Source organism: Eschrichtius robustus, chromosome 13, assembly GCF_028021215.1.
Source record: "Eschrichtius robustus isolate mEscRob2 chromosome 13, mEscRob2.pri, whole genome shotgun sequence".
NCBI lineage: Eukaryota > Metazoa > Chordata > Mammalia > Artiodactyla > Eschrichtiidae > Eschrichtius > Eschrichtius robustus.
Genome location: NC_090836.1, coordinates 18,953,356 through 19,097,534, shown reverse-complemented (window position 1 = coordinate 19,097,534; position 144,179 = coordinate 18,953,356). Strand labels below are relative to the sequence as shown.

Below are 144,179 nucleotides of genomic sequence, written 5' to 3'. Positions count from 1 at the left end.
TCTTTGCACAAGCATTCTTCCACCTGTTGTACTCTGCTAATGGACCCCTCTGGGCTGGTTCCTGGACAAGTCTCCCCTCCCCAAGTCCCAGTCCCCTGGCCCTATTCACACAACCTATCCAAGCTCCTCCCAGGTGGTCTGGTGCTCCTAAGCCCAAAACAAATCAGAATTCTTTATACATTTAATCTGAGGGGGGGGGTGTGAATAAGGAAATGTGTTTAGGGCCAAAATTATTCAGAGACTGGCTTCATGACCTCTCCACAAGGAAACTCCACAATCATGCCACTCTATCAGTCCCAAAATATCAAGGACACTATACAACTTATTATTAGTTTACACATGCTCATTTATAATTATTCACTACAGTCTAACCTAGGCAATAACTGAATTCAGGAAAATTCCTTTAGACCATTATTTTGGTTAAAGCTTTCAGGCTAGAAATAGAAGTCGGCTGTCATCTCCATGAGGGCAGAGATTATGTCTCATTTTGCTCACTGGTATCTCTAAAGCATGTAGCAAAGGGCATGTTCTTGGTTCTTAAAACTATGTTAGTTGAATAAGTAATTAAATAACATCTTCTGGATTCCCAAAAGCAAAAAAAAAGGTGGTATCCCAATTTTGAGTATTATATATTTTTCTTCCCTTTAAAAAAAAAGAGAAAAGAAAACCAGGTACAGAAATGAGTATATCATTCCTGTCAGCTTATAGCTTATACTCCTAATCAATCCATTTAAAGGTCTGCTAATTTTTCACTCTATTTTCCCTTTCCTGTCTGTGCCCCATTCACATTCCCTTCCTCAAAACAGGAGGAGGCTTAATGTATTTTTAATTAAACTTTTAATTTTGAGATAACTGTAGATTTATATGCAATTGTAAGAAATAATACAGAGATCTTTTTACTCATTTTCAACATCTTGAAAAGCTATAGTACAAGATCACAACCAGAATACTGACACTGATGCAGCTATATACAGAATATTTCTATTATCATAAGAATCCCTCTTGTTGCCCACTTATAATCACACAACTTTCCTCCTGCCCACACTGCCTCACTCAGCCCTGGCAACCACAAATCTGTTCTCTATTTCCATATTTTGTTATTTCAAGAATGTTATACAAATGGAATTGTACAGTACATAATCCTTTGGAGACTGGCATTTTCACTCAACAGAGCTCTGGAGATTCATCCAGGTTGTTGCATGTATCAAGCATTTGTTCCTTTTTATTGATGAATAATAGTCCACGGTATAAATGCACCACAGTTTGTGTAACCATTCACCTGTTGGAGGGCATTTTGGTTATTTCAGTTTCTGGCTACTACAACTAAAGAGGCTGTGGACATTCACGTAAAGGTTTTTGCATAAACATAAGTCACACGGTCTAACTCAAAGCCAAGTGAGAAGTCCACCAAGTCCACCTTGAGCCCTGGCAAGGGAGTGGGTGTATTACGTTGCTATAGAAGAATGAAGTTTAGGGACCAATCATCCAATCTACCACAGTTGCGTAACCTCCAGCTCTCAGCTACCAAAAATAACATAACAAAAACCTTTCTTCAGTGTTCTCCCTTGTAGATCTTTAATGTGTGCTCAAGTGATATGCACCCAAGAGTGGGATACTAGGCCGTAGGGCATTGGTATATTTCTCCAAACACTACCGGATTGCTGTGCATAATGACCATGACCGTTAACACTCCCATAATCAATACAAAGGACTTCCTATCTCTCCACATCCTTGCCAAGACTCAATATTTACCGCCTTTTTTAACTTTGTATTTTCTGATATTTGAAAAGTGGTATTTCATTGCTGTTTTAATTTGTGTATCTTAGATAACAGATGACTTTATAAACCTGCTACCACCTAGACTCTATAATTTATAAATTGCCTATTCATATGTGTTGTTCATACTGTTTCCTCAGTTTTCTGCTTATTTTTGTTGATTTTCAGTCCTTTCTATATTTGGGAATTATACCTTTGTCAGTTTAAGATGCTAAAAAGATTTTTTCCTATTTTGTCATCTGTCTGTTAGTACCGTCTGCAGTTTTCTTTACTGAACAGAAATCCATATTTTTGATGTAGTGAATTTTATTAAGTTTTTACTTGAATTCATCTGGAACCCACTTTTGTAAGTGGTATAAGATAAAGATCTAGCAATATTTTTCCCCATTTTAGTGAGCTTTTTTATAGCATTTTGTACCGAATAGTTCACATTTTCCCCCATTAATTTGTGATGCTTCATTTATTGTATGTTGAGTTCCTGTATTTAAATAAATCTATTTCTGAGCTCTTTATACTCCATTGGTCAATTTGCTTATTCATGAGTCAAGTCAAAATATTTTATTTCTGAAAGCTATGTAGTATGACAATATCTTGTAGGATAAGAATCCTCATTTTATTCTTTTTCAAATTCGATGTAGCTATTTATTAACTTTATTGTGCATATTAGAATGTGTTTGGCAAGCTCCTCAAAAATCCAGTTGGAATTCAGCACTGTTTGTAGATTATCTGGGGGAGAATTAACACCTTTAGTAAGTCCTTTCATCTATCAACATGGAATATATCAATAGTTCCATTTATTGTAATCTTTTATGTCCTTAACAGAATTACAAAATTACCTATGCTAAGTTCTCATGCATCCCTTGATAGCTTGATTCATAGATATAGCATAGTCTTTATTGTGATGTGTATGTTATCTTATATTTTATTAAATTTTTAATAAAATTTGATTACTGATCAAATTGATTATTATTTGATTATTGCTGATTAGAGGACTACTACTGATTTTTGTTAGATCTTTTATCTAGCACATTTGATGAACTCTAATTAGCATTATTTCTAATAGCTTTATTTTGTTGTTGGTCCTGTTGGATTTTCTATGATGATCATCATATTATTCTCAAATAGTAACAATTTCCTTTTAAATCATATATCTCATACATTTTTCTTGTCTTATAGCATTGAACATGACTTCAAAATCACGTTAAACATTTGTAGTGATAGTGGTTAACTTGTCCTGTTCTTAACCTTAATGGACATGTAGCTAAATTTTCTCCAGGGTGTAAAAACTTTTCTAAAAGTTTTCAGAATATATTCTTTATCAAAATAGAGAAATCCCTTCCATTCCTGATTTTATAAGATTTTTTAAAAATATAAGTCAATACTGAACTTAGTCAAATGCTTTTTCTGCATCTATTGAGATAATTAAAACAATTGTCTTCTTTGTTTCACATATGTGGGATAAAATAATAATAATGTAGTTTTAATGCATTGTTGGATTCAACTAGCTAATATGTTACTTAGGATTTTTACATCTGTGTTCATATACTAAGGGGACTGTGTGTGTGTGTGTGTGTGTGTGTAGTAGATATAGATATATATATATACATTACTACAATATGTAATTTTGAAATTAAGGTTATTCTAGCTGTATAAAATACGTTAGGCAGCTCTAAATTGTTTTCTATTAGTGAAAAATAAGATAAAAATCAACAGATCCTTAAAATTTTAATAAAACTTACCTGCAAAATTGTCTGGGCCAGAGGATTTGGAGAGCAAAGATACATGATTTCTACTTCCATTTTCTACAATTATTAGTTATTTAATTTTTCTCTTTCTTCTTGCTTCATTTATGTCAGTTTATGTTTTTTTCTTAAGTTATCAAATTTATTAGCATATAGTTGTTCATATTTTTTAATCTCATATCTATAGTCATGTCTTTATTTTTATTTTTTACTTTATTTGCACCTCTTTTACCTTATTAATCTTTTCAGAGAACAGCTTTGGGTTTTGTTAATCTCTGTTGTTTGTCATCTATTTCATTGATTTCTGCCTTTATGCTTTTAATTTTGTTCTCTCTCAGAAAGGTCTTCTCTATTAATATTTTTCAAACTTCTTGAGCTGAGTGTTTAACTTATTTTTTTTAAATGAAACTTCCCTTAAGGACTGTTTTAACTGTATTATACATACTTCGCCATGTAAATTTTCATTACTCATCAATTCTAATTATTTTTCCATTTTCTTAATATTTTATATTTACTATAAGGGTATTTGCAGTAATGTTGACTTCCAGCTATATGGACATTTAAAACTTATTCTCTTATTATTGATTGGTGGACTAGGGCTATAGTCAGTATGATCTTGTTCTTTGGAATTCACTAGAATTTTCTTTATCAGTCACAGTTTGGTGTATGTTCCATACATTCTTTACAAGAATGTGTATTTCCTACTTATTGAATAAATCTATGTAGATATGTGTACTTAAAATATACAAATAATACATGTGACATCTATAAAACTTTACATCCAATAATACATTTTACACATAAGTTTAAGCAAATTAATTATCCTATTCCAATTCTCCACATTTAATTTTTATTGTCTCTTTGATTTACCATTTTCTGAGAAGAGTGAATTAAAGTCTCCAACTATGATTATTGAGCCATCTGCCTCACCTTATAAACCTATCATTTGTTGCTTTGTATATTTTGAATCTATATTGTGCTACATATATATGTGTGTATATATATATATATATATAAACACCATAGCTTTTTATCTGATTTCCGTTTTGCCATTTATAATGTCTCCCTTAATCCTTTATGACTTCGGTCTTGAATTCTATTTCTCTGATATTAAACTTGTTTCCTCAGGGTATTTATTTTAGTTCATATTTACCTAACAAATATTTTCACTTCTTTACTTTAAAACTTCAGTGTCTTATAGACAATATACGGCTATACTTATAATCAGGTATTCCCACCATCTTATTTTATATTTTCTGTTCACTCCATCTTTATACTTTCTCCCTACTTTACTTTCTTCAATTCAGTAAACCAAAATTTCTTCTGCTAAAAAAATTTTATGCATGTTATTTCCATTTTCTGGTGGATACCCCATCTTAATAAGACCCATATTCATGTTCTTTTATCAACATCAATTTTCTAAACTTTCAATACTTAAGAATATCTTCCTACAGAAAAACTCCTTGACATTAGTCTTGGTAATGATTTTCTGGATATGACACCAAAGCACAAGCAACAAAAGCAAAAATAAACTGGTGGGACTACATCAAACTAAAAAGCTCTGCACAGCAAAAGAAACAACAAAATGAAAAGGTAACCTATGGAATGGGAGAAAATATTGGCAAATCATATATCTGATAACGGGTTAATATTCAAAATATATAAGAAACTAATACAACTCAATAGCAAAAATATAAATAATCTAATTAAAAGATGGGCAAAGAGCCTAAATAAACATTTTCCAAAGAACACATACAAATGGCCAACAGGTACATGCAAAAGGTGCTCAACATCACTAATCACCAGGGAAATGCAAGTCAGAACCACGATGAGATATCATCTCATAGCTGTTAGGATGTCTATTATAAAAAAGACAAGAGATAACAAATGCTGGCAAAGATGTGGAGTAAAGGAAACTCTTGCGCACTGTTGGTGAGAATGTAAGTTGGTGCGGCCACTACAGAAAACAGTATGGAGATTCCTCAAAAAATTAAAAATAGAACTACCTTATGATCCAGCAATCCGACTTCTGGGTATATATCTCAAGGTAATGAAATTACTATCTCAAAGAGATACATGCACCCCCATGTTCATTGCAGCATTATTTATAATAGCCAAGACATGCAAACAACATTAAGTGTCCATTGATGCATTAATAGATAAAGAAGTTGTGGCATATATATATACAATAGAATACTACTCAGCCATAAGAAAAGGGGAATGCTGCCATTTTCGACAACATGGATGGACCTTGAGGGCATTATGCCATGTGAAATAAGTCAGACAAAGACAGATACTGTAAAAATCTTAAAAAAAAAAAAACCAGAAACAAAAAAACTAAACTCATAGAAACAGAGTAAATTGATGATTGCCAGGAGCAGGGAGGTGGGGGAAATGGGTAAAGGTGGTTGAAGGGTATACAAACTTTTAGTTATAAATTATATGAATAAGTTCTGGGGACCTAATGTCCAGCATGGTGACTACAGTTCACAATACTGTGTTGTATACTTGAAAGTTGCTAAGAGAGTAGATCTTAAAAGTTCTCACCACCACCAAAAATAAAAATAATAATAATGGTAAGTGAAGTAATGGATGTGGTAACCTTATTGTGGTAACCATTTCACAGTGTATACTCTGTACACCATAAACTTAAACAATGTTATATGTCACTTATGTCTCAATAAAGCTAGGGGGGATATTTTCCCACAAAATGAAAAAGTATTTTATCATATTTTCCCTCTGGTTGCTGTACCCTACCTTCTACCCCTGGACACGTGGACATACCTTAGAATTTATTTCTGAGATAAGTTATAAATGATATAATTTATATCATTATAATGACATACTTTTGCTTGTTTATGAGGAGACTTTTCTTGTTTGGACCATAATAAACTTTTCTAAGTTATTTAAAACCCATACTTCATATATCAATCAACTCATTCTCCTGGATTTACTTCCCTCCTTCCTGGAGCATTTCTTCCAAGAGAGTTTTAAAATATGGTCTTTGTGTGTCAAAATTTCTAAGGCCATGTCATGACTGAAACTTTCTTTATCACGATCTTGCATTTAAAAGATAGTTTAGCTAAATATAAAATTATAGTTTGAATAGACTTTAGAATTAGACAGAGCTGGGATTAAATCCCCATTGTGCCACTATGCATGTTACCTTGAACAAGTCGCTTTACATCTGTGAGCCTCACTTTCCTCATTTGTAATGAAAGAATGTTAATGTCTAATATGCAACATTGTCAGCACAGTTGGTGATACATGCAGGGTAACTGAAATGTTATATTAACCAGGGGCTTAACAAATGTTAGTTGCTTAAAAAAAAAAAGAAAAAAGAAACACTATAGTTTGAAGTTATTTTTCTTTAACATGTTGACACAATTACTGCATTGTCTTCTTGCCTCCAGTTTTGCTATTGAGAAGTCTAGTTTCAATACGATATTTTCAATTTTGTGGATCGTCTTTATATCTAGAAACTTTTAAAATTTTCTCTTTGAATTTGGTATTCTAAAATTTCACACCTCTAGCTGTGAGGCTTTCCTTATTTATCTTATCTGGTACTCCATAAGCTCCTTTATATAACTATTGCTCACCTTTTCTTAATTCTGGAAAATCCTTTGTCATTATTTCTCAGTTGTTTCCTCGCCTCTGTTAAATTCCCCACCTCTCCTGTCTTCCTGAGACTCCATCATAGGCATATTTTCATTTATCCTCCTTATCATAAATTTTATTTTCTATTTTTTTTTTTTTTTCATTCTTTCTTGTGTCTTCTGTGAGATACTCTTAGACTAACCTTCCAGTTTACTAACTTTTTCTTTGCGTCCACCCTTTGTGCTATTTATCCCTCATTGAAATTGTTTATTTCAATTGTTATACCCAGTGTTTCTACTTGGCTCTTTAACTGCTCCTTCATGCTTCATGTAACCAATATTCTTTCATCTCTTTGATGACATTTATTATATTTATTTTAAATTCTTAATCTGTTTCATTAATTCTGATTTGCTTTTGATAGATAATCCAGGTGTTGTCTCTCTTTAGGCATATTGTGCTCCTTACCTCTCTGGTTATTGTTGTTCTTCTCAGCTCTCTGCCAATTGAAGATTATTTTACCCTAGAGGAATTGCCTGTCTTAGCTGAAATGTGAGAAGGGCAAAGTTCAGACTTCTGCTTGTTCTCTTCACAGGTTTATGAAGAACAGGTGATCACACCACAGGCCAGGGAGCTCAGTATCTTGACCAGTTCTATTTATTGCCCTCTGTCCTGTGACCCCAACTCTCAGGGGATGTTTTTACTCCTCTAACCTTGAAACTGCTCTCTTCTGATATATTGATCTAATTTGGAGTATGGAGGGGTGGGGAAATAAGTAGGAGGAAATGTTTCAGGGCAGCAAGTCATTCTTTATCTGTTACCTGCTCCTCACTCAAGCTAGTCTCTGGCATTGCCATGAGGTTGCCCCACAAACCCTTGAGATACTGCGCTGGCACTACCGTATTTTCTGTTCTACAGTTACATGGGAGCAAATTATCATCTATCCAGGGCAATGTATCCAGAGGGAAACATCCACAACTCAAAAGCTCCCTCCCAATACACACAAACACACACACACACACCAGATCACAACTACCTTCTTGAGTGTTTCTCACAATCATTAATTTAGTTATTCATACACTGTAAGGAAGAAGCCAAATGCCTTCTATGACCTAGTCTCATTGATTCCTAGTCTCATTGTTTCCAGCATATTCAACTTGTTATAAGTGAGTCACCAAGTCTAGCTCAAGGCAAGGGGAATTAACCTCCACTTCTTAAAATGAAGGAAGGAATATTAAAGAATTTGCAGACATCTTTTAAGAATCACCACTGAAACTTAGAATAGTACAAATAAATGATAGGTCTCCCTTAACCAACATAGGGTTTAACAAACCAAGTGCCATATCAAATTTTAGGACTTTCTTTGTAAATTAACAAAGAATTTCAAGGACATAAAAGTGATACGTCTTTTGTCATGATGTGGCGAACAAATGTTATTCAAGCTTTTCTCTAAACGTTTATAATACTGAAAAATGCTGACTAATGCTATAAGAACTCTAAGATGTTAGAACTGTTCAGGAAAAGTATCCAACACTTCGAAATAAATCAAAAGATGCCAAAATTACTTTTCAATGTCATACTGGAGCACTGTCTAGCAGGTCTGCCCAAGGTTTATTTAATTCTCTAGGAGAATATATCTTTGACTCATTACTTACTGTTCATTAAAGCCCAGACTCTATGAAGATACATATTAATTTGTGGACTTTAGTCTGATAAGTGATGATTTCTCTCCAACAGAAAAATAACCCTAATGCTTATGGTTTTACTGCTCCGCGAGATAAAACCTGTTTTGTCTCTTATTTAGCCAGCTTTTTTTTATCATTCCTTTCAGAACTGACAGTATAAATCTTTGTTCCTTGAATTCTTTAAACCAGCTTTACCTTCCAGCTGGATCCCTCATGAATGAGTTAAATAAATTTTGACATGTTCTTACTTTATATTTGTATGAGAGTCATGTTTTTAACTTTTTGAAGAGTATACTTTAATCATCTGTGAGCTTTTCCCACTAGGATACACTCATCTGCTGGAGTCTGTTACACTGTGATGTCCAAGAAGTACACCTTATGAGTTCTTTCCTCCCGGGAACATCTCTCTTGAGTCCCGGAGGAAATCCCAAGGGCCATGTAACTTTTCTGCCATTGACTGTCTGTTTTTTATTCTTCTGATTTTATGTTTTTATTTTCATTTCTCATTGTTAGCCTGTATTTTGTCAAATTTGTGGTTTTGGCCATGTCTTTTTCCACCATCCAGCCTAGGGATTTATAAATAATGGACCATTAGGCCAATCTCAACTAGGTAGTCTAGAGATCACCCCGCATATATCAATACATGAGTCTGCTTCGCACATGACTAATAAGTTATTCCCCACTGGTACAAAGGGTGATTGGAAATCTGATTTTATGGTATGACTCTGTCAATATAATGGGGACTTTCGTCAGATGAGAGGTGACAGACATCTAGTTTGTTTGACTTTTTGGTTTGTTGCTTTGTGTGCAAGTGAGCCCAACCCAATTAGGAAAAAGTTTTATGCTTACTAAAAAGGAGAAAATCTCTTTGAGATCTAGATGGGTGAGTTTTTTGTTTCTGTTTATTTTAGACCTGTATCTGTAGTTGTGGAATTGAAGCTGCAAGCTTTCTGTGTGTCTCTGTGTCAATAACTGAGAAAAGCATTTTCCTTTCACTGCGTAACTATGAAATATTTTCCTACCTCTGGAGGATATTAATACATTAAACCATAAAACCTCAAATTAAAGTAGCTCTGTTCTGCTTGGTTATAGAGACCTATATGGGCTTACATAAATTTAGTATTTCCAGAATTATTATAAAATAAAGGAACTGAACTTCTAATGCTCTGAATGTGCCAGGCTTTAAAAAGCAAAAATAGAACCTTTCACAGAAACTGCTAGCTCAGAAGCATTTTTATATAATAATCCAAGTTCATGCAATGAAAGTGAATATTACTGGACAAACCACAATGAACTTTCTAGTTTTGCTTAAAAAGAGCTTCCTGTCTTTTCCCTAGTCTTATCAATGTGAAGGATAATAAAAGCATACCTTTTTAAAGATTTGTATTTATTTATCACGAAGAAACTAGGAATCTGAAGTTCTTAGATTTTATTTTTTATAAGTTTATAAGTTCAGATAATATTGCTATTATATAATTTTTAATTGAGGAAAATTACACTTCAACTAAATAATTATAATTTTAATATTTTATTTCAACAGTAATTATGTCCTGTAGTGTGTCAACTGAAACTTGTTTTCCAAGGTCTTTTTTTTAACTTTAAGACAGAAAACTAATACTAAATTGAGTTAATTACTGGATTATTCTTGGATACCTGACATAATATCTAAGTAAGCATAGTTTGTTGTGGGGTTTTTTCTTTTTAATAAATTTATTTATTTTATTTTTGGCTGTGTTGGGTCTTTGTTGCTGCGCGCGGGCTTTCTCTAGTTGTGGTGAGCGGGGGCTATGGGGGCTACTCTTCGTTGCAGTGTGCAGGTTTCTCATCGCGGTGGCTTCTCTTGTTGTGGAGCATGGGCTCCAAGCACGCGGGCTTCAGTAATTGTGGCACACAGGCTCAGTAGTTGTGGCTGGCAGGCTTAGTTGCTCCACGGCATGTGGGATCTTCCCGCACCAGGGCTCGAACCTGTGTCCCCTGTATTGGCAGGGGGATTCTTAACCACTGCGCCACCAGGGAAGCCCCGTAAGCATAGTTTTAATATATGTGCTTTTGTTTCTTTTTCTTGCACATTGTAGAGGCTATACCTCTGAGCTCTGTTAACAAATGTGTTAGTTTTTCCTACTTTAAGAAGGTATAAAAAGGTGTGTGTAGTTATAAAATATGTGTGTGCTCATAAGTTTTGTGGTCTGCTAAAAGGCTTGTGTATCACAAACAGTTCACAATGAACTACCTCCAAATTTTTTCTGATTAATAGAAGTTAGTTACTTTGGTTAAAAACTGTGTTGTTGAAGGTGTACTAGAACAATTATGTACAAATGTGAAAGTAAGAAAATGGGGTGTGTGTGAGTTTTTTCCCAAAGGAAAAAGAGAGCGGCTTTGTCTTAAAGTACAGTGTCTTGTTTCAGAACATGGAAGGGAATAATGAAAGAAAACTTAGATGGATATAGAAAGTCATAGAAGGTTACAGAGAGTAAACTCCATTTGCTTTGGCTTCGAATACCTGCAAACAATGAGTCTGAAAAGAAGAAATGAAATGTGTAAAAGGAAAATCAGCAAAGTATGCTTAGTTTGATGCATTAATTCAAAATATGCTTTCATGAAAGACTATAATTGGGTTTTCTCTCTGTTAAAATGAAAAATTGTTCTCAGAGTAATTAGTTTGCTCTTAATAAAAGGTAGTAAAAAGATATTCTTCACATTTTCTGTTACCAGCCCAGGTAACAGAAATTCTGTATCTCAGCAGAGTAATGTTCTGTGTGCTTTGTGCTGAATTTTTATGCCCTTACTTATTTTCTAAAGCAAACAACAGTATCAGGAAACTTAGAAGATAGACAATAGAAATTACACAATCTGAAGAAGATAGAGAATAAAAGATTGAAAAACAAAAGTGAACAGAGCTTAAAGAACTTGGGGAACACTATTGAAATGTCTAATATATGTGTAATTGGAGATGCAGACGACGACGGATAGAAGTTGACTTTCTGGATTAATAGCTGCTCACCACTGCAGGGCTCTGGATTTGTCGACCATATTCCAGAGAGGTTTATATGTGCACATTAACATTCCTGGTTGCATCAATGTAAATGAACAGAACAATACACGACGTAATAAAACCTTTCTGTGATCAAGAATAATCTTTGGAGTTAATTATTATCATGGGGGGGGGGGGTTGTAATTTGTTAAGAAAAATGATCCAAAACTTGAAAACAAAGCAAAAGGATGACAGCTTATCTTTTCAATATCATACTGCGGCATTCTCTAGTAGGTGTGCCCAAAATCTATTTAATTCTCTACAAGAATGTACTTTTGCTTGACTACTATTTACCATTGACTATAACCCAGACTCTGAGGTCACACTCTAATCTATAGACTTTTATCCAGCAGAGATACAAATGATTTCTTTGATATGTGCTCCCTTTCCATTTGTACAAGTCATAATTTTAATTTTTTGAAACATTTGACAGGATGAAATCACTGAAATTCAGTTTTTGAAAAGTCAAATGATTGCATATGAAGCTTTGGTTGTAGGCAGAGATTGACACAGAATCTTCTCCAAAGAGTTAATTTTGTGTGTTTGTTTTCAGGGGATGACCGCTGTAGCCTTAGGCACTTTCGTGTGATTTCATGAGGCAAACAAAACCGAGATGTATGAGCTTAAATACTGCTTTAAAAATCATTAAAAACCATCCTAAAATCAATTCAAAAATTGACCAGAAGCCACTGCACTTTGCTCCAAAGAGAAATGACATGCTGAGTAAGCAATGCAAATGCGCCTCACTCTTCTCCAGACTGAAGTAACCTGCTGGGTCAGCATGGTGACAGCTACAATGGTAGTAAAGTCAAAAACAGCAAAACCTGCTGAATGACAGCCAAAAGATGGACATTTCATTTACTCTGTTGTTAGTAACTATATTAGTATAAGTTTCTAGGAAAAGCATAATGGCAGAATGTGGCAAAAAACTTTTTGAAATATGCTCTAGAAAGCCATCTCAAAAATAAAAGAAATGCCATAAATTCCCAAAAGATAAGATAACCAGGTTTTTCATATCATCTGATATTTTTGATCAAGAGACCTAAACTTAAATCAGAAGTTTTGACTTCAAAGGACAGCAGTAGCCCTGGAAACAGATGCAGCAGCTGTTTTCCCACAGAAGATGAGGCTTCTTTACACAATGCTCCAAGTATTTTCCTAAAGTCACCAGAATCAGTTCTTCTAAGCTCACATAAACACACTGAGTTCTTGCTGTAATGGTATCTTTGGGGCCCTCACTCTGTGCTGTTAGATGACTTTTTTTAAAGTATTTTCTGCTATCTCCAAAAATTAAACAGGTTTAGTTGGGCTCAGTAAATAAGTACAATCATTTCCTTCTCCCCTCCCCCCTCAAAAAAAACAAACAAAGCTGAAACAAGTAAATTTCCAGAATACGCCATGTAATAATGAGAGAAGACTGCTAATGAAGATGAGATGCATACCTTGAAAATAATCTGAGAGAATGGAACAGCAAATACCCTTAAAATCTGGTATTTTTGAAAATTTTTATGTGTTTGCTTTTTTCTATTTGGGCTTGAGATTACTACTTCAAAAAGCTTATATTGGCAATGCGATGACAGTTATGAAGTGGAAAAGAAATGGAAAGAGGGTAACATTTCAAGTTTTGTTTTGTTTTTTTTCTCACAAAGTCCATGGATGGTGGGAGAAAAATAAAGCATTAATTAGAGGACATAGCTTTGAACAAACTTGGGGAAAAAATTACATGTTTTTTTGTTTGGGTGTTTTGTCTCATTGTGTTTTGTTTTTATATGTGTGCTATGCAGTGAGCTCTGTGGTACAGGATCTATTCAGTATCCCCAACTCTTAACACATGTAGTACCAAGAATTTGGTAGACATTCCATAAATATTTATTAAGGACATGATAAAATCAAATAATTAATGAGCTGTTAAAAACCGCTGTGATGACTACCATTATTTATAAATCAGATTTCGGTTAAGGCTAGATATGAAGAAGTGTTTCCGGCCAGAGCGTCTCAAACTTTAACATTCATATGAATCAGCCGGATATCTTGTAGAAAGGCAGATTCTCACTCAGTAGTTTAAGGTGGGGCTGAAGAGTCTGCATTTCTAACAAGTTCTTAGGTGATGCAAATGCTGCTGATTCATGGACCACATTTTGAGAACCAAGGTTCTGGACAATCTGATGGCTCTGTGTCAATAAGGAGGCTCCAGAATAGGGCGTCAATGAGAAGTGTTGGGCATCTGGCCAGCAAGGAAAGAGGAAGCCTTGGGCCAAGCAGGCTTGGCAATAGTGGGAGGGGAGATGACCATCCAACAAGTGTGCACACTGCCCCTTTATTGCTCTACAAAATGAAAGCTTTTATCTCCTGCTTGAAAAAAAAATGTTTCAAGAATCAGCAAGAAAGTGGGAGAAGGGGACAGAGACTGGCTCCTTACCCGTGAAATCATATTCTGACCATCCATGTGGCTTTATGAGGCCAAGTGAGAAGGGTTGTGAAAAGACCAGTCTCCTCCCCTTATGGCACCTTCTCAAGGGTCCTCATTTCCTAGAGGAGAGACCTTGGCTACAATCACAGGAGACCTATTCCCCAAGGACTCTGAAGCGTGGAGGAGAATGCTCTGGCATCACTGGCCTCTCAAGCAGTTTTCACCAATTAGCTGCCCCTTTCCGTCTCTCTTTCTGCCCAGTCCTTGACTCTAATTCCTCCCCCTCTGCTCCAAGACTCACAAATACTGAAGATGCCAAGATGATTCACCCTGCTCCTGCCCTCTCCCCTATGCCTAGTCAGCCATCAGCCTCCATCATGGCCATCGTACTCATGGAGGTCATGATGCACTCAGTGAGACTGTCCCTTTCCTGAAAATATTGTTTAAGGGTCAGAGTGACTGAATGTACTCACCTACATTTCTGGCCCAGAGGTTACATGAATCTCTCAGTCCCTGATGTTATCTTTTGAGCTCAAGTTTTCTACAACACACACAAAAAAAGAACAGAATTCAAGGTATAGAGAAGAAACATGGTTATTTTCTGTTGCTCACTCTTCACCAGAGATGCAATGTGTAATCGTTTCCTGCCTCCCCTCTTATTACAGTGATGGTCCTGGGCTGGTGCCCCACAGTGCCAATCAAGAGGCAGTAGGATGATGGAAGTAGGAAGCTGGATGCTGCTGGGCTGCCACTCTCAGGGCAACCACGTGGCACAGCTCCGGGGGCTTAACTAACTTAGATGCAATGTGAAAGGCACCCTCTGGAGTGGTGTGATTCTGCAGCCCTGGAAGGGACTCTTGAGAGAAGATGACCCACAGGAGGAAACTGGGGGGAGGGGGTGTACAGGTGGGCCAAGAAAGGTAAGTGAATTTCAGCTCTCAGGAAGTTTTCTCTAGAACATTTCTCTTTAACTCTATATGGGTATATATACAGTAACAATGATGATTAAAACGTATATTGCCTCAGGAAAGTATCGGTGCCATTCGTTAACTGCCAGATCCTCTCCCTGGCTTTGTAACAGAAACACAAACTATTGTCTCTTGTGTAAACTACTGAGCATTTATTTCTAATGGTCATGCTTTACAATAAGGACTATGCATAATACTAAATGTGTCAGTGTATATTATCGGGAGTTTTAATTTTATTTCAACAATAACCTACAGATTTCATTGTAGTTGGTATGTTTCCAATCCTGAATTCAACAAGTAAAAAAGGAAAAATTAGTAAAATTATCAACAAGAAATGTATGACAAGGAAAATGGGCCGCCTATAACATAATCTATCCAAAGAGAAAAATTAAATGAGTAGTTGTGTTTCAAGAGAAACAAGACCAATCATGACTGACACGTGTCATCTTAACGCAAAATAAACAGTGTTAAATGCTTGCAATTTTAAATGCAGTGTTAGAAGCCATTGTGCTTAATCCCATTTAATCCTAGCAACAATCTTATAAAATTGGTACAGTTATTGTCTCCATTTTACCCCTAAACAAAGTAAAGCACAAAGGGGATCAGTAACTCACTGCAGGCCGTGCAATTGGTAAGGGGCAGGACCGGAATTCAAGCCCAGGCAGGCTTGCTGCAGAGCCCAAGATTTTGCCACTAAGATGTACAAAGTCCCTAGAACCAGCAAAGCCACATTTGTTCCTCTGTACCTGACACTGAGCTGAGTGTTTTACATATATTATCTAAAGTATTAACATAAATCCGTGGCATATTCAGTTCTACTTCGGCTAGTCTGAAAAAAGAAAGAACGTCAGGAAGCCTAATGCGAGCCCAAAAGAGGAAGAATTTCTTAAAGTTTATCCAGGATTGTTCAGGGGAGGCAGTACTCTGGCCAAACAGTTTGAGCACTTCAAGTGACTTAGCCATAGGAGGGGTATTTCAGATCAAGATCATCCAAACAACACCTCTTGTTCTGATACAATAATTACCAAACCTTCTGGTTATACATTATTTCTTAGGTTTTCTTTTTTTCCCCCTACAAGGAGAGAATGGAAGAACCACTGGCATCCTCCACAGCTTTCTCACAGTAAATTAATGAATTGGCATTCTGGTTTATACATCACTGTTGTGAGTTGGGACACATCAAGCCTGTCTGCTTGATTAAACTATCAAAGCTGAGTTCTTTGATCTTTTATATCAAAGACCACACCAAAGTTCTGTCATTTGGAGAATCCGTTGGTGAAGTAGCAGACCTCCTGGTCTTTCAAGAGGATGTACCTATTTTGTGCCTAACTAAATGGATGTGTGCTCATTTCTTCTTCATGCATTGTTTCTTCAGTCACACACAATTTTTAAAACTAGGGGAAACATATCTCTTGACTATGGATTAGTTGCCGTGAATTCTAAAGTACACAATTCCCTTGCAAGACATTTGGTCCTAACCAAAAAGTCCATAATACATTTGGTCCATAAGACATATGGTCCACACCAAAAGCTCCTTGAAATCTGGTCCAATCCAAAACGTCCATGAGCACATTTGGTCCATGCCAAATGGTTTTAGACAGAACCAAATATCCAAAATTTTTTGGCACATTTTTTGTCTGCTAACCATACAAGTCAGCAGGAAGATGAAAAAAAAAGTAGAAGGGGAGAAATAACCATCGATCAATAACCAGTGGTAGTACTATTTGGGGAGAATGACTTTAAACCAAAATTATTCATGTTCCCAGTAGAAGAAGCTGTATAGAAATATAAACCAAAGTCACACAAAATGAAGGCTATATAAAAGCCTTAGAGAAAGTCAGAGTTCTTTGGTCTATTCCTAATTTCCAGAAAATACGTTTACAAATGGTCAGGCAACTGAGCATCTGAGATCTAATTGTGTCACATCTAACAAACTGGTTTGATGTTCTCCTTTTAGAAAAGCAGATGGAGTCGTCTAAGACTATGAGAAACCCCTGAAGAAAGATGTGACAGTCTGAGGAACAGACTTAAACTAATGTTTAAAAAATAAATGCTTTCGTGAATTAGCAAGGATTTTGCAATCCAGATCTAAATGAGATTTTCATCATTCTGTAAACAATGCCACAGTAATTTTCTGGTTTTCAAGAAGAAAAAAGGACAAGAATTTAAGAAGTTAAATAAAGAGCAATTGATGGGAAGGAGTTCAGCACGAAGGCAACATCAAGGAAAATGGCTTTAGATAGTTTTTCTTCTATTAAAAATGTCTTTAAAATACAGGGCAGTGCAGAGAATAATACAATAAACACTTATGCATCTACTACATAGCTTTAAAAAACGCTCATATTTTGTCATACTTGCTTCAAGTCACTTTTGAGAGAAGTAAAACCTTATAAATACAGTTGAAGTTCCCTCTATTCCCCTTCCCAGTCCAATTCTCCTCCCTTTCTCCCCAAAACTCATTATTATGAGTTTTGATGTGTACTACATCTATTGCATATGTATGCAGTATAAAAACAGATAGTACCCCAAACACCCAGTCTATATTTAAGTAGATAACCAACAAGGACCTACTGTATAGCACATGGAACTCTGCTCAATATTCTGTAATAACCTAAATGGGAAAAGAATTTGAAAAAGAATAGTTACATGTACAACTGCATCACTTTGCTTTACACCTGAAACTAACACAACATTGTAAATCAACTTTACTCCAATATAAAATAAAAATTTTTTTAAATAAAAAATAGTACCGTATATACAAGTATATATGTGAACTATGTGTTGCATTAAAATACAGACTGGAAAAACACCAAACTTGTATATCTCATGTAATTCATATATCTCATGTACTTTCAAAACATATTCTTAAAATTGTTTTTAAACTGAGAAATTTCAGAGGGTAAATTTCAGAGTTAGTTGAAATGGCTAAAAACCAGTGGCCATTTCTTATTGGAAAATAATAAGAAAAGAAACAAAATTTAGAGCAAGGACTTTGTTATAGTGAATTCTGAAAGCTATTCTATAAATTCTGAGAAGATACCGAGAATGAAAAGGGATTTCAAAGGTGGTGATGTGACCAAAAATTCTACCAAGAAGCTCACGTTTTATAAGTTTGAAATTAGAAATGTGGGCTTCCCTGGTGGTACAGTGGTTGAGAATCCGCCTGCCAATGCAGGGGACACGGGTTCAAGCCCTGGTCCAGGAAGATCCCACATGCCACAGAGCAGCTAAGCCCGTGCGCCACAACTACTGAGCCTGCGCTCTAGAGCCCGTGAGCCACAACTACTGAGCCCGTGTGCTGCAACTACTGAATCCCGCGTGCCTAGAGCCCGTGCTCCGCAACAAGAGAAGCCACCACAATGAGAAGCCCACGCACCGCAACGAAGAGTAGCCCCTGCTCGCCGCAATTAGAGAAAGCCCGTGCGCAGCAACGAAGACCCAACACAGCCAAAAATAATAAATTAAATAAATAAATTTTTTAAAAAAGAGAGAGAAAGAAATGAAACAAGTCCAAAATAGATTTCAAAGGTGAACCCAGGTACTATAAAAGATTATGGTGGCTCATTGAACTCTCTTCCATGCATGCTAAGGTACTCTCTGGGAATAATTTACACAGCTTTGGAAATGACAATAACTCTTCAAACCTCTAGGGTACTGTTTAGTGAGTTATTATCTGATGTACTAAATTTTCTTAGCACCTAAATTATTCTCACAACATCAGCTATTCCCTGAGATTAAGTTATGGCCTCCATAAACCATACAGTTTTCTGGTCACTTAAGTGTTCACGTGACTTTCAAATGTGCTCAACTTATTCACAGAAGTAATTTAGGCCACCTAGAAAATCCACCTAAACAAGTGAAATTCACTCTGATGCCACTGTGTCCATATGCTTAAAGACAACAGCGTGAAGAAGGTCAATCTGATATATGCAAGCCTATTAAAGAGAGAATCTATTGACTGTACCACCAATCCAAATGGCCATTATGATTGGCAAGCAAAGCCAATTGAATAAAGAATGGTTCACTTATGGCTTTTATGTAGTCAGAGCTTTAGTAAGTTATAAATGCTCTATAAGTCTGGCTCGTGGTCAGACTTCCTGGGATCATTAACAGTCCCCTGGTAATTTTATCAAAGAGAGAGGTATCGATCCCAGTATTTCAGCCAAATTCTAACTTACAGAATTATAGCCAACTCTTCCCAAATACCCTCAGATTAAGTGATATATTCTGCAAGGATAACCACCCAGCGCTTCTAATGTGCTTCTCCCAACCCACGCCTCTTTGGGAGGCCAAAACCAACTCCTGCTGGCCCAATTCAGTAGCACAGAAGCCTTGATGGATTCACAGAAGCCTCCTCTCCCACCACATACTCAACAAAGAATGAACCTGTTTTAATCCTTTTTTAGCAAGAAATGTGTTTTCAGTCATTCCGCTGGCAGGATCAACTGAATATGGCATGGACAGATACTTATTTACAACCACCTGATTTCTCTACAGACCTTCCCAAGAGCAACAGAGAGAAGACGAAGTGTAAGGAGGAAAGTTGTGAGCTTCGACTTCTGCTGGAAGAAGAGAAAATCATCAGCCTAACTGTTATTCCCCTTGGAAATCAACATTAGCTTTACTGGTTCAGAAATGGAGATCAGAAAACACCAAACAATTACATTATTTTAGCCAACTGAGAAATCTGATCATTACTTTTCCCCTAAGAACACCTAGGGGAGATCATCTTTAAAGGGGTGTAAACTAACATGGAGTAAAGTGGTCCAGCAGGTGAGGAAACTGTGGTGTCCCACCAGTCTGCAGGATAACCTGGGATGAGAAACTATGGACTAGGTGATTTTTTTCAAAATCATTATATGTCTCATAATTTTGTCAACAGGAAACTAAATAATAGGGTATTTATTTGTTTGACTTCATTTGAAAACTCAGTTGATTTCAATGAGAAAAAAATGAACTACCACGGTTTGGTATAACATAGGTTTTGATCCCGTATGCATTAACAGGTTAACAGAGTTTTAGTTTCATACGTTTGTTTTATATCATGTTTATATAGCTCAAGCTACCTATAAACTCTAGGGCGGAATTCTTCGGTAATAAGGATTAGAGGCATTGTTACTGCGGGCAATAATATAAATGACCACAGCTCAGAAGGCATTAATGCAATTTCTATGCATATAAACTATAGCATAGTTGGCTGTGAAACATAAATACATCTAGTTAACACATAAGCACATTTTGAGGGTCTAAAAAATCATCTTTTCTCTTTTTAGGCAATACTGACACTCATTAGCACCTTTGAATATAATTTCACACAATTTAATTTTCTTATTTATAAAACTGTTTCCAGGTGTGATTATTGTTCATCCATCACAAGATATATTTTTTAAAATAAAAACTGACAGCATTCACTTCCAAAATTTATGTATGCTGGTAGAATGCTCTAATTATACAATAAAGTAATTTGGTTAATGTAATTTTTTTGGTATTTGGTTATACTCCCTAAAGATATTTGCAAAGTTAAAAAAATTAAACTCCAAAGTCCAGGTATTTTCCATTAACACTATTCACAATTTCTTTGTGGATTATAACTACATAACCCAAAATGATGTCTGGTAATTCTTTCTCAAGTTCCTTTTCTTATTCTGCATAACCAGAAACCCCAAAGACAGGGAGAAATAGCATCTTCGATATAACTGTGGGCTCACTGTTACCAGAGCAAACTGTGACAGCAGAGTCTGAAAGAATTACTTCAGAAGGAGGGTCCTGAAAGTGAGAAAACTCAGGAAACTTTCAGACAGCCTTCATCGATTTGTGAATCCAGACAACAAAAGTACAACAAGCTATCCCCAGTACTAAAGAACTCCAGAAAGGTGTTCCACTTTAGGTTAAGATACAGGTGCAATCATTCATTCATTCGATATTTACTGAATACCTATTAGGTAAGGTACTAGGTAGCAGTGATCCAAGGATGAAAAGGATGGGTCTCTGCTCCAGTCTAGTGGGGGAGACAGATGCACAAGGGATTTGCCTGTGGTGGTTAAGATTGGGTGTGGCAGATGAGCTCATCCTGGGAATGATGGGTGTTCCGTGTAACATCAGTCAGGCCTGCTCTGTAGGAATATCCATGTTAAAGAACAATCAAGAGCAAAAGACACTTCCGACTGAGCATCAGAGTCTGTCGGCAGAGACCCTGTAGTCTCTGGCTTAGAAATTCCCCCCCTTGCGTTATGAGACCATGAGTTCCTAGAGGACACCCCCAAACAAAGGGGCCTGGTGGGCCTTTCTGCCTACTGCATTGTTTATTTATCCTCTCTCATAATTAAACCTTCTTCTAATCCTACAAGGTAATAATATTTGCAAATGGAGAACACCTGGCTATCCAACATGATGAATTTTCCATGTTTCTGGGGAAAGCGTTGTTCAAGCCAAAAGAAATCTAACATGTCCCTAGAAAGGAACCCGAGCCCTTCACAATATGAATACACAGGCTCAAGGGTTAAATGTATAATGTATATTCAGCACAGAGAAAGCATGAATATTGTGCCTCTGTGTGTGTGTGTGTGTGTGTGTGTGCGTGTGTGTGTGTAACCATAGAATTCTAAGCTTGTAGGGTGTGCTTTACATCTATATCATATGTTATCCAGATACCAGTTGTATATTATAAGCTGCATATGCAATACCATATGGACACCATAAAATATCACATGTGTTGTCAGGATCATTTTACATTTAGTGCATGATTAAAATGTCTTATATTATATACCTATCTTTTCTGTGTGTACATGGATTTGTCTCACAAATTGCTTTTATTATCAAATTCAGATATCAATCAAAGTTAAAGTCTCTTTATTGAGATTTAATAAAAAGCAATATGGAAACGTGAATACAGTTTGGTTTTTTTCCCTAGATTTTTCTGCCATGCAGCATTTAACACTGGTGCAGCTGTCAATACCCATTCATCTGCTATCGGGCAGCTTTTTCCTTTCACTCACTGTGACATTTTTAAAGTGGCAAAAAAAAAAGCTTAAAACAGCATATTTGTCACTTTTTTCTTTCTAGTGACCTTTTAAGCACTAGGAAAAATTACCCTATATGTACTAAACGCTTTAATCATTCCACATACATTTCACAATAGTGCTTTCTATAGGGGTATCCTTTAATTAAGTTTAAGAAATTTACATTGTACTTACTGCTGTTCATTTAATTATTCAAAAATTTAAACATAAGAAAACCTCATAGCTCTTAGCTATGGCAACCGTGTGATGCAACTGTAATCTATATTAAGAATCATTTTTTATAAGGAGAATTTCAGAAATAACTTGTACATACCCTCGGCTTCCAGCCTTTAAGTCCTGATAAATTGCTACATGAAGTACTTTTCTTCAGTATTTAAGAAATTTAAGAATTTAAATTTAGTGAAGAAAAACAAACTGTCTTCATGTTTCCATATGGCTTTTTGTTAAATTTAATAAAAATTAAGAAATTTAAAAATTAAGAAATTTAAGGAAAAAGATATGTGGATGGTGAGACATCACAGGGAAAATTTTGAGGAGGAAGATGTTAAGACTGAGTCTCAACCCTATTTTGGATCCTCTGTGAGACCTTGAGGGAGTCTCTGTGTATCTCTGATTGCACCTGGTATCTCATCGTGTGCAGAATAAGATACTGATGCCACTTCTCTCCATCACAATGTGCTGTGGGGACCAAATTATCAAGTATCTGTGAATATGCCCTGAAATCTATAAAAAATGAAGAGTAACATGACTTTTAGTTCAAAAACAGATATTCTCTGTTTTAGAAGTGGAGAAATTTTAAATTCTTGTAACACACCAGAAAGAAGTCAAAGGTTTAAAACAAGCTAAAATATCGACACTGGCAGTACATTATTTTAAAGTTAGTGTCCTTTCTAAAAACAGAAACAGAAATACTGCTGTACCTGCTATATAATGGCATTAAAAACTGCAAAGAGTAATAATTCTGGATTGCCCATTTAGCCTCATTTTTATTCTTTTCACTTTTACTGTGATTGGCGTGTCTTTAGAAGTGAACAGGTCTCACAGACATAGAAAACAAACTTATGGTTACCAAAGGGGAAAGGTGGGGAGGGATAAATTAGGAGTTTGGGATTAACATAAACACACTACTATATATAAAATAGATAATCAACAATGACCTACTATATAACACAGGGAACTATAATCAACGCTTTGTAATGACCTATAAGGGAAAAGGATCTGAAAAAAATAGATATATACATATATGTATAACTGAATCACTTTGCTGTACACCTGAAACTAACACAACACTGCAAATCAACTATACTTCAGTTAAAAAAAAAAAAAAAAAAAGTAAGTGAACAGGTCTTTCTCCTACCCTCGCTACCCTGTGACCCTGATAATCCAAAGTGAATGGGCTGAGCACCCTAGGACAGAATATCTACCTCACCACTTAGGAGTCAGTCACCAAGAGTAACCTAGCTTCTCAAAGCGTGTCTCTGCAAAACAGAACATAATACCTATCCCAGAAGGTTCTTTGGAGTCATAAATAATGTATATTCTGGGTCTGGTATACGATAAGCTCTGCAGAAATGGTATTTATCACTGTTTTTCTGGCAAGAAATCTCTTAACCGCACTTGGCTCTATCGGTAACGTGGAGGACTTACTGATTCTGAAGTTCAGCAAGAATCCAGCCAGGGTTCTAGAACGTTGCTGTGGTAGCTCTCGGGCGCCACGTGAGGACCAAGAGGAAGGAGGCGAAGCAGTGAAGGCCGCAGGGCCTGAGGCGGGAGCGGGGGCCGGGCTGGGCGTGGACCCGGCGCTGAGGCGTCGACCCGGGGCTGAGGCCCGCCCCCTCTCCCTCCCGCCTCAGTGGCCACGCCCAGGGCGGACGTGGCCGACGTACAACGCGGTTATCGCGAGCGCAGCCGCGGCAGAGCACCATGGCGTCATCTGTCCCGTCAGTTTAGCAACCCCCAAGGAATCTGACCGCGTACTTACACAGAAACTAATTGCCACGCAAGTCCTTTGGGGGTTTTGGGAGAGGAAGAGAACTGCTGCGCAGGATTTTCATTTGGGGAAAATTAAATAACCTGGTAAGAGTTTTTACGTTTGGATCTTATAGATGAGGAGTACCTACGAAAGGTACCGATATTGATGCGTTGTGTGTTGCCCCAAGACATGATGATCGAAGCGACTTTTTCACCTCATTCTATGATAAGTTGAAATTACAGGGAGAAGTAAAAGATGTAAGAGCTGTCGAAGAGGCATTTGTAATCAGTTATCAAGCTGTGTTTTCATGGGATAGAGATTGATATTTTGTTTGCCAGATGAGCACTGCAGACTCTTCCAGAAGACTTGGACTTAAGAGATGACAGTCTGCTTTAAAATTTAGATGCAAGATCCATAAGAAATCTTAACGTTGCAGGGTAACTGATGAAATTTTACATCTAGTACTAAACATTGACAACTTCAGGTTAACCCTGAGAGCTATCAAACTGTGGGCTAAATGCCACATCTATTCCAACATATTAGGTTTCCTCTGTGGTGTTTCCTGGGCTATGCTAGTAGCAAGAACTTGCCAGCTTTATCCAAATGCAATAGCATCAACTCCTGTACATAAATTTTTCTTGGTATTTTCTAAATGGGAATGGCAAAAGCCAGTCCTATTGAAACAACCTGAAGAATGCAATCTGAATTTGCCTGTATGGGACCCAAGGGTTAGTGTATTATTTTTTCCCCTGGAAATTCACACTGTGCAATAACAAATAAAAATCGTCTGCAAAAACTTCAGGGAGACTTCCCATCCTGTTACCTATGAGTGGACATTACACTTTCTTTCGGTCTCAACTATAATTGCCCTCTGAAGTGAGAAGTGTAATTATGTACCCTGTGAACTACATTTAATTGTACATACTTTGTAATATCAAGGTCACTAACTTTTTAATTCAGTCTATACAGAACTACCTTGTAAGTAAAAGTTGTGTGGGCATTTGTGCTTAAAAAATAATGATAAAAAGATACTTAAAAAAAAAAAAGAATCCAGCCAGGAATCAAGATGCAGTTCTCGGACTTCCCTGGTGGTACAATGGTTAAGAATCCACCTGCCAATGCACGGGACATGGGTTTGCGCCCTGGGCCAGGAAGAGCCCATATGCTGCGGAGCAACTAAGCCCATGTGCCACAACTACTGAGCCCACGTGCCACAACTACTGAAGCCCACGCACCTAGAGCCCGTGCTCCGCAACAAGAGAAGCCACCGCAATGAGAAGCCTGCACACCGCAACGAAGAGTAGCCCCCGCTCACCACAACTAGAGAAAGCCCGCACACAGCAATGAAGACCCAATGCAGCCAAAAATAAAAATTAATTAATTAATTAATTATTTTTTAAAAAGATGCAGTTCTCCCCATCCTTCAAGTAGTCCTCTTGAAGGCCTCCTCATCTGGCTTTGGCATCCTGGTGAAGCAAGGGCTGGGAAGGACAGCCCTCCCCTCAAGGCCAAGGATCACTGTTAGTTTGCAACCTCAGGAATTTGGTTGGTTACCTGGATGAAATTCAAAATCGGCCCCCCTACACAGAGGAGAGACCAATGAAACAGGCAAACCACTCCAGATTGGTAGGTGGCAGGTGTAATCAGCAAAGGAGATTACTTAGGAGGCTTGTCTTGGGACTACAAGATGAGTAGGTCTCTGCACCTGCTGGCGGGAATCTTAAAAATTTATATAGAGGCCTTAATTATGTTCAGTCATGTATGTACCATCCAGATGGTCTCAACAATATCTTACCCCTCAAGGCTATGTCCTTGAAGTAGCTCCTAGTGTGGAAATGGTGGGTGAAATGTACATTCCAAAGACAGGGAGGAGCCTCCAATTGCCCGCATCCAGCTGGCAGGTCAACTTTGACAATCGTGACGTCTTTATTCCCTCGCCATCATCTTCTCATATGGACAGGGAAGTGGGACAATGGGCTGGCATCACGCCTGGTGGTAATCGGACTGTTCTAATAGAGTTCACTAAACATCGTTAAGAAAGGGGAGTACTAGGATCACTTGAAGCCATCATGTCAGGGAGGTTTGGAAGAGGAAATTGGGCTGGGTCTTAAAGGATGAATGAAATTTGCCAGGCTGGCAGGACTGAGGAGAAAGATTTCCTAACAAATACAACAGTGTGTCCAGATCGCAGAGAAATGAAATGGCGTGGATGGTTCACTGTGCCAAAGTCTGATTTGAGAGCAGACAGAGATCAACAGAGACTGTCTCATGGCACCATCCCGAGAAGTCTAGGTTTTATCCTCTCTTCTGCAAGGACCCAATGAAATGTTCAGTAGGGAAGTAACTTTCCCAGATTTGTGTTTTAGAAAGATCATTTAACATTTGTGTAGAGAATGGGTTGGCGGGAGTGGGGTGGGGAGAGTGCACAATGAGAGATTAATTGGTAGATTTTGGAATGGTCTAGACAGGAAATAGTGTGCGCCTGAACTAAGGCAGCTCCGATGTAGTGGGAGAAGAGGACACGTAGGAGATGGAATCAACAGAACATAGTGAATGAATCTAAGGAGTCGGAAGGAGAGAGGAGCTGAGTTTCCTCGTTTCCTGACTAGGGTGCTGGACTGGACAGTGGACAGAGTAAACATAATGAAATGATATATTTTTCAAGGTGGAAATGCTCAAACACAAATACACCAGAAAACATAATGAAGTAGTCCTATGTTTGCGCTTATCTACAACAAATGTTTAGATTTAAAACACACTTTTGTTTGTATTTGACATCTTGAAATAAAGGCTAAACAACTGTATTCCTGTATACTTTAAATCACTTTGAATGTGCAATAGCTACAAACAATAGGCCATCTTCTGGGCAATGATACGCTGTTCCAAATTGGGAGATAACTCGGTAATATTATGTCATGCTTGATAATGTTCTCACCAAAATGTGACATAATTTCCCTTCCACTTACATGGTAGTTGCATTCTTAGAAAATTCTGTGTATGTTTACATGGTAAAAATTTACTATATGTTCATAGGTAAAATGGTGTTACATTCCAGGCTTAGAAAATTGTAAACAGCGTTTTTCATTTACATGGATGCCTATTGGGAACATCTGAAGTTGTACAGAATACAGGACCATTCTTTACGTGAGACTGTCCTGGTATTACAAAATCTTGAGTGTCTCTGCCTCTCCATATGCTATGGTGACACTTAAGCCACTGAAGCACCTAAATCATTGGGACAATTCAAAATATTCCCAACAAATTTCCTAAACATTCCCCAGGGGATGTATCACTCTGACCCCACTGAGAACTAGTATGCTTGGGGAATGTTCCAGAGAAAACACCACAGCATCTTCTTTCTCAGCATCTGTGGGCACCATTTCAGCCCAGAAGTTAAAAACCAACTACCTTAAAGGGAACTTTGATCCTGATAATTGAGAAATTTTCGTAGGTTTGACTCAAACTGTTCAAGACACACTAACGTTTAATCAGAAAGTATGAGAAGGAAAAAAACAATATCTTATCCATTCTTTAGTTTTTAGAAGAAGTCTCATCTTTGTCTCTGAGTGTTGGTGGGACCTTAGGCAATTCACGAACTCTTACAGGACCTGCTAATCCAGGGGTAGAGTTAGGGGCGAGATATGGAGAACGACCCTGGCTTTACTTTATGGCTGCCCTTGCCCACTGGTTTGTTTAATCCAGTGGCGTGTTGGAGCCGGCTTGCGCTGGCTTTTGAGAGCCAATCTAAACTTTGTGGAATTTGTGAGCTGGTTGACAATATATTAGAAGCTTGAAATTGACCATGACGATAGTATTTAAATCATGGAAATTGGAAGACACTAAAAATCAGTCCTCTCCCCACCGCCCTGAGCCGGTGGTTAAGCATTTACCAGCACCCCACTGGTTGAAGTTCTCCTCTATCCTGTAGGAAAGGGAAAGGTTGTCACTGGGAAGGCATTATACAAAAGCCCATCCTCTACATCCCATCTGGTCTCACAGGCTGCTCGTTATAACTTTAGTGCTTGGTGATAATGCTTATGTGTTAGTTGTGGACACCTCAATGCTGTTTCTCTGAAGCATCTGTACAAGGGTCTGTGCTGAGCACCGATATAAGCAGCTAAAATGACTCACCCCAAACAGACACCTTCGGGAGATGCTAACACTTCAATCTGGCAAGGAGTGCATTCCAGCCCTCCCCTAATCCTCTTACAGCAGCTAAGTTTTACTCAAAGCTTCAGCTTGGGTATAAAAGCACTCACTCCTTCACTCAATCGGCTGCCCCTGCAAGACCAAGCTTGGGGAAAAACCACAATTGCCCCCAAAGCAACTTGAAAAGGACAAATTCCTGAGCTTCAGTTTCTGGGCCAAAAAGAGTTAAGAGTTTTGTCAGCCCCGAGTCACTAGAGGCTTCAGAAGTCCGTCAAATCTGCCGACTCAACACATTTTGCTTTAAATAGGAAAGATGCCAACTGAAGTTGAATGACAAAAGAGATTTCCAGGGAGTGGAAAAACTAAGGAGAATGTCCGGAAAAAGAATATGTAGGGATAGTAATTATTCCTACTTCAAACAATCTAACAGCCCTTTTACTAGCTATTCTGTCTCCTTTCTCCACCCTGTCCTCTGAGCTAAGTATTATTTTGTCTATTTTACAGGTGGCAAAATTAGATTGGTCAGAGAAATAAGCTAGTTCCAGGACATTTGGAGAAATCAGAACTAAAATTCTGGTCTTCCAAGATCTTCCTGTCAATCACTCTGACTCTAGATACGTGTTCCCTATTTGGTAACATGAAGACAACACAACTAAAATATCCCTTGAACCTCATCCATGCTTAGGCTTTCATGTACACGAACCGCTTTTAAAATAGTTGAAAATAGTCAAACATCCATTTAGTTCAATTGAATTCTAGTACATCTTTTAAAAATCAATATAAGCTACAATAACTCATACGTTATTTGAGCCTTATATTTTTTTCTCTTTTCCTTTTTTAAAGCAACTTTATCGAGATATAAAAGCATGCAATAAGCACAGTAAGTGTACAATGTGATAAGTTTTACATATGTATAAACCCATGAAACCATTATCACTTTCAAGGTAATGATTCTTCTATCACTCCCACATTTCCTCGTGCCTTTTCTCATTCCTCTCACTTACTCATCCCACCTACCCTCTCAGGCAACACCTGATCTGCTCTGTCAATATAAGTTTTCATGTTCAAAGTTTTATCAAAATGGACTCGTACAATATGTACTCAATATCTGGACTCTTTCATAGAAATTTTGGGATATATCCATGTTGTTGTATAGATCATTAGTTCCTTCCATTTTATTTTTAAGTAACATTCCATTGTATGAATATGCCACGATTTGTTTATCCATTCACCTATTTGGCTCTTTTCCAGTTTGGGGTTTTTACAAATAAAGCTGCTGTGAACATGCATGTAGAAGTTCTTTGTATGGACATATGACTTCTTTTCTCTTAGGCTAATACCTTAGAGTGGAATGGCTGGGTCGTATGTAAGTGTATGTTGAACTTTTTAAGAGAGTTAAACTGCCAAACTTTTCCAAAGTGGCTTTACCATTTGACATTCCCAACAGCATAGTTTGAAAGTTCTAGCTCCTCCACATCCTGGTCAACACTTAATATGCCAATCTTTTTAATTTAGCCAACTAATAGGTGTGTAGTGGTATCTCATTGTGGTTTTAATTTGCATTTTCCTGATACATAGTGATGTTAAGGATCTGTTCATGTATTTATTTGCCATGCATGTAGCATCTTGGGTTAAGTCTGTTTAATTTTGTTGCCCATTTTTAACTGCGTTATTTTCATGTTATTGAGTCTTCAGAGTTTTCTGCATATTGTGGATACAGTGCTTTAACAGTTATATGCTTTGCAAATATTTTCTCCCAGCTTGTGGCTTGTCTTCTCATTCTTTTCTCCTTTGGAGAGGAGAAGTTTTTTAATTTTGATGAGGTTGAATTTATTAATATTTATTTTATACATCATATTTTTTGTGTCATAGCTAATAAATCTTTATCTAGCCTAGTGTCACAAAGATTTTTACTTTTGCTTTCTTCTGGATGTCTTATAGTTTTAGATTTTACATTTAAGTCTCTGATCCATTTTGAGATTTTGAGTTAACTTTTGTATATGGTATAAGGTTTGAACTGAAGTTTGTTCTGGTTTGTTTTGCATATAGATATCCAGTTATTCCAGCACTATTGTTGAAAAGACTATCCTTTCTCCACTAAATTCTCTCTGCACCTTTGTCAAAAATCAATTGTCCATATATGTATGAGTCTGTTTCTGGACCTTTCTTGTTCATTGATCTTTTTTTTTCTATCTTTACGCTATTACCATAGTTTATTGATTACTGTAGCTTTATAAGTCTTGAAATTAGGTGATATTAGCCTTCTAATTTTGTTTTTCTTTTTCAAAGTCATTTTGGCTCTTCTAGGTCCTTTGCATTTCCATGTGAATTTTAGAGTCAGTTTGTCAATATCACACACACACACAGCCTGCTAGGGTTTTGATTGGGTTTGTATTGATTCTATAGATCTCTTTGGAAAGAACTGACAACCGTATTTCTATATATGTGCAACAAACATTCGAAATTTTAATATTAAAAATAATATCACTTACAATAGCTTCAAAAATATGAAACAGTTAAAAATAATTATGATAGAAGATGTGAAAGACCTGCTCACTGAAGAATACAAGACATTGCTGAGAGAATCACAGACCTAAATAACCTGGACAATATAACTTGTTCATAAGTCAGAAGACTCAATATTGGAATGATTTCTTCTTCCCTTTAATAATAGAAGCTATTGTACTTTCACTTCTCTTGGAGGTAGATGTGGCCATTTGACTATGTTCTGCCTAAAAGAATCTGAGCAGAAGAAATATGTGTAACCTCTGGGCCATACCTTTTTTACTTTCTGTTTTTCCCTTCCAGGGGGCTAGGGAGGATGGGGACAGCACTCGAGAACAGTGCCTCTTCAAGTCTAGTCCCCTGACCAGCAACATCAGTATCACTTGGGAGCTTTTTAGAAATGCAGATTCTCAGTCCCCACCCCAGACATACTGAATCAGAAACCCTGGTCTTGGGGTCCAGCATTCTGTGTTTTAAAAAGCCCTCCAGGTCTGATACAGGCTAACATTTGAAAACTGCTGCCCTCGGGAATGCAAAGCATCAAGTAGGACCTAGTTGGCTGATATCCTCACTGAGCAGAGTTGCCTACTCTCCCTGGACCACCAGCTTACCTTCACCCTCTTATATGATGGAGAAATAAACTTCTCTTGCTTGAGACTTTTATATTTTTTTTTTTTTTTGCTCTTCTGAAATTTTTTTATTGGAGTACAGTTGATGTAGACTTTTGTAATTTTTGTCTATTTGTTATACCATCCCTAACTATGCCCCCTTCTTTCCTCCATGTGGTATTATCCTGTCCTTGTGTCAGGGAAGATTCTCTTTTCGGATATTCTGTTTACCTCAATGATATCAAGAGCATCACTTCATGTCAAGGATTGTATAGGATTGTACACCGAAGGGTACATCATAATAATAGGTAGTACTTTTCCTATATAAATTTTGACACTTTGAAAAGTTGGATAAATAATAAAGTTACATAAAAATGCTATAGTCAAAGAGATATAAATTATCATATACAAGTCAGTCTTAAAAATTAAAATATGAAACATGCCATTTCCCTTTTTGCATAATTTCTCTTCTTTTTCTCTAACTTTGAAGAGGAACTATGAGGTTTTTCCTTTGCCTTCAAAGTATTAACTTTTTCAATCCACTCCTATCATATAGGTACTTTAGTCATCAATAGCAGCAAGAATTACCCTGAAGACTTGTGCAAACGAATTGAGAAGGTATGAATAGCCCTAGTTGCTGAAAGTAAAAGAAAAATACTTTAAGTAATATTCACACTTGACTGTCCTAATCAAATCTTCAAGCAGGAAAAAAGAGAAAGAAATATGATGTAGAAAAAATTTCGTATTATTTTAATCATTTAGGTAGATAGAAGCTTTTAGTCATATATGTGTATATGTGTGTGTAGATAGATATCGTAGATAGATAGATAGATACTTCCCAAAATACAGTGAAATACAGCCTAACTGTATTTCATCAACTCTTGATGAAAATTTTTCAATGATTCATCATGAAGCACTTCTTATGATGCTTGAATGAGCCTGTCAAACAACTTGAATACTTCCTAGTGACAGGAGATTCAAGTGTTACAGCTCATTCAATATTCCACTTATTTGTTAAGCACCTACTCTGTACCAGGCAGCCTCTTCGATTTTTGAACAGCTATAATTGTTTAAAAGTTCTAACTCATGTCGAGATGAAATCCTCCTGTAAAGAGCTTCAACACCTCGTAAAGAGCTTCAACACAAAGTGTTTCTCTGTTGCAGAAACACAGTGTACTGGGGGTTGGGGACAGTGACACAGCTGCCTCTAGGGACCTCACGGTGTCATGCGAGCAGGGGCAGGACGTCTGATGGTGGAATAATAAACGCCAGTACACAGACATACAAAGTGCTCTCTGAGAAACTGGATGCAGAAGCCACTACCTCTGCTAAGGGAGTGGTCAGAGAAGGCTTCGAAGAGAGCATGGTATTAGAGAAAGGGTGAACAGGACTCAAAAGAAAAAGAACATTCCAGGTCCAAGGAATAGTATAAATACAAGCATGGAAGCCTAAAAGAGCACAACATATTTGGAAACTTAAGTGGCTCCGTATGTCCTCAATAAAAGGTTGTGGAGCAGAAGATAAGACTGACAAAAGTCTGTTAGAGGCAAATTAGGAAAACACTTGTTCTTCGTGACAAGGAGTTTGAACTCCAGGCTATGGGGAATCAGTAAAGAATGTTAAATGAGGAAGTGACATGATTGACTTTCTTTTTTTAAGTTTTATTAATCAGCTTTGTTTTAAGCAGATGTGGTGTATAATTCCCTAGAATTTTTTTTAATTTTTATTTTATATTAGAGTATAGTTGATTTACAATGCTGTGTTACTTTCAGGTGCACAGCAAAGTGACTAAGTTATACATATACATATATCTATCCTTTTTCAAATTCTTTTCCTACTTAGGTTATTACAGAATATTGAGCAGAGTTCCCTGTGCTATATAGTAGGTCCTTGTTGGTTATCTATTTTATACATAGTAGTGTGTATATGTCAATCCCAAACTCCCAATTTATACCTCCCCCCCTTTTTCCTGTGGTAACCATAAGTTTATTTTCTGATTTGAAAAATTACTCTGACTGAAGTTGAGGATGAACCAGAGAAAGGAGAAAACATAAGAAAGAATAGAGAGGAGACCTGTAAGTGGTTTGTTTCTTCCCCTTTCCCTCTCCTACCTTCTCTCTGTTCCTTCCTTCTGAAATAGGAAATATGTCTAAACAAAGGTGATACGTGTGAGGAAGAGATGAACCAACAGATTTCAGAGGTAAGGAAGTAAAATCATCATCAGTACTTTTTGACCAGTCCAATATGGGGATTGAAGGAGAGGGCTCTAAGTCTGCCCCCTGGGGCATCACAGAGTTCTTCCCTATGATAAATCTTCAGTCATTTGAGAATAATTATCCCATTCTTTCCCTCACCACTCAAGAAAGCACTCCTCTTCCACCTAAGAACAATAAAATGCCATTCCCCAGTCCTGCTGTCCTCCAGTGCTTGATTAGGTGAAGAGGGTGCCTTATCTAAAATTTCTCAACTCAACAATATGCCCAAACTCAGTAAGTAGATAAATGCATTCTTCTTCAGCCTATAGGTATTTACACCAGCCAAAACATCTCCCTCGCTGTTCAGCTGTCAAGAAAATATATTAATGCTTCTAAATCAAGAACAAAAATAAAATCACTCAGAAATAAGTTTAACATTTCATATTTTTGGCACTTAAAATATTCCTCTATTTGTGCTATCCTGAGCATATGACTTGCAAAGTGAAGTAGCCATAAATCAGGCTACTCTAATACCGCTCCTCGCAGACATTTGTCAGGAAAAATAATTAATATACTGGCTAAGAGAACACTAATAAAGCAGTGTATTGCATTTCATTTGGTCCTTATTCAACAACGGTGAAGAGTTCCAAAGCAAAAGACAAAGAAAATTAGAATGATCATTATCCTATACCCTGTCCTATTGATGAAGCACATTCTTGATGCTGGCAAAACTCCTGGACCTGATCTTTATTTTTAACTTACTGATTCTTTTCCATCAGTGACAGACTTGTTCTGCCACAAGGGATGGGTTTCCAACTTGGCCTGAGGGAGGCATGTGGGTTAGAAACAATATTGTCATTGGCCTACTTTTGGCAAGATTGGTGGAAAATCAAACAACTGTTATGTTTTGGAGTTGTGGGCTAATAGTGCCCTCTGTTTTCCATTTTAGCTCCCATCAACAGAATTACCAGATGGCTAAGAAGCCACTATAATAGAGGTAATGTTCCAATATAGTGGGAAAAGACCAACCCAATAAACACTCTAACATTTATCTAGTCGCTTAAAATAGCAATCTAAATGTTTAAAGATAAATTTTGTTAAAAGAATACATAGCAGAAACTCTTGAAGCCTCACTCCTTTCACCAGAATACTTGGTCTTTTTAGAGCAATATATTCATTGCTGATGCCAGCACTCTCAAAATATCTCATCCATCCTCCCAAATGCCAAACCTTATAACCCAGTGGACCACAATCACCTGCAAGATTTGTAAGACTCTTCCTAAACCCCCCAGAGATTCTGAGTCAGTGGGTCTATGATAGAGCATAAGGATCTGTAATTTTAAAGAATCTTTCCAGATGACAGGGGAACAATTTAGAGAAGTCTGAGGTCTACCTGTGGGAGAAATTTTTAAATAAGGGTGTTGGACAGGGAAGCAATCAGTTGGGTGGATTTTCAGTTTACATATATCCTCTGCTCCCGCCCACAGGTTTCTTCATGCCTCCTAGTGGATGGAGGGTGAGGTACCCAGGGTGAATGTGATCCCCTGGTTGAGAACCAATGCTCTTTGGAATAAAGAATCATGGAACTGCTTGGAGGAAAAACAAAAAAACAAAAAGCTTCCTCTCTTAAAGTGTGAACATGTAAAACTAGTAGGATTCAATTATAGAACCACTGTTTTCTTCAACACCCTCAATTTTGGTTCATTCTATGGGGTTAATGCTTCCTCTGCTCCTGAAAGAAATTCTGGGAAGATGGAATTAGTTTTTCCAGGCATTCTCAGATAAGAAAGTCGTTTTGTCTGAAAAAGAGTCTCATAATTGAAAGTCAAAATTACAGAATTTAAAGCTAAAATTTCCCTCCTCCCCATGTTTGGACCTGCACTCCCAATGGGGACCCACACATTCAACCTTTTCTCAATTGCCCCTCTTGCTTCTCCCTTTCCTCCATCTCATTTAGTCAGCTTCCTCTCCCCTACGCAAGATTGAAGGTGGAACTGGGGTCAGGAGAGAGAAGGGAGAAGAGGTAAGGACACAGAGAGAAGGTCTTGCCTGACTAAAACCGATGCAATCTGCCACTGGCTCCCTCTGGCTGGCTACTGTGTAAAGCTGACTCACTCATGAGGTGCATAAGGGTTCTTTGTGGAGCTCCTGCCCTCACTGAGACCTCTCACGCACAGAACTAGGAAAATCGCTTTGCTCTGGCTCCTGGCTCACAGGTCCTGCAGCAGCTCCTGGCTTCCTGCCGCCTTTCTCGATGAGCTCTCTTGCCCTACCTGCCCCAAGTGCTTGGGCAGGATTCAAGGCAGTCCGAGACCAGCTTTCTTTCTCACAGGTGGCCCACATTTGATCCATGGAAAAGACTCATGTCATTCCCTGTCCCATCAGCAAAGCAGGAAGCTCTAACCAGAGAATCTTGCTTTTAGGTGCTTAAAGCATGTGTCAGACATCAGTCAACTCTGCCCCTTGACCAACAGGAAACCAATGTATTCCTCTGAAGCACATTTTGCTTGACTTAAAGCAAGAAGAAGCCTCTCCACTACTTCATCTCCACGAGGAAAGGGGATGAGCGCCATACTAAAAGCTCTCTCTAAACAGTCCTCTCTTATATCTTCAGCTAAGTCCTCCCAATCTCTCCAACTTCTTTCATAGACTGGCGGCAGATGATCTGCAAAATCAGTCCATAACTACCATCTTCTCAAAATGCGTCTACGTGATGCTGCACCTCACTTGGCATCTTCTATTGTCTTGCGGCCTCAGGTGAAACAGGGATTGAAAGAGTTCCCGTTTACATTTGGGTGGCTAAAATCCTAGTCTTCCAGGCTGCCAAACTGAGAAGGGCAATGAATTTCCATCAGAGGATCTGAACATGCCCTGCATTCCCTTGGCTCTTTGACATTTGAAGTCTGGGCAGACTGGCAGGTCCCATTTGCCAAGGAGCAATTACTTCTGTAGTAATTAGGTCTGAAATCATGTTGCCTCTTTGAATCAAAAGCAGTTATCTGCGCGATATAACATTCAACCAGTGCAGACACAGAAGAGAAAATAAACAGCCAATGTTTCTTCCACCAGATGCAGCACTGAATTTCACACAGATAAAGATTCTGAGAGTATTAAACATTACCAGACTGTAATCATAAGAATACCAAAGACTTTCTTTTTTTATTTATCTTTGGCTACGTTGGGTCTTTATTGCTGTGCTCGGGCTTTCTCTAGTTACAGCGAGTAGGGGCTACTCTTTGTTGCAGTGTGCAGGCTTCTCCTTGCAGTGGCTTCTCTTGTTGTGGAGCACGGGCTGTAGGCGCACGGGCTTCAGTAGTTGTGGCTCGCGGGCTCTAGAGCACAGACTCAGTAGTTGTGGCGCATGGGCTTAGTTGCTCTGTGGCATGTGGGATCTTCCCCGACCAGGGCTCAAACCCGTGTCCCCTGCATTGGCAGGCGGATTCTTAACCACTGCACCACGAGGGAAGCCCCCAAAGAGATTTATTGACTAAAGCCATATTATTGTTAATTCTATTACAATAGGGAAAGAACAGGGGGGCAAAGTGAGGAAAAAGAAGGAATCTCAAGTGGTAAATGGAAAGCAAAAATTTAGATATATCAAGTATTCTGAAGATCAGCTAGTTTGATTGCTTTGTTTTACATAAAATAATAACAATAATAATAGGCAACCCTACTGAGCATTTACTATGCCTTAAGCACATTATATATGTTATCTCATTTAATCATCACATATATGAAAGACTGTGGTAGATTAGATTATTGTTCTTGGGTGTTCACTCATTCCCATTCTCTGCTATGCAACCTCACAGCACATTTTAGAGGGCAGAGTATATTTCTCTACCCCATTGATGCTGGGCTTGGCCATGTGACTTGCTTCGACTAATGGGTTGTTAGCACATGTAACACAGATGTGTTTGTGTAATTTGACTTGTCATCCTGAATTCTTGAGATTGTTGTTGGTTCAAGAAGAATGAAGAAACATATGGAGCAGACCTAAACTCAACCTGAAACCTAGAGCCAAGGTCAACCAATGAGCATCTTCAAGCAGATATGACCCAACAAACTTGCAGGACCATGAGCTAGGAAAATTAATGCTGTGTAAGTTGCTGAGTTCTGGGCAGATTGGGATGTGGCATTATTTTGGCAACAGCTGACTAATATGGAGACTTAGACAAAGAAAAATAATTTCTGCCTATGACCACTACCAAAATAAAGTTCAGAATAGTCATATACCCAGTTTTCTGCCATAGTACCAACTTATCTCAATTTAGATACCTTGACTCTAACCTGTGGTCACTGCTGGATGTTAAGAATTTTATTGGGAAAAGAGTTCTATATGAAACTCACAGAAATTCTGAATTACTAAGAGAACTAAAAATTTCCTCCTCCCTTTTTTTGATTTTGTTTTTGTTTTTGCTGTGCATGAGATAAAGACAAGCAAAAGGACATCTACAGTTTGACTCAAGCAACACATCAGCTTTAGAATGAACAAGAATAAAGCAAATTGGCAAAAGTTTTTCATGCAAAATGAACCATCAAATCCCAGGACTAGAAGCATATAAATCCTTGGCATTAATCAATGGGTATTTATTGAGTGCTCATGCAACGTTAAGCTGAGGGCAAAGATGGCAGTGGGGAGTGGTTGCTTACTGAGTGGTTAAAGATAAAAGTATGAAAGAGAGATCTTCCCTTGAGAAATTTTATCCTCATTAAAAAGTAACTCTTGGGACTTCCTTGTTGGTGCAGTGGTTAAGAATCCGCCTGCCAATGCAAGAGTCATGGGTTCAATCCCTGGTCCAGGAAGATCTCACATGCCGCGGAGCAACTAAGCCTGTGCACCACAACTACTGAGCCTGCTCTCTAGAGCCTGCAAGCCACAACTACTGAAGCCCGTGTGCTCTAGGGCCCACGTGCCACAACTGCTGAGCCCGAGTGCTGCAACTACTGAAGCCTGCGTGCCTAGAGCCCGTGCTCTGCAATAAGAGAAGCCACCACAATGAGAAGCCTATGCACCTCAATGAAGAGTAACCCCCACTCGCCACAACTAGAGAAAGCCTGCGCACAGCAACGAAGACCCAACATGGTCAAAAATAATAAATAAAAATTAAAAAAAAAAAAAAGTAACTCTCATAGGTTCAAATCATTGCTTCAAATCCCAAAACATTCAGAACTTCATGGAAAGTCTTAATTTGCTTCAAAAATAAATTCCAAATTTGCTAACAAACAAAAACATCTACCCCACCCTCAAATAAAACCTACAGCAAACATCAACACAATAGTGAAATTTTTAAAGCATTAACTTTAAAATTAGAAAAAAGAAAAAAGCCTGATATCACCATTTCTATTCACATTATACAGGATATCTGAACCAGTAAAATAAGAAAAAGAAAATAAGTCAAAAACATGAGAACTAAACAGGAAAAATCAACAGCCATCATTTTATGCTTGTATACATAGAAAACTCAAAAAAAAATTATATAGGTAAAGTGTTAGAACTATTAAGAGATTTTAACAAGGTAGCTAGATATAAGATTATTAGTTTTTAAATCCATATTAAAAAGTCAATTGTACATTTACACACCAGGAACAGACATTTACAATACACAACTTTTAAAAATACCCCCTAAAAATCAAAAATTAAAAAAATTAAAAAAATTTTAAAAAGTTGTATAAATAAATTTCACAAAATCTTTGCAAGATCTCCAAGAAGAAAAATATAATACTGCACTGGAAGGCATGAAAGATGACTTAAATAAATGAGAGATATACCATGTTCATGGATTACATGAACATGTGTGTATTCTAACCATATCAGTTATCCCTAACATGTTCTGTATATTCAATTTAATTCTAATCACAGTTCAGTAGGTTTTATGGAACACTAAAAGCTAATTTTTTAATCATATGTAGATTAATGGGTAAATAGAGAGATGGACAGTTATGTGACAAAGCAACATGGCAAAAGGTTAATTATAGAATCTAAGTGGTGGGTTCATGGGTGTTTGTTTGCTATAAAATTCTTTCAAGTTTTTTTCATTCTTGGAACTTTTCATAATAAAATGTTGGGGGAAAATCATATGGAAATGTCAACAGCTCAGAATAGCCCAGACACTCCTGAGAAGGAAGAGCCAGGTGCTTTACCACACAGGAAAATTTTGAATAAAAATTATAATAATTAAGAGAGTGTGGCATTTGTATGGGAACAGAAAAACAAATCAATGGACTATAATAGAAATCAGGCATTTATGAAAACCTGATTTATTTCAGATCTGACATTATAAATCACTGGGGAAAGGGTGGATCATTCATTAAATGGTTCTAGGAAAATTTGTATGCAAATAAAAAATAATTAAAATGTAAACAACAAAATTTTAAAACTCAGGAAAAAATCAAGAGAATATCTTTTAAATGTCTTTAAATTAATCAAGGCACAAAAAAGTATATAATAAAACCATTTGCAAAAAGAGTTTAAAACAGAGAAGATTAAGCTATATATATATACATATTAGGGTTACTAAAAGGATAAGGAAAACATTATTAAAATTTATGGAGTGTTTTTCTTTTCATGCCAATAACACTCTTGCAAACATGGTGAACATTCTTAAAATCCACTGGACTTTCTGTAAGAAGGGTGGCAACACCAACCCCCCAAAATGACAGTACAAGAAGGGCAAGGATCTTCAGTATGCCCAGGGAAAGCAGCATTATAACAGGAATCAGAGCGACTATGGTAAGCATAGACTAAGCTGTTTTTTCTAGGAAAAGGCTAAAACTACAAAGAAGATTGCACTAAGGCTTGAACGTATTGAGCCCAAATGTAGATCTAAAAGAATCCTGGATATTTAGAGATGCAAGCTTTGGAACTGGGAGGAGATAAGAGAAAGGGCCAAGTGATCCAGATCTAAGCTTCATCTTTTGTTTTGTTATGAAGACAATAAAATTTTGAGGTTATGTTCACTTTATTTGGTTGCTTTGTTCTTTGGGGAGGGAAATAAGCTAGTGTCATCAACAAAATTCCCCTTGTGGGGAAATTTACACTTTAAAAAATTGTATGGAGTGGAGGGATGAGGATACAATTTGGAATGAGCATATCGGGAGCCACAGGTGTAGTAGTAATGATCTATTTTTTTAATTGGGTGATATATATGAATGTTTATTTTATTTATAGTTATAAAACTGGATACATACTATTTTATATATGATATAATATACAAATTAAAGATTTTAGGTCAAATGCAGGATGCTAAGAAACCTAATAGGAAAGTAAAAAATCTAAAAAGCTAATCGAGATAGAAAGAGATAAGCAAACTCTCTTAAAATCTTAACATTTTCATGTCCCTCAACTTTAAAGAAAATAAGCCAAAATAAAGGTGGCACTAGCTTATATTTTGCTTTAGTAAATTTGGAAAAGCATCCATGAAGTATAATCTAGAAGCTTAAAAAGTACACAGGACTTCATGAAGTTCTTTTTTATTAGCCTTTCAAAATTTATGAATTGTAGCTAAGTATGTCTTTCTGTCTTAGGAAAAAGAGCAAGGGAATGGAAATTATGACCAAATATCCTTCCCTCCCTCCTTCCTTCCATGCTTTCTCTCTCCTTCTGTATTAATTTTAATTTTCTAATACTGTATAACAAATTACAAAAAGAAGAAAAAGAAGAAGAAGACGAAGAAGAAGATGAAGAAGAAGAAGAGGAAGAAAGAAAAAGAAAACCACACAGAAGCTTAAAACAAAACAAATCTATTATTTCACAGTTTCAGGTCAGGAGCCTGGTCACTGGTCAACTGGGTCCTCTGCTCAGTGTCTTGCCAGGCCAAAAATCAAGGTGTGGCCAGAGCTGTGATCTCATCTGTGACTCAGAGTCCTCTTCCAAGCTCATTCAGATTGTTGGCAGAATTCAGTTCCTTGTGGTCATAGGACTGGTCCCAGTATTCTTGTTAAGTGTTGGCTAGGGGGTCACTTTCAGCTCCTAGAGGCTGCCCTCTGTTCCTAGCTATATGGCACTCCTACAACCTGCAGCTTACTTCTTCAAAGCCAGGAGGAGATATCTCTTTCATGTTTCAAATCTAACTTCTTTTAAGGGCACATCTGATTGGGTCAGGCCCTTCTGGGATAATCTCTCTTTTGATTAATACAAATTCAACTGACTAGGGACCTTAATTGCAGCTGGAAATCACAAGTTATTTGAGATGTCTGAAATATAGAGTGACTGGTGACACTGAGTGGGAGAAAACTAAAGAAAAAAGCTAAGTCACATAAGACATTGTAAGCCAATTGTGGAATGTGGCCTTTATCTTAGCAACAGTTAGAACCCATGAAGGAGTGAAGGTTTTTAAGGACAAAAATGTGAGACTGGTCAGACCTGCATTTTAGAAGAATGGCTCTAGGGGGCAGTAAGAATGATAAAGAGGACAAGTCATTTGAGCAAGTATTTGTGGAATGAAAGGGAAACCTGTGGCAAAAATAACTCTAGAAACTACCCCCAAAATAAAACGGCATGCTCTCAGAAATGCTTGAATTTGAGAAACAATTATTATAACCAGAAAAAAAGTCATATGCCCTTCCTCCTCTAGCCTACCACAAATATACACATATGGCTTTTGATAAAATAGCTGAGAGAGAGAAAAGGCAAAATGCAAAGAGAATAACCTTTAGGGGAGAAGCATACTGCAATCCATACTGTATCTTCATCTACTGTTGCCGGGTAGGGTAAAATTTCATCCTTAAATATCCTTGAAGTCAAAGTCAAAGGGATACAGAAAACTTGGCCAGTTACAAAAGTCACTGTGTCCACAGAATAAATTGTTCAGAAGAACGAACATGCCTGATGGTGAGACTGAGTGAAACTTTTCCTCTGTTATTTTAAGTAATACACCAAGCGTTGGGAGAGGTCAAAACAGAGGAATGACCAATGCACAGGTGAGTTTGATGAAAAACGTCTCCTGATGAAGGGAAGAGAGAATATGGCTCTGCAGAGAGAAGGGGCACATCCTGATCATAAATTTATCTCCATCCGCAGCATTCGATTACTTCTCATTCGCTGTGTCAAAGGCCTTATTTTGTGACTGGAGTATCCTGTGTGTATAATAACTTGCCAGCGTCATCTCTTGGTCCTTTTCAGGGATTAACTACTTGCTAAATTCATTTATCAAAATTAAAACTAGGTTTTCAGAATGTTGCCCTCCAAATCCCAAGAAACTATGAAAGATTAACCTTTTGCAGATCCTTCCAGACTGAACACCAGTGGGTGACATCAACGCAAGTGATTAATAAGAGCTTTCTAAGGTCCAGGGGAGGTGCTGACAGACATTTCCCTCACATGACAGCATAAGTCATCTCCTAATCAACCTATGAAAACACACACCCTGATACTCTCCATACTAATGGAACACTTCCAGCTAATATTTAGAATATCCATAGGAGTTCTGTTTTGCATTAGTACCAGAGGTTTTTCAAGTGTATCAGACCTCCTCGATGCTGTAAAACAGAATTCACTAACTCAATCTCGTTTAATCATTCTAGAAGCAACAGTAGCAGCAGCAGAATGAAAGTCAAACCCAGAGTGAATTAGTCATAGCTTTTCTCTGAGGCTGTTTTTTTAAAAAAAAAATGGCATTAGCTAACATTTTTATCCCACTGACCCCTGTACCGTCCGAGTTGTATACAGCCTGTATACTCACCACGGAGAAACACACTCCGCTTCTGTCTTATTTCTTCCTCGTCTCTTTACAGCCCGTGGTGCTATCTTGGGGCCTTAGAGGCATTTCATCCAAATATCCACATTCGCACAAAATGTTCCAACACCTTCCCAGCACAATCCTTGACATTTTCCCACCCCTCCCTGAGAGGCATGTGCTGTGAACCTGCTCCTTCTTGCATGTGAAATGGCAGCTGGGCTCATTAATGGTTCCCTCAGATCCTCTACGTCCTTTATTCCTCAAAACAAACTCTTTGGCTCCATTCATAACAGGTCTGATACACCCTAAATAAAGTGCCGAGACTTTGCTTCCCATTAAAGGGTACGGGTTAGACCTGGATGGAGATATAAAACGGTACGTGTCCTATCAAAGTATTCCCAGATTCCCTTAATTACACTTAGGGAGTTGTTCCCTTTGAATCCCCTAAACAGGTGGTGAGTGATGTTTTCTTTTTCCCTCAGGGGCTACTAGCTTACAATATAATCATTTAACTGGGAAACACACGGGTTATGCTAACGTCATTCATTTTATATATATCTGGTATACCTAGCATTACTGAGCATATATGGTTACCATGCACTGTGTGAAGCAATTTATATGCATTATTTCCACCAATCTTTATGACTCTGTAAGTTATGTTTAATTACCAATATCCATTTAAACATAAGGAGACTGAGGTACAGGGAGTGTATTAATGTGTCCAAAGTCACTCAGCTAGCAAGTGGCCAGACCAGGAGTCAGACCTGGTCAGTCTGGCCCCAGAGCCTGGGCCATACTCACTGACTGCCTTCCCCTTCACCCTGGGTGAAGCTCTGCAGTAGGTCCTAGAGTCATGTGGATGGATGAGTCACATGGATGCTGAAGACGATATTTCTGCCCCACATCCACCCAGAGCATAAATTCCAAGAAAAACACCTTAAACTCTATTACAGAGGTAAGAACAGAGTGGTGGTCCAGCATGGAAAATGGAATAGCTAACTCAGCCTAGAGGATTGAAGAAAGCTTCCCCAGGGGAGTGACATTCAAGCCACAAATGTGACAAAGAATATCTGAGGAAGAACAGACAATATACTATAAAGTACAATGTTATAAAAGGGGATGTACCAGGAAAGGCAAGAAGCTTGATATGATGGCACGAGACATGGGACCATGGAGAGAGGAAAAGGATGAGAGTGACAAGAGACTGAAAGGTTAAGTTAGGCCTTAATTGTGATGCTAGAAAGTCTGCATATTATTTTCAGGTAAGGGAGCCAATTGCTTTTAAGCAAAAGGATTACATTATTAATGTTAACTTTTGGGTTGCTTTTTTTTTTTTTTTTTTTTAAAGAATATTAGCCAAGTTAAAGTACAGATAATGGAGTAGAGAGAAAGACCAGAAGAGAAGGCACCTGTTTGGAAGCCAAGACAATAGCAAAAGCAAGACATAAAGAGGGGCGGCTTCCCTGGTGGCACAGTGGTTAAGAATCTGCCTGCCAATGCAGGGGACACGGGTTTGAGCCCTGGTCTGGGAAGATCCCACATGCCGCGGAGCAACTAAGCCCATGCGCCACAACTACTGATCCTGCGCTCTAGAGTCCGCGAGCCACAACTACTGAGCCCACAGTGCTGCAACTACTGAAGCCCACACACCTACAGCCCATGCTCTGCAACAAAAGAAGCCACCGCAATGAGAAGCCTGCGCACAGCAAAGAAGAATAGCCCCCGCTCGCTGCAACTAGAGAAAGCCCGCGCACAGCAACGAAGACCCAACACAGCCAAAAATAAATAAAATAAAATTAATTAATTTTTTTAAAAAAAGCTTAAAAAAAAAAAAGACATAAAAAGGGCCTGAGCCAGACCAGTGGGAAGGAAAGGCCAGAACAAGACACATGAAAAAATTTCTCCACACTACTTATTCCACCATTTTCATACCATATAGTTACTTCATAATTTGTTTATATTCTGTCTCTCACTAGATTATAAGTTCCATGAGAACTTACAAGGATTTTTACTGAATCCTTAGTGCCTAGAACACTGCCCCACAGAACCTCCATAAATATGTTTAGAATAAGTGAAGTAAATTCAAAGGAATTGAGGGATAAATTGGATTTAAGAGACGAGAGAGTTAAATGACTGAAACTTCTAGCTAAGGAAACTGAATGGATGGTGATAGAGATCAAGAACCCACAAGACAGTTTTAAAGTGTCTACAGAATTCAGATTGATATATGTTGAAGGCTGTGTAACGTTTGGAACTGGAACACCAGGGAAAAGTTGAGACTGGTTTTAGAGATTTTGGAGTCATCAGTATAGAGTTAGAAAGAGTCCTGAAGTCATGGAAATGGACAAAACCAGGCAGAGCCCATGAGAGGGAAGGAGAAGTAAGGAAACCATGAGCAACCACAAAATTTAAAAGATATTATAACCAAGAAGGACTCTATGGGGCCTTCCCAGGAAAACCCCCCCGCCCCGCGCAGCCCGTGTCCCCTCTGCCTGCCTCTTGTCTGTAGAAAAACTTTAGCCAAAGAAAAATAAATTTAAACAGAGAAATGAGAAAATGCAAAAAGCAAAGGAAAATAGTCAAACAAGACAAAATAATAATAGTTCAACCATTAAGCAAAGTCAAGGACCTTTAGTTCCTCCTCAAGGGCTATAGACAATATTTTGAGCCATGTCCTTCGAGCTGTTTTGCAGATTCTGAAACCCCCACCAGGTGGAAGGAGTTAACTACATGATGACCAGACTGTAGCCATGACATGAGTTGCTCCATCTTACACAATTCCGAGAACAGGCCTCAAGGGAAACGGGAACGAACCAGCCCTGGAACTGAAGATTAACTGTACCTAAAACAATCAAGATGACACTGATCAGACCACCACATGAGCAATTTCAAGATGATTGTTGGAGCTGACTGTGCTGTTCTGCATGTAACCCCCTCCCTCTGCCTATACACCCTTGAAACTCCCCTTTAAAGGCTCCTGCCCTGTGAGTGGCAGTTGGGAGTTGGTTCTTTGGGACATGAGTCCACCTTCTCCCCAGGTTGCTGGCCTCCTGAATAAAGCAAACTTTCCTGTCCCACCAACACTTATCTCTCGAGCATTGGCTTTCAAGCAGTGAGCAGCCAGACCTGAATTTGTTGACAATAGGAGAGCCAGTAACAGAAATAAAGAAGAAACAGTGAGAAAGCTAAGAGGAAAACTGGGAGAGAAGGGTGTTCTGGAAAAACCAGAAGAGAGAGTCTTGAAAAGCAGAGCCTGGGGACGAGTTGTGCCATTAACCTTATCTGAGTAAAATCAAATGAAGATAGAAATCAACTATACTTCAATAAAAAATTTTTTTAATAAAAATAAATAAGTAAATAGAAAAAATTGAATGAAGATAGAAAATAGGAATTTTCTCCTTTATTAAAAAAAAAAAACCACAACTTGCACCAGAGCACATGGATTGGCAGGCAGAGCAACACTTCCCCTTGAGCTGAGGATCTTTGTGCAGGACAAAACCTGCTCGACCCCCAGGAGGTGGTCCTTGCTAGGAATTAGGCAAGGAATTATTTCAGGGTAGCGAGACCAGAATGCAAGCACCAATAGAGTCATCCATCTAAGGTAACGGAGAAAAGAAAAGTAAAGGAGAACAGGGCAGGAGATGGAAACAATCCATCTTTGAGTTTAAGGAGCATGGTGAAGGTTTGAAACAGAGGAAGATAAAACTTGTTAGAGGTTAGAAAAAGGGTGATTTGATCTGTATTGACAGTTCACCTGAGGTTGGATCCTAGTGCCACAAATTGCACAGGTGTGTAATTTTTTCCAGCAGGGTTCAGAAGCTCAGTAACAGGAGCAAAGAAAGCAAGTGGTTAGCTTCATCTTAAATTTCTGTAGAAATTTACGTAATGCTCTACTACCCATTTTAAAAATTGACAGCAATCACAAAAGTCTAGACTGTAGGAAATAATAGGAAAAATAACTCTAGTTCCCTCAACAAATAAATCGTAAGTTGAAAGAGAGAGAAAGAAAGCAGGAATCTGTACAATGAAAAAATATGAAGAGAAAGAGCAACGCATCACAATGTGGGGAAGTATTTGGATACTGAGTCCAGCAGACAAATTATAAAATAATATTTAAAAATTGGCATGGCAGACATTAGAAATGTGAACATTAACTGGATTTTGTGCTACTAAGGAATTACTCACATTTTTGGAGTAACATTGCCATTGTGGTTTTGCTTAAGAGTCCTCAGGTTTGAGAGATTGATACAGACACACTTACAGATGAACTTGGTACAGGGCCGGAACTTGCTTCAAAATAATCTGGGAAGTGGGAAAGTGGGTGGGGACATAGGTAAAGTAAGATTGGCTATGAATTGATAACTTTGCAGCTGGGTGATAGGTACATAGGGATTCATTATACTATTCCGTGCACTTCCATATAGGTTTCAATTTTTCTGTAACAGATTTTGTTTAAGGACAAAACAAGATTCTATTCAGTGAATAATGGAAAAATTGCATTACTCCTAATCATGGCCAGTTAGGGAGATAATGAAAGAGAGGGGAAATTTTTAAAGGGAGGATACACAAGTCAGAAAAAGGCAGAAAGATGAGAAGGACTGGAACACAGAGGAATAAAGGCATAAATACAAACAGAAAAAGAGGAAGCAACCAAGTGAAAGACAGACTTGTGAAATGACATTACCACCTTGTGGTCTTTTAGGATATTGCCCCTAAATACTCCAGCCATGATGTTTTTTCACACCTGTAGGCATTTGTGAGGATGTCATGCCTACACTTGCACCAGGTGTAACTGAGGTCACGGCCATACCTAAGCTTCTGTCTGGAGGTTTCTTATTTGTGACTGAAATTTAGCTGACTCTCCTAATATTTTCAGACTGTACTTCCACTCATTCTCACAAGGTTCCCACATTTACTAAGTTTTATCATCCTGAATGTCCCACTTTATATATTCAGGGTTAGCTTCTAATTTGGTATTTCAGGACTTTGTGAACAAATCTTTGTTCACCTTATCCAAACCCTTAGTGTTTTGTTTTGTTTTGTTTTTTTTTAAAAAAAGCTTTATCGAGATATAATTGATATCCAAAAAATTGGACATATTTAATGTATACAATTTGATGACTTTGGAGATATGCCGAAACCATCAGGACAATCAAGGTAATAAACCTATTCATCACCTCTATTTGTTATATCATCTATTTGCCACTCTAACTCCAGCCTAATCTTAATTTCTAATTCCTCCATCTCCTTGTGCAGTCTACTCACGTTTCTCTAACCTTGTCCAACTCCACAGAAGTTACTTTTCATTGCAGTATGTGACAGAGCAGCATACGGTATTCATACAGTGTGGGAGTGCCCCACGAGACAAAGGAAAGGATTGGGAATGTGGAACCAAAGGGATTCTATAGCTAAAGTGGCCCCACTATTCAGCCAGATGACCCAAAGAAGAACGTTCCATCTCATACTCAACAGCCCAAATAGCCCCGATGCGATTGCTATCACCTGGTATTATCTTTTAAATTCCTCCTCCGCTCTAGTCTCCAAGCTAGCCTCCTTGCTTGCTTCCGGTAGTGCCCTCACCTGACCCTCCACGCTGCATCTAGTTACTTCTCCAAAATGCAGATCAATCCTGTGATTCTCCGCTTAATACCTTCCAGTATTTCCTAACATCCACGAGAAAAAAATCCTAAATGCAGACCGCCAAGCTCTTCCCAACACAATTCCTGCTTTCTAGTCTTATCCACTACAGTGTCCCCAATGTACACACTCCGCTCCAGCCATGCCAGGCTGCTTGCTATTCCCAAAAAGGCCACTGAATGTGTCACACTCCCTTGCCTTGGCACAGATTGTTATTCCTGTCTGAATACCCATTTTTATGCCTGGTTAACTCCTAATCTTGGTTTGTCTTAACTTAGACACTGAATTAAGACTCAGACCTAACACAGCTGACCTCACTTCATGCCTGAGTGTTCCCATAGCACCTTAACGCTATTACACTTAACTTATTGTGTTGCGATGATGTGTTTACAGGTCTATCTACAGCCCTGCCTCTAGCCCCCTTAGACTCAAATGGAAGACAACTGGAACTGTGCTGTACTTATTTAAGCTTTCCCAGAACTTAGCACAGTGGCCCGCAAGGCGTGGGCATGCAATAAAGATTGGCTGCCTTCTCCTCTGCAGCTATTTGTGGAAATCTGATCTCCAAAGTATAGAGTGGGTGGCCAGAGCTTTAATGAAGAAAAGAGATACCATTTGGGGCTGATTGGGTTGGGTATTTTTTAATGATACTTAGCCAGTGTTAGCAAGGATTCTCTCTTAAACTTCAGCAAGGAAGTAAAAATGTGTTCAAGTCTTGCAGAAGTAAATACAACAAAATATATCAAACATATGTATATCATTAAACCCAGAATTCCACGTGTAGGAACTGAAATTGACAATATGCACAAAAATCTTGATACAAGAATATTTGTCACTTGACAATATGCACAAAAATCTTGATACAAGAATATTTGTCACAGCAGTATTGACACAGTCTAAAAAAAATCTGGGAACCCAAAATGTCCAGAATAGGAGCTTTAAAAAGCCAATTGTGGTATAACCATATGATGGAATTCTAGGCAGTCACTAAAAATTATATAACATGAATTTAAAGTTATTCTCTTGAAAAGCAAAAAACAAATGCTGGTTATAAAACAACTGTGGCCAACTTAATAGTGCATGCATGTGTGTATGTGTGTGTGAGAGTGTGTGCACACGTGCATGCATGTGTTTGTTTCTATCATGGACTAATGCAATAGACTTATGTACATACATACACTTATACACAAACATAAGATACCCATGCATAGTGAAAATTTGGGAAATATGTATAACCAAAATGAAAATAGGTTTATAAATAATGTAATTGTTGGCTCCTCTGTACTTTCTTTTCTTTTCCCCTGTATTTTATTTTATTTATTTATCTTTTAACATCTTTATTGGAGTATAATTGCTTTACAATGGTGTGTTAGCTTCTGCTGTATAACAAAGTGAATCAGCTATACATATTTCTCTGTACTTTCTGATTTTTCTCCAGTGAACAGGTATTGCCTTTAAAATAATAAGGGGAAAAATAAAGGTTTTTTTTTTTTTTTAAGAGAAGAGGAAGAAGAAAGGAAAGGCGGCGGAGTCCCTGAGGCCATCGAGAGAGAACCTAGGAAGCTGGCCTGAATCTAAAAGAGCATCTGAATCTTAATAACACAAAGACCAATGGAGTTTTACAGAAGGTTAAGCCAATTGGTCATATGTGCCTTAGTGTCAAGTACTCAGATCAATATGTACTTGAGGTCAGTGTCAGTGAATGGAAATGATTTAAAGAGGAGGGAGCTAGAAAGAGGAGGTGATATCTGTCAATATTATGGGTCAGACTATTCACATAACCCTTCTTTCCTTGGTTGCCCCAGCTCACCCCTTCACTCGCCTCCATCCTTACTACAGGGACTTGGAGAATACTAGAAACTTCCTTTATTCGTGGAGAACAGGAGGGATATCTGTGGAAGTAGTGCACAAAGAATATCTAGGCCAAGTGTCTGCCCAGACTATCTGGATCTTCTTCACCAGACTTGGGCATCCCTCCCCTAACCCAGAGCTCAGTGGACAGAGCTTAGTGCTTGGAAATTTATTAAGTTTAGGTTTCATCAAAAATTTCATACTGTTTGATTTACAAAGAAAACCAATAGGGAAAATCTCCTGTCTCACTAGAATGGATATCAAATATTCATTTTGAAAATTCTTTTGTTCTGACAAAAAGACCCCACTAAAATCATACTAGATGAAAGAGGGAGTTGAAGGTTGTGATGGTTAATTTTATGTGTCAACCTGACTGTGTCAAGGGATACCTCGCTAGCTGGTTAAACATTATTTCTGGGTGTGTCTATGAGGGTGTTTCCAGAAGAGATTAGCATTTGGACTGGTGGACTGAGTAAACCAGATGGCCCTCCCCAACGTGGATTGGCATCATCCAACCTATTGAGGGAGGCGAAGGAAGGGAAGCTGTGCTCTCAGCTTGACTGTTTGAGCTGGACCATCAATCTTTTCCTGCCCTCAGTTCTCCTGGTTCTCAGGCCTTCGGACCCAGGCCGGAAACTACACCATTGACTCTCCAGCTCTCAGTCCTTTGAACTACACCATCGGCTTTCCTGGGTCTCCAGCTTGCAGACAGCAGACCATGGGACTTCTCAGCCATATGTATATGTATACATCTCCTATTGGTTCTGTTTCTCTAGAGAAATCTAACTAATAGAAAGATGTAGAAGTAGAGATAGCAAGAATACACTAATTTTAAAGAACTTTTTGGCTGTGAAGTCGAGAGAGAAGGGTGGAGGTGAAGAGAGGTATGCATTGTTATTTTGTTTGCTTTAAGGCAAAAGGAGACTTTTGTATTCTCATGTCTCATGAGGAAAGCTATTAGAGGGGAAATATTGAACATAAAGGAGAGGACACAGAGGGAGGCCCTGGGATTGAATGAGATAGAGAACATCAGAGCATCTCTACTTCTGAGGTTGCAGAAAAGTAAGTTATGGGGATGCATAATATTTGAAGTTTTGAAGATGTAGTGTGGTGGGAGTTCTTATTTGATTCTTTGTGAAATTAGAGGCAAGATCAACTGCTAGAGGGAAAGGAGTGTACAGGGAGTGGAATAGTGGTTTTAGGAGCATGATATATTTTTGGATAATGTTTTCTTGGAAAAGATACTTCATCACAGGTGGTGTTCTCTGGGAAGCAGACACTGGGACAGAGTTAGGGGTACAAAGCATCATTAGAAAGTAACACCTGTGAAAGAGGAATTATGCCGTACCAGAAGCTCAGGGTTGTTCTCTATTGTTGGACATTCAGAGGAAGCAGATCCGATTGGTAGGTAGGAATTCATGCTATTAAGCTCATACATCATAGCCTTCTTCACTGTTAACGTGGTCACATCATCTATGTGCCCACCGTGCTAGCCCTAGCGTGGCCACTGATATAGGTTGGCAACATCAAATGGCCAAGCCATTTTGACTGCTTATTTGTTTAGTGCCTCTCCCATGGTGGATTCTATCTGGGGCATGGTTAATGTAAGAATGATCTTTACACATCATGTCCACTCCCATATATTCATCCATATGTCTCTTAGATCTTGTCACCAGTCTCCCAATCTTTTTTCCTTCTATCTCTGACCAGCTTGTCACTGCCGTTAGTCCTCATACAGTGTAACTTCCTTCCACACAAGGTGGATAGCCTAGTGTACCACCCACTGGGAATATTTTCCTTCACTGCAGTTTTTCAAGACCACCCTGAGTGGAGCAGTAATTCAGCTGCTGCCCACATCAAGCTTACATCTACAAAACAAGCCAAACCGTCTATCAACCAAGCTGAGGATTTTCCGCCTTCCTTCAGCTGGTCCTACAGGCCCTCCCACGTGACCATAGGTGTGAACTGGAGGAGGGGCAGTGGTGCAAATATGATGGATAGTGTAGGGGGTGGGTTATCTGCTCATTCATTCTGCTTGAATCTTTTGGTCCTGCTCATACTTGGTCCAGATGTATTATTTCCAACCTATAATGGACTACCACTGAGCGCACCTGATGTTATAACCTGGTATGACCAACAGGATCCAGATCATGATGGCCATTTTAAGACACATGGTTACTTGGCGTCCCATGTTCAACTGTTCCATCTCTACTGGGGACCAGTAGCACACTAACAGCTATTTTTCAAAAGGCAATTAATTCTCTGCTGCAGATGGCAAGACTTTACTCCCAAACCTCAAGGGGCCAGTTTGTGATTCTTCCACTGGGAGAAACTCATTGAATCTTTCTCTACCATTGACATCTCCAACACTGTAAGGTCTATGAAACCATACAGCCCAAGTGGCCGAGCTACTTACACCAAAGGCTCCATTTGTTGCAGAGGTTACCAGTTCTAAGCCCCACTCGAAGCTGGCAGCCTCCCATATCACTCACTATATGGGAGGAAGCAGTATTCTTAGGTGTGGAATGTGGTGCCTCTGGAATCCAAACAAACCTATTATGCATTGTGATTCCTTCTTCGTAGTCAAAAATGCACAATGTAGCATTTTCTCATTTCCTTTGGAGGGGACATCATACCATATTCTGACCACTGGACTCCTAGAAACTTTACTTAAGAGGTAGATCTATGAATCGTCTTAGGGCTTATCATGTATGTGTTTTACCAAGGCCTCCAGCATGCTAGCTACCCCCGACCCCGTTTATCTTGCCTCATCAGCAGAATGTCATTGCTGTAATGGATCAATGTGATGTTCCAGGGGATGTCCAGATGGTCTAGATCTATTCGGACTGTATTATGTCAGAGAATGAGAAAGTTAAACATTTCCTGGAATAAAATTACAAATATATATTGTTTTTCCTTCCGTGTAAATGAATACTCTCTCTGATCCCGGCATGGCTTAAGTGTGATTCATGTCAATCAGAGGCAACAAAGGACATCAGTCAGAAGTACCCATTTGCATCACAGAGCAATGGTCTTGAAAGCCCTCAAAGAAGAGAGGTGCAATGCAGTCACCCTGGGAGAACTGCCCAAGCCTAAGGAGTGCAGTAACCACCCTGGGTACCAGGAGAAGAAGGGCGTGCAGAGTAAAGGATGCTAAAAACCACGCTCGCTGCCCTTGGGTGCTGTAGACCAGAGCCAGTACCATGGTCAAAACATATAGTAGAGAATCAATGCATGGGCCTACAAGTGGTTCAATCCCAGGAGTCAGCAGTAGACCATTGGTAACCCAGAACCCTAAACTCATTCTGGTCATACGTGAGTAAGAGTCATTTCAAAAGCAGCACATCAGAACTCTTCAGGCAGTGGTCTTGAATGACCCGTTGATGTGCTGTAGCTGGCTGATAGCAGCTCATGAGAGCCAACTGTTAGCATCTCTTCCCAACTCCGCAATCAGTGACATCATGTTAGTAGCCTGAAATTGGCCACGGTAAGAGTTTTTATACCATGGGAACTGGCAAACCCTTCAGGGCTTTCTTGTGTGATAGCTGGTTGTTAAAGTGCTCTTAAAGGCCAAGCTACGTTGGAGACTGAAACTGTAGGAGCATCAACTAGCAAAATTGTGCCCCCCAGCAGGGCCAGCTCCAGAGGCAAGAGTGGGTGAGGCATATGGTTGGATATATCAAAGCCTAAGGATTGGTTAGACAATGACGGGAGAAAAACAGAGGTGGCCAGTAGGTGAGGATCCTGGTAGGAGGGCCTGAGGTGACACACCAGAGTCTAGGCTAGATAACAATGACAGGCCAGAAGAGGGATGTTTGGACAGAAAAGGAAGAGGTCCAAGTTCTGGAGGTTTTAATTAAGGAAGAGAAAAAGTAAGGTGGAAGAAAATGAAAATGAAAAAAGTTAGATGAATAGGAAATTGTAGCCAAAGATTGGTATAACAGTTTTAGATTTCTGTGGTGCATTTTCAGATGACGACCTAGGCACAGACTATGATCAACCAGATAGGACGCTGATATGAAATGGAAATGTTAAAATTTGAAGAGGGTAAAGAACTTCCAGCCTGGGTTGCTGGAGGGACCTTCTCAGGTACAGCTAAGCTGTCCGTGGTGATGACAGCAGTGGGGATGAGACAGGGCTGTGACTGAGATCCCGAAGCCCCTCATGAGCAAGGAGGCCTGACCCGAAGAATAGAAAATGACAGTAAGAAGAACAAGTTGAGTATGGCATAGTTCGTGAACTTCACATTAGGCAAGTGTTTGCTGGAAAGAAACAGTAGTGGAAGGCTAAGAAAAAATCTACGGTGCTCCGGGCCCTAGACACACGGATTAAAGAAAGTGCGAGCAGCCTCTGCTCTGGGGACTCTAAGTGGTATCCTCAGGAGAGAAGCTGTTCTCAGTTCAGGCGAAGAAGAAAATACCTTGTGAAACAGTTCATGTTTTTATACGCTCTTTCCTTAAACGCCACCCCCTAACACACCCACACATACTACCTACTTGCCTTCCCTACTTACAACAGAAAAACCCTAAGACAGTCTGCGTTCCTGCCATCTGTTATCAGTCAGCTTGGGCTGCCATAACAAAACACCGGACTAAGTGCCTTAAACAATATTTATTCTCTCACAGTTCTAGAGGCTGGACATCCATGATCAAGGTGCCAGTTGATTAGGTTTCTAAAAAGAACTCTCTTCCTAGGTTGCAAACGCTGCGTGCTCACAAGCGCTTGCCTCAGCGCGTGAGCGCTTGAAGAGAGTGAGCAAGCTCTCTAGTGTCTCTTCTTATATGGACAGTAATCCTATCGGATCGGGGCTCCAGCCTTAAGAATTCATTTAACCTGAATTACTTCCTTAGAGGCCCCATTTCCATGCTGGGGGTTAGGACTTCAACATATGAATTTGGGGGAACACATTCAGTCCACAAAACCATCCAATAGCCAGGCAAAAATGACCCTTATTTGGCAAGAACCTACATAATATTTCAGAGATAAAAGACCCAAAGAAGTGAAACTCAAAGCCTGAGACCTCCAAAGACAAGGTGCCTCCCTGCAGTAGCCAGTGTTCAGATAAGGTGAAGCTACGGGGAGAGTCAGCTCACGTACCAGCTGCGTGACTCAGCAGTTTAAGTAGGGGGCACAGCAAAGGAAGGGCAGGGATGTGCCAAAGTGCAGAAGAGTCCCAACTTCTATACGGAATCTTTTCAAAAGTATTTTGGTTACTGTATTCTAGCATTTTAGAACTAGAAGGGACTCTAGCGGTAATCTTATTTAATCTGCTCATTTTACAAATGAGAAAATGAAGCCCACAAGACTCCTGGTCATTCCTGGGAGTTCCTGCCACCCGAACAGGAGGATCTTTCTACTATGTGACACTTTACCTCTAGTTTCTGGCTGTCTCCAAAAAGATGTTCTGAGTTGACAAGGAAAAAGAACAGAAACTAAACTCCACTCAAACTATACAAAGACTGGTGCTATTAGCAACCCCCCTAAAGCTTTCATTTTTTTATTGCAAAAGATAAATGAGCTGCTGTTGACAACACAGTATCAGGTTAACATGAAGACAAAGGAAAAGAACGCTGCTCCTCTAACCTAGGAAGGAAACTCACTGGCAAATGTAGCCAAGTGGTTACTTTTCTTTCTTGTTGATTTTTCTTTTTAGACCATTTCAAAGCTGGAACTCAGAAATCTTTTTTAGCAGGATTGCTTTAAGTTGTTAGGGATGTCATGAAGACAGCCTTTTACAAGGCACCTACACAGCCTTCTGCTTCCATGTGAAAAAAAAAAAAAAAAAAGAATAACTGCAAGAAGCACAATAAAATTTTAAATTCTTTTCAAAGTGTTACAAAGAGGAAAAAAGAGAACAGTTTGAGTTAGATTCCTAAAATGTGGTGAGAGTAAAAAGGCAATCCTTTATCAACTAATTACTAAATATATATAGCTTTTAATAAAAGAGACTAAATCATTTTCAACTATTAAAATTCACAATACAGAGACCTCCCTGGTGGCGCAGTGGTTAAGAATCCCCTGCCAGTGCAGGGGACACGTGTTCAATCCCTGGTCCCGGAAGATCCCACATGGCGTGGAGCAACTAACCCCCTGTGCCACAACTCCTGAAGCCCGCGCGCCTAGAGCCCATGCTCCGCAACAAGAGAAGCCACCGCAAGAAGCCCGCACACTGCAACGAAGAGTAGCCCCCGCTTGCCACAACTAGAGAAAGCTCGCACACAGCAACAAAGACCCAATGCAGCCAAATAACTAAATACTTATTTAAAAAAAAAAAAAGATCCACAATACAAAGAGTTGAGAAAACCAGTGAGAGAAACTGCAGTAGAAACCAGAATGTCTGATTCATAATCTTGTGTTGAATTAAAATAGTACAGTAAAAATACCTGATATGTCAGAGTAGTTTTAGGTTGATTCTTCTTTTGTGATATTCTGGTTGGGTTAAGGGAGCACAGGAGATAGTCCAATGCAACTGCCAAATCTTCAGTAAAAAGTAGATTGTTGCCTGCATAACAAGTTATTAATGATGGCCACTTTAAAAAATTAAGTTCTGGTATAAATCAATCATGTTTGGCTTGGGTTTTATTGACACTTATGCAATATTATGAGAAAAACAGTTACAGATTCTGACTGAAATTCATCTAGAGAGAAAAAAATCTTTCACTGCTTTCCTAATTATTCAATACTTTGATTCATTCATTTAACAAACATAAAGTGAAGTCCCATTACATAACTAGCACTATGTAAGGTTATGATACCATAAAGATAAATAAGGCTCATGTTGTGAAGGCTCATAAAGTATACCTGGGGAGGCAAACTTATAGCCAGACAATTATGGATAAGTTCACTCATAAGAGGTGTTCCTGGGCACTGCAGTGAAGCAGAGGGAAGGGCCAGAAGGGACAACAGCGCAAACACGGAGATGGCTTTCTGGAAGCGATACTTCCAAAGTAGTTTGCACAAAGTTTTTAAAAGCTTTAACAAAGTCAAGAATTAACCTGGTCAAGAGGATAAGAAGCATGGAAAAAAGCAGAGAGTTTTGAACAAGATTGACATGTCCCAGAACTGTAAGTAGATGGGTGTAGCTCTATCTGAAAGTGTAAGGCAGTAGGTGAGAAGAATCTGAAGCTGAAGAGAAGAGCTGAGACCAAACCAAGGAAGGGAAGTCTTCTGTGCTTGGAGAGCCATTTTAAACAGTGAAATCGTCAACAAAAAGCACAAAAATGGGGAAAATGTGGTACTAAATACATAATGAAAAGAACATTTACAGTATGAGAGCTAAAACAAAAGGCAGAACCTCAGCTTGTTCAACCTCAGCTGGGAATTCACGTGTCAAGGGACTCAAATTTTTCACCACTCTGCACAGGCACAAGTCCACAAATGACCACAAAAGTGCCCCAAAAATTGACTTTGGAGTTATAAATAAATTTTAGCAGGTAGGCGAATTCACAAATATGGAATCCATGGATAATGAGGATAAACTGTGTGTGTAGTCACACATACACACATAAATATATACAACACCACACACTGACAATAGAGAATATGCCTTCTTCAAGAACACAGGTTAACAGTGCCCGAAGTGAATCATATATTAGGTCAAAACATCAATAATTACCATAAAGTAGAAATAACAACACTCTGATCACAATGGAATAAATCAAGATATTAAGAACAAAACCAAAATTAAAAAGGTTCTTCCACCTAGAAATTAAACAACTTGGGTAAAAAGGAAAATATATACAAATTACACAATTTCTGAATTAAAAAACACTGCAAGTTAGAATATATGGTTTTTGTTGAAGGTGGTAATTAGAGAAAATTTCAGAACCTTTAACATCTATGCCAGTTTACACTATCAGTTAAATTCCCAACTGAAAAAGCTACATTAAAGAGGTTCCACAAGGAATATCTCCTATTGGACCGAAGTTCTCACAGATAACTATAAAATTGGGATACAAAACTACCTAAAAGCACTAGAAAGCAATCAATAGCAAAAGAAACCAGATCAGGATTTACATTTAGAAAAAGAGAATGGCACTGAGTTTCCCATTTTATTAACCTGAGGGCAAGCCACAAGTCAGAGGTTTGTGGGGCACCTAAAACTCAAAAAACCTGCAGTCTTTACTTGAAGAGCCATAGGACAGAGTTCAAAGCAACCGCAACAGCTGGAAAGTATGGAAAGAAATTCCGAGAAAGACCCAGAGATGACACTAAAATCTGCATACAGACCGACCAAATCTCTGGCTGACTTCTAAACTACACAGGTGTGGGGCACATTCCAAGCAGCCCAACTAAATCTTAAAAAACAAAACAAAACAAAAACTGATCAAAAATTTTAGCTGCTGTCCACCAAGGAGAGCCAGAGTTTGAGTACAGCCAAGTTACATACCTGCTAAAACAAACAAAATCAATACTTTTCAGAGGATCGTAACAGAATCAAGAGTCTCTACAACATGTCAATCACAAGTCCAGGAAACAAATCAAAACTACTAGACATACAAAGAAACAGGAAGATACGAACCATACTCAAAAGAAACCAAATCAACAGATGGTCCCTGGGATGATCCACTGTTGAAATTCGTGGACAAGGATTTTAAAGCAACTATGCTCAAGGATGCAAAGACTATACTTACATTGAATAAATAGAAAATTTAAAGAAAAACAGAAACTCTAAAAAACAATGAAATGGAAATTATAGAACTGAAAATAATATCCAAAATTTAAAAAGTCACTGAATGGACATAACAGCAGTTTGGAAATTAGAAGGGAGGAAAGAAGTCTACGAAGTATGAAGACAGATCAACAGAATAATCCAATCTGGAAAACAGAGAAAACAGACATTGGAAAAATAATGAACAGAGCATTAGTGACCTGCTGAACAACTTCAGCCTAACCATGTGTAATTAGGGACCCATAAAGGGAAGAGAGAATGAGTCTGAATATAATACTTGAAGAAATAATGGCTGAAACTTCCCCCATTTGGTAAAAGACATAAACTTACAGATTCAAAATGGTCAAAATTCAAGCAGAATCATAAATACAAAGGAAATCACATCTAAATACATCATAATCAAATTGCTAAAAACCAATTAAATACAGGTCTTGCAAGCAGCCAAAAAACAAACAAAAACCCCAAAACACCACGCTACAGAGGACATTCATTTGAATGATCACCAACTCATCAGAGGTCAAAACAGTGTTCTTAGGAAATACGAGTATTGAAATATTAAGGGGTAAAGAAGATTTATGTGTGTAAATTGCTCAAGTAATTCACAAAAAGAAATAGAGAGAAAATGGTAGAGCAAAGGAAGTAAAATATTACTGGGGGAACCTGGAAGAGGATATATGGGAGTGCATTGAAGCATTCTTCTGACTTTTCTAGTATTTCCTAATCCTGTCAACTGATGGAATTTAGAAGCAGTAACTCTCAACAATGAACAATTAAGGCACCCAGGCCTTAATTTCTAAATATTCTCTTAAAAAAAAAAAAAAAATGTCAGGGATCCGTGAAGAAATAGCTGAATTGAGGGTTGGTGCAGGGAAAGTACAAACCTAGCCTGGAACACCTTATGTTGCCAGAAAAGGAAGTGCTCTAAAAATGAGGTGGGCAATGTTGAAAGAATACAGCAGCCAACCTGAAGGAGCTCTCAATCACCAAGCTGGAACAAACTGAGCGACAGAATGACTGTAATAGAATTATAGCCCACAGAATATCCTTGTGTCCTTACTGGTTGGGTAAATAAATAAAGGTAAATAATAAAGGTACAGCTCTTCCTTACAGTAAAATTCCAATTTATGAATGTAGAAGGAAAGAGAGAAATAGAAAATCAACATCATGCAAACATCACAATATTGTTGCAGGAAAAAACTGCCAATGGATGCTAAACTTAATAGCAAAGAAACCGCAGAACTTCCAAGTATCCTCTTCCACAAGCTAATTACCAATTAAAACGTGGGGAGAGAAACCTGGCAGACACTTCAATTAAGTAACTAAGGTTAAAACCACTAGTAACATATGTATTAACATCTTACACCTCATATGATACACTGAAAAGGGCCTATTTCTATGGTAGTCTTGACAAAAATACATATCTATATTATCAGAGTAAGGAAATAAGAAAAACAAATATGAAATGGTAGAGGCAAGGAAGAACTCTGGAAAGCTGAATCAGAAATTGGAGGTGTCAGTATGGACTCAATTTCTAAAACATACATGAATATGAGCATGTGTGCATGCACGTGCGCGCACACACACACACACACACGTGCGTGCGCACGCGCGTTCCCTTGCTCTGCCAGCTAAAAGGGCCTAAGATCAGTGATATCCCAGGAGCAATGAGCATCCCTAGTTCTCAGATCTAAATTTCTAAATACTAACCCCCCCAAAAGGAACCAGGCTCCTTAGAGAAAATGCCTGATTCCAGGGGTCAGGAAGGGAAGTACAAAATTAGTCTGCAATTTCTTGTTTTTACTAGAAGGTAAGGAAGTGCTCAAAAAATTTCAGGGTATATCAAAAGGACAAATGAACCAGATTTGATGGGGTTCCCCCAAGCCAAATCTCAATTTAACATCAATATATATAAGTGTAGTAACAAATTATAATGCATTCAATAAAACAGAAACCCATGAGTATATACTTAAAATACAGTCACACGGATGGTAGATCAGAAAGAGAAAGAGAAAGATAACAGACACAAGAGGATGATTCCTTACAGTAAACAGAGATAGATAAATAGATGATAGACAAGAGATTCCTTACAGTAAAAGGCCGATATATACGTGAAGCATGCAGCAGCACTAGAAGTGACCATTTTGCAGCCATCACAATAAAGACTGGTTTAGATAATTATCAAGTATTGCTAAATCAGGGGAGGAGGACAGGAGATGTTTGACAAGGAGCAAAATACTTAAATCTTAAAGTATCTCCCCACAGACTGCTTAGTAGTTACCACAGGGAAAACAACTATACAGTGACGACATAGAACAATACTTTGACCAGGTGATCAAAATTAACATCAACATTGATTTCCTCAGATGTGATACTCTAACAAGGACAAATCACTTCTGTATTATTTTGGCTGGGATACAAAACCTCAGTGTAATCATTAGAAAACACCAGACAAACCCAGATTGGAAGGCATTCTAAAACAACACACAAACACACACACACTGCTGACTACTTTCATTATGGAAAATTGACCTTCATGATAAACATTATCTGAAGGTAGAAATCATATCTTATCTTTGTATCTCCACCATCTATTACACTACCTGAAAATTAGAAACTGAGTTTAACAAACATTAGTCGAATGGATAGTCCCTGCCTAGACTGTAAGATGCTAAGTCCCAAACAGTGTCTTTATTCCTGCTTCCAGCCCCAAGCACAGTGAAAACACAAAGTATAGTGGCTAGAATAATGGATTTTTAAACTAGGTAAACAAAATTTGTTCATAATTTATACAATATTCTACATTCTCATCTCAACCAAATTTTCAAAAGTAAACTTTTTTCAAAACTTTTAAACACTGTATTAAAAAACCAGAGATTAGAAATTTAAAGACTCACTTCAAATATACAAATAGTTACACACGAACATTCAAAAGCTTTTTCTACAATAGGAAAACCACAAAAATAAGTTGAAGTAACAAGATTTATGGATACAAGCAGTTAGAACTCAACTTTATTGTTACAACCAATTTTTATTTACAGAATATAAATCTCTTCAAAAAGATACATTCCTTCATTTAATCAATGTTGTAAAAGGCCTTATTGAACAGAAATAAAGCCTAAACATCACATATTTAAACAGAAATACAGATTCATTAAAAGTTTATGAACACATAGCAAAAATGCATTTTTATTTAAGCAGTTACATGAATGAGGCTGTTTTTAATTTTCTTCACTGGTAACCCCATTTTAACCAGAGAACAAATTTTACTTAAATTAACAGTAGTAAAAATGTAAAAATTAAATTTTAAACATGAAAAGAAGCAACAAAAAACAGGAAGTATCTTCATTACCAAACAGATTAACAAGTTCCCAGACACTCAGATACTTTCTGAGGCATATCAAAACACCTACATCAAACGTTGCATTCATTTGAGAGGTATCAATACATTTTCAGTGCTGAGACTATTTGTAGCACTTACAGTATTTACAGAGCAGCATTATACTACTATGGTTCACATTTGAGAAACATAAATTTAACCTTTATGCCACAATTTCCCAATTCAACATACAGCCAATGCAATGACAATTATTCATTTTGTTTTTTTCTTCTGAAACTGATAAGGACATTGTCATTTAACAACATGGAATAATGCCAGGTCTTCTTTCTTAAAATAATGGTATATTTTAAAATCCAAATACTTCAAATCATGGAAACTTCACCCAGCTATACAAAGGCTCCTAAATACAGCAGAGTTTAAAAGTTTCCTTTTTGCAGATTCTACCAATTTATAATGACTTTAGTACATGTAAGTAACAGGAAACTTCTTCAGATTGTTGCACAATAAAAATTACAGGGTGTCACTACATAATTTAAGTAGCAGCACAGCACAACCACGCAAGCGCTCTCATTTCCTCCACTGCTTTTGGGGGGTCTTTTCCAGTTCACGGGAGCTAGTTTACACGGATACCATCAGGTCTTAATCTCTCTGCTAAAGTTCCTTTTGAAATTTAACTAATGGAACAATTCAAATCAGCCAGCTTTTTCTTACCCTTCACTAACTCGTTCAAATATAACATGTAATGTTTTCAATTTGTATAAACACCTTGTGTTTTGTTAAAATGATTAATGGTATTAATACCATTAATGGGCAAGGTGTAGACAAAAATATGCCTACATTTAGGGATTAAGAGTATTTTACAGAGCATTTTTTCATAACTAGAAAGCCATAGGATGCGTAATGAACACAGATTTTATTTTAACTTGCTGTTTGATAACATCAGTAGCATAGGAAGTGCATTAAGTATAGGAAAGAAGAGAAAGCAGATTTCAGGACAGAAACCTACTAAAAACTTGAATTCTGAATGCCTCAAAGTCAAAAGGGTATTTTCTATAAGCACTGTATTATTTTTTTCTATTCAAATAGTTTAAATCTGTCCATTTCAAATTATGATCCAGAAAGGAAAAATTTAGTGTTAAAAACTGTTCAGAAGAGTCTAATTCATTGTGTAATATATCTTATTAATTTCAGTTTTCAAGTATTCAAGTAATGCAAACTCAAGCATTTTCTTTTATAGCAATACATTTACGGACTAAACCTCAAAGATGGGGAAAAATTCATTTAAAATAATCGTTAACACTTTTCTGTCTGAAGACATCAAACCCAAGACATAACACTGTAATCTCACAAGTGGTATGTAGCAGAAAAAAAGGTGGTTCCATATAACTAATGTCTTTCGTTAAAAAAAGAAACAAAAACAAAACAGATTGCCTTAATATGTAACTAAGTTTCCAGTCAAAGACATTCTAAAAATCTAATGAAGAAAATTCAGAGCAAATCAATTTTGAAATAAAGATAAAGCTGCTTTACCACATACTTATAATTCACTTTCCTTTGTGCATAAAAATCTACTAGCATTTGCCTTTTGTGTAAAGTAGTGCAAGTTGCTGCCAATAACAAAACTCTCCTCCTAGCATAAAGCATTGTTAACTTTGTCTATCAACTGAATGACTGACTAATATTAAAAGCTTAAGTCTATATCACTTTGGAATGTAGTATAAAATGCTTATTAAAAGCAATTTAAAGCAGAAAATCAGACTGATAGTTTTCTCATTTACATTATGAAGGAATTCAAAAATGGTACAGAAAGCTTTGTGTAATGTAAAAAAGAAATATCTATATAACTTTAAAAGTGGAGGTTTTTAACTTTTAATTGAGAGTGTTTGGGGGGAATTTTTCCTTTAAATCTGGAAGGTTTCATAATAAATATATTTATGAAGTTAAATATTTTTAGTTCAGCAAAAATGGAATTAGCAGTCATTAAAAGAACACATACCTCTTCTGTGTTTTACAATCCCATAATGAACAGCTTTATACTTAGAGAAGCCAACTGAGACATGCTTAAGTTGAACTAGGAGCTATTACTTATCATCTCCCTTGTATATGTGGGACTTAAGATTCACACTGAGATATATAAAAACTCAGGGTTTTTTTGTAGAAAAAGGTTAACAGCACTGAAAACAGAAAAGGATAACACTTCAGTCTGCAATCATAAAATTATATTTTTAATTTGCTTTAGCTTAGAATCATGACTCAAATAATGGAATTCTAACAATGTACTAATTTACTGCTTGCAGGAATCTAACCTCCAAAAACTAGTGGTCAACTAAAGATTGAAAAAAAGTCATATTAGGCACTGAGAGGCTAAATAAATAAGTACTGACATTAACAAAAACTGACAAACCCTATTTCCAGTTCCTCTTGTTACCCCACTGTGCAGCCCGATTTGTTGGCTATTTCCAGTCTAAAACCAAAGAGCTGGATCATTACCTTACAGAAAAATGTCTGCAAAAGGGAAAAGAATGCAAAACAATACACAATCTCATATGCAACATACAACTCACACTAATTTACAAATTTTTATTTACACTGTTTTATATACATTCCAGGCAGACCTAGTTGATGAGTTTTGTGCTCAATATTGATCTCAAATGATCATGTATGTGAACAGTATGATTTACTACCACATCTCTTTAATTCCCAGAAAGTGGTGGTAGCATGGGGTCAGGAGGGAAAAAAATCAAGTATTACTGGTCAGGTAAGATCATACAAGTATGTAAGGAACAAAGGGAAAACAAACTGTGGAATTTCGCTTGCTAAAGCATCCAGGCCACTATGGTCTATTGACTAACAGTGAGTATACATGAATGCCACTTCTCTAACAACCATTTTCATATTTACAAAATGAGCTTACTATCAGTTGAGTTATTAGGTAAGGCATTCAAGTTCCTTAGCTTAACATAAAAAGGCAAAAGACATCTCAGCAAGCCACAGGACAAAGTTTAGAGGGATGTTTTCCCTTTAGAATCCCTTAAATGGTCAATTAAAAGGGAAGCAAATTTTGAACCCTATTATTAGGCTGAAGCATGATCCCAAAAACCTGTACAGGAAGTGGGAACATCATAATACCCAAAATCTAGCCTAAAAGTGGGGGAAATATCTTAAATACCTTATTTTGTTCCCAAGATTCATTGCCTAGGGCTAAAGTGAGAGCCTTTATTCCCCTCTACATTCACTTCTATATGAATCTCTCTGAACCACTTACAAGAGTATCACAGCTAGCAGCTATGCACAATCTACCAGCAATGGCTCAGTGAATCTCTATTCAAAATAGTTTGAAGAATATGGAGTAAGGTAGAAAAATGATCTTCTCTCTTCCCACAGTTCTCCAAGATATATTTGCACTTTTAAGAAGTCAGAAAGCAAAAAAATCAAGAGTACTACATATTCTTCATTGTTCTAAGAAAATGTTCCAGCCCCAGATGAAAATTCCACGAAAAACAATTTTTCAGATTCACTCTAACATTATATAAAAAGCTATTCATTGTTTAATTGGTTCCTTTCATTTAGTTAATTAGGTAAAATTCGATTGATCCTACAGTAATATGGTTTATAAAAACAGAAGTGAACATTTGTAACATTGGGGAGGTAGAAAACAAATCTTGGTCTAACACTGTTATATAGACACAAAACAGATTTTAAGATTCTATTCATGTAACTAGAATTTACCATTTTAAATGGCCTGTAAGTGTTTCTACTTACTTTATTAGCTTTAAACATCTTGAGATAATCCAAGTATTTTAAAGCACTTATCTGAGAATACAAGTCACTTGGAATAATACATCAGACTCCCCAGAAGATTTCTCAGAGGATAAATTTGTAGTTGCATATTCTGAATATGCAGATCCATTAAGCCAACTTTGTACATGGGCACTTATGTGACCAAAGTGCAAAGCTTGTCAGACTAATTTTCTAAGCAAAGTTAACCATGACTGCTCAACTCTACACAGCAGTCTTCAAAACTGGATGCTTGCTTATCTATCCCAAAGATCTAAGTTCCTTCCAAATAATAACTGCCGTCCTCTCGCTCTCAAACAGACAAAAACAAACAAACAAAATCAAAAGAAATCAAACCAAACAGAAGCCCTCCTACCATGAGTATTTTTGCTTAATTCACATTGTTATATCAGATTTTAAGTGTACAAGATCCATGTTCTAAATGTTCCTTATTTAATTCTTTTAACCACCTCAACTTATTTCTCTGAAACTATTGATACATTTATCAAGTAATCATTTGCTATCATTCTAAAGACATGGAGCCATGCTAAAACATTAAAACCACAGTGTAAGGAATGAATCTGAAGAAGTAAAAAAGAATTAATCTAAATGACATTTTCTTGTTCCCAAGTATGATAAGCATTCTGTCTTTGTTTCAAAAATTAGCAATTGCTGTACTAGCTACTATTTAATAACAAACAAAATATACAACATCTCAATAAGTAAAACAAAATTTTGGTTAGAAACAATTTGATATAGTAAAATTTTAAAAACAAACTGTAACTTAAATGACCATATATAGTATATGAAAACATTATTTAATACAGATTTTGGTAACATAAAATCATCATATATCTATTCCAGGATTATATGGTAAATATTAATATTTATACTGCCAGACTATATAGCAAGAGGGGAATTTAATTCTAAGATGTCCCCCCCCCAAAAAAAATGCTTTCCAATACTCCAGAAAGATGTACCACTAGCATAGACAGTGAATGTACTTCAATCTCCTAAACAGATATTTTTCTATGAACATCTTAAGTTATCTAAACCAGTGTCTGGCATTCCAAGAGTAAATGATTCATTTAACTGACAGTGTGTCAAAATAAAAAGGTTACACTAAACACCTAAAATGTTTACTAAAATTAATCTTATTAAAGTAAAACTTAAAAAAAAATTTTCTCTGGAAAATTTTCGTTGCTTACACTCAACAAACAGATGAAACAGATGAAAACAGTCACAGAATTCATGTTAAATTTATAATAAATAATTCACATATAACATAGATTAAATTATCAAAGGATTAAACTGACATCTTTATACCTTTTTGCTGATTTAACAAACTTCTTACCCACCACATACTGAGAGCAGTAGGTGTATTTCTTGACATCATTCAGACTTTTTAAAAAATAAATTGGTTGTTTAGAAGCACAATTTGTAAAGCAAGATAACCAAATTAAAATAATTTTAACATATATTGGCTTTTTGGAATTTCTTGAAATATCCACAAGCATTGTTCAGCTACTTAAGAATAATTAAATGTCTTCTTTACTCAGGCACCTTTAATGCAGTAACCTCAGGCTTCATTTTAAAGTATTGGTTAAAACGAACAATTGCATACCTATTGAGAAAAGAGAGTAACAACATAATTAGAGCTAAAAACCTTAATCCTTCGTTTATTTCCACCCACCCTTTCTAAACTGATTTTTTTTTAAGTTTTTAAATTTTCAAGGGACATATTTTTAGTTTATTGCACCACCTACTGGACACTTTTCTAATACTGAGATCATTTAACAGATTATACCAGATTTCCTTGCAGACCAATTATTAAATGTATGCAACCTCTGCAGCATTTGACTAAAAATAATAACTACAATGTCCCCTATAAATTCTACATGTAAATCCCAAAAGAGTAGAGACAAATGTAATACATACAGTAAAATTAAACTTACCCAAGGAAATCAAACTCAATAGTGGAGTATTTGGCTTGAATCAAAGCCCACAATCCCCAAAAGAAATGTGAAGCCTAAAAAAAGGGAAGAAAAATCAAGAATTATGATAATGTATTTCTTTGTAAAACAAATATTAAATTGTAAGTTTTCTCCTTTTTCATCAACTCCATGAACAATACTTTCTTGATGCTTTTTTACCACAAAGTGTCTAAAACACAGGTAATACTGAAGTGTACAGTTATCTGGATGGCTACAGACCACTTCTGTCCACAAAAGAGGTTATAATAAATTATAATCACTAAAAAAGAAATAGAGCCTAGTTCCTGTACCATGCTTTGTGTGGGCAAAATTGTTTTTGTGTGGTCATCAGCACTGATACATGTTGTTAGCTAAGTGTTTTTAACGGGTCATAATTGCTAACAGGATTTCCTGTAAAATACATTAACAAAGGACTTTGTTTCTTAAAATATATACAAAAAGGAAAATCCAAATCTCAAAAACAAAACATATACTGAAACCTGAAGATGTTCAGGGGGTGACAAATTTCTGAAATCAATTTTTATTGACCCAACAATTCTGCGCAATCAACGATGATATAAAGTTACACAACTTGACTTATGCTGGAGAAAAATGAGTCGTAGGACTTAAAGAGTAAACAGATGACTGTATAATTAGGAGTTGCACAATAATTTTGTATGTGTGCTTTACAATCTATTTTCATTTAAACACGATATTTTAAGATTCTGAGGGAGGAACCAAGATAGCGGAGTAGAAGGACGAGCTCTCACTCCCTCTTATGAGAACACCAGAATCACAACTAGCTGCTGGGCAATCATCGACAGGAAGACACAGGAACTCACCAAAAAAGATACCCCATATCCAAAGACAAAGGAGAAGCCACAATGAGACGGTAGGAGGGGCGCAATTACAGTAAAATCAAATCCCATAACTGCTGGGTGGGTGACTCACAAACTGGAGAACACTTATAACACAGGAGTCCACCCACTGGAGTGAAGGTTCTGAGCCCCACGTCAGGCTTCCCAACCTGAGGGTCTGGCAACGGGAGGAGGAATTCTTAGAGAATCAGACTTTAGAAGGCTAGAGGGATTTGATTGCAGGACTTCGACAGGACTGGGGGAAACAGAGACTCCACTCTTGGAGGGCACACACAAAGTAGTGTGCGCATCGGGACTCAGGGGAAGGGGCAGTGACCCCATAGGAGACTGAACCAGACCTACCTGCTAGTGTTGGAGGGTCTCCTGCAGAGGCGGGGTGTGTCTCTGTTTCACCGAGGGGATGGGGACACTGGCAGCAGAAGTTCTGGGAAGTACTCCTTGGCGTGAACCCTCCCAGAGTCTGTCATTAGCCCCACCAAAGAGCTCAGGTAGGCTCCAGTGTTGGGTTGCCTCAGGCCAAACAACCAACAGGGAGGGAATCCAGCCCCACCCATCAGCAGTCAAGTGGATTAAAGTTGTACTGAGCTCTGCCCACCAGAGCAACAGTCAGCTCTACCCACCACCAGTCGCTCCCATCAGGAAACTTACACAAGCCTCTCAGATAGCCTCATCCACCAGAGGGTAGACAGCAGAAGCAAGAAGAACTACAATCCTGCAGCCTGTGGAACAAAAACCACATTCACAGAAAGACAGACAAGATGGAAAGGCACAGGGCTATGTACCAGACGAAGGAACAAGATAAAACCCCAGAAAAACAACTAAATGAAGTGGAGATAGGCAACCTTCCAGAAAAAGAATTCAGAATAATGACAGTGAAGATGATCCAGGACCTCGGAAAAAGAATGGAGGCAAAGATCGAGAAGATGCAAGAAGTGTTTAACAAAGACCTAGAAGAATTAAAGAACAAACAAACAGAGATGAACAATACAACAACTGAAATGAAAACTACACTTGAAGGAATCAATCGCAGAATAACTGAGGCAGAAGAACGGATAAGTGACCTGGAAGACAGAATGGTGGAATTCACTGCTGCAGAACAGAATAAAGGAAAAAGAACGAAAAGAAATGAAGACAGCCTAAGAGACCCATGGGACAACATTAAACACAACATTTGCATTATAGGGGTCCCAGAAGGAGAAGAGAGAAAGGACCCAACAAAATATTTGAACAGATTATAGTCGAAAACTTCCCTAACATGGGAAAGGAAATAGCCACCCAAGACCAGGAAGCGCAGCGAGTCCCATATAGGATAAACCCAAGTAGAAACACGCCAAGACACATAGTAATCAATTTAGCAAAAATTAAAGACAAAGAAAAAGTACTGAAAGCAGCAAAGGAAAAACGACAAATAACATACAAGGGAACTCCCATAACCTTACAGCTGATTTCTCAGCAGAAACTCTGCAAGCCAGAAGGGAGTGGCATGATATACTTAAAGTGAGGAAAGGGAAGAACCTACAATCAAGATTACTCTACCCGGCAAGGATCTCATTCAGATTCGACAGAGAAATCAAAAGCTTTACAGACAAGCAAAAGCTAAGAGAATTCAGCACCACCAAACCAGCTCTACAACAAATGCTAAAGGAACTTCTCTAAGTGGGAAACACAAGAGAAGAAAAGGACCTACAAAAACAAACCCAAAACGATTAAGAAAATGGCCATAGGAACATATATATCGATAATTACCTTAAACGTGAATGGATTAAATGCTCCAGCTAAAAGACACAGGCTTGCTGAATGGACACAAAAACAAGACCCATATATACGCTGTCTACAAGAGACCCACTTCAAACCTAGGGACACATTCAGACTGAAAGTGAGGGCATGGAAAAAGATATTCCATGCAAATGGAAATCAAAAGAAAGCTGGAGAAGCAATTCTCGTATCAGACAAAATAGACATTAAAACAAAGACTATTACAACAGGCAAAGAAGGACACTACATAATGATCAAGGGATCAATCCAAGGAGAAGATATAACAATTATAAATATATATGCACCCAACAAAGGAGCACCTCAATACATAAGGCAACTGCTCACAGCTATAAAAGAGGAAATCGACAGTAACACGATAATAGTGGGGGACTTTAACACCTCACTTACACCAATGGACAGATCATCCAAAATGAAAATAAATACGGAAACAGAAGCTTTAAATGACACAACAGACCAGATAGATTTAACTGATATTTATAGGAGACTCCATCCAAAAACAGCAGATTACACTTTCTTCTCAAGTGCACACGGAACATTCTCCAGGATAGATCACATCTTGGGTCTCAAATCAAGCCTCAGTAAATTTAAGAAAATTGAAATCACATCAAGCATCTTTTCTGACCACAACGGTATGAGATTAGAAATCAATTACAGGGAAAAAAACGTAAAAAACACAAACACATGGAGGCTAAACAATACGTTACTAAATAACCAAGAGATCACTGAAGAAATCAAAGAGGAAATCAAAAAATACCTAGAGACAAATGACAATGAAAACACGATGATCCAAAACCTATGGGATGCAGCAAAAGCAGTTCTAAGAGGGAAGTTTATAGCTATACAATCCTACCTCAAGAAACAAGAAAAACCTCAAGTAAACAATCTAACCTTACACCTAAAGGAACTAGAGAAAGAAGAACAAACAAAACCCAAAGGTAGCAGAAGGAAAGAAATCATACGGATCAGAGCAGAAATAAATGAAATAGAAACAAAGAAAACAACAGCAAAGATCAATAAAACTAAAAGCTGGTTCTTTGAGAAGATAAACAAAATTGATAAACCATTAGCCAGATTCATCAAGAAACAGAGGGAGAGGACTCAAATCAATAAAATTAGAAATGAAAAAGGAGGGCTTCCCTGGTGGCGCAGTGGTTGGGAATCCGCCTGCCAATGCAGGGGACACGGGTTCGAGCCCTGGCCTGGGAAGATCCCACATGCCGCGGAGCAACTGGGCCCGTGAGCCACAACTACTGAGGCTGCGCGTCTGGAGCCTGTGTTCCACAACAAGAGAGGCCGCGACAGTGAGAGGCCCGCGCACCGCGATGAAGAGTGGCCCCCTCTTGCCGCAACTAGAGAAAGCCCTCACACAGAAACGAAGACCCAACACAGCCAAAAATCAATCAATCAATTAATTAATTAATTTTTAAAAAAGTGTTTTAACATAGATTAAAAACCATGTTAAAAAAAAAAGAAATGAAAAAGGAGAAGTTACAACAGACACTGCAGAAATACAAAGCATCCTAAGAGACTACTACAAGCAACTCTATGCCAATAAAATGGACAACGTGGAAGAAATGGACAAATTCTTACAAAGGTATAACCTCCCAAGACTGAACCAGGAAGAAAGAGAAAATATGAACAGACCAATCACAAGTAATGAAATTGACACTGTGATTAAAACTCTTCCAACAAACAAAGTCCAGGACCAGATGGCTTCACAGGTGAATTCTATCAAACATTTAGAGAAGAGCTAACACCCATCCTTCTCAAACTCTTCCAATAAATTACAGAGGATGGAACACTCCCAAACTCATTCTATGAGGCCACCAACACCCTGATACCAAAACCAGACAAGGATACTACACAAAAAGAAAATTACAGACCAATATCACTGATGAATATAGATGCAAAAATCCTCGACAAAATACTAGCAAACAGAATCCAACAACACATTAAAAGGATCATACACCATGATCAAGTGGAATTCATCCCAGCGATGCAAGGATTCTTCAATATACGCAAATCAATCAATGTGATACACCATATTAACAAACTGAAGAATAAAAACCATATGATCATCTCAATAGATGCAGAAAAAGCTTTTGGCAAAATTCAACACCCATTTATGATAAAAACTCTCCAGAAAGTGGGCATAGAGGGAACCTATCTCAACATAATAAAGGCCATATATGACAAACCCACAGCAAACATCATTCTCAATAGTGAAAAACTGAAAGCATTTCCTCTAAGATCAGGAACGAGACAAGGATATCCACTCTCACCACTATTATTCAACAGAGTTTTGGAAGTCCTAGCCTCGGCAATCAGAGAAGAAAAAGAAAGAAAAGGAATACAAATTGGAAAAGAAGAAGTAAAACTGTCACTGTTCGCAGATGACACGATACTATACATAGAGAATCCTAAAGATGCCACCAGAAAACTACTAGAGCTAATCAATGAATTTGGTAAAGTTGCAGGATACAAAATTAATGCACAGAAATCTCTTGCATTCCTATACACTAATGATGAAAAATCTGAAAGAGAAATTAAGGAAACACTCCCATTTACCATTGCAACAAAAAGAATAAAATACCTAGGAATAAACCCACCTAGGGAGACAAAAGACCTCTTTGCAGAAAACTATAAGACACTGATGAAAGAAATTAAAGATGATACCAACAGATGGAGAGATATACCATGTTCTTGGATTGGAAGAATCAATATTGTGAAAATGACTATACTACCCAAAGCAATCTACAGATTCAATGCAATCCCTATCAAATTACCAATGGCATTTTTTACGCAACTAGAACAAATCATCTTAAGATTTGTATGGAGACACAAAAGACCCCGAATAGCCAAAGCAGTCTTGAGGGAAAAAAACGGAGCCGGAGGAATCAGGTTCCCTGACTTCAGACTATACTACAAAGCTACAGTAATCAAGACAATATGGTACTGGCACAAAAACAGAAACATAGATCAATGGAACAAGATAGAAAGCCCAGAGGTAAACCCATGCACCTATGGTCAACTAATCTATGACAAAGGAACCAAGGATATGCAATTGAGAAAAGACAGTCTCTTCAATAAGTGGTGCTGGGAAAGCTGGACAGCTACATGTAAAAGAATGAAATTAGAATACTCCCTAACAAAATACACAAAAATAAACTCAAAATGGATTAGAGACCTAAATGTAAGACTGGACGCTATAAAACTCTTAGAGGAAAACATAGGAAGAACACTCTTTGATATAAATCACAGAAAGATCTCTTTTGATCCAACTCCTAGAGTAATGGAAATAAAAACAAAAATAAACAAATGGGACCTAATGAAACTTCAAAGCTTTTGCACAGCAAAGGAAACCATAAACAAGACGAAAAGACAACCCTCAGAATGGGAGAAAATATTTGCAAAGGAATCAACAGACAAAGGATTAATCTCCAAAATATATAAACAGCTCATGCAGCTCCATATTAAAAAAACAAACAACCCAATCCAAAAATGGGCAGAAGACCTAAATAGACATTTCTCCAAAGAAGACATACAGATAGATGGCCAAGAAGCACATGAAAAGCTGCTCAACATCACTATTAGAGAAATGCAAATCAAAACTACAAAGAGGTATCACCTGATACAAGTTAGAATGGGTTTCAACAGAAAATCTACAAACAACAAATGCTGGGGAGGGTACGGAGAAAAGGGAACCCTCTTGCACTGTTGGTGGGAATGTAAACTGATACAGCCACTATGGAGAACAGTATGGAGGTTCCTTAAAAAACTAAAAATAGAATTACCATATATATGATCCAGCAATCCCACTACTGGGCATATACCCAGAGAAAACCACAATTCAAAAAGACACATGCACCCCAATGTTCATTGCAGCACTATTTACATAGTAGCCAGGTCATGAAGCAACCTAAATGCCCATCGACAGGCGAATGGATAAAGAAGATGTGGTACATATATACAATGGAATATTGGAATATTACTCAGCCATAAAAAGGAACGAAATTGGGTCATCTGTTGAGACGTGGATGGATCTAGAGACTGTCATACAGAGTGAGGTAAGACAGAAAGAGAAAAACAAATATTGTATATTAACGCATATACATGGAACCTAGAAAAATGGTACAGATGAACCGGTTTTCAGGGCAGAAATTGAGACACAGATGTAGAGAATAAACGTATGGACACCAAGGGGGGAAAGCGGCGGGTAGTGGGGGTGGTGGTGTGATGAACTGGGCGATTGGGATTGACATACATACACTGATGTGGATAAAATTGATGACTATTAAGAACCTGCTGTATAAAAAAATAAATTAAATAAAATTAAAAAAAATTAAAAAAAAAAAAAGAAGCATACCCACAGATAAAAAGAACAAACTAGTGGTTACCACTTGTGGGGGTGGGCAATATAGGGGTGGGGGAAAAAAGGGTTATCATGGGGTTAATATGAAGTCACGTGTGTGATACTTTTAGAAATTGTAAAGCACTATAAAATTTTTTAAATCTTTCATTCAATAAAAAATTATTACAATAAAAAAAAAATTGGCAGTGTTTTGGTCAGTTCAGTAAAGCTATACAGAAAAGATTGCCAAGCATATGCTGGCTCCTAGTTTTTATGCCTTCTGTGGTTCAGATGCATTTCTTTCATTCTGATTACTTAGGAATACTTATCTCCAGCTTGCTTTTTCCCATTAGTTTCTGTCTACTTTACTGTCTTCAATTTATCTTGTTTAATGACAGATTTTTAAAGCACCTGGTACTTTACTTTTTTAGTCATCATTCTTTTTATATCCCTACTTATTACATCTTATTAGAAAACATATTTTGTTCTGTTTCAGTTTTTTCTGCTACATATTTATGAGCCTTCCAATTGGCTTTCTCTTTGAAAGCATTAAACAGAATATTGGTATAAATTATATTGTACATACAAGCAAAAATAAAATAGTTGCATGTGTACTTTTTTAACACTTACATAGATTGATATTTAGCTTACATTTATCTCTACCTATGCATTTTTAGATTAGCTATAATCCACATCCAAATATTTAGACCATCTGTTCTCATATCTTGAAAATGGATTGATCTATATTTTTCCCTACTGGAATCCTACCTTACTATATATCCAGCTTTAATTTTCATATCTTTCTATAGTGGTCAGATTCTACTAAGTTTTACCATTGCACTGTACTCCTTAGCTTTTCTAGGCTGGGACTACACAACACTGCATTAAACAGAGTTAAATATTTGATAATCTAAAAAAAAAAAAAAAAAAAGTTTCTGATAACACTAAGACTTTACTTCCCAAGAAATACTCTATTCTAACTAGAAATACTATAACTAGAAAAAAATTACTAGGTGTGTGGCTGTAAGCAACTTAATTAACCCCTCTGTACATTTGTTCCCTCATCTGTAAAATGCAAGTGAGATATTATAATTTATATAAGATATAGACATTTGATCTTCATTCACTGTTCCTGGCTCATAGCTCCTTGGACTTTCCTAAGCATAGAGCAACTGGGAGCATCTTTTGTTATAATATTTGGTCTTTTGTCATTGGTTCCTGAAATAGTTCCACAGCCATAAACGTGAAAGGAATGTCTTTGTTATTCTTAACAAGCCCCTTTCAACCACATGTTAATGAGGTGTCTTTTAGAAAGCCCCTAAACTTGAGGGCTGGTTGCCAGGGAAACTAACCACGTGATTAGAAGGTTGGAACTTTCGGCCCCACCACCTCCAGACTTCCAGGGAGGGAAGAGGGACTGAAAACTGAGATGGCCAATGATTTAATCAATCTTGCTTTGGTAATGAAGCGTCCACTAAAACCTAAAAGGAAGGGGTTTGGAGAGCTTCCATATTTCGTGAACCAGAACCTACGCACATGCTGGGAGGGTGGTACACCTGAAACTCCACAGGAACGTTAAGTTCCTACACCCAGGACACTTCCAGACCTCACAGTACTGTACCTCTTCATCCAACTGTTCTTCTGTATCCTTACAATATCCTTTATGATAAACTGGTAAACAAATGTAAACGTTTCTCTGAGTTCTGTGAGCCACTCTAGCAAATTAATAGGCCCCAAGGAGGGAGTTGTGGAAGCCTCCCATTTAAAGCCAGTGGACTTGTGAGTGGCATCTAAAGGGGTGAGGGGGCAGTCTTGTGGGACTGAACCTTTAACCTATGGAATCTGACACTATCTCCAGGTGGATAGTGTCAGACCTGAGTTAAATTTGTAGGACACCCAATCACTGCCTGCTGAGAACTAGAGAACTGATTGGTGTGTGGAAAAAAAAACCACATCGGAGCAGCTGGCATACAACAAACATTCAATAAAATGTTAATTATTATAATTATATGAAACCAAAATGACAAAAATGATGAAGATTTTTTTAAATGGTCTTCTTTCTGTCTAAGGCAGTGTCTCAGGTATTGAAAAGTGATTTATGAGATGAGATGCCTTCCTTCTTTTGAAAGTCTCAATCAGTGGTTCTCAAAGTGGTCCATGAATCCATGGAAGATTCTGAGGCCCAAAACTATTTTCATAATAATACTAATATGTTACTTGTCTTTTCGACTATGTTTACATTTGCAGTGATGAAAACGCAATACTGGGTGAAGCTCCTGGTACCTTAACATAAGTCAAGGTAGTGGTACCAAACTGAATTAGTATAGTAGTCTTATTCCTCACCACCACCACACACTCACAGTACAAATCCAGTCTCACTAAAGAATGTCCTTTAATAGTTAAAGTCCTTTAACTATTAATTTTATTAAATCTCCACCCTTGAGTACATGATATTATGATATTCTGTGGGATGATACAGGAAGTACATATAAAGCATGGCTGATGCATACCCAAAGCATGAAGGCTGTCTCAAGGAAAACCACATATGACTGAGTTGTGAGCTAATAAACCGGCACATTTTTAATGGAACATCATTTTTACTTGAAGAACAACTGACATATGAACTAGAGTTATTAGACTTGGGTATTTGGCAGACATTTCTCAAATATAAAAAAGAGAACTTGTCATTTCAATGAGAATAACTGACAGTATTTGTTGCCAATAACAGACTTTGACTATTCAACCTAAAATTAGAACTTTGGAAAATTTGTATTCAACTCTGTGAGTTTATCAGCTTCTCAATAAAGTACCTAAAACTTTTCTGATACTGGTGGTGATATCAATAAATGTGATTTTTTAAATATCATATAATGAGATGTATCAACTTTTAGAAGTTCTATACAGCTCAATAAATCCATATTTTCCAAATGACTAATGAATGACATTCAAATTACAAAATCACGCATTGATAAAAGAACCATTCAAAATGCAAGATAAACTAATGGAGATTAATGTAATAGAATACAAAAGTTAACTTAAGTGTTCAGACTGAACATTACAATTAACCTTTAAGAAACTATCACTTGCTGAGTTTTGGTGAAGCATCAAAAAAGAATATCCACAATTCTCTGAAAAGGCAAAATACTCCTCTATTCCAACAACCCTATGTGTGTGAAACAGGACTATCTTCATATACTTCAACCGAAACCATACATTGTAAGAGATGAAATGCAGAAGCAAATATGAGAATACAGCTTTTGTTATGCCAGACATTACAGAGGTTTGTAAAAGTATAAAAAATTATGTCATCCTTCTCACTGAAGTGTTTTTTGATTTGGAAAATAGCTATTTTTCATTTTTAAAATGCTGTTTATGTTAATATGAGCTTTTTAAAAAAATATGTATTTAATAAATATTTTGAATTTGTTTTAATTTCCAAGAATGGTAAATATTGATAATTAAACCATATAAACAAAATCTCGTAGAGGCCTTCAAAAAAGTTTTGGAAGCGTAAAATAAGGTACTGAGACCAAAAAGTTTGAGAACCATTAGTCTTAATCACCTCAGCATATTCTAATGATATAAAAATCATCTGCAAATGGTATCATAATCTCTACCTATTAGGTGGGTTCTGTAGTAGAAAAGACTAAAATCAGGGGACATTCTACACCTAAAAATAACATCAAAACAGCTCTCCCCACCATTTCAAGCAGTGCTGGCAAATGTATTTCTCAATTTTTATTCATATAGTAATGTAAAATAACTAAATGATTCTACACTAGAGAAGCATTATACATAAAACTTCACTTTTTTGGTAGGTAACACCTTTTATAGGGTGAAAAATTAAAATTTTATATGTAACATTAGACTCATAAACAGATAAAAGGGGAAGTGAGGAAATAGCCCATTTGTCATTTTGCATTCCCAAAAATGGCAAAGAGAGAATATTTAAGTACAAATAATATAATAATCTGTGATTCTATGATTTACTAATACTACTTCTCTCAGATTTGGAAGTTATGGATATGTAAGTCTCTCTATCAAAGGGTATTTTAATTCCTAGGCTACCCACACCTGTTGCAAAGAAAAATTAAAAGCTTTATATGGTGAACAAATAACTAAAATGAATCCTCAAACTGTTTCCTGAAAACCTCAATATAACTTTAATAGTTTACTTAGAAAGAAACTGAAGTCTGCCAACAATGTGTCTAAAAACTCCTCAAAGCTTAAAAAAAACCCTGTATTCCCTATTTGGTTTTGTAATGCAAATACCTACTTTTGTTTGTCATCTCCGCAACATTAATTAATTCTAGTAAACAATTAATTAGAAGTGAAATCTTTTAATATTGAGAAGTCTGATCATATCATTTACCAAACATTTATTTATTTAGAACATTACCAAACATTTACCAAACAATAAACATTTACCAAACATTATTTATTTAGAACAGCTACACCTCGATCTTATTCAAACCCCTTTTCTTCCCTTATCAAAACAGCTTTATAACTTATGTATGTGTTGTCTTCTTCATGACAAGTGATTAAGGAAAGAGGAGGAAACAGTATTTAAGACACATCCATAAGGAACAAGAGGAACTTGCCGGAGAATACAGGGAAAAGGGCATTCTAGGTAGAAAGGAATAATCTATACAAAAGCATACAGGCTTAAAACACCCTGGAGTGTTTAGAAAACAAGATGACTCTGCCAGAGAGGAGGTGGGAGGTGAGAAATTTAGTGGGAAATAAGACAATTTGTAGATGCTATCATTTGGATTTCATTCTGTTAAGTCATGGGGAGTCGTAAAGTAGGAAAGTGACACAATCAGATCCATAAATTAGATTCTAGTTATTAGAAAGAGCGCTTTTAAAATATACAGTGTGAATTACAGACAGAAAAAACCTGGAGGTAAAGAGACCAGTAAAGACTAACATAGGTGAGAGACAAAGGCCTTAATCAAAGGTCATGCAATTAAGGAGAAAGGTTTGGAATTGACAGAATTTTAGAATAGAACCGGAAAAGAGAAACAATGTGAGAAGAAGAGGAACACGTGAAAAAAAATTCTTTCCTGGTTTCAGAACACAGCAACAGAATGGACAGCATTTTAATTAAGTCAAGATAGTACAATAAAGAATAAAGAATGGGACAGAGGATAGGATGCAGAAAATAAAATTCAAGTTTGGACACCTTGTGGTCAAATACTAATGGGACCCCTGATAGATACAGTCAGTACTGATCTGGAGCCTGTCAGTGGGATCATTAACAGAAAGGGCAATAAAAGCCAGGGGACTAGATCACCCAATAAAAGTATATAAAGTGGAGAACTCTCCAGTAGTCCAGTGGTTAGGACTCCGTGTTCTCACTGCCGAGGGCCTGGGTTCAATCCCTGGTCAGGGAACTAAGATCCCACAAGCCGTGTGGCATGGCCAAAAAAAAAAAAAAAAAAGTACATAAAGTACATAAAATGAAAGGAGGGAGGCCCCAAATCCGAATACTAGGAAACACTAGCGTGTAAGAGGGTTGGAGGAAGAGTAAGAAGAAAGAGGAGCCAGAGAAGGAGACAAGCAGGAGGGCACAAAAGAGGAAAACCAAGGAAGAATGGGACCACAAAAATTAACGAAAAAAAAATTGGAATCAATGGAAAATAATGTCAAATGCTATGGACAGATCAAGTAAGATAAAGACTGAAGAGTTTTAACTGGATTTAGCAATTATGTCATTATTGTTAAGAAAACCCTATATTCTCTACTTTAAGATCATGCTTAAATAGAATAAATAGAAACAGCAGGCATCCTAGGACGAACTGGAGAGCATGTCATTAATTTAACCAACAGTTCTACTCAAAATAGACATCAGAACAGCAGGTAAAGAAGCCACCTTTCAGCACACCTCTTACTTAAGATGTATTCTGTATGGCTCTGGGGGAATGCTGCTCTTAAGACTATGGAAACAGTACACCTGTGAGCCACCAATAGGGTCTTTTTGTGAAGACTACATAGCAAATATTCCCCATGTCAACTGCAGAGAATTATATTAAAACTAAAAAGAAGTAGTAGCTAAAATAACTTCAACCCAGTATTCAATTTAATTGTCTCAACACCTTAGCTGAAAGCTCATTCTAATGGCATCACGTCATTCTCAAAAGGTAATTTAAATGAACTAAAATTTGAAAACGTAAATGCATTTAGAGTAAAGAGAAGTGGGTCTTGAAAATAATAAAGCATTACAATATCAAAGATGCAGGAAATAACTTCTTATCAAAAGAAGGTCAGTAAGACAAAATACTGGCGGTTATGAAAACATAATTCTACTAGTCCTTCCAATCTACTTTTATCGTGTTAACATGATATGTTAACATGTTAACATGTGATGATTAAATGTATTGTGGAAAAACCTTACTACCCATAAGTCTGTCCTTGATTATGTTTTTTATAACATAAAGAAAGAGAATTAGATATTAAAAAAAACTACTTCACACATTAATCCTAACTCTAACTAGAATCCATTCATTAAACAAATAATTTCACTGAGCACTTAACCATGTGGCTAGGCATTGTTGTTCTAGGGGCTGGGGATATAGCAGTGAATGAAACAAAATTTTTGTCCTCAAAAGCATTACAGTGGGGGAATTTTAAACAATCTCATTTTGTCATTATTTTAAACAAATAACAAGTTCACAAAACTCAAAATGGGGAACTGTTTAAAAAATGATGAAAATTTTTAGTTTTTAACATTATATCAAGAATCTTTCATTAATTGTTCAAATTTAAACTTACCAATGCAAACTGATTGACTTGAATGAAGAGTATTTCTACTTCCTTTTCAGTAACTTCAGACCCAAAACCCTTATATTCTTTGTAGGCTTCAAGGTAAGAACGCAGCCACTGGCCCTGCAGTTCTCTGTCTGGATAAAGACTATAGTCTACATCACTCACACCTAAAATAGAAAAGAAAGTACACTGAGATTTTTAAGAACACATTACACATCTTCTGCAAACTTTAATAATCCCTACCATCTACATATGTTTTCAGAAAAAAATTATTAAATGTTTCCATTTTGGGCTGAAATACTAGATATTATTAAGTAAATAGCATTTATTAGAATAATAAACCAATCATAATATATTCCAGATTAAATTCTAATGCACAATACAGTTGATCACTATAATCAATTCTCATTGCCTCAGTTTTTCCTCAAAGTATGAAGCTTGAACCACCTGCATCAGAAGCCACAAATCTTCGATTTTAGTAAGTACCTCAGGGGATTCTTATGAGATTCTTATGCACACTCATATCTAGAGCATTTCCTAGAACTGTGGCTCTAAAGCTTCTTTAACCATTTCTCACAGAGTAAGAAATACATTTTTATATTGAAACCTTATACACACACCTGATACTAAATTTCACAGAACAATATTTACCCTAACTACACCTTCCAATTCTGATACATTCTATTTCTTTTCCGTTCCTTGCTTTAATTACCCCACATATCTGATCTCATGATGTATAGTTTGAAAAATACTAATCTAGTTCATAGTATTTTGCCTAGCATTCAAGGTTCTTCCTAAGTTGATCCAAACTTACTTCTCTGGTCTTATGACACTCTATTCTCCTTCATGGATTTTATATCCTACAGAAATAGGTATACTCATCTTGAAGATTTCTTCCTTCTTCCTGCAGTGGCCTCTCTTTCTCTTCTATCTGCACATCCAAACTCTACCTAACTTTTTCAATTTTTTTCTACACAAAATCATATTAAGATCACTCTTTTGTATCCACAGCAGTGACTATCCATATTACTAACATGGTGATATCTCATTATATGCACAACTGCTTTCCCTCCCTATAGATATTTATGTACAACATGTATGTGGGGATATGGCATGTATAGAGGCTTGGTGGAGGGAAATAACTGAAAACATGTAAACTAAAACTTTCCCCCACCTCTCTTTACCCAGTCTGATAACTTAGAAGTATATGAAAATACATGAATACGTAAATATATAAAAATACAAATTCAGCAATGAAAAGTTCCTGCTAGGTATAAACCATCCAGGGGAATTCCCTAATCTTCACTATTTTAGAGCATTTCATGTTTCTAAATATAGCCGTAAAATGTATTTTAAATTAATTATACTTACATAAAAAAACTTAAACTTTTATCTTTGATGGTAATAAAAGATTATTTTCAGGGGTAAAAATGACCAGGTTTTCAATTATTCATAGCCAATGGAAAAAAAAAAAAAAAATTCTTGAGCTCTTTAGTTAAACAACATTCCAAAAGCCCAAGGACACAATAGAAACAGCAAAGGCTTTTAAATGATTAAAAAGTTGGTTTCAAATCTTAGTTCTTCGCATTTTACTGTGACCTTGGTGAGTTACTTTACTCATTTGTAAACTGGGAATATTACCCAACTTGTTGTGTAGAAAAAATCAGATGAGATGAGATTTACGAAGCAACTATGTCAATTCTTAACAAAAGTCACACACAAAAAAGCCACAATCATTATTTTCCTTAAGAAATTAAGGAAGAGGTCATCACCTCTTTCCTCCAATAATAAAGAAAAACCAAAAAGGTCAGGAAGAAAATAAAAATTGTTGCTCCTACCCCCAGTTGATCTTCTTTAAAGAAAAGGAAAAACAATTCGAAAAGCACCCTTTCAAAATTATATATGCTACTCCATTAGAGGAACATGTTCCTCTAGATTTTACCTGCAAATTCATTGAAATGATTTCCAATATCATATGCCAGGTAGTTGTATCCAGAATATTCATAATCAATGAACTGTACATCACCTATGTGAGACACAAAAACAGAGACATAAGAAATCACATACAGGATCAGAAAATCCCTATGCTATTTATAATTAAATAGCTTCCAATATTTTGTCTCATTGTACGTGCTTGGTTACATGCACTTCTGAGACAATACAGGGTAAGGCTGTGAATTTTATGGCAATGAGCTTTACAAAATTCAAATTATTTATCTGGGTCAACAGCTTCTTTGTGAACATTAATGTCCACTACACTAAAGAAAAGTCAAAATACAGTCATTCTCCAAGTTCAAACAAAAGCAAAATATGTCTTTAACCACATGGGGGCATCAGTTACTTAAAAATTCAAGTTTAGTTAGAAATGAAAACTATCTTTGGAAACTTAATAATCTATGCAACTTTAACAAAAAATTAATCTATGATACTCCAACAGTGAATTGACAAGCTAATCTATATACGGAAATAAAATACAGACTTTCAAAGACTTGAATTCTGAGAACCCTGCGCTTACGTTATAACACTTGCTGATCAACGTAACAACATGCCTAATTTAAGAAGTTAGTTGCTATAAAACTTACATATTCCTGGAATGCTACATAATTAAGGTTTCCAATAGCATATTTGAGCAGCCTTAAGGTGGTTGTTTTATCATTTAAAAAGAGCAAAGGTATAGTTGCTTTTAAATATTTTTTTAATTTGAGAAATTTTTACATAAACTAAAGAGATTCTTATTCTAAATTAGTGCTAAACATAGATACAGGTATGCGTATTTCATTATAATTCTCCAAAGACTATCCTGTTCCGCCTGCCCAAGGGACAAACTCCTGCTTAAGAACACTTCATTTTCGAGTACTGAGTATTAGAGAGGGTTTGACTCAACAGAGATATAGGTCCTATTTTTTAAAAGACGAGAAAAAGAGAGAGAGAAAGAGAGACAGAGAGAAACATTAGGAAAAAAAAAAAATCAAAATGGGTCACTGTCTACATCAAGGGATCACAAACTCAAAGGCTAACAGGGCTCAACAGTTAAAACAGATACATGAACAGAGATGGCTGTAAGAATAGTTTCTAAGCTGCTGATATTGAGAAAATGCAGAGCATATGTCTAGTTACATTATCTTTTAAAACATCAAGTTGAGGTAACAAAACAAACTTCTGGTTTATACACACTGGCTTTTCCCAGATAAAAGAGCTTTTGGACTGTCATGTGTCATACAGATTTATATGTTTAATCTGGGGATGTATGTTGATCATATTCAAACTCAGAAAAAGTGAATTATATGACGAAAAATGTAATGGCAAGTGGAGTATTTTAGACAAAAGCAAAAAAATTTAATGTAATTGTATTTAATATTTAATTCAAAATTTTTATAACAGTCAAGTCTAGAGTAAAATAAGTGAGATCATCAAAGTATAAAAGCCCAGTTACCAAAATCTATATGCATATTGACAAAATAATATAAGGTTTTTAAAAGTTGGTGACTACATAAACCACTGCAACTCAACCAGTTTAAATTCCTGAATTCACAAAAACTATTCCACAGAAAGTCTTAAAGTTAACCAAATCACTTCACTAAACTGCAGAATGGGAAGACAGAACAAGCTTTAACCAAATCACTTTACTAATAAGCTCCAAAATGAAAAGTCAGAACATATTTTAAAATTTTTTTCTAGGTACCCTTGGGAATGAGAGAGTAAAGACCACCATCATGACAAAATACTGTGCAGCCATGATAAAAATTTCATTTTCAAAAATTATTAAATGACCAGGAGAATTACAAATGTTATATGAAAAAAGACACAAAATAGTAAACACAGTGATCCAAATTATTAAAATATTATGCCTGAAGAGAGGAAAAAAGAAAAAAAAAACATAATGCACAGGGGGAAAAAGATGAATGGAAATAAACCAAAACAAAATGTTTCTACTAGTTTCATTTCAGATGGTAGACAAGTGACCTTTTTTCCTTTATTCTTTGCAATAAACATTACTTTTAGGAGGAAAAAAAAATGACAGTTTAAAAAGATTAAGATGAATAAGAGACTAAACACGATTTGGGAAATACCTAACCACCCAGCCTTCAAGAAATCAGGATTCCAGAGGATTTACTAAGTTGTATTACTGAGCCAACCAAACAGTTTTAATAAACAATGTTTTAAATTGCAGCTGTTGATTGCTTTAGCTCTTTTAAACACAAATTCTTGTAGAGCTCATATTAACGGTTACATGCCAATAAAAATACACAGCCCAGTCCTGAAGCTTACTTTTGCCACATAAACAAAAGCTTCAATTTCAATTTTCAAAATTATATTTAGAATTTGGCAAACATAAATAAAATGGCAGGTAAAACACGCCTGCTTATAAATACAATTTAAATAAAGCATAGATCATTTTAACAAAAGTTAAAATCTGTTTCAGTATGAAAATTTTAGCAATGACTTTTTGTAGTAGCATTAATTCATTAAAACTAGCCTTTATTTTTAAATGCTATGTTGAGTTTATAAATAATGAAATTTTAAAAATAAGAAAATGAAGCTAACAAGATACAGATGAGGCTGTTACCAGGCTCCGTGCATGTGAACAAGTGATGCGATAAACCTCCAGTCAGTGCGTTTAAGAAGCACGGGTGCGCCGCCACATGGCAGCAACAATGGCATACCTAATCTGTAGCAGATGAAGAAAATTTGGCAAACTCACATTTTACAAGACACAAAGCTTAAAAGGAAAAAAAATTTGTTTTAATCTGCATTAACTATTCTTTTCAAACAACTGCAAACAAAGTGGAACTCAACCTTAAATTTAATCTTCTGCAACAAAGTAAAATTAAAGAGGCCTGCTTCCCTTATTTCGGGTGCCAGAAAAATCAAATTACTGGAAAATGCTTTCCTACCAAAAAAATGCACTGAACTTTTTTCTTCTACAAATTTAACTTCTGAATTCTAAAATTTCCAATTATTTAGAGGAACACCCACATCACTATTAATAATTAATAGCTCATATGGCATGACTATCTTGTTAATTCTTTAAGATATGAATTTTTAATTGGGGATTCAAGGGTGGAAAGAAAATGAGAATACTCCCGAAAACTTTACACAAAATTTTATATAGGCAGATTCTGAGGGGATTCTCAATTTTCCAGATTCTCAAGGGATCCTTGACCTCTAAAAAGTAAAGCATTGCTTTAAGAGCTAAGACTATATTTTATCTGTATATAATTAGCACACTCACTAGCACACAATGGGTAAAGCATAAGATTACTGAATAGAACTATAATCTGAATTTTCAAAAGCTACATTTTTCTTTTTTTGTTTCTTACGCAGTAATGAAATCCACACTCTACTGAGTTAAATTGTTCAAATCTCAGGACAGTTTAAACAATATTTAAAGTACTTTAAAACCAAAAAAATTAGCTTATTAACTAAGGCTATATAATTCACATGATACATTCATTTGGACTCCTTTTATGTATTGTTGTTACGGAGAAAAGGATAAAGATGAAAAGCAAAATAACCAATATGAGAAACTGAAAATGTTTCCAACTCACTCTACTTGCTCTACAGTGTTATGTAAGGCAGAAAGAGAACAAGAGAGAAAAAGTAACCATGATTACACTAATGTTGGCAAAATGCTCTCTATTACACAGAAAAAGGAAGTATTCTGTTCTGGGAAACTTTCGCTTCATCCCTTACTCTAGCGTCCAGTAACTTTACCCTGGACGTGTACACCTTCACCACACAGCACTCATCATTCTGAATGTAAACTTCTGTATTGTGATCTGACTTGCCCACTACATGGCACATGGCTTCCTGGAGAGGCAGTAGGTCCCTTCCACTTCTCCTTATGCAATCCACAGAGCAAATCCTAGCACACAGGAAGTATTCAAATGCTAGTGAAATAAATGGAGGTTTTGCAGAAAATGCTCAGACACAATGATAACACATGTTTAAATGGCAGCGGGGGAGAAGCATGAAATACTGAGGAACAAAATATGGCATTTCTGACATTCTTATTCCAGTATATGATTGAACATACAGTGGCACTGAATGTATGAGTAAAGAAAAAACACTGAACTAGTAACTATTTTAGGTAGCTCTTCCCTGATAGTTCAGGTTTTTACAGTGCATTTAAAGTTTTTTATTACCTGATTTAGGGTTATTTTATTTTATACTAAATAGTGATCCAGACTACAAGTTAAAACAAGGTTAAGATTATCCTTCATAAAAATTCCACCCTGGAAAATATAGGTTAGCAAATAAAAAAATAAATTTAAATTTTAAAATAAAACAAAAAACTCTTGTTAAAATATCAATAAAATAACTACAACCGTATCAATGCCTTTTCATGAATAATAATAAAGTGGATAAGATTTAGAGTCAATCAAGTGACTAAGAATGGTGACTCACCCATTTTCTATTTATATCGTTTTATTTAAAACTCTAAAGAAAAACCTGGCTTACTCTGTAATTCCCAGAAAAGCTTCCTTTTTCTTCCACTCATTTGTATTTCCTTAAATAGCTGTAAATCAGCTTCTTGCATTTGCTGACAGAGAAAATAATCAATGGCAGCCATTTTAAGTAACATATTAGGTCTTCAAGTGAGCTTTTTATGAAGCTTTTATGAATGCGGGGAAAAGGAGAAACAAAACAGCCACCAATAAACATTCTGACAGAGCACCAAGACATGAGACAACAAACTCAAAAGCTTTAGCAATTACTTCTAACATGTGAGCAGTTAAAGGATTAGCTGAAATTAAAATATTAGATTTGAAGTCAGTCAATAAGCAATACTGAAATTTGTTCTACTTAGTATAAATTCTTTTTAATTAATTGCTGATTAATTTAAAAGATGACTGATATAAGTCTTATCTTACAATTCTGGAGCGAGAACCACTGCTTTTGGTTTTACTATTATATAACAAATTCTATCATCATATCATTAAGTATACTTTTCTTACCTTTTTAAGATGTCATTTCACTGAAGCCAAGGAATGGGCTGCTGTCTTACCAACCACCTAATTCCTGGCACTGACTAACTTTTCAAAAATCTTGGCAGCTACCATCAACTTCAGAAAGGAAGCTTACTCTTCTCCCATATTCCTGAGTCCTGTCAACTGACATGATGAAAACAAGTAGAAGCAGTATTTCTTCTGTGATGCCTACCAGTTCTGTAACATTCGCAGGTGAAAATGCCTATAAACTGCAGAGTGCTCACGGTCTGTGTGTGTGTGTATATATGAGTATGTATATACACATATACATATATACATTTTTAAACTTTAAATTAATCACTCAAGTTATAGTTAAGATAGAATCTGTAAATTGCACTTAAAGATAATCTGAATTGTCATCGCATACCAATGAGTCATAAATCCTTCTGGCTTATACTGATAGTAACCATTTTCACTTTTTCAGAATCAGATACATTTTTGTATAATGAATCTCCTATAAACATGATACAGGGGTTGGCAAACAATGTGTTCTCAAGCCAAATCCAGCCCAGTGCCTGTTTCTGTAGACAAAGTTTCATTGGAACACCGCCACACATATTCGTTCATGAATTATATGAACAGTATATGGCTGTGTTTGTGCCACAACACAGATCTGAATAGTGGAAACAGAGACTATAACATGGGACGAAAAGTCTAAAGTATGTACTACATAGCCCCTTACAGAAAATGTTTGCCAACTCCTATCATGGTATAATAGCTGCAACTGAGAGCTGCTAAGCACCTAGTCTGGTGCTATTTACATTATATGCATCATCTAAAATCTTTCCAGGAACCATCTGAAGTAGATATCATCTCCTAAATTTCAAATAAAGCAAATAAAAGTTCTGGACTATCAACAGTATAAGCACTTCCTAGAAACCTGTTAAACATGCAGAGTCCTAAGTCCATCAATAGAAATTCTTGTTCAGATGGTCTTGGATGGAGCCCAGAAACCTACATTTTTCCCAAGTACCCTAGGTGATTCTGGTGCAGATAGTAAAGGATCAAATATAAACACTTAGTGAAGAGATAAAATGACTTGTCTAATACCACCTACTTCCATATGTGATTAAGCAGGGATGTGAACACTAGTGTGCTTGGTTCCAAAATGTATATTCTTTTTGACTTCTCTTTTAAGTTACTTAAGAGTTTGATTACTCTTTTAAGAGTAATATATCTGCTTGTAAGAGTTACTTAGAGATTTTTAATCTAGTTACAACATATAAAAATCTAATTTACTACGTTTGAAAAGTACATGCAGAGACTTCAAGATGATCCAATATAAATTCATGAAGTTTAACTAAAATTTGTACTTCCAAGAAATTAAGGGTCTGAAACACACTATAGAGAGATACTGAGCTTGATGATGCAAAGGCTAGTCCCGTGGCTTTCATCTTGTTACCTTTATATATATCATAGGTGGATACAAAATGGTGAAGTCCTGACCTCAAATCACATGAATGATTTAACAAGTGATAACAAATCAAACACATTTGTGAACATAATATATAGCTTAATCATTTATTCTTTGTAGAAACCATTTTAATTTGAAAAGACTTAACACTTGGCTTTTAGATGCTATAACAAAGTAACAAGTTCAGGTAAAGAACTTTGCAGTGCACATTTCTAATTTTCATGATCCTCCTTGATATTGCAATTATAAGTACTAATACTATGCTACAGCTCAAATATATATATTTTCTGCTTATTAAACTTACTAAATTTACATAATTTACCTTTTATAAAGTATGAGGCATGTTACTTCTCCTTGTAACTAAAGACAAATATGTCATAGTCACATTACTTCAAAACCATTAGCTCCTAATGTGAAACAGAGTAAGATAATAATAAAAAGAACAAGCTTCTTGCCACATGGTCATGAGTTTCAGATTTTACCTGAACAACATTCCAACCATGTTTTCTTAATGCTTATGTAGCAACTAATCACATAGGAATTGATTTTTTTAATGGATGCCACAAAGTCCAAAGTAACTTTCCTAAGGGACAGTATAAAGCCATTGGTAAGAAAAAAAGAACAGAGTATCACCACAACTAACATACAAACATAACCACAAAGACAAGAAGAAACAAATGGTACATAACAGACTTCTATGAAGAAGGGCAAACTCTAAAAACTCTATCAACATATTTACACTTGTTGAACTGTGAGTTTTATTCTTCTGTGTAGGGAAGAAAACTTAGACACAAAAGTATGATTTAGGTAACTCGTGGTAAAGTAAACAATGACAACCTTGAACTCTTAAAGCCAGACGGAAGCATAACTATTTTATTGGAAAATATGAGAACTTTTCATATCACCAATCAGTAGTTTAGATAGGCAACTGGTTAAATAAAAAAGCAAAAATTAATTTTTTTACCTAAGACATAGTAATCTGATTTTTTTGGTCCCTTATGTTTTAGATTATAAACAAGTTTGTTCAGTGAAATGAATATTCAAAAGAAACTTATAAAATAAAAATATGAAGAGTTAAAATTATATTCCAAAGGAAATAACAGATTCTCTGGATTAACTTGCAGTTAAAAATAAAGCTGAGTGTCCACTTCAAATGTAAGATGAAGACCCTCACTTGAAATTCCATTATATAAAATAATGTGTTATTAGATCTTGCACTGAACTTAAAAGCTAATATACATCACTTTAATGCATAACTAATACTCTAGTCTCACAAATGGCATTGAGATTTGGTTACTAGTATATAATGTAGTACATATATACTATGACAATTGTATATAATAAATGGATAATAATAAATTAAAGGGCACTGTCAAGTACTTAATGTTTTGGGGTACACCTGAAGTTTTCAAAAAACGATTCCACACAGACTTCAAGACATTCAAAATAAAGATGTTAGCTCAGAAAATTTTTTAGAAATAGAATCTCTAATCAGATTAAAGTATCAAATATAAAAGGTACTTAAGTATGTTTTTGAAAATATGTGCTTCAGTCTACCACCCTTGACAGTGTTCTTTGGTTAGTTTTCTTCAAATTAAAGTCAGTTACAAATATTAAAAGCTTTTGCATTAGAACAGTCTTAGCTTACAATCTGATAAGAATGGTCATAAATAGTATTTAACATAATATGACCACTTAATCAGAATTCATTGGCTTCAATATCTTCACAACAGCACACTTTTAATTCAAAATAATCTTCCAAGTATGATACCTATCTTCAAAACTGGTTTCCTACAAAATGCAATAGCTTCAAAGTTTCAAACAGACTTTTTGAATTAATACTAATCTTTCAACCAAAATTGCGTTTTAAAAATGTCAATGTAGTATTGAAGGGCACCTACCGTTTTAGCAACCAAACCTCAAACCACTTTATCCAATAATATAATACAACCAAGTGTTTCTTAACTATAAAAACATAGAGAATTTGAATACAGCAAGATAGGAACAATCCCAAAAAACAATTCACCAAAAAGTTCACTGACCATCTCAAAAAATGTTAAAAACAATTTACTAAAGTGTCTTGATTATTACTTTAGTAGATAAAATTTCAGCAACTACAAATAAAAATTTCCTCCATCTGTGGCTCTCTCCTTAGCATCAAAATATCTAACAAATCAGTATAATAAACAGGTAATGGGAAACCTGGAGACATATTTGCTTCTAATACTGCTGTCCCCCCCGACACTCAAAAAATTTCTATATTTATAAAACAGTGCAATGTCAGCTGGTTTTTCAATAACCCCCATTACAAGCAGGTGCATTTTCAAACCATGAACTACCAAATATTTACAATTAAATTCATAAACAAAGTAATTTTATCATTTTTCATTTAAAACTCTAACAGAACAACCAAAAACTGTTTCTAATAAACCAATTCTAAGAAACATATTTTATACAACTATGCAGAGAATATATATTCCTAATTTAGCACAGTTACTGTGACTTTGTAACCAAAAGAAAATGTTGAAGACTGCACACATGTTTTTAACCCTTGCGTTTGAATTAAATTTATTGACACAAAGATCAAAGGATTGTTAAGAACATGAAGAAAAAAACTTTACTCACTGCTAAAGTCAAACACCTACCTTGTTTCTCATTGTAGATTATATTCTTACACAACAGATCATTATGGCAAAGCACAACAGGTGAGCCCAGGTTAGAAAGAATCTTCTTCATCCAAGTCATTTCTTCCTGAAGAATCTGAGAGCTTGGGATATCACTTAGGAACCTTTCAGTTTTTTAAAAAAAAAGAGTTATATCTTATTTATATTAATGGCAACATTTTTTAAAGTTTCATTAAGGAATAAAATCTTCTTTTCTTTTCTTTTTGGTCCTATAGAACTTATTTTGTTCCTTCTAGTTTTATTAAGATATAATTGACACACACAGCACTGTGTAAGTTTAAGGTGTACAGCATGATTTGACTTACATACATCATGGAATGATTACTATAATAAGGTTAATGAGCCGCCATCATCTCACAAAGATACAAAATAAGAAGAAAAAAACTATTTTTTTCTTGTAATGAGAACTCATGATTTACTCTCTTAACAACTTTCATATATAATGTACAGCAGTGTTAACTTATCATGTTTTATATTACATCCCTAAGTACTTATTTATTTTGTAACTAGAAGTTTGAACCTTTTGCCTACTTTCATCCAATTCCCCCTTCCCCATACCCCACCTCTGGTAACCACAGATCTGATCTCTTTTTCTCTGAGTTTTGTTTGTTTTTGAAATATAAATGACCTGCAGCACTATGTTACTTCCTGGTGCATGACACAGTAATTCTATATTTCTATACATACCAAAGAAAATCTATTTTTAATAAGTTCTGTCCATTTAAATGCACAGACTTCTGAATTAAAACAAGCCAATTATTCTAAAGATTAGAATAAAGAAAAACCATTAAAAAGAACTTAAACATGAATAAAAAGAAACAGAGCAACAGTTAAAATGCAGGGCAGAAAAGTAAAAAATGTATCAGTACAAAATGGGATGAGGGAATAATATATATATCTAACAGCTAACGAATACTAACACTATTCTAAATGTCTTATATTTATCTCCATTTTATAGATGGGGGAAACCAAGACACAAAGAGTTTAATAAAAAGAAGTTTAAGTATATTATTTAAAATTACAAAGATAGTCCATTAAAGAACTAAAACATCTATTTCAAGCTTGGAAGGGTGAATATAGTACAAATCAGCTAAAGTCACATTTGAAAGTCAACAGATATTATCTACTATTGATAAATCAACTCATTATTTTATGATAATCATACAATCGTTAATCATATAAAATTATGATACTATCATATGGTAACCACATCATAGAATACTCATCTTTACAGAGAACTGCCTCAGTAGTCAGGCTGGGAAGGGTGAGAGTTGGTACGGCAAGAAGGATTAGTGATCATGGCTTTTTATCCTACACTCTTTTCTGTACTATTTATTGTGCTGTATTTGTAATAATTTGATAAAAATACAATGGAACAAAAATAGGGTGCTACTACTAATTCCTCAATAGCACCATCAGGCTTACAAAATAAGTTCTCTTCATTCTTTCTCTATATCATCTCTCAAATTACCCCTTACATTTCCATTTTATAACACAAAAAGGATTCTGTATCACTGAGTTTACTTTAACGAATTTGCCTATGGAAATAATAGGATTCAAAGGATTATTAACATAATTACAATCATATACAGACAAAAAGGAATGGAAGAAAATATGAAACATATTTTTAATATTTTAACTGTTTTTAATGTTTTAGTTGTATATTTTCTGTTGGGGCAAGGTTCTTTCATTATTTACCACACTGCCTCTCCAGCTTTACCCAAGTATCACTAACCTCAAGCATTTGAAGTAACCTTCTCTGAATAATAATAATAATAATAATTTTTAAAATAGCAGCTAACATTTATTTAGCACTTATATGGCCAAGCACGGTTCTAAGAAATTTGTATATGCCAACTCAATTAATCCTCACAGAACCCCTAAAAGGTAAATATACTACCTTTGTTATTTCTGTTTTATGGAAGAAGAAATAGGTAATCTGTCCAAGGTTACACAGCAGAACTGAGATTTGATCCCAGGCAGTCTGGCTCCAGTCTTGTACTCTTAATCCATACAGCACCATACTGCCTCTCAACTCTGCACCACTGCCATCTACTTATTTTAAAGTGATTTTTCCCAAAATTTTTCAATAAAATAGCTATTTCAAAAGAGAACTTTTTTTTGTTTTTTATGTTATCACTTTCTGAATGTCCAGTACACCGGACAAACTTCCAGGTGTCTGCCTATCTCAGTTAAAGGGGTATAATATCCCTATCCATTCAAAGTTTGACAAACTACATGTAAATAAAGCACACACAGAGTGAGTCAAACTAATCTTTGAAATAATCAAGCTCAAAAGAATATAGCTATTTTCCACTAATGAATTATAAAAAATTAAAAGAAACGAGAAAAAAAAAATCCACAGGTCCTGCTTACCTCCATTGTTCTTAAAACAAAGACTTCCTGAATACAAAAGCTGAAATCTTCATGTACGCTTTAGGTATAAAGACAAAATAAAATTTCCAATTTTGGTACTAGTATTAATCACACTATGTAAAAACACGTTTGGTGTAGTTTCTGAGGCCCGTGCCCCCGAGTATTTCAGAAGGTCCTAGCAGGACTGTGCTCTGGGTGTTTGTCCAGAGCGGCTGAGATGGTGGAGGAGGAGGAGGAGGAGGACTCTGAGCTCACCTGCTCCCACTGGCGCATCAAAATTACAAATACCTACAGAGCTACTTACTCGTGATGAGAAAGACCAGAAGACTGGCACAAAAGACTCTTTAAAGGTATAAAGAAGAAGCCACGGGCTTCCCTGGTGGTGCAGTGGTTGAGAATCTGCCTGCCAATGCAGGGGACACGGGTTCGAGCCCTGGTCTGGGAAGATCCCACATGCCGCGGAGCAGCTGGGCCCGTGAGCCACAACTACTGAGCCTGCGCGTCTGGAGCCTGTGCTCCGCAACAAGAGAGGCCGCGACAGTGAGAGGCCCGCGCACCGCGATGAAGAGTGGCCCCCGCTTGCCGCAACTAGAGAAAGCCCTCGCACAGAAACGAAGACCCAACACAGCCAAAAATAAAAAATAAAAAAATAAATAAAGAAGAAGCCACAAGAAGACGAGCAGAAGGGGCAGAGACGCAGCACAGTCAAGACCCATACCCCTGGGTGGGCGACCCACAAATGGGAGGATAATTACAATTGCAGAGGTTCTCCACAGGAGAGAGGACAAGCCCCGCAGCAGGATCCCTAGCCTGGGGACTCCTGCACTGGGAAGACATTTGGCTTTTTAAGGGCACACTTTCAGGAGAACCAGAGGGCTGTGGGAAACAGAGACTCCACTCTTAAAGGGCATATACAAAATCTCACACACTCTGGCATCCAGGTCAGAAGCAGTAATTTGAAAGGAGCCTGAGTCAGACCCACTCGTTGATCTTCAAGAGCCTCCTGGAGAGGCAGGAGGCAAATGGAGCCCACCCTTGACTAAGAGACACTGGCCGCAGCCATTTGGGGGAGCTCATTCTACCAGGAGGACACTCGCCCTGGTAAGTGCCATTTTGGAATCCTCCCTCTAGCTTACTGGCACCAGGACCCAGGCCCGCCCTGGCAGGCCAAGTTTTAGGACCCCTTGGGCCCCTCAGGCAGCATCCAGGGATCTTGCCCCACCCACCAGCAAGCTGACACCAACTTCCAGGACATGCTGGACACCAAAGCCAGCTGTGCCAGGAACCAGCTCTGCCCACTGGGGGTCTAATACCAACTCTGGGGAACCCCAGGGCCCTGCAGCCAGAAACGCTGGGACCTGGCTCCACCCAGCAGCAGACCAGCACTAGGCCCAGGACCCTCTGGGATCTGGGCCCTTTCCATCAGCAGGCCAACACTACATCCGGGACCTCTGGTCCCACAACCTGCCCCCCAGACCCAGTTCTGCCCACCAGAAGGCCAGCACTAGCCCCCTTAACCCTGCTGCACGTTGTACATGAAAGTTGTTAAGAGAGTAAATCCTAAGGGTTCTCATCACAAGGAAAAATAATTTTTTCTACGTCTTTATTTATGATGGACGTTCACTAAACTTACTGCAGTAATCACTTCATAATGCATATAAGTCAAATCGTTATGCTGTACACAAACTTACACAGTGCTGTATGTCAATTATATCTCAATAAAACTGGAAAAAAAAACATGTTTATACACTTTGGATTCTCAATACTGATTTACACATTTTTCTATATAGGAAATGAAATACCTTAGTCACTCTGAACCTGAAGTCCTACAAAAGCTGAGACTCCAGTAAATGAATTTTCAACCTCATGAGACTTAAATAGTCACAGGAAACTAAAACCCAAACTTTTTCACACTCCAATATTACTACACTGTCCCAGTATAGATCTCTAGGCCCCTTCAAAACAGCCTTCCTTTGGACAGAAGGAATTTTTTTAAAAAGGTCTCTATTGTCAACTCACACTACGAAAAATATACCCATTCATAGTAATCTTTATATTATGTTTACTGCCAAATAAACATTCCATATTTGTTTCTTGGCTCACCACTTCCCCACTTTTAGAGGGGATGATTATTTTTCTTCTTTTTTTTTTTTTTTTGAGTCAGCTGTGGGAAGGGAAGGAGATTTCTGTAGTGCCTTCTGAGAGCCAAATGAATTAATGCTTATTTTACTTAAATGCAAAGAGATAAACCAAACCAGATTTTATACACAGAAACCTTACAGTTATCTTTGAAACCCTATATATGAGCAAAGCAATGTAAACCATAATTTAAAATGTAAAAGTAATTTTACCTTTTATTAATGTCTTCATCTGCAAATCCTGTGGGAATGAGAGAGAAATATTTTCCCATCTTTAGCCATAGGTTAGATTTGGGAATCCAGCCATTGTGTGCATGAATAGCATGGATTTTAGCAAGCTGACGTGCTATAAGCCTGTTTAAAAACAAAACAGCATAAAAAAGAAAGTGTTAAGCACCATACAGTTCATATCTACTCATAGGTAAACTAAAATAACTAAGGTGCCTTTATCTTATAACATGATTTATTTTTACCATATATAAGATTCAAACTAATATGGCAAGTCAACCCTCAAAAGGAGAGGCAAACAAATGTTTAAAGCATAAGTAGGAAGAAACACCTAAAATTAATACAGTAATTAAATACTGTGTCCAAAAGGGACTGAGTGTCTGGATATAGGCAGCCTATTTTGATTATACAATGTTTGCGACCAGCAGAACAATACACAACGATAAATGATTTCAAGGCACATATTAGATATTAATCACTGATGCATTTAAATTACACTGAGTCATTTTAATTTTGAGCTTTTGAAGTCACTGAAGTTAAAGGGCAAAAGGGACTAAAGTAAAAAGATAAATGGGCAGATAAATAGGTTCTATGAGTTAATTTCTGTAAGTGTGTTGTTAACAACAAATACTCTGAACAAACGTTAGGATTTTATGATGTAGAATCAATACTGATATAACAACAAAATAGTTTGAAGCTGTGTAGTATATTTGTGTCCACACCATCTTTGTATCTGCAGAACCTAGTACAGCAAATGCTAATGGAGGAATAAGCATACCAAATAGAAATAAGAACTAAATTACCATATAGTCCATAGAATATTAGGTAGAAACATGACTTAACAATAATCTACAAATAAAAGAACTTAAAACTGGCAAATTTTCAAGATGCTAACAATCTAATGTAACGTTCCTCAAAGTACAATCCTAGGACCTACAACATAGCACCACCTAGGAATTTCTAAGTTTCCACCTCGGATCTACTGAATCATAATCTCTATGGGTAGGCCCCAGCACTGCATTTTAAACAAGATTTCCAGGTGATCCTAATTCACTGTATAATTTGAGAGGCACTGATATAATGCTCCAATTCTGCTTTTGAAGTCACTGAGGTTAAAGGGCAAAAGGGACTAAAGTAAAAAGGTAAGTGGGCAGATAAACAGGTTCAGTGAGTTAATTCCTATAACTGTGTTAACAAGTTCTCTGAACAAACATTAGCTTGGGCTATGTACTAAAATCAATCTTTGGAAACTTAAAAAAAAAAAAAAAGAAAGAAAAAATACAGAGCCCTGGGTATTTCCCCGAGAAATTAATTGGTTTGGGGTGCAGCCAGGGCATCAAGATATTTTAAAAGCTTCCCAGATGACTAATACGCAAAAACCACTTAACTAAGTACACAGGGAATCTAGCATTGTAGTAATCCTTCACCAATCTGTGATTAAATAACACAGTTTTATTATATTTTTATACTACAGTGAATATTCTCATCTATCTAGTTTTTAATAAGAGTCCTGACTTTCCTTTGGAGAAACTTCCATCCCCCTCACTTTTTCACGTGGTTCACTCAGAGCTCATCTCAATCCTAACTCCCTATCCCACCGGCACCACTAACTTTAGGAGTGAAGAGATGACACAGACTTGCCCAGAGCATTCCATCCTTCAGGCCAGAATGATTGGTTCAGGGCATATTACCCAAACTAGGCCAAAATGATTTGATCCCAAGACTTTGGTTGAAGCTACTGACTTTGGTTGAGGCGATCAGAAAAGAAGGGACACACTCCCCACACTGCAAATTGATTAGATAAGCCTGTAACTGCTAAGAATCATAATTGTCACTCCTTAGAAAAGTCTGCCAGAAAAAAAAAGGTAACTCACAACAAAACAGACAGTGATATTCCTAGTGGCACTATTAGAGCCCCTGGATCTACCCATGCTTGAACTTAGTATTCTCAGATATATGAATCAACAAATTCTTCCTTCTTTGAGTCAGTTTGAATTTTCAAATTATTATTCTCAATAAGTCCTAATGCATCTCAGAAGTGTTTAGGCATTACTGCAAGTGAGTTTCAGTTCTACTACAAGAAATATTTGATGTTTTGTTTGAAAGAACACAGCATTAAAGAACCAATAGATTGACTAATATTCTTCATCTTTCAGTTTGGATGACTGTAATTCAGCTGACCACATCTCGTTTGATGTTTGATGATCTGAAAAACATTTCACAGTAGGGGAAAATGCTCAATGCCTGTAAGGAGCAGAAAACTGTTATTGGTCTGACAGTACTTGATGCAATGAAAAGAGGTCTATAGGACATAGCCCTTGCAAATCTTTGATACCCAAAGCTGTAACTGAATTAGCTGTTACCCTACTGATTCTCTCATGTACTCAGGTACAGAAATTGGTGAGTTTCTCTTGTCTTCAGAGTACCACTGGATTTTATTACTGAATTTAAAATAAGTGATAAAATATTTGTAATGCTGTTCTTTAACCCACCTAAATTTTTAAAGAGAAACCTGCTTATGTTGTTATTCTGAAGCTTAAAGTTTACATGTAGCTCACATTCAGCAAGCTCCTCAGCCTAAAACTGCTGCCAAGTGCAGTGTCTGATGCATTCAATATTTTCTCCTTGTTTTCTACTCTGGAAAATAAGTATGATGAGGTTTCACTGTAAGTGAGTAAAATTTGCTTTCGGCCTTTATTTTGATGATTAAGTTAGGATTCTATGGATGCTGAAGTTATGTGAAAGGAGAGACACAGATATCATACCTGAGAATATCTTTTGCCTTTAAGGCATTGCATTCTTGTCTAAAGTGGAAAATTTGGCTGATTTGAGAATAAAATATAACTGAGTATGCAACCATGTGAAGAATAAATCTTATTTTTTGGGGAAAAAAGAATCCTAATGCATTACCAAAATATTAAAATCTTTTTAGGTATGTGTGTTTTGGTCCATACCTCTCAAATTACCAAATAAACATTTTTATATAAATTAAATAATTATTGCTTAAATGATCTTCCCCAAGACCATATACTCTACAAGAATATAGGAAAAAAATCTATATTTATATCAATCTCTCATACAGTATTTGCATAAAAAGCTAGGCCCAAATGAACATGTACTACTTTAAGCATCAGGAACCTTCATGAAAAAACCAAGTGATAATAAAATCAAAACAAAGGAGAGTACAAATATACACACATATACACGCAAACACACATATACATACATAGATGTATGTGTGTGTGTGTGACACATATATATTTGAAGCCAGTAAAAACTGGTTTTAAAACTTCAAGGAGGGGAATTGGGACAAAAGGCCTGAAGAAAGGTAATCCATGTTACATAAAACTCAAGGGGCAATCTATATCAACAGAACATTATGACCTAGAAATGTTTACTCAACAAATGAGACCAGTGATTCAGAAGAAGGGTCACATATTAGAACAGGTATTTAACACCAAAAAATTTTATTTGCTGTTTTAAAAATAAATAATAATGTCTATTTTTTATAGTTTTACCCCAGAGTTTGTATGAGACCCTGATTTGCAAAACACAAAATGTAGCCTCAGAAGTTGTCCAAATATAAGTTATTTAGCTAGGAGTGACTGGAACGACAATTCTAAGGCAAATACTTCAAAATGGCCACAACTCCAAGGGGTTCTTACACGTTAATGGAATCTGTTGAACATGAATAGCTGCTACAAGAAAAAGCACCTACTAATTTTGATTGTCTTCACTTTTCTGGCAGAAAGGTGGCTAACTGGAGCTGAGCCAGGATTTGAACTGATGATGTGATGCAAAGGCCAAGGCCTTTCCACTGTAATATACTGCAGTAACACTGCCCAGAATTAGTTGGGTTTTCTTCTGCCTTTGCCCTTGTATTTTAAGTCTAAACTGAAGCAAATCATTTCGTTTCTCTGAGTCTCAGATTTCTTACAAGGAAAATCAAATTACTGGCGTAATCTTAAAGCTCTCCTTCAAATCTAACATGATATGCCCCTGAATACCAGAAAAAAATTTACATAAACATTTACTCAATTTAGAGATTTAAGTTCAACAATGACAACAGGCATTTCACATTCATATTCATATACAAAGATCCTGTAGACTAACTTCCCATTTCATACCAATTTCCTACTAGGTATAATAGAAATGTTAAATATACATAAACTATGGAGTGAAAGGCAAATTTTCCAAATTTGATTTTGATTTTTATCAAAATTATCAAATATTTTCTCCTTTGAACAAATTTCTGAAATTACAAGTGAAATTATAAAAATTATTTTATATGCAATTTTAAAAACATTTCTGCATAACGTGATATATACCTACTCAAATGGAAAACAAACTAAAATATTAACAACCACCATACAATAGCAAAATTAGTATTTGTAAAAAAACTATAACAAAACTTAAGAGCTAATGATTAATATCTTCTAAAGTAAATTATAGGTATATTTACCTTATCTACAGGCGCACTGTTAAAATAGAATTCGATTATATAAGGGACAAAGTTAATGTTAAATGATAACATCATGCTTACATAATAGGTAAAAATATATTCAGAATAGTGTTTAAAATATTTTGTAGCATTTTCCTATATAATTAAAAAAAATAGCAGCAAATAATAATAGTATAGTTGAGAGTGCTTTATCAATACTACTGATAAATACTATCACTAAGTTATCATACAAGGGGCAAAGACCATGCCTTATTCTTCTATCCTAGCATTCAGCACTAAGAGGAGGTACTTAACAGATATTTGATGAATAAGAATCATCATCTTGGCAACAGACTCAGGATACATTTAGAAACTTACCATAGGATTCTACCACTATTAGAGTTTTTCTCTGGTGGATTAAAATTTATCCTGGATTTTTAAAAATCTCATATAATAAGAACTGTGCCAAAATTAATGCCTAGCTATAGAAAAACAAAATGACCATCCATTTGAAATACTGCCTGTTCTTTAACAAGACACATCTTGTATAAGCCTTTTTTGCAAAATCTAGGATTCAAGTCAATTTTTACAGGTCTCAGAACTACCAGTGTATCTTTTCTATAGCAAAATTAACAAGGAAAGGAAGAAAATCTGTTATACAAATATCCTCGTGGAAATAACAAGTATAGTTCAATTGCAAGCATAGCAGCTACATACTTAAAAACTAGGCTTTGCTAAGAGATTTTAAAAATTAAATAAGTCCTACTTACAAGTTCCATACTCATCTAAACTTTTTGATAAACTGGTGTTGAACAAAATACGCAATTTGTGAAGGATGGCTTTGTTAGGAAAATTTATGGTTTTTACTAGTAAATGAATTCACCAAAGTTGCAGAACACAAAACCAACACATAAAGTACATTGCAGTTCTACATCATCAATGAACAATCCAAAAAGGAAATTAAGAAAACAATTCCACTTACAATAGCAACAAAAAGAATAAAATACTTAGAAATAAACTTAACCAATGAGGTAAAAGATTTCTATACTTAAAACTACAAAATGTTGCTGAAAAAAATTAAATACAGAAATAAATGGAAAGACATCCCATGTTTGTGGACTGGAAGACTTAACATTGCTAAGGTGTCAATACTACCCAAAGTGATCTTTAAATTCAATACAATCCCTATCAAAATCCCAATAGCATTTTTTGCATAAACAGAAAAAACTCCACCCTAAAATTCAAATGTAATTTTAAGGAAACCCAGATAGCTAAAACAAGCTGGAGAAAAAAGAATAAAGCTGGAGGTCTCACACTTCCTGATTTCAAAACTTATTACAAAGCTACAGTTATCAAAACAGAGTGGCACTGGCATAGCCTCAGACATACAGACCAATGGAATAGACAGCTCCAAAATAAACCCTCCAATTTATGATCAAATGATTTTCAATAAGGATGCCAAAACCATTCAATGGCAAAGGACAGTCTTTTCAACAGCTGGTGCTGGAAAAACAGGATATCCACATGTAAAAGAAAGACGTTCCTTAATCCTTTCCTTAAATCATACATAAAAATTAACTCAAAGTGGATCAAAAATCTAAATGTAAGAGCTAAAACTATAAAACCCTTAGAAGAAAACATAGGAGAAAAGCTTCATGACACAGAACTTGGTAACAATTTCTTGGATATGACACCAATAGCACAGACAATAAAAGAAAAAACATAAACTGGACTACATACATCAAAATTTAGAACTGTGCATCAACAGACAAAATCAACAGAGTGAAAAGGCAACCCATGGAATTAAGTATTTGTAAGTCATATATGTGATAAGGAGTTAATATCCAGAATACATAAAGTACTCTTACATCTAGACAACAACAAAAAAATCCCATCAGAAAATTGGAAGAGGACTTGAATTGACATTTCCCCCAAGAAGATACACAAATGGTCAAGAAGCATAAGAAAAGATGCTAAACGTGACTAATCATTAGGGAAATAGAAATCAAACCCACAATGAGATACCATCTCCTTGCAATTAGGATGGCTACTATCAAAAAAACAAAATAATAAGTGTTGACAAGGACTTGGAGAAACTGGAACCCTTGTGCATTGTTGGTGAGAATGTAAATTGGTGCAGCCACTACGGGAAACAGTAAGGCAGTTCCTAAAAATATTAAAAATAGAATGACCATATGATCCAGCAATTCCACTTCTGATTATATACCCAAAAGAACTGAAAACAGGGTCTCAAAAAGATATTTGCACACCCATGTTCATAACAGCATTATTCACAATAGTGAAAAAGTATCAACAGAAGTAACCCAAATGTCCATCCATGGATTAATGAGCAAACAAAATATGGCCTACATATACAATGGAATATTACTCAGCCTTAAAAAGGAAGGAAATTCTGACACACGCTACAACGTGGATGAACCCTGAAGACATTATGCTAAGTGAAATAAGCCAGTCACAAAAAGACAAAAAAGTACGATTCCACTTACATAAGGTACCTAGAGCAGTCAAATTCATGCAGACAGAAAGTAAGATGGTTGCCAAGGCTGGGGGTAGGGGAGAATGGGAAGTTGTTTAATGGATACAAAATTTTAGTTTTGCAAGACAAAAAGAACTGTGGAGATTGGTTGCACAACAATGTGAATGTACTTAACACTATGGAACTGTATACTTAAAAAATGATTGAGATGGTAAATTTTGTTACGTGTATTTTATCACAATTAAAAATAAAAAATGTTAACTAAATTATTTAAATGGTCACAAGAGGGCTTCCCTGGTGGCGCAGTGGTTGAGAGTCTGCCTGCCAATGCAGGGGACACGAGTTCAAGCCCTGGTCTGGGAAGATCCCACATGCCGCGGAGCAACTGGGCCCGTGAGCCACAACTACTGAGCCTGCACGTCTGGAGCCTGTGCTCCGCAACAAGAGAGGCCGCGATAGTGAGAGGCCCATGCACCGCGATGAAGAGTGGCCCCTGCTTGCCACAACTAGAGAAAGCCCTCACACAGAAACGAAGACCCAACACAGCCATAAATAAATAAATAAATAAATAAAAATTTGAAAAAATAAAAATAAAATAAAATAATAAAATAAATGGTCATAAGAAAGAATACAGTTCTTAAAAAGACTTGATTAGAGCAATTCAATTGTTTTCTATTAGTAAATTTTATATACAACAGAGAAAAAACTAGGTAATAAAAAATTAAGATTTCTGATTTTCCCTATCATAGAGTGGTCCTTCTTCTTCCTAGTCTTAATAAGATAAGGTTTTACTGCACTAACATCAAGGCAAATGCACTTTAAATTCCATACTCAATAAAGCCAAATGTTTGAAAATCTCAAGGCTGCAGAGAATCTCCTCAAACACCCACTAATACTCACTAATTGCTCCTCTCTTGGAAGCTTTTAAAAAATTATAATAACAGGCATTTTTTTGAAACTGGAAAAAAAAAATCCCTAATCCTACCATCCCAACAGAATTTATTTCTTTTTTACAAACTCCCTTTGAGTTTTCACATAAGCAAATTATTTCCTGACTGTAGCCACAGTTCAACTAGTAAGCTGATTTTTTTCCTTAGTCCTGCATCAGACATCTTGCATGTTTTAGACAATATTTAACAGTAACATAACACTTGTTTGTGCTGATGTACCTTAGTTATATCTAAATATGAGTTGTTATGACGCAATCAAGCATATGCCTTTCTTTTATGACTTACTATATAATGCCCCATTGATTTCCGAAAGAGAACATTACCAATTTTCCTTGCAACTCACAGTGTACCAGTTCCACTACAATACCCTCAGCACTGGAAGTTGGTGTTTTTTAGTTATGCTTCTTGATAAGTGAGCAATAATTCATTTTAAATTGCATTTCTCCCATTATGTCTGTTGCTGAGTGGCTTTAATTATACTTCAGCCAGTATTCCCAGCAAGAGGCAAGTTTTAGAGAAATACTTGATGAGAAAATTCCTAAACACCTTAATTTGAATTAAAAAAAAATATTTAAAGGTCTCTGCAATACTTGATTGCTACACAAAAGTTCAAATAAAAAAGATCATTGGGCTTCCCTGGTGACGCAGTGGTTGAGAGTCTGCCTGCCAATGCAGGGGACACGGGTTCGAGCCCTGGTCTGGGAAGATCCCACATGCCGCGGAGCAACTGGGCCCGTGAGCCACAACTACTGAGCCTGCGCGTCTGGAGCCTGTGCTCTGCAACAGGAGAGGCCGCAACAGTGAGAGGCCTGCACACCGCGATGAAGAGTGGCCCCCGCCTGCCACAACTAGAGAAAGCCCTCGCACAGAAACGAAGACCCAACACAGCCAAAAAAAAAGATCATGATAAACTTCCATAAGTTGAATTACTAGTTAAGCATTAGCCTGATGCTATTCGTCTTTACCTATCGTCTCCCTCAGACTCCTCCATGCTCTGCCTCATCCTTTAAAGTCCAATTCAAATGTTACCTCAGTTAAACACTGCCTTATTTCCCAACTATACCACAGTAAATTATTTGTACTTTTTTTGAAAATCTTTTCTGTTCCTCTGTGTATACTACTTAGCTTATTTTTTCCCCAAGGTTATTGTCTGTCACAGACTGTAAATTACTAGTAGAGCAGCTGACTGAACCATTTTTCCTCCCCTAGACTACATTAAACATAAATATATTCCAATGCCTTTTATATTCAAAGTAGATACTCTCTATTATAATCATAATACAGGCAAGTAGCTACGTCTGAAGAAGCCAAAGCAAGAGAATACTGTGGACTTTGATCTATGGCTCAAGACCCTTTCAGGAAGTTTGTGAGGTTAAAACTATTTATGAACTATTTTCATAAAGTATTATTTACCTTTTTCACTCTCATTTTCTAACAAGTGCACAGTACAGTTTTGAGAAGCTACATGAAGTGGTGTGATGATGTCATCATGTTGACCGACAGCTAAAAGAACGTGCGCTTGATAATCTTTCATTCCAAAAACTTTGTTCTAATTTCTAACATAGTAAACACTGATAAATATAATTCACATAAACAAAAGTTCTTTGGGTCCTCAATAACCTTTTAAGAGTTGTAAAAGGGTCTTGAGACCGAAATGTTTGAGAACTTTTGATTTAAACTATCAATGAACTTGCTGTTTTCAAATCAAGCCCAAAAGAAAATTTTAGCAATTTTAGAAAAATGATCGAGCATATGCAAGACATTACTCTTACAGAAAACATAATACTTTGAATTAAATAATTTTTAAGTTTAAAGAGTAACAAAGACGTGCTAACAGAATTAAGACTCATAGTAAGCAAGAACTCTGAAACTATGAGCAGCTGGGTAACGAAGCTTAGTAGTAAGAAATGTGTAACGCTTTGATTCAAGCACTACTTAAAAAAATTGAGAAGCCTTGACCTTCTGCGACAGGCTAATCCAAAACCTCTCACAGTCCTTTCTTTTGCAAAGAGTTAACTATGAGAATTCAGAAAAAAGGAATGTTTTTTCTTTAGCAAAAATAAAACAAAACCCGAACAAAAGAAAGTTTCTAAATTAACCAAATAGTTGCCTAAAGAAAGAAAAGGCAGTTTTAAAAAACATTTCCTTGTGCACTTAATACTCTTATTTTTCAAAAGGACAAATTATTTAGGAAAAGAAATGTACCTGAAAATGGCAGGGTTGCAGACATGCTTTGGATCCAATGCTTCTCCCTGTATAAATTCATAGCACAGTCCATTATTGAAGGTACAGTAGAGTTGTGGTGCACAGCCGTGAGCCTGCAACACTCGGAAACTCTTCACTTCCTCATCTCGATCGACTAACAACTCAGTCTTATTGCCATAAATTCGCACCAGGACTACGTCCTCCATTGTATTACCCACATAACAGCCAATAAGTTTGTTTGTGATTCCATCTGTGAAAAGCTGCCCAAAAAAAAAGAAAAAATGGGGGAAAAACAATTATTTACTTTTAAGGAAGGAATAGGAGATAACTTGAAAATCATTAAATACTAATTGAAAGAAAATATCTACTTAATATAACTTTTGAGTACAATTTTGCCTAACATGTCTATAATTTTAATTCTAGATTTAAACAAAACGGAATACCACTGTTTACTATGTTGTGTTATACAGTACACACATTCTCTCTCTCCTATATCTAATAGATTGGAAAGTCTCTGAAGACAGGGAAAGTGGCTCTCTTGCTAGCATAGTATATGATATGAAAGTTTTTAATAATGTTCATAAGTTTAAATATACAAATATAATATACCATAATTTATATTATGGTAAATTTCCAATTTATAAAAAACTCAACTTTAAATGTTATTTCCAAAGATTACTTAACATAATATGCATTAAAAATTGTTTTAAGTATTCGGGTTATAATAATTTAAACTTGAATGCTACAGCTAAAAAAAAAAAAAAGAAGCACAACCTTAATTACAGGAAGATAGATTTCTCAGGTATTTTCTAAAAGGGAGTTTGGGGACTCTTCAAGAGTTTTAAGTGCTTAAAGTCCTTTTTAAGATTTGAGTACAATGGTATATTAAAAAGTAAACAGATGATAAACAATATTAGTTCTCTAAGTCTATTCAAAATTGCAGCTTTCATTTTCCTCTACACTAATTTGACACTAAAACTAACTTTCTACTTACCCAATTATAACTCAGAGCTTTTGGAGGCTCTCAGTGGAATAAAGGGATAAAAGTTAAAAGTGAAAGTAAGCGTTAAGGACATTTTTCCAAAGACAGCTGGGAAAGAACAGGAATAATGGACAAAGAATAAGTTTTAAATGCATACACATTAAACTAATGCCTGAGAAAGAAGGTAAACGTTTCTGTTTTGATAAGATTGTTGTAATGATAAATGACATCTGAAAAGGCTTTAGATCTTAAGCTGAAATTTGAAAGAAAGTATTTATGTATCCTTATTCACCTAATGCAGATAAATTTTATGAGCTAATGTGAAAAGATTTATTTTGAATATCTATGTTTTTTGGATATGCAGAGACATACAAACTTTGCTTTCCACCTAGATTTCAAAAAGATGGTATGTAGGGAGACACTGACAAGAAGCATATGCCCTTAAACTAAACTCCAATCATCATTTTATTAAAATCTATGTTGAAAGCATGTTGTTTCCTATTAAAATGCCGTAACAACTCACACATATTATTTTGTAACTCCTCCAGATGTCATGTAGAGATGAAGTATTTCAATTATTGTAATAAAGTTTGAGAAACATTCTGAAATGCTTGTAATGAAAGACATTCTACACTCCTCAAAAGCCAGGAGTGAAATCTGTTTTCTACATCCTCCTAACAAATAGTAAGGACTTAATACTTAAACACTAGCTTGTCTTCTTGATCTAGCTTATAACAAATTCATTCTTTCACTCTTGCCTATAATAATAAATTTCCTTAATTGTGCATGCTATTTTGAACATTTATGTGTACATGCAGAAACATACATATAAAGACATATGCACTTCAAAAGGCTAGAAATGGATAACATTACTGGATAAGATTACTGAATACTATATAGACGTTTATAAGTATAACATAGAGTCACAACTCCAATGACACTAACCCTAACATACTGTTGCACAAAACAGCCACATATTTGCAATGAAATGATAGTCACAATAAACCCCTGGAGCAAAAAAATAAATATATGAATAACTTCATTTACAAAAGTAGTTTATGTATAAATAAGGATAAAAATATCTGCAAAGATATCCAATAAAATATTAGGTAGTTTAAATCTTGTCTCCTGTTTTCTTATTTCTAAGTAGTTTAAACTTTTCTCATTTGGCTTATATATGTTTTCTCACTTTTTTTTTCTTTTCCTGTAATCAATCTAGTTTACATGTGAAAAAATTAAAATAGTGAGAAAAACGAAAGGGGCTAGTAACTGACCTGGCACGTACAGCAAGGCCTGGAGATTCTGTCGAACATAAGCAATTTCATAGAACAGCAATATCAGATGAGGCCACTCTGTGACCATAATGCATCAAGACAAAAACAAAGTCACTCTGTAATCATGTCTGAACAAAGACAAAACTATGCATTTTTTCCAAACCACAAAAATGACCAAACACTCCCCTATTCTGGCTAATGTGAGGGACTGCCGTTCCTTGTCCAGGAACAGCTTTGGTCCTGCTTCGTTCCTCCAGTCCTCTAGGTAAGATACCCACACAGTCATAGACTTGCCCCACTTCCTTCCTGACAACACCCAAATCCAGAGGAAAGCCTTGCTTCCTTGAACCCTCTCCCAAATTCAAATCTTATACGAAGTCCTTTCTAACACCCACATACTCAGAGACCAACCATTCCCCATGGAATAAGTCTTCCTTAAGGAAGGAGTAATAAACCCAATTTCTTTGGCTTATCCTAATGATCTCTTGGAGATTTCTGACTTTAAAGATGTATGGATAATGCTTTTTGCTCTTGGATGGTTCCCACCTCATATATAAACCAACAATTAATTCAAGGTGCTTCAGCCTTCTGAAACACACATTTAAAAATATACTAGGTATATGCTAGGTATGTGTACTATACTAGATATATACTAGAAATATAAAATTCCACCTCAACGGAGGGGGGACAAAACTACTACAAATCTCACGGAGCTCCTTTTCACAGGGTTTATCCTGCACTGTTTGTCAAGTATTTAAGATAGTACCAGTTCAGAGGATGAGCTACAGAGCAAGACTGCTTGACTGTAAATTCTAGCTGAGTGACTTTAGGCAAGTCACTTACCTGTATGTGCTTCATTCATCTCATGTTTAATATCAGCACATTAGAATCTGCTTTATAGGTTTTTATGAAAATTAATTACTTAATATACACAAAAGCACTTAAAACAGTTCCTGACACAAACTAAGCTCTTATCAAATATGTAGATAACTAGATATTTAAATTTGAACACAAGACAGCAAAATAATTCATGATGAGATCATAAAAGTTAATAATTAAGACAACAGCTATGTTATAGATTAGCCCTAGACTCTATGCTGCTGCACTGGTACCACCTAGCAAATCTTGAAAGCAAGACCCAAAGACTCAAACTATTACCAAAGAACTACAAAAACTATCGACTGCCTAACAAGGTAAAATTCACAATGTCTAATATCCAATTAAAGATTATTCAGCATGGGGAAATCCCTGGCGGTCCAGCGGTTAGGACTCTGCGCTCTCACTGCCAAGGGCGCAGTTTCAATCCCTGGTTGGGGAACTAAGATCTCACAAGCTGGGTGAGGCGGCCAAAAAGAAAAAGATTATCAGGCATGCAAAAAGGGCAGAAAAACACAACCCACAATGGGGGGTGAGAGGGGGGTCAATTAATTGAAACCAACCAGAACTGACACAGATGTTAGAATTAGCAGATGTTAAAACTGTATTCCAAAAAAAAAGTGTGTTGTATTCTTACAACAAAAAATTAAGCAGAGTCACTGAAGACATAAAAGAGACCCAAATCAGACTTCTCAAGATGTCTGAAGGGAAAACACACTTAGATGGGATTTAACACTAGGTTAGGTAGTGGAAGAAACAATTTCGCAAACTTGAAGACATAGGAATAGAAACTATGCAAAACAAAATACAGAGGAAAAAAAGAATTATCAAAGAGAGAGAGAGAAGAGCATCCATTAGCTGAGAGATTACATTTAAAATTTGAGTCCTCAAAGAAAGGAAAAAAAGAGAACAGAAACATTTTTAAAGAAATGACAGTCAAAAGTTTTCCAAATTTGATGAAAACCTATCAACTCAAGATCCAAGAAGCTAAACAAGCCCAAGCCAAAGAAACATGAAGAAAACTACACCAAGGCACCTCATAATAAAACTGCTTAAAACCAGAGATAAATCATTTAATGGTACCAATTCATTTTAATCTTCCATTCACTCAGGCATATTTCAGAGTCACCTTGACCCCTCCCTCTCCATCCCCCACACAAAATGTTTTCTTCCTAGGTAATTCTTAAATCCACTCCTGTTTCTCCATCCCCTTGTCAATCTCCTATTTGCAGTATTTTAATAACCTCGTTGGTCTCTCTTATGCCAGTTTAACCACCTTCCCACTTTCCAAAAAAATTCACTCACCAACTGCCACCAAAATAATCCATCTAAAATACAAACATGAACATGATGACTGGCAATCTTCAACTGACTCCACACTGTTTAGAGGATAAAGTTTAAGTTCCTTAGGGCGTACAAGTTCCACAATACCTCCCAAGTTATCTAGTGATCTACCTGACAAATTCACCCTTCTTTTTCTTGACCTCACTAACTTCTAACTTCCTTCAAAATTCCAACACAGGAGTTATATCCTCCAGGAGACAATTCCTAAACTCAGATAAGACATAAATACTTCTCAGTGCTTGCGAGTGCCCTATATATAGCATTACTAAAATGCACTGTAGGGACCTCCCTGGCGGTCCAGTGGTTAAGACTCCACAGTCCTAATGCAGGGGGCATGGGTTCGATCCCTGGTCAGGAAACTAAGATCCCACGTGTCACACAGCACGGCCAAAAAAAAAAAAAAAACAGTTCTGTAATGTATTATATTTGCCACTCCATATTTACTGTGAGTTCCTCTGAGATTTGGAACACACGGAAAGAAGAAAATATAAAGGTGAAAAACAGGAATATAAAAGATGAGTCAAAGAGGAAAAAAAAGTATGATAGTACAGTGAAAAACTCAACCATATAAGTAGTTACATTAAATGTGAAAGAACTAAATAATCCAATTAAAAAACTAAGTATGAAAAAGAAAACTATATACTACTTTTTACAAGAGACACGTAAAAGAAAGCTGATGTAGCTACACCATATCAGACAAAATAGATCCTAATGATACATTCCAAGAGATAAAAAGGGATGTTTTATAATTATGAAAGGATTGAGCCACCAAGAACATACAAGAATTCTAAATTGAGTGCATGCAATAACATAACTTCAAAATACATATAGCAAAAACTGACATACTAAACAAATTCCACGATAATTGTCTGAAACTTGAGCATATCTCTAAGAGCTGATTTTTTAAAAACAGGGAAAAATCATTACATATACAAGAGAGCTAAGCAATAGAATTAAAAATCCAACTTAACTGACATACACAGAACACTGTACCCAACAAGAGAATATGCATCTTTTTCAAGTATATATAAAACATTACCAAAATTGACTATAGGCTTGATTATAAAGCAAGCCTCAATAAATATCAAAGGATTAAAATCATTCAGAGTATCTTCTCAAGCTACATTGAATATGAACTAGACATCAGTAACACACCACACATACACGTATACACACCTCAAATAAAATGGTTAAGATAGTAAATTTTAGGTTGTTTTTCTTACCACAATAAAGAAAAAATAACTTAATATTCTCCCACTTATTTGAAGTGAAGCAATGCACATCTAAATAATCCACTGGATGAAGAAAAAACTACAATAACTAGAAAGCATTAGAAAGCATTCTAAACTGAACGATAATAAAGTCATATTAAAACCTGTGGGTGCTTACAGGGACATGTAAATACAAATATTAAAAATAAAAAAGGCAGAAAATTAGTGATCTAAGCTTCTAGCTCAAGAAGCTAGAAAAATAACAGCCAATTAACCTTCAATTTAAAAAAAGAATTAGGAAGAAAACAAAAGGGCAAAGTTATCAATAAAACAGAAAAACTCAACAGTCAAAAACTGTTCTTCAGGGCTTCCCTGGCAGTCCAGTGGTTAAGACTCTGCGCTTCCAATGCGGGGGTGCGGGTTCGATCCCTGGTGGGGAAACTAAGATCCCACAAGCCACAGTGGCACAGCCAAAAAAAAACAAACGAACAACAAAAAAAAAAACTGTTCTTTGAAGATAAAGTTGATAACTTTCAAGCAAAATCATCAAGGAAAAAAGATACTAATTATCAATAAAGAAGTAAACTTTATTACAGTATAGACGTATATTACTAGAAACAACTCTTCCAAAAACAGACAAAAAAGAAACAGATCCCAACTTGATACCAAAACTTGTCAAGGACATTACAAGGAAGGAAAATTACAGACCACTATCTCTCATAGTTGCAAAAATCCTAATCAAAATATTGGCAACCGATACAACGATATATAAAAAGGAGAATACATCACAACCAAATGGGGTTTACTCCAGGAACGCAGTGGTTCTTAACAAATTGTTTTAAAACGTCATTGTAGGGCTTCCCTGGTGGTGCAGTGGTTGAGAATCTGCCTCCTAATGGAGGGGACACGGGTTCGAGCCCTGGTCTGGGAAGATCCCACATGCCACGGAGCAACTGGGCCCGTGAGCCACAACTACTGAGCCTGCGCGTCTGGAGCCTGTGCCCCGCAACGGGAGGGGCCGCGATAGTGAAAGGCCCGCACACCGCGATGAAGAGCGGACCCCGCACCGCAATGAAGAGTGGCCCCGCTTGCCGCAACTAGAGAAAGCCCTCGCACGAAACAAAGACCCAACACAGCCATAAATAAATAAATAAATAAATAAAGTAGCTATTAAAAAAAAAAAAAAAAAGTCATTGTAATTGAGCTCAATAACAGAAAAATGGAGGCAAATCATGTAACCATCAAGAGTTGCAGAAAAGTACTTGATAAAATTCAACATTCATTCATGATGAAAATACTTAGCAAGCCAAGAATAAAATGAAACTTCCTTAATCTGACAGAGTATCCAAAGAAAACCTACAGCAAACATCATACCTAATAATAAACTATTGAAAATGTTCTCCTTCAGAATGGGAACAAGGCAGGGATGCCCACTATCACCTCTTATTGCAGTATTGTGATGATGTCCTAGCCATTGTAGTAAGACAAAACAACAAGGGGCGGAGTCAAGATGGTGGACTAGGAGGATGCAGAATTCACATCTCTGAACAACTAGGGCAGCTACCAGGCACCAGTGGGTGACCACGGACACCTAAGGGGACAGGAGGAACCCCCAGCAACTGGGTGGACGTGGGGTGTGGGGGGGAATGAGGGGGGAGGAGAAATGGAGGTGGGACAGGACTGGCGCCCCTGAGGGGTGGCTGGGGGAGGCGAAGGGATCCCATGCCTGAAGGGGGAAATTGGGGGTCCACTGGGAGGACAGAGGGTCAAAAGGGAGCATGGCCAGGTTTCCCCTGCCCACTTTGGCCCCCAGGAGCCTGCTGAGATCCCAGGCCTGATCCTCTGCCCACCTAGGCCCCCTCCAGCCACGTGGGTCCTGAGGGAGTGGGAGGGAGGGAAGGGGAGCAAAAGTAAAGGCCGGACTTAGGGGACCCGCACCCCTGAGGGGTGGCTGGGGGAGGGGAGGAGTTCCTACACCCAGCAGGACCCTCCCATGGTTAGGGGTCCAGCAGGGACAGGGGAACCCCTCGGGGAGACCCAAGGGGAGGGGGGCATGGAGGAACGGAAAGGAATGCAGCCAGCGCTTTCCCTGTCCACATTCCACATATGCACCAGGGACCCTGTTGGGCTCCTGGGCCTAATCCTCTGCCCTTGGAGCCTCCCTCCTGCCACGCAGAACCCAAGCCCCGCCCCTACGCCCCCACCCAGGGCCCCACCTCTACACTCGGAGACCCCCCTCTGAGACCCGTTCCAACCACGCTGGGCCTAAACCCCACCCACACACCCTGACCCAGGGCCTTACCTCCACACTCCATAACTCCACACTCCAGAGGCCCCCCCTTTGGACGTGCTGCCTCTCCCCTTCCCTGCAGGTCCTAAGCAGAGGACCCACCCCATGCTTGAATGTCACCCAGCCTAGGATCCGCCCCCAAGGCCTCTTCCAGCTGCAGCTGCGTGGGTCCTGAGCCTAAGACACCCACCCCCACCCGCCACTAGGTCCTGCTCCACCCTAAACCCCACCCCTGCCTAAGTCCCACCCCCGCCTAAACTCCGCCCCCCACAGCCAAAGCTTTTTATTTTTTATTTTTTTTCCTCTTTTAGATTGGGGTTCTGTTTTACCTTGTCATTGATTCACTGTTGCTGATTCATTTATATTTCTATTGTTCTGCTCCTTTTGGCTTATCCCCCCCCCCCCGCCTTTTTTTGTGTTGCGGTTTTGTTTTACCTTCATGCAGTTGTTTTAATTATACTTTTATTTTTCCTAATATATTTTTTATCTTTCTAACTTTATTTTGTTTTTTATTCTTTGTTATTGTACTGCTTCTTTTTTTTTCTTTTTTTTTTTGGCCACACAACGCAGCTTGCAGGATCTTGGTTCCCAGGCCAGAGGTTGGTCCTGAGCTCCTGTGGTGGGAGCGCCGAGTCCAAACCACTGGACTAACAGAGAACCTCAGACCCCAGGGAATATTAATCAGAGTGAGGCCTCCCGGAGGTCCTCATCTCAGCACCAAGACCCGGCTCTATCCAACTGCCTGCAAACTCCAGTGCCAGACACCTCAGGCCCAACAAGAAGTAAAACAGGAATGCAGTCCCACACACCAAAAAAAAAAAAAAAAAAAAAATGAAACGGCAAAAAAAAAAAAAATGTGACAGATGAAGGAGCAAGGCAAAAATCTACAAGACCAAATAAATGAAGATGAAACAGGCAACCTACCTGAAAAAAATTCAGAGCAATGGTAGTAAAGATGATCCACAATCTCGGAAATAGAATGGAGAAAATAAAAGAAACATTTAAAAAGGATCTAGAAGAACTGAAGAGCAAAGAAACAGTGATGAGCAACATAACAAATGAAATTAAAAATACTCTAGAAGGAATCAATAGCAGAATTACTTGAGGCAGAGGAATACGTAAGTGAGCTGGAAGATAAAATGATGGAGCTAACTGCCAGGTAGCAGAATAAAGAAAAAAGAACAAAAAGAATTGAGAACAGTCTCAGAGACTTCTGGGACAACATTAAATGCACCAACATTCAAATTACAGGGCTCCCATAAGAAGAAGATAAAAAGAAAGGGTCTGAGAAAATATTTGAAGAGATTATAGTCGAAAACTTCCCTAACATGGGAAAGGAAATAGTCAATCAAGTCCAGGAAGCACAGAGAGTCCCATATAGGATAAATCCAAAGAGAAAAATATTAATCAAACTATCAAAAATTAAATACAAAGAAAAAATATTAAAAGCAGCAAGGGAAAAGCAACAAATAACATACAAGCGAATCCCCATAAGGTTAACAGCTGATCTTTCAGCAGAAACTTTGCAAGCCAGAAGGGAGTGGCAGAACACATTTAAAGTGATGAAAGGGAAAAACCTACAGCCAAGATTACCCAGCAAGGATCTCATTCAGATTTGATGGAGAAATCAAAAGCTTTACAGACAAGTAAAAGCTATGAGAATTCAGCATCACCAAACCAGCTTTACAACAAATGCTAAAGGAACTTCTCTAAGCAGGAAACACAAGAGGAGAAAAAGAGCCACAAAAACAAATCCAAATCAATTAAGAAAATGGTAATAGGAACATACATATTGATAAGCACCTTGAACGTAAATGGATTAAATGCTCCAACCAAAAGACATAGACTGGCTGAACGGATACAAAAACGAGACCCGTATATATGCCGTCTACAATAAACCCCCTTCAGACCTAGGGACACATACAGACTGAAAGGGAGGGGATGGAAAAAGATATTCCATGCAAATGGAAATCACAAGAAACCTGGAGTAGCAATACTCATATCAGATAAAATAGACTTTAAAATAAAGACAGTTACAAGAGATAAAGAAGGACACTACATAATGATCAAGGGATCAATCCAAGAAGGAAACATAACAATTATAAATATTTATGCACCCAACATAGGAGCACCTCAATATATAAGGCAAATGCTAACAGCCATAAAAGGAGAAATTGACAGTAACACAGTAATAGTGGGGGACTTTAACACCTCACTTACATCAATAGACAGATCCATCCAAACAGAAAATAAATAAGGAAACACAAGCTTTAAATGACACAATAGACTAGATAGACTTAATTGATATTTTTAGGATATTCCACCCGAAAGCAAAAGTACAATTTCTTCTCAAGTGCACACAGTACATTCTCCAGAAGAGATCACATTTTGGGTCACAAATCAAGCCTTGGAAAATGTAAGAAAACTGAAATCGTATCAAGCATCTTTTCTGACCACAACGCTATGAGATTAGAAATCAATTACAGGAAATAAACAGTAAAAGCCACAAATACACGGAGGCTAAACAGTGCGCTGCTAAATAACCAAGATCACTGAAGAAATCAAAGAGGAAATCAAAAAATACCCATAAACAAATAACAATGAAAACACAACGATCCAAAACCTATGGGACATAGCAAAAGCAGTTCTAAGAGGGAAGTTCATAGCAATTCAAGCTCACTACAAAAAACAAGAAAAATCTCAAATAAACAATCTAACCTTACACCTAAAGGAACTAGAGAAAGAAGAACAAACAAAACCCAAAGTTAGTAGAAGGAAAGAAACCATAAAGATCAGAGCAGAAATAAGTGAAATAGAAACAAAGAAAACAACAGCAAGATCAATAAAACTAAAAGCTGGTTCCTTGAGAAGATAAATAAAATTGATAAACCTTTAGCCAGACTCATCAAGAAAAACAGAGAGAGGACTCAACTCAATAAAATTAGAAATGAAAAAGGAGAGATTACAACTGACACCACAGAAATACAAAAGATCATAAGAGACTACTACAAGCAACTAAATGCCAATAAAATGGACAACCTCGAAGAAATGATCAAATTCTTGGAAAAGTACAAACTTACAAGACTGAACCAGGAGGAATTAGAAAATATAAACAGACCAATCACAGGTAATGAAATTGAAACTGTAATTTAAAATCTTCCAGCAAACAAAAGTGCAGGACCAGATGGCTTCACAGGCGAATTTTATCAAACATTTAGAGAAGAGATAACCCCTATCCTTCTCAAGCTCTTGCAAAAAATTGCAGAGGGAGGAACACTCCCAAACTCATTCTATGAGGCCACCATCACCCTGATATCAAAGCCAGACAAAGATATCACACACACACAGAAAAATTACAGGCCAAAATCACTGATGAACCATAGACGTAAAAATCTTCAACAAAATACTAGCAAACAGAATCCAACAACACATTTAAAGGATCCTGTACCATGATCAAGTGGGATTTATCCCAGGGATATAAGGATTCCTCCATATATGCAAAATAATCAATGTGATACACCATATTAACAAATTAAAGAATAAAAGCCATATGATCATCTCACTAGATGCAGAAAAAGCTTTTGACAAAATTCAACACCCATTTATGATAAAAACTCTCCAGAAAGTGGGCATAGAGGGAACCTACCTCAACATAAAAATAGCCATATGTGACAAATCCACAGCAAACATCATTCTCAATGGTGAAAAACTGAAAGCATTTCCTCTAAGATCAGGAACAAGACAAGCATGTCCGCTCTTGCCACTATTATTCAACATAGTATTGGAAGTCTTAGCCACAGCAATCAGAGAAGAAAAAGAAATAAAAGGAATACAAATTGGAAAAGAAGAAGTAAAACTGTCACTGTCTGCTGATGACATGATACTATACACAGAAAATCCTAAAGATGCCACCAGAAAACTACTAGTACTAATCAATGAATTTGGTAAGGTTGCAGGATACAAAATTAATGCACAGAAATCTCTTGCATTCCTATACACTAACAATGAAAGATCAGAAAGAGAAATTAAGGAAACAATCCCATTTACCATCGCAACAAAAAAGAATAAAATACCTAAGGATAAACCTACCTAAGGAGGCAAAAGACCTGTACTCAGAAAACTATAAAACACTGATGAAAGAAATCAAAGATAACATAAACAGATGGAGAGATATAGCATGCTCCTGGACTGGAAGAATCAATATTGTGAAAATGAGTATACTACCCAAAGCGATCTCCAGGTTCAATGCAATCCCTATCAAACTACCAATGTAATTTTTCACAGAACTAGAACAAGAAATTTTACAATTTGTATGGAAACACAAAAGACCCCAAATAGCCAAAGCAACCTTGAGAAAGAAAAACGGAGCTGGAGGAATCAGGCTCCCTGACTTCAGACTCTACTACAAAGCTACAGTAATCAAGACAGTATGGTACTGGCACAAAAAACAGAAATATAGATCAATGGAACACAATAGAAAGCCCAGAGATAAACCCATGCACATATGATCACCTTATCTTTGATAAAGGAGGCAAGAATATACAATGGAGAAAAGACAGCCTCTTCAATAAGTGGTGCTGGGAAAAATGGACAGCTACACGTAAAAGAATGAAATTAGAACACCCCCTAACACCATACATGACAATAAACTCAAAGTGGATTAAGGACCTAAATGTAAGGCCAGACACTATCAAACTCTTAGAGGAAAACACAGGCAGAACACTCTATGACATAAAGCACAGCAAGATCCTTTTTGACCCACCTCCTAGAGTAAGGGAAATAAAAACAAAAATAAACAAATGGGACCTAATGAAACTTAAAAGCTTTTGCACAGCAAAGGAAAGCATAAACAAGTGAAAAGACAACCCTCAGAATGGGAGAAAATATTTGCAAACGAAGCAACTGACAAAGGATTGATCTCCAAAATATACAAGCAGCTCATGTAGCTCAATATCAAAAAAAAAAACCCAATCCAAAAATGGGTGGAAGAGCTAAATAGACATTTCTCCAAAGAAGACACACAGATGGCCAACAAATACATGAAAAGATGCTCAACATCACTAATCATTAGAGAAATGCAAATCAAAACTACAATGAGGTATCACCTCACACTGGTTAGAATGGCCATCATCAAAAAATCTACAAACAATAAATGCTGGAGAGGGTGTGGAGAAAAGGGGACCCTCCTGCACTGTTGGTGGGAATGTACATTGATACAGCCACTATGGAGAACAGTATGGAGGTTCCTCAAGAAACTAAAAATAGAACTACCATATGACCCAGCAATCCCACTACCGGGCATATACCCTGAGAAAACCATAATTCAAAAAGAGACATGTACCACAATATTCATTGCAGCGCTATTTACAATACCCAGGACATGAAAACAAGCTAGATGTCCATCAGCAGATGAATGGATAAAGAAGATGTGGCACATACACACAATGGAATATCAGCCATAAAAAGGAACGAAATTGAGTTATTTGTAGTGAAGTGGATGGACCTACAATCTGTCATACAGAGTGAAGAAAGTCAGAAAGAGAAAACCGAATTATCGTATGCTAACGCATATATATGGAATTTAAAAAAGCCGTACTGATGAACCTAGTGGCAGGGCAGGGATAAAGAGGCAGACGTAGAGAAAGGACTTGAGGGCATAGCGAGGGGAAGGGGAAGCTGGGATGAAGCGAGAGAGTAGCACTGACATATACGCTACCAAATGTAAGGCTAGTGGGAAGCTGCTGCATAGCACAGGGAGATCAGCTTGGTGCTTTGCGACAACAGAGGGATGGGATAGGGAGGGTGGGAGGAAGGCTCAAGAAGGAGGGGATATGGGGATATATGTACACATATAGCTGATTCACTTTGTTGTACAGCAGAAACTAACACAACACTGTAAAGCATTTATACTCCAATAAAGACGTGGGGAAAAAAAAAGACATGACAACAACGACAACAACAGAAGTACGAATAGGAAAGGAAAAAACAAAACTCATTATTTGCAGATACAGAGAAAATGCACAAAGTATCTAAATTTAAAAAAATAATTAGAACATGGGGAAAATTCAATGTATTAACATATCAATTGAATTTCTCTATACTAACAGCAAACCTTTTTTTTTAAATGATATTCTTTAAATAATATCAGAAAGCATCAAATTCCTGGAGGGAAAAATGAAATGAAAAATACAAGATCTCTACATTGAAAACTTCTAAAGTTTGAGAGAAACTAAATAAATAAATGGGATATACCATATTTATAGATTGTAAGACTCAATACTGTTAATGAATTCACTTCTCCTCAAATGTCTATAGATTCCACAAAAATGTCAATCAAAATGCCATCTAGTTCCTTTTGAGGAAATTGAAAAGCTGAGTCTACAATTTACATGGCAATTTAAAAAGCCAAGAACAGTCAAGGCAATTTTAAAGAAGAACAAAGCTAGTGTCTCATACCAAGGATTATAGTAACTATATCATACCAAGACCTAGAAGCAAAACTTGAGAGCAGTCAAGATACTGTGATACTGGTGCAGTAATAGACAAAACAGACTAAAGGAATAGAACAGAATTCATAAACAGACCCACATACAGTGCCACCTGGTTTATGACAAAGGTAACACTATAATGGTGAAAAAATGGTGGTTTCAGGTAACACTATAAAGGGGAGAAAATGGTCTTTTCTATAAGTGATACTGGATCACTGGATACTGATAGCCATTCGGAAGAAAAATGAGTCATGACCTCCTCCACCTTGCACCATAAACAATTTCAGATCAAAATGTAAAATAGCAAAACAATAAAGCTTCTATAAAACATAGAGGAATATCTTCAGGACTTTGGCATAGGAAGAGATCAAGACACAAAACATGCTACCCATGAAGAAAAAATTGAAAAACTGGTGTTAAAACTGTCAAAAGACACTATTAAGGGTGAAAATGCAAGCCACAAACTGGCAGAAAATATTTATAATACATTTCTTCAAAAAAAGGACTCGGGAATTCCCTGGCGGCCCAGTGGTTAGGACTCCACGCTTCCACGGCTGGGGGGCCTGGGTTCAATCCCTACTAAGATACTGCAAAGCCGCGCAGCGTGGCCAAAAAAAAGAAAAAAGGGCTCAAATATAGAATATGTAAAGAACATCTACAAATCATTAGGAAAAAAATAATCCAGGAGAAAAATCCAGCCAAAAATCTTAACAGGTATCTCAAAATAGAAGACATTCAAATATCCGACCCACAGAGAAAAGATGCACTAGTTATTAAGAGAATGCAAATCAAACCCATAACAAAATACCCTTAATGCCTACGCGAATGATAAAAATGAAGACAGATAATAACAATTGTTGGTAAAGATGCAGCACCTCTGAAACTCTCATACAGTATTGCCATTAGGGGTATAAATCGACACAACCACTTTGGAAAACTTAAAGTATCTAGTAAAGCTAAAAATACATACCAGATGACCCAGCAAGTCTACTTCTAAGGATCCACCTAACAGAAATAGATATTCACACTCATCAAAAGATTTATACAGCTATGTTCACAGCAGCATAATTTCTAATAGCCAAAAACCGAAAACAACCCAAGTGTCCACCAACAGAAGATAAATAAACTGAGGTATATTCTTACAATGAGAATAAGAAAGAACTAACTATATATACAGGAATAAATCTCTCATAACTTTAGCATATGCCAACCCCCCCCAAAAAAGTATATACCATACGATTCCATTAAAAAAAATTCATAGAGAGGGAAAACTACAATATAAAGTCAGGATAGGAGTAACACTTGCTTGAGGAGAGTTGATGGATAGTGACTCCAAAAGAGTATAAGCGAGGATTCTGGGGTACCATTTCCCAAATCTGTTTCCTGACTTGGATACTTATTACATGGGTGTGGCTGCTTTGTAGGAAAATTCATCAGGTTCTACACTTACGATTTGTGCACTTTTTATTATGTATATCACACATCAACAACAAATTTAACCAGAAAAGAGTTAATGTAATATTCAGATCAGAAAAAATGTACTGCCAGTTAATCTTTTGATTACCTTCAACTCACAGTAACCCTAGAGAAAATTTCCTAAAGCGATAAGGTTTTTAAAACTGAAAATAAATGCGTAGGTACTTTAGTACTTCGGTTTAAATTTAATTAATTTTAATTTACTATCTTAAAGAGGAGATACAGATACACATACAGATACATATCCTCTCATATACATATATAAAACGAAATAAAATTTCTTACATGTATTACAAACATTCTCAACAGAGATGATATCACCACCAAAGGAGCAAAAGTTGGTTACTGAGGGAAGAAAAAAATCTAGAGATATTACAATGGTTTGTGGCTCTCTAAAGCTCAACCCTACCTGCAAAATCCTATTTTTTAGTATTTAATTTCTCCTGTTAGGTAAAAATTAACATAATTTAACTTTCTCTTTAGAGAGTAATTATTAAAAACGTTGAGAAAGAATGGAACATAGAACATAGAGATATTCCATAAATGTTTGCTTTTATATAGACTGAATGATCGATTTGTAGAATGAGAAAACTATGACCTAGGTAAGTTCTCATATTTTTCCAAAGTCATACAATGGCAAAACAGGATAAAAACCTGATGTCATGACTCTTAATGTTTCAGGGATACACCTTCAAGGTTATGGGTTCGCTAGCATGACCCTAGACTCACTGTAATATTGTTAAGTATTATCTGAGGAAAAGAATAAGGAAGGGGCAGAGGATGATCAATCCCTGATGCCTGGGTGTTTGCCAGATCACCCACAGTATGAAACGGCAGGCATGCTGTCATCTATTACAAGAGGTAAAAGTAAGTGAAACCTAAAAATGATAGCTCCAACCCCAGAAGAGTTGTCCCTGAATCCACAATAAAGTGCAAAATAATGAGAAATAGGCTAAATGTGTGATTCCTCGGCTGCTGTTAGCCATACTACCTACGACAGAAAGATAAAGACTGTTTTAGGGTAGATCTTGATGTTGCACCAACCCAGGTTCCAGATGGTCCAATACAACATCAGGCTGCTAAGCACAGAACTGTCACAAAAGAGAATGTGTGCTCCACAGCAGATAACTCTTCTTTGACCTCTGTAACTCATCCTCTGTTTACCAAAATGATTCCGGTGGGAAGGGGACAAAATAAGGAAACTACTGAAACCAGAGGATATAGTGTAAAGTTGTCTCATCATCAGAATGGTTAAGTTAGGAGCAGTCTATGGTTTGAAGTCCATGGCATGTTTAGGCTAATGCAGGACCCACAGCTTACTACTGAACAGTCTTGAATGGCTGCAACTAACCCAAACATACAGCAATCTAATCCCAACAAGACTGCTAGACTGGAAGAATGGATAGAAGTAGCTACTAAGTTTGTTTCCTGAGAAGGGGAATTGTGCGGTCCCTCCTCTGCATGCAAAGTGGACCACTCCAGATGAAGTGGCTGATATACTGCATATGCAGGCCATAAAAGACTGGCCTTACAGTGACCAGGATATTCAACCACTTAATATGACCCACCCCCAGGTCACGGTGAATACCATGATAAAGGTTTCTCCTTCTACGTGGGTCCCCCATGTAACTCTCCTGTTACCAACATAAACTGTTCAGGATGCTGGATCCGATTTGCTGTCTCAAGCTTCCCTTTTCGGGTCTTAGGGATGATAGTGAGAAAACTAAATTAAAAGTAAGCGGAAAAGATAAGGGAGATGGCAAATGACTTGTCCCAACAGAGTGAAAGTTTTTCATGGTTATCAAAAAACTGGATGAATAAAGCAGACATTGATGGGGTTGAAGCAAAACTTTTTAATGAAGCATTATCAGATTGGATGGACTGATGGGACCTGCTAGTGGTCTCCCAGCATTGAGTGCCCCGAACAAATCCACCACATTTACTCGAGCTTGGGAGATTTTAAAAAGCCAGGGTACAAAGATGATATTAAGAGTCTGCCACCAATTCGGGAATAAGCAAATTGACTGGGAGGCCAAGATCTTAGCCCAGCCCTCAGCAGCTGGGAACCCAAGGCCAAATTCACATAAGTGGGTAAGATGGCCTAGAGGGAGAGAAGAAACCTTTTGACAGGGAAGCCCAATGCACTGAATCCAAAACCTATGTGAGAGACTCTTAAAGGAGCAACAGTTACTCTGCGAGGACATGAGGATGCCACTGTTGACGGTGAAAATTTGTATGCCAAGTGGAGTACTGGAACAGGTATTATGAGAGGTGGTTCTGTCTCCTTCGCCAGAATGTACTACTGAGATAAATATGTTTTATAGTAACACTTTCCCTATTTTAGTACTGTAACAGAAGACATAAATTCACCCTTCAGCCAGGACTAACTGACCGTATCAATTAGGAACTTAAAGAATTGCCCAAACCTGCACAGGTTGCTCTTTGAAGCAATATAGAATACCCGGTGGACAAAAAGAAATTACAGTCTTAATGATATCTTAGAAGTTAAAGCGATTATTAGTGAACTTGAAGGTCACCTTGAGACCCCCAAAACATAATCCAATACCTTCTTTCAGTACGTGACACTGCCCTGCAACTACAAACCCTGAGATGATAAAAATATTAAACTCTACCTTAGCTACTATGAAATTTCTTTAGTCCTTAAAGATGACTAAGATACCAAGCAGGGTTTCGATATTTATTTATGGTCTAAAATGACCGATTAACTACTGAATTCAAATGAATGAGCTTCCACAGGCCAATACAACGGGAAAGACAAGCTTCAATTATTCTTTAAGACAATGGCTACTGGAAGAGCCCAGAAGCCTAGAAAGATGGAATTAATGCATGTCAGTTAACTGTTTTGTGGAAGTAACTATTGGATTCCACCATCTTCGAAAATAGCAAAATTAAAAGTAATGTAAAAACAAAACAAAATACCATTTTCATGTATTCAACTGGCAAAAAATTTTTTAATTTAATATCAGAGGTCGGACAAAGTATAGAGAAAAGGATACTTTCCAACACTGTTTTGAGGAGTATAAATTATATAAAAGTGAGAAATAGCATAACAGTTTTGTGTCTTGGATTAGCTATAATACCCAGTTATTCAATCAAACACTAATTTAGATGCAGCTCTGAAGGTATTTTGCAGACGTATTAACCAGATAACTTCAAGTAAAAGGGATTATTCCCCATGAATGAGCCTCATTCAATCAGGTGAAGAGCTGTAAAAGCAAAACTTAGGTTTTCCTGAACATGTGCCCCCTTAAGACTACAATATCAACTCCTGCCTGAGAGCTTCCAGCTTACCAGAGAATGCCCTACAAATTTCAGATACCAGCCTCCACACTTGTGTGAGCCAATTCCTTGAAGATCATAATTTTTTTTTTTTTTTTACTTTTAACCTTTTAATTCCACTAATAAGAATTTACTCTATGGATATACTTAGAAAAGTTATCCAAAATATATGTATAAAAGCAGATCACTGCAATACTTTTTTTAATACCTAAAAAATAAAAACGACAATGTTTTTTTTAAAAACATGGGGCAGATTATATATACTGACATGGAGATGTCTAAGATATATTATTTTTAAAAGCAAGATACAGAATAACTTAATTATATACACAAAAAAGAATATAGTTATATTTACTACATTTGTAAACATAGGTAGATAATGTACACTGGTAAATCTATAATTTGATAATTTTTTATAGGTTCAAAAGAAGTTGTTCACAAAATTACCTTTGGGGAGAATGACTTGGTGTTGGGGGGGCTAGATTTTTTACTTTTCATTTTATAGCCTTGTTTTGTTTTTTTGTTTGTTTGTTTTTTTTATTAATTAAATTTTTTTTATGGCTGTGTTGGGTCTTCGTTTCTGTGCGAGGGCTTTCTCTAGTTGCGGCAAGCGGGGGCCACTCTTCATCGCCGTGCGTGGGTCTCTCACTATCGCGGCCCCTCTTGCTGCGGAGCACAGGCTCCAGACGTGCAGGCTCAGTAATTGTGGCTCACGGGACCAGCTGCTCCGCAGCATGTGGGATCTTCTCAGACCAGGGCTCGAACTCGTATTCCCTGCATTGGCAGGCAGATTCTCAACCACTGCGCCACCAGGGAAGCCCCTATAGCCTTGTTTTTTAAGGGCATGTATCATTTGTATTTTTTAAACAAAATCAACAAGGTTAGACAGAATATGAGCCTTTTCTAATTTTCCTCTTTATACTCTTTACAATTTTAAAACCTCACTTTAAAAGTAATTAAGTCACATGATGTTTAACATGACCAAATATTATGTCTGTAGCTATCAAAAATTGTGGTCAATACCATACCAACATGGGAAAATATTTATGAAAAAATGGAATACAAATTGTACATACAGATGGCCAAAACAAACACATGAAAAGAAGCTCAACATCACTAATTATTAGAGAAATGCAAATCAAAACTACAAATCACCTCACACCCGTCAGAATGGCCATCATCAAAAAATCTACAAACAATAAATGCTGAAGAGGGCGTGGAGAAAAGGGAACAATCTCACACTGTTGGTGGGAATGTAAATTGATACAGCCACTATGGAAAACAATATGGAAGTTCCTTAAAAAACTAAAAATAGAACTACCATATGACCCAGAATACTGGGCATATACCCAGAGAAATCCATAATTCAAAAAGACACATGGGGCTTCCCTGGTGGTGCAGCTGTTAAGAATCCGCCTGCCGATGCCAGGGACATGGGTTTGATCCCTGGTCCGGGAAGATCCCACATGCAGCAGAGCAACTAAGCCTGTGCACCACAACTACTGAGCGTGCGCTCTAGAGTCCATGAGCCACAACTACTGAGGCTGTGTGCCACACTACTGAAGTCCCATGCACCTAGAGCCCGTGCTCCACAACAAGAGAAGCCACCACAATAAGAAGCCTGTGCACCGCAACGAAGAGTAGCCCCGCTCACCGCAAGTATGGAAAGCTCGCACGCAGCAACAAAGACCCAACGCAGCCAAAAATAAATAAATAAATTTATTTTAAAAAAGACACGCACTCCAATGTTCATAGCAGCACTATTTACAATAGCCAGGGCATGGAAAACAACCTAAATGTCCATCAACAGAGGAATGGATAATGAAAATGTGGTACATATATACAATGGAATATTATTCAGCCATAAAAGGAACGAAATTGGGTCATCTGTAGAGATGTGGATGGACCTAGAGAGTGTTATACAGTGAAGTAAGTCCAGAAAGAGAAAAACAAATATCGTATATTAACGCATATACGTGGAATCTAGAAAAATGGTATAGATGACCCTATTTGCCAAGCAGAAATAGAAACACAGACATAGAGAACAAATGTATGGATACCAAGCGAGAAAGGGGTGGGGTGGAAGGAACTGGGAGATTGGGATTGACACATATACCCTATTGATACTGTGTATAAAATAGACAACTGATGGGAACATACTGTATAGCACAGGGAACTCTACTTAATGCACTGTGGTGACCTAAATGGGAGGGAAATCCAAAAGGGAGGGGATATATGTATATGTATGGTTGATTCACTTTGCTGTGCAGTAGAAGCTAACCCAACATTGTAAAGCAACTATACTCCAATAAAAATTAATTTTTAAAAATTGTACATAAGGTTCAATAACAACTATGTAAAATATTTAAGGGAGAAGTAGAAGGTAATAAACAAAATGAAACAGTTGATTTTTTAATAAACTATGAATAGGAAGTGGGTTTTTTTCTACTCAAAGTTTTAATATTGTGGTACATCTTTTCAGTAAAACTAAATTACTTCATGATCATATAGTCTCTTATTTAAAAAATTCATACACAGTATATTTTCTCAGAGTACTGGAAAAAATGACTAATTCAAAATATTCTGTTTGTTAACAATTTTTTTTTAAACTGCTATTGTGATTACCACTAGAGGGAGGGAAAAGTTAGGAGCAGGAAAAGAAAAGGGAGATATTCTGTGTTGCTGGTAATATTTTCTCTTTCCCTGGGCTGGGGCTACGAAGGTATTTATTCTACAACAATTTATGTTTCATTCATTTTTCTGTTTGTTTGTTGCATCTCACAGTTTTTAAAAGGGTGATAAAAATTTACCTATTTATAGCCCATCAGATATATCAGAGCAAAATAACTCCTTATAAGACAAAATCCTGGGGACTTCCCTGGCAGTCCAGTGATTAAGACTGTGTTTCCACTGCAGGGGGCGCGAGTTCAACCCCTGGTCAGGGAACTAAGATCCCACGTGCCAAGCAGCGTGGCCAAAAGATTAAAAAAAAAAAAAAAAAGATAAAATCCTGAAAAATACAACCTGATTCCTTAAATATACACTTTTCATTACTTCCTTCATTTTTGTCACCCACAAAAAAAAAAAAAAAAAACCTTAAGCTTCCCACTTCCTCCCTCACCTGCAAGCAATTAACAAGTCCTGCACATTTATTTTCTGAAATGTCAAATCTGTCCCTTATTTCCATCTTCAAGGCCACTGTCCTAATTTGGATCCCAGCACCGCTTGTCTGTACTAACATAACAGTCTCTCCTAGGTTGTCTTTCACAAACATTTTTTAATGCAATACACAGAAAGAAATATATTTATCCTCTAATTCAGTACATATATACTTTTATATAAAACTAAAAGCTTCACAAGATAATACTTACCTTATTACTTGCAATGCTCTCTGATCTATCCTATCACATCTTATTTTAACTCATCTTTTTAAACTGTAGTGGTTTCAACCCACTACACTGATTTAGCATCCTCTTAGTGTGCAATAACCACCAGTTTCAAAACCAATGTCCTTTGTAAGTGATCACTTACTCCCCAATTCAAAACATTTCCTTCAATGAATGCTGCCTAAATTGTAATCTGCCACTTCTCTAAAAAATATATGATATAACTTACCTGCTTAAAAACATTCACCAGCTTCCCATCATGTCCTAGATAATAAAATACCACCTCCTTAAAGAGGCATAAAACCTTCGTATCTAACCACTCCCTTATTTGAAAATCACTCCCACTTCTTTTCTTGTTCATACACCATTCTGCCCAAGATACTCATAGTCTAGCTTTTGTGAAAGCAGTTTTTCTTTGCCCAGAAATACTTCCCCATTCCATCTCCTATCTTTCCTTCCAAGCTCAGTTCAGGTACCCCGTCTTCTATGAAGCCTTCCCTCCTCCATTCTCCCATGCCTACCTTCTGCTACAAGGAATGCTGCTGAAAAGTAGCATTATGCCAATACAAAAAAATACATGTCAAAATTACTGAATTTTAGGAGCTTACAATTCTTTCATAACAACTTTCCACTTACAAATGGTGGGGGGAGAGCCTGGGGGAAGCTGGAGTACTAAAACATACTATGTATAATTTTACGTATTTCATTTAATTCTCCTGATACTCTACTCTTAGTAGTAAAGTAGTAAAATTAGTACTAGTAGTAAAATGACTATGAGTACTATAGTAGTTAAATTCTACTATTTTCTACTATGCTACTATTTTCCAAGGTAGAGAGTAAGTCCTTTTTATAGAGGCTTTTAAATTTGCCAAAGGTGACAAAAGGCTGGAATCAGGATTCAAAAACCATCCTCTTTCCACTACACTATGCTGAGGCCCCAAAGAGAGGTGAAGTGGTTTGCTAAGTCCGAGTCACACAGCTATCAATACCTGAAAATAAACTAGTACAGTAGGCTCCTGACTTTTTGGTCACATGTTATCAACATATATGGGAACCTATCAAACAACACATCTCTCTTAGCCATAGTCAAATAGTCTTAGGTCCTACCCACCCACTCAAATACTTTACTATTAGATAGTAACTATCTTAAAAGAAAGCTGAAGTGAATCCCGTTTCCAAAATAATGTCACATATGGAAAAGTAATGCAAATTTATGTTTAAGGAACTTAAAGCAAAATCTTTCTATGAGCCAAAGATTTAATTTTTAAGAAATTACTAACTTCACACAGAAATGGCTTCCCTGTCTTAATCATAATATACAAACATAAACTTTTCTCAAAGAGCAATCATTCATAAGATGAGTTCTCATCCCAGATCTGCCATTACAAACTCCAAGCTCACTTTCGTTTAACTATAAAATACATATTAACAGTCTACATCTATCTCACAGGGTAGTTGGGAGAATGTATGTGAAAGTGCTTTCTTTATAAATAGTAAAATATTATTAAATAAAAAACACTGTGACTGGTATTGTTTTAGAACTACTCTGCCTATTCTAAGATACTACACTCCACAAAGCTCACCGCTCCTTTTATATTGTATTCTTTTAATTTTGGACAGATAGGGAAAAAATAATTAAACTTTTTAAGACTCTATCTAAAATGAGATATATTATTCCCTGTGTCCATAAGTTGTGAGCAAAGACTGGGCCCTCTATTATTCTGAATGCATTGAAGTCTTTTTTTGTTTACTTCTGGATTTTCCAACATGCTCTCAATAGTTCAGCTGTCAAGAGTAAGTGCCAGGTAAAATAAGTATTACTAGAGTAAGCGTCTAAGGTATGTTTAAAGCATTTTATATCACATAAGAATTTTAGAAAAAATCTTTTTAAAATATGGGCTGTATTACTGATACCTGTTTTAATCTGTTGACTATTATGTTAGGTATGATTTTTATCTTTATACCTCAAAGGAAATAAAAGCAAATCTCAAAAGAAAATATTCCCATTGATATTTACTAAAGAAATCCTGAAGCATCATAAAAGCAGAGTTTATAATGACCTAGAATGTGGGAGTCAGATCTACCATATTGAGAGATGAATAACCATCAACTCTGCTTAGCAGTTGTTCCAGCTTCTGGATCAATAGCTTTGCTTGCAAATGGAGGGATTATATTTCTAAATAACAATCATCCTAAGGGCAAAAAAACATGGTAGTATTTACCTTCACTTACAAATAAGTATATTAGAAGTTTGGATAATGAGTCCAAAGGTCTTAAAGTCAAAAGCTGCTACATGGGTATCAGATTAAGATTCAATCCCAAGTACAACAATCAAAAAACAGTTTGATGTTAGCATATTTTATCCTTTTTTTTTTTTAAAACCGATATCCTGGCTTTACTTCACTGAGTTTCACCTGAAAAAAAAAGATAGTACCTATCTAAAATGGTTGTTCGGGGGATTAAATGATTAAAAAAACACCTAATGTACCTCTGGGTAGCTATTCCTGCTGTTCTACAGACAAACACATCAACTGAAATTCCAGTCTTCAAAGCTTCAAACTCTTAAGTCTCTGCTTAAAAAGTAATATGGTTTGCCAGTACCAGAGTTTACCACGAAGTAGCAATGTTTTTAATTAATATCTGTTTAATTTATACTTGACTGCCAGAATATCTCATTTTAATAAATATAAAAATCTTCTATAATAAACTACAAATAAGTTAATGAATAATAAACTAAAGAAGTCTAGAGTTTCAAATTGGAAGTTTCAATTAAACTAATTTTCCTTAAAGAAAATATATCATACATTTTTTTTTAATTACACATGAAAATCATTTTGGATTCACTATGTCCTACATACTTGGCTAACAAACATTCCCTTAAATTTTCAAAATTTTTGTCTTAACTTTTTTCCAAAACATATGGGTCCTTCTAATCTGCCCCAAACTCTTCTAGGCAGTAAGAACTGAAACCAACATTCATGAAAGCTGAAGTGTCGAGAACTGTTCTGGGCCCTAGGGCACTGTTCATGTTTTACTCATTTTTGTATAGGTGACTACTTTACCAAAGAATCTGAGATACTGTTAAGTCAATTAACATTGCTGAAACAAATCAGTCAACAAAATAAGGCAGATGATGTGGCTACTTCAAATGAATACTCTTACATTATTGCTCAGATTTGAAACAAACCTAAAATATGCCAGCCTTTAAAATTACTTTGTGTTTGCAAGGGAAAAGGAGGTTCATTTTCGTATATAGTACCTGAAACTCCAAAAGTTAAATACAAATTAGTATTCAAAATAAATTTCATGTATGCTTAATCGTAACTTATTAGAAATAAGCTATTAAAAAATGCATAGGCTCTTAAGGACTTTTTCTCCCAATTTTTGTCTATCTACGAATACAGTGGCTCAGGAAAAAGAAATATTCACAAGCCACTGACCCTCCTAACATCAGATATTGTTAGTTTCACTAACATGACTAAAACATTTTCAGAAGTACCGATACAAATAAAATAACGTGTGCAGGGCTACCGAAGAACCCATGAGGACCACGGTCACTACTTTGGAATCGAGTACTGTCGCCAATCCCAGGACTTGAGAAGGTAAGACGCAGGGTGAGCATCAATGGGAGCACACCGACGGGGGAGGGGAGGGAAGGGAAATGAGAAGATCAGAGAAGATTAATTAGCACATTATTTGTGAAAGGGGAGGAGATGGTGGCTTGGGCCGATGGGCGAGGACCCCTCGCAAGGGAGTGGAAAAGGTTCTTTTCGCAGTTAGAAGGGACAGGGGAGTGGGAGGAGGGGCAACGATCAACAGGAACCTTCCCGAGGTGGAAGGGGTGCGTCACGAACGTAGCCGACTCGGGAAAGAGAAAATCTGCCCTCAGGACGACCTCAGTAAGCAATGGTGAAGGAAGGGGGAGTGACCTTCCTAGGTGTGACAGAGAAAATACAGGATCACTTCCCAAAGAACGGAGGGAGACGACGTTCCCGTAGGTCCTCCCGGGTCACCGGGGACTAGAAGGGATGGTGAGATCGCCCCCGCCCCCCGGCCCTCCCGGGGCCGCGTCAAGGTCGGGTGAGACCCGGGGCTGAGGTGTGGGCGTTACCTGCAGGGTCACCTCCTGAGGGTCCCAGTGCGGCCGCAGGTGTTGCAGGAGGCTCAGGGCCCCCTCCCGGCAGCGCTGCTCCTCCTGATCCTGCACCGTGACGTCCAGCTTGGGGACCTCCGGGGAGCCGGGCGGGACGTGGATGTAATTGGCCATGGCCCAGGCTACGGCAGAGACTACCACAACGACGACGGCGACGGCGACCACGAGAACGGCGGGCGCCGACAGGCTGCTGGATCCTTCCGTCCCGGGGCGCCCTCGCGGGAGGGCTGGGGGCGTTCAGACTGACGGCAGAGCGGTAGGAGAACAGCTGGTGGCGGCACTCTCGCCGACCCAGGTCTGGATAGCGGCTGAACTGACCAGAGACTGCTCACGGGGAATATCCTTCTCGTCTGCGCTCGGCCGCCGGCGGGCGCGGAGCATGCCGGGACTGGCCTGACGCTGGCGTCACGCGCGGGGCGGGGCCTCGGCTGCGTTAGGATCAAGGCGGAGTTTCTAGCCGCGAGCACAATGGGCCTAGTGCCTGGAGCTCGGTTCCTCGACCGTTATCGGACAGTGCGGCGCGTGCTGCTAGTCTTTAAAACGTGGCGCTCCCGCTTGGAGTGAGCCTGACCCCTGCCAAGCCCCGAACGAAAGGCACTGAGGCTTTAGCTCACCTGATCTGGAGGGTCTTGGGGTCTGGGTTTGAGGTAGGGCTGAGTTTTTCTGGGAAGCGAGGGAAGTGTCCTGAAATAACTCCAGGATCAGCCTCTGAATTTGGCCTGAGTCTGGGCAAGCTGGGTTAACTGCGTCGCCTTGATCTCGGAGCCACTGTGTACTGAGGACTAACCACATAGTTGGGTTGGCAACTAAATTCCCATCAGCAGTATACGGAGATCATGGTATTTGGGACAGTTAAGATATTTGGGACAGTTAAGATATTTGGGTAAGAAAGCGACTGCACTTCAAGATGTGTTTTTAAGGTCTGATGTTTGATCATACCGAGAGTTATTCAGAGTCGGCAAAAACAGGTTATAGTGTAGGATGAAGATGGAAGGAAAGGAGTTTTGGGCTCAGCCTCTAGATGCCTGTTTCAGGGTATCCCTGAGGGCCTTGAAAGAGCTACCTTCAAACTTTTAGTCTCATTGTCTTATAGCAGCTAATTCCTCTGCTAGGGGAATACTGGAAACTGGGTAATCCACAAGTAATTTATTGAGACCTCCTAATTTTCCCTATGATTTGAGGAAAATGGGTTGAGATTTGACCTCTTAATCTGTCTTGCCTGCGGCATTTGGTAAATGGTGAATACGTTTGTTAGTGGTAAATTAAATCGCTAACTGGACTCAGCTTAATTAACAGTCAAAATGTTTATCTCATTAGCATCAGTTTACATTCTGATTGTTCAGAAAGAACCTACCTACCTTTGTAAATCACAAAATAAATAGCTCACTATCAATAAAGGTAAACTTCATAAATTAAAAAGGAGAAGAGAGTTTTATAGACAGCAAGACAGTTGATTCAACATTTTCCAGACTTAGTCCTTTTTTTTTTTAAATCGTATACTAGGAGAAACTCTAAATTATGCATTCCTTTCAATTTGGGGAGAAATAATCAATATACTAATTTCACATTTCAGGTAGTATCTGTTGTTGTTGGGTTTTTTTGGTTTTTTTTTTTTTTTGGGTGGCGCCACTCAGGGTGCTGGATCCTAGCTCCCCATCCAACCAGGCCCTCGGCAGTGAAAGCGTGAAGTCCTAACCACTGGATCGCCAGGGAATTCCCTCTATTGTATCTTTGTATAATTTGTATTTTTTATTATTAAACAGTTGGCATTTTAAGAATTTTGAAGCTATGATTTGAATTGTGAAATGATTTAATAACAAATTACAAAAATTATTTGGGGGATCATACAAGTTTGTAATTTTAATGAAGCATCCATTAATAACTAGAAGGACCTGAAAAAAAAAAACAAAAAAAAACCTATTAGGTACCTAAGAATAAAACTAACAAAAAATGTGTAAGACCCTTATGGATGAAATTATATTAATGGAGAAATGAACCATATCCATGAATAAGAAAAGATACTTATTAAAAGGATCTGTTTTCACTGAACAAATCAATAAGTATAGTGCAGTTACAATTAGATCTCAACTGCGTATTTCACACAACTTGTTAAAGTGGCATTAAAATTCACACCAAAACTTAAGGTCGAAGAGAAGCTGCTATAATTCTTTGTGGGGGAGGGAGGGTTAGAGAATAAGTTGGGAGAACACATCCTACCAGGATTTATGATATAACGGTTTAAGAATGGGCAAATAGACCAGTGGAGCATGGTAAAGATTCCAGAAAAAGACCTACACACGTGTGAGATCTTTGAATATGATAAAAGTGGCATTGAAAATTAGTGAGGAAAGGATGGAGAAACTACTGGAATAACTGCTAATTGTATGGGAAAATTTTTTTGATCCCATTGTTACTCAAAAACTGGGTTTGCCTCTTCGTGGGTGTCAAGCCAAAAGACACAACCAAGGCAAAGAGCTGGAGAAGGTAGTATTTATTACTTGCAGCAAGTGAGAACACCAGGGATCTTTCCCAAAGCAATGTCTCCTCGAACAGCAAAATTGGAGAAGTTTTAAGCTAAGGGAACATGCATATTCATGAATATGCTTGAGTTAAGGAGAATTCAGCAAATTATTGGGGCAAAGGTCAACAGAGTCCAAGCTTTAGTCTTGGACTAAAGGGGGGGGGGGGGCTTAGTTCCTGCAGAACAACTCAAAGATATGTATCAGATTATGTATATCCATTGAGGAGGAACTAGGACTGTTTTATAGCTGAACTGCTGCTGCTTGACTGCTTTTCCACTGTTGCTACATTCTTTTGTTCCCTTAAGATCATTAATTACTGAGACCTGTTCAAGGGCAAGCATTGCAGCCAAGCTTAGATCACAAAATGGCTTAGGCCAAAAATGGCTTCTCTTATGTCAAGAAAGCCATGCCTGGTTTTCTTTCTCTGGGGACCCCCTAGCCTATCTGCTTACAGACTTAATTAAAATTTAAAACTTCTGCTCTGTGAAAAACTTCTCTGTGTTAAGAGAATGCAAATCCAAGACACAGACTGGGAGAAAATATTTGCAACAACAGATATCTGATGAAAGATTTGTATCTGAAATATGCAAACAACTCTGAAAACGTAACAATTGGAAAACAACCCAGTTTAAAAATGGGCAAAGGATCAGAACAGCCATCTCACCCCAAGATGAAATACAGACAGCAAACAAGCATACGGAAACTTGTTCAACATCATGTCATTAGGGAATTGCAACTTAAAACTACGAGATAACACTACACACCTATTAGAGCGGCTGAAATCCAAAATACAACAAATGCTGGTGAAGATGTACAGAAACAGGACCTCTCATTCATCACTGGTGGGATGCAAAATGGTACAGCCACTTTGGAAGAGAGTCTGGAATATTCTTACAAAGCTAAACATAGTCTTACCATGTGATCCATAATCATTCTCCTTGATATTTACCCAAATGAGTTGAAAACGTACATCCACACAAAAAACCTGCACATGAATATTTATAGAATCTTCATTCATAATTGCCAAAACTTGGAAGCAACCAAGATATTTGTGAATAGGTGAGTAGAATAAAAAAAAAGCAAAAACAACAACAAAAAAAACTACTGGTACATCTATTCAATGGAATATTATTCAGCAATAATAAGGAATGAGGGATCAATCCACCAAAAAAAAAAAGGAACCTTAAATGCATATTGTTAAGTCAAGGCAGCCAATCTGAAAAGGCTATAAAATGATTCCAACTGTATTACATTCTGGAAAAAGCAAAACAACATTAGACACAGTAAAAAGATCAGTGGTTGCCAAGTGTCCAGCCAGAGGGAAGGAAGGATGAATAGATGGGGCACAGGGAATTTTAGAGCTGTGAAACTACTCTGTATGATACTATAATGGTGGATAGATGACATGAACTTTACAAAACCCATAGAACTGTACAACACAAAGAGTGAACCCTAAGGTAAACTAGAGGCTTTAGTTCATACTTATGTCTTTGACAAGGCAGTAGTTATTTTTAAAATGTGAATGAATGAATGAATGAAAAAAAGTGTATAAGAAAATATAGGATCGGTTGGCCTTGTTCTCCGCTTTTCTGTTTTTCTTTTTGCAGACGCCGCCCTGCTCTCATCAGCCCCTGGCCCGCCATCTCCTTGAGTCCTAACACCATGCCTTCAATTAAGTTGCAGAGTTCTGATGGAGAGATATTTGAAGTTGATGTTGAAATTGCGAAACAATCTGTGACTATTAAGACCATGTTGGAAGATTTGGGAATGGATGATGCAGGAGATGTTGATCCAGTCCCCTTGCCAAGTGTTAATGCAGCAGTATTAAAAAAGGTCATTGAGTGGTGCACCCAGGGACAGATGACATCCCTGTTTGGGATCAAGAATTCCTGAAAGTTGACCAAGGAACACTTTTTGAGCTTATATTGGCATCAAACTACTTAGACATCAAACGTTTGCTTGATGTTACCTGCAAGACTGTTGCCAATATGATCAAGGGGAAAACTCCTGAGGAGATTCGAAAGACATTCACTATCAAAAACGATTTTACTGAAGAAGAGGAAGCCCAGGTACGCAAAGAGAGCCAGTGGTGTGAGGAGAAGTGAAATTTTGTGTCTGATGCTGTAACACTGTAAGGATTGTTCCAAATACTAGTCGCACTGCTTTGTTTATAATTGTTAATATGAGAAAAACGGTCCACAAATGCAGCAGCAAATCAGTTGTATTAGCAGAATGTTGTCCTCATTGCATGTGTAGTTTCAGTACAGATTCCAAACTTATGGCTCCGTTTCTTCTAGTATGATCAAAAGTTCTTTTTTCTTTGCTCTGAATAAAATTGAACTGTGGGTTCTCTATAGAAAGTAGCATTTTGGGCTCTCCCTCTTTTTGTAAAGCAATTTCTGCCTAGTTTATTGTCCAGTTAACTTTAGTTTAGTGACTTTTAAAAGTTGGCATTGTAAGTAAAACAACTTGCAAAAAATTTTCTGAAACAGAATTAACAACGTATTATCTTTATTCATGAGTTGGAAACTGGAAAAAGGCTACTTGAGGTAAATGTTATCAGAGTGGGGTTATCAGAATGTCTTCCAGCTTCCTGGAGTCAGAGTACCACTGGTATTGATTAGCCTGTATGTAGCAGGGCTCCCTTAATTGGATCTGAGGACTTGTTTTTGCATTTTTAATCCTCTCAGCTTTGAATATGTTGGCTAGAGGCTCAGTTACTACTCAGTTTGTGTTTTGGGAGGAAACAGAATTAGACAGTTTGCTGGCTTTTCAATTAAAAAAGACACTTAACCCATGTGGTGTGTCATCTTTTTATAATCAGTAATCCTATGTAGGGAAAACCATAAACACTACTTGCATGTAAAAAATAATTTAACCTTTAATGTTAAAATGTATGGCATAACCCAGAAAGCGTCAGTCACGAATGCAAGATACTTTCAATAAAAAGTAAGTTACATAAAAAAAAAAAAGAAAAAGAAAATATAGGATCCAGTCTTCATGACTGCAAGTTAAGGAAAGATTTTCTAAAGAAGAATCATAAAGCAAGCACCCTGAAGGAAAAGGACTGACAAATTTGAAAACATTGAAATTTAAAACTTCATGAAATTAATTAAGTCATAAAAAAGATAAAAGGTAATTGTGACATATATGATGAAAAAAGGATTAGTATTCAGAATACCACTAATCAATAAGAAAGCCAAACCACCCAAGAGAAAAATGGGAAAAGAATATTAATTTTCGGAAGAAATCCAAACAGCAAGTAAGCTTACGAAAATAATACTTCTATAACTAATAATCAAGGCAATGCAAATTAAAACAACAACGAGACACCATTTTATATCCATCCATTAGACTGGAAAAATTTTTGAATTCTGACAGTGCCAAGTGTACATTACTGGTGGGAAGATACATTTATTTAAAAAAAAAAAACAAAACACTATGGAGAGCAATTTTGCAGTATTTAATCAAGTTGAAGATAGGCATTCTTTACCATCCACCAATTTCAATTCCAGGTGTATACAAAAATCCCACATATGCACACGAGGAAGTGTGTACAAGAATGTACACTGCAGTATTAGTCATAAAGGCTTATAACTGGCAGCAACCCAGCTGTCCTTCAGTAAGCAAATAATTAGATAGATGATTGATAGATAATACATAGATGGATAAATAGATAAGAAGTATCCTACAACAGACTAACGATGGCAGGTGGAATACATCTATCTACTTATACAGACATTCAGGAGACAACAGGGGCCCTAAAAGTCAGAAATCAAACAGTAGCTTTGAGGCCCCAACAGCAACCGTACCTCTGGTTAGTTTGCAAATAGCTGACTTCTCTGTCTCTTCTCTCTCCACCTGTTTTTGTCTCCATCTCTGCTTCTTGAAATCGCACTCACTCTTCAGAGCTTAACCTCCAGCAATCATCTTCACGGAGCTTATCTGGATTTTCCTGACCTAAATTTACTTCTTTTATGCATCTGTTAGAACACCTAAAAACTTCTGCCTTGTGCCACCCACACTGTAGATTTAAATCATGAAGATTGTGCCACATATAAAAGACTAGTAAAATGTTTATAACTTGCTACATAATAAGCATTTTGTATGAGGGAATAAAAGGATCACTGAATATACATCCAAAGGCTCGGGTCATAAATATTTTAATGACAATGGAGTTAACTTTAGTTAGCAGAGTAATAACACAAAGAATTTGCAGAAGAAAATATTATGCGAAACGAGATTATACAGACATGTCTAATAGCTAGATCATCCCCCAAACTGAACACATGTTTAAAATGAAATCACTCTTATATGCCTAACAGAGAATCAGGGTTACTTAATGTCATTGTAGACTGAACTGAAGATTCAGAAATCCAAAACACCTGTGATCCCTGGTGTTCAAGGATGTGCATGCTCCGCTCCACTGCTCCCCCTCGAGAAAGAAAAAGAAAAAGAAAGAGCCTCTAGGTGTTTGGATTTTCAGATGTTAAATAAAAATGAAGCTACACGTGTTCTGCTCTTCACAACTTTAAGAGAGCCTAAGGGAGCTGGCCATCTATAAAGCTATGCTCAGCTATATTAATAAGAGCTAATAAATATTTAACTCTATAAAACATGTCTATCAGTGCTTGTTCTAGCTTGCCTCTTTTTCATGTTCCTAGAATCAGATTATAACTCTATTTCATACAATAGACTAATTCCTTAATAGCAAGAATTCTATCATTTTTCTCTTAATAGCCCCCATGGTCTCAAGACAGTATCTTGCATATTGTAAATTACAATTGTGGATTTAGTAGAACAGAGAAATATTTCAAATGATTCCTAATTATAAGAATCTAAAATATGTAAGGGGAAAAAATGTTTTTAAAGATATATGGGTAATGAGAGGGAATACACCTTACCAAATATTGAATCATATTATAAAGGCATAAGTTGAGAGGCTGGCACAGAAATAAACAGATCCCAAAAAAGAAAAATCCATGTATAAATGGGTATTTTATATGTAATAAAGATTAATAGTTTAAATCAGTGAGGAAAAGCAGATTAATTAAAAAATAATGTTGAAATCATATTTTTCACAGTATTTGTTAAAATTGATTTAGCAGTTTTTATTATTGTTATTTATTTTTTTCCTATCTTTTTTGGTGTTCTTTTTTTTTTTTTTTTTTTTTGGCCATGCCGTGCAGCGGCTTGCAGGATTTTAGTTCCCTGACCAGGGATTGAACCCGGGCCCTCAGCAGTGAAAGCATGGAGTCCTAACCACTGGACAGCCAGGGAATTCCTTATTATTGTTATTTAAGTGGTATTAATTAAAAGTTCACAAGTGCTGATCAATATTTCATCTTAATTCTATATAAATCAGTGGCAAAAAACATCATTTTAAAAATGAAGAAACAGGGAGTTCCCCGGTGGTCCAGTGTTTCACTGCCATGGGTCCAGGTTCAATCCCTGGTCAGGGAACTAAGATCTCACAAGCCATGTGACATGGCCAAAAAAAAAAAAAAAAACCTGTGTTTTTTTTAAATCCATTTTTCCAGGACTTAGCTGATGATTGTCATTTAATAGGCACTTAATAATTATTTGTTGACTAATAAAATGGGTGACAGGCTAAATATGTTCTGCATTATACTTTAAAGCAATTTTTTAAGACTCCTAATGTATACTTAATCACTCTATATTGTTTTACTACCATTCCAACTTTCTCCCAAATGTACCCAATAGCTTAAACACCAATTCACAAGTTAAACATTTAATATCTCTATTCTCATTCCTATTCGGTCCTCCATAAGAAGTGTTTGAAACTGTATTTTGATAGTTGGAAGTAAGGATTTCAGAGCAACTGTGTATGCACACAAACTACAAAGGGCTAATGCCTACTACTTTTGTGCCTACAGCCCATGAAAAATACACAACAATAAGGGCCACTTTCTCCAACTTCAGATTCTATTCTACCTTGTTCCAAAGGATGAAACTTTACTTTCTAGCTCATTAAAGCATATTATACAGAGACCGGAGAGATAATGAAGGGGATGAAAAGAATTTGAGCTTTGTAAGTAGACAATCCTGCTGTAGAATTTGAGCAATTTATGTAATCTCCTTTAACCTCAGTTTCCCCATCTGCAGAATAGTGATAATAACAGGGCTGCGGAGAAGATTTAATAGATGATTATCAAATCTTCAGGATAATGCCTGGTCCTAGTAAGGGCTCAAATATTATTATTAAGTTTTCATCTGAATTAAATGAAATGGTACATAATAATTAACTATTATTAAATGAGATGGTGCTATTATTATTAGATAATAAAAGGTAAAAGTCTGTCTCAACTTCGTCCAGGGGTATTGTTCCAATGCTTAAACCTTAGTTCAGCAAAGGGATTTCAAAATCTAGAACTAGGTTATGGTTTGGGGGTCTGCGTAACAAAGGAAGCTTCTCTCTTCTTTCCTTGGGAGAGGTGTATCAGAGACTAGAGGAGAATATTCTGGGGGAAGGGTAAGGAGAATATCAAGGACCTACTTTCTCTGGCCTTTTGTGATCCACTAGGTCAGCTCATGTTACTCTCCTTTTCTTCCCTTTGTATATTTTAAAGCTGCTCTGAGTA

The 144,179-nt window shown here is 36.9% G+C and overlaps 1 protein-coding gene and 3 pseudogenes across 1 annotated transcript; 3 read left to right on the top strand and 1 right to left on the bottom strand.

The window, feature by feature from the left end:
- The first annotated feature begins 23,796 nt into the window (after nt 1-23,796).
- LOC137775762 (poly(A) polymerase type 3-like) lies at nt 23,797-32,710 on the top strand (annotated as a pseudogene).
- A 7,532-nt stretch (nt 32,711-40,242) lies between these two features.
- LOC137775761 (large ribosomal subunit protein eL42-like) lies at nt 40,243-40,559 on the top strand (annotated as a pseudogene).
- A 22,001-nt stretch (nt 40,560-62,560) lies between these two features.
- On the bottom strand, nt 62,561-135,436 carry ETNK1 (ethanolamine kinase 1). The gene is made up of 8 exons (XM_068559736.1): nt 135,014-135,436; nt 108,276-108,535; nt 98,168-98,308; nt 93,402-93,544; nt 84,293-84,376; nt 82,357-82,517; nt 68,560-68,633; nt 62,561-68,228 (listed from the first exon to the last, which is right to left on the bottom strand). Exons 1-8 carry the CDS (start codon nt 135,167-135,169, stop codon nt 68,156-68,158), a joined length of 1,092 nt encoding a protein of 363 aa, XP_068415837.1. The 5' UTR covers nt 135,170-135,436; the 3' UTR covers nt 62,561-68,155.
- A 3,719-nt stretch (nt 135,437-139,155) lies between these two features.
- On the top strand, nt 139,156-139,909 carry LOC137775314 (S-phase kinase-associated protein 1 pseudogene; annotated as a pseudogene).
- Nucleotides 139,910-144,179: the final 4,270 nt, after the last annotated feature.

Bases quoted from the DNA above. Each gene is read 5' to 3' on its own strand.
- ETNK1 (XM_068559736.1), bottom strand. From the start codon at position 135,169: ATGGCCAATTACATCCACGTCCCGCCCGGCTCCCCGGAGGTCCCCAAG. The intron at 98,309-108,275 runs GTACATTTCTTT...GTTTTTAAACAG, and splicing joins TGCAACCCTGCCATTTTCAG to GCTTATAGCACGTCAGCTTG. The intron at 68,229-68,559 runs GTAAGTTTAATT...TTTTCTCAATAG, and splicing joins ATTGAGTTTGATTTCCTTGG to GTATGCAATTGTTCGTTTTA.